General features: G+C 44.7%; 5 protein-coding genes and 1 long non-coding RNA gene across 9 annotated transcripts in view; 3 read left to right on the plus strand and 3 right to left on the minus strand.

Annotated features, from left to right (window-relative positions):
* Positions 1-2,733: 2,733 nt before the first annotated feature.
* RCAN1 (regulator of calcineurin 1) lies at positions 2,734-49,723 on the plus strand. 2 transcript variants are annotated; one of them, XM_054218665.1, is made up of 4 exons: positions 2,734-3,107; positions 38,099-38,272; positions 39,276-39,435; positions 42,490-49,723. In XM_054218665.1, the coding sequence occupies exons 1-4, from the start codon at positions 2,859-2,861 to the stop codon at positions 42,651-42,653; spliced, it is 747 nt and encodes a 248-aa protein (XP_054074640.1). In that variant the 5' UTR covers positions 2,734-2,858; the 3' UTR covers positions 42,654-49,723. The 2 variants fall into 2 exon arrangements, with proteins under 2 accessions (XP_054074640.1, XP_054074649.1); XM_054218674.1 differs by lacking the exon at positions 2,734-3,107 and adding an exon at positions 30,634-35,941.
* A 19,654-nt stretch (positions 49,724-69,377) lies between these two features.
* Positions 69,378-76,877, minus strand: LOC128916585 (uncharacterized). Its single transcript, XR_008469011.1, has 3 exons — positions 76,524-76,877; positions 70,722-70,888; positions 69,378-69,837 (listed from the first exon to the last, which is right to left on the minus strand). It is a non-coding gene; the product is annotated as an uncharacterized LOC128916585 (long non-coding RNA).
* A 4,824-nt stretch (positions 76,878-81,701) lies between these two features.
* Positions 81,702-85,313, plus strand: KCNE1 (potassium voltage-gated channel subfamily E regulatory subunit 1). Its single transcript, XM_054214815.1, has one exon. It carries the CDS (start codon positions 82,780-82,782, stop codon positions 83,158-83,160), a length of 381 nt encoding a protein of 126 aa, XP_054070790.1. The 5' UTR covers positions 81,702-82,779; the 3' UTR covers positions 83,161-85,313.
* A 22,901-nt stretch (positions 85,314-108,214) lies between these two features.
* SMIM11 (small integral membrane protein 11) lies at positions 108,215-126,942 on the minus strand. 3 transcript variants are annotated; one of them, XM_054214445.1, is made up of 5 exons: positions 126,796-126,942; positions 125,723-125,784; positions 121,689-121,804; positions 119,833-120,012; positions 108,215-112,080 (listed from the first exon to the last, which is right to left on the minus strand). In XM_054214445.1, the coding sequence occupies exons 3-4, from the start codon at positions 121,707-121,709 to the stop codon at positions 119,845-119,847; spliced, it is 189 nt and encodes a 62-aa protein (XP_054070420.1). In that variant the 5' UTR covers positions 121,710-121,804; positions 125,723-125,784; positions 126,796-126,942; the 3' UTR covers positions 108,215-112,080; positions 119,833-119,844. The 3 variants fall into 3 exon arrangements, with proteins under 3 accessions (XP_054070420.1, XP_054070427.1, XP_054070410.1); XM_054214452.1 differs by lacking the exon at positions 108,215-112,080 and adding an exon at positions 112,088-113,324; XM_054214435.1 differs by lacking the exon at positions 108,215-112,080 and adding an exon at positions 117,867-118,058 and having other exon boundaries at positions 126,796-126,937.
* Positions 109,333-110,124, plus strand: C1H21orf140 (chromosome 1 C21orf140 homolog). Its single transcript, XM_054214409.1, has one exon. It carries the CDS (start codon positions 109,333-109,335, stop codon positions 110,122-110,124), a length of 792 nt encoding a protein of 263 aa, XP_054070384.1.
* A 2,366-nt stretch (positions 126,943-129,308) lies between the features above and the next one.
* Positions 129,309-142,523, minus strand: part of KCNE2 (potassium voltage-gated channel subfamily E regulatory subunit 2) — a 33,600-nt gene continuing 20,385 nt past the window's right edge. The window contains exon 3 of the mRNA XM_054214422.1: positions 129,309-129,725. Coding sequence (XP_054070397.1) covers positions 129,330-129,707 — 378 coding nt within the window. The 5' untranslated portion in view covers positions 129,708-129,725 and the 3' untranslated portion in view covers positions 129,309-129,329. The remainder of the gene's footprint in view (positions 129,726-142,523) is intronic.

Raw genomic sequence — 142,523 nt, forward strand, 5'->3', positions numbered from 1 at the left:
GTCGTTTAAAACATATGAATGGCACTGTTCTAGTGTGCATTTAGCGATTTACCCCTGAAATCTTTTTTTCCTGCGTGTAAAGAAATCATTATCGTTAATCATTGTCACTTACATCAAAAGACGCACTCTGTCCCCAAAGATGAACATTGGGGTGAAGATCTCCTTTTTTCTTGGCTTACCAGCTCTTCCAGTCAAAAGCGTACGTCACATTCCCTTCCTACATAACAAAAAGAAAGGATGACACTGTTATTAAATCCTAAAATTAGGGAGATTCAGGTTTAATTTTTCTTCTGAAGCCTATGACTGAATTAGTGCTGGGGGTGTGTGTTCACTCATATTCGTTTTAATTTGCCATATTTGTAGAACGTCAGCAATGCTTTCTCTGAATTGTCTATTTCAACTTTTAAGCTCTTAGGGCAGATAGGTTCTTTGGCTGTGGAGTACAGCAGCGCTTGGTAGGATGTGATAGTGATCTCAGTTGAGTTTTAGGTGCTATTATGATACAAATACAATTAATAACTTATTTTCACCTACAAATCTGACACTTGAGTTACAATAACCATCTGGGGGGTGGCTTATGCCATTAGACTAATAGTGGGTAGATGAGTCTTTTTCAACGGCTACCACAATAGTAAGATAGCAAGCTGCAATTACAGGAATTTGTGGTCGGCAGGTTTTGTTGCTTAACTTTAAGTTTTTAAGTATACATAACATCCGATTTCCATTTAGATTCCTCAGGTGGGATTTCTGTAGGGGGCTAGAGCTCTTGATGCAGAGACAGACAGATAGCTGCTTCTCAAAGAGGCAACTGTCACCAGTCCCGTCAGGAAGCAATTCTGAGATCAAAGAATAAGGTTTAAAATGGCATTAGCTTGTCTGGAGGTTTTAATGCTAATTTAGCATTAAAAAGTTTCAGCTCGGTTCATATACGTGACTTTTCTTCTAATATACCATTTGTCTGAATTTTTGTGAAAATTGGTGTGAGAACATACAGACTTGTGTCACTTAGCACAACCGATCACCAAAATATCCTGTATCTAAGATGAGAGTTTATCCCTCCGAAAAAGGCTTAAAGGGTTCAAAACAGATTAGAGAGTCTGAAGAAACTTCTAACAGAAGAGGTGGGAGAAGGCAAACGATTATCTCTTCACATGGTATTTTTGTCTTCCTTGTTGTATCCTGCAAGATCTCATTAAAATTGACTGAGACCTGTAACTCATCAGTTTAAAGTCTGATCTGTTGGAAAAAAAGGTCAGCAGTGCTAACTTCAGATAGGGTAACAGCGGTGTCTCCAGGAGTGGGGCTGTTGACTCTGCTGTAACCTTTGCACAGTGCAGATCAGTAGGTGGGCACAGCATTCGCAACTGTCAAAATTAGTTTTTCACCTAATTTAGTTTTTCATGTTCCTGCATTTTGGAAGAAAATATCTGTAAAAGTATTTTACTTTGAACACCATTGAAAATATTTGCCATACCAGAAGTGACCAGCCATAGCCTGCCTCAGTATGTCATCTCTTATGCAGCCCTCCCAACAGGGGTAGAATATTAAGCAGGTACTTTACCAACTACTGCCCAGCATCATCTTACTCCTTACTGCCTTTTATTATTCTGCTTCATCCATGTACTAGTACAGGATCTTTGAGGTAGATGTGTGAATGTCACAATAATGTTACAAAAAAACCCCTGTGACCTCTGAAGCTCACTTTTGTGCCTTCTCCTGGAAGGTGATGCTACATGTATATATGTAAGAAAAGCGTCTAGGTCAGTTAGGTTGGATTAACCACATAAGCACATTGGATAAACTTTATTCTTCTACATAGGAATGTCTGACACAAGCAGCTCCTCAAGTGTAGCCACAGAAAGTGCAGCTGTCCTTTGTGGCCTTATTGACACAGGTGGTAAAGAAAGGTTGTAGGAAAATGTCTCCTTTGCATCCAAAATAAGGAGGAAAGGACACAGACATGGCTTTATGTGCCATTGTTCAAAAATTTTGAAGTCGAAACACTTTTGGTCTCGTCCCAACAATAGGATACATTTGAAAAAAAGTGTAAAGAAAGGGTGAAGATTAGCTGCATCAGTCGCCAGCAAGAAGAGATGCAAGTGTCCAAACAATGTTATGGGCTTTTTATTTTTCCTCTAAGCTTCCTTTATGTTGTCTGTTCAGCAAACTGTTTGCAGAACATGAAGGGTTGGTTGGCTTGTCCTTAAGGCAGATAAGAGAATTAAGATGTACACGATGGCAACTTTCGGCTGATTTGTGTTTGAGTAAGGTCTTATTTATTCATCTCCTTGTTGCACAGTATTCCTTGTCCTTTAAATCAAGACGTGTTGTTCCGTGCTCCACTTCTGCCACAAACCACAGCAGGCCTTGGCAAGCCACCTTGGCCCTGGGTTGCCGCCATCACCCCTGACCGGGCGGCCACACTTACCGGGCATGTGCCCAACCTCAGCTGCTGGGTCACCTCACCCTCCACGCCACCCTCAGCGCCCTGCCGCCGCTCACGCCCCGCCGTGTGCGTGCCGCTGCCCCACGGGCGGCCGCCCCACGACCCGCCGGCTCCCTCACACGCTTCGGTCCGCCCGCTGCCCTCACTCAAGATGGCGGAAGCAGCGCCCGGCTCGGGCGGGCCCACCTGTTGCTGTTGCGGCGGCTTCCTATTGGCTCATACGGCGCCGCGCGCCCTATGCCGGGGGGGGGAGGTCAGGAAGGCGCCGTTGTGTTGAGGGAACAATAAGGGGGTGAGGGGGGGGGGCGGTGTAAGTTTTGTGTGCGCACGCCAAGGCAGGGAGGCGCGAGGCCTCGCCTCAACCGACACCAGGCCCGGCCCCGCCCCGCCGGGGCTCCGCGCGCCCCCGGCCATGGAGAGCGGCGGTGGCGGCAGGAGGGGCCCGGCGGGGCAGGAGGAGCCGTCGCTCCGGCAGCCGCTGCCGCCCAGGGAAGCGGAGGAGGAGGAAGAGGAGGAGGCGTTGCTGCCGCTGCCGCCCGAGGCCGAGACGGACTGGAGCTTCGTTGACGGGGAGATGGATGCGGTGGCACTGCGGGACCTGCCCACTGCTACGATCGCCTGCAACCTGGACCCGCGCGTCTTCCATGACGGACCGTGCCGGGTGAGCGCGGCGGCCGGGCGAGCCCGCCCCACCGCCGGGGGGACGGCGCGGCAGGGCCGGCTCCCTCTACCGGCGAGCAGCCGCCCCCGCCGGCTTCCGCCGGTGTGGGGAGCGGCGGCCTGCAGCGGGGGCGGGCGCTGCGGGCCGGCGGTGGCGGGGGGCGGCCCGCCTCCGCCCGGGGCTCGGCGCGCGCCCGCTCCCTCAGGAGGCGGGGAGGGGACGGGACGAGGCGGTGGCCCCGCGTCCCCGCCCGCTGCCCTGACGCCGAGCGCGTGTCGGGGTCGCCGGGGCGCGGGCCCAGCCTCTCCGCGGGCGCGGGGTCTTCCCTCGGGTTTTCCCTGACCCGGGGTCCGTGTGGAGGGTTGGCCCGGCCGATCCACCCGCCTGCAGACGTAGGTCAGGGCGAAGAGGTGCACAGAGCAGAAGGGGGGGGAAAACCCCTGCCCTGGACCGCTCTGCTCGGAGGACCAGCAGCTTGTTGATGTATCCGAAAGCGTCAGGGGGGACAGGCGGGTGACAGGAGGGTGGCAGACAGGGTTTGGAGACCTGGGAAGGTGGCAAGTTCGTGGGCAGGGGTCCGAGTGGGTGAGGAAACTGCCCACCCGCGGACAAAGGGAGCTGTTGGGTGGCACACGGGGATCTATAGTGCTGGTCTGAGTTGAGGACTGCTTGTTTAAAAAATAAAATAAAATTAGCAGCCGTTGTTTCAGAGAAAGTTAATAGCCACTCTCAGAGGAACGCTACAAACAGTCTGAAGTAAACTGCAGCTCTAGGTGTAATAAGTGGATACAAATATTTCAGAATTGCTTCTCACGTTATCTGTGGCCTTCTTGATGAAGAAGTAATTCAAATCAATCTTAATTTTTCATCCTTCTCTCAACCCTGGCCAGAACTAAAGAATGAGTGAAACTAACTCTTCTGTCAGTTTTTATAGTTGGTTTTGCTATCAAGCTCTTATTTTCTAGTGACATTAAGGCTGAAGTTTTTAGACAGATTGAGATTAAATGAAATGGACTCGAAAAATTAGGCAATAATTGTACTGTTTTAAAATCCTATTAAAACAATTGGCTGTCTCTTTGTGAAAAACAACTTAGAGTTGTTGTAGTAATAGTCTAACAACTCAACCCTGCTAACAGTTATAATACATTAAAAATGAATGGGGAATACAAGATGCAGCTACATGGTATTCCAGTTACTTTCTAAGGCTATATAACTTTTAATGGCAGTATACCTTTGTATGGCTTTGGGCACCTTCAGGTGTGGTGGGAATGGTAAATTGGGATTTACCCTGTTTACTTTAATTGAAATTCACTCCAAGTATGCTTAGGAAAACACCTATTATCAGTTCTATGTAGTATCATCAGTTGCATGTAGTAGTAGTATTTTCTTAGGTGGATTCTTGTTGAAGTGCATGTTTTCAGACAGCAGTTAGATGGATGACAATGTAGATGCATAACCCCATGCAAGTCCAGGAGGTATCTGAACACTTAAACCAATCTCTCCAGACACTTAATTTAGATTGGGACAAAGTCTTGCGCATTCCTAACGCTACAATAAAAAATTGTTTTAACTACTTCTTTTTTTTTTCTTGCCAAGTGCTGCAGCAGGAAGGAATGCAGATTACATAAAATAATAACAAATTAATTCGAGGTTAATCATCTCAGCATAAACTGTGTTATCTTCACTATGGATGACAGCATGTATAGTTACTGCAGCAGTTACTGCAGCATAGCTGTTGCTTTGAAAATTTAAATTCCTAAGGCAAAGAATGAAAGAATTCTCTTGAACTTGAATACATATATGTATCCAAGAGGGAAGAAAAATCTTTCTCAAGGTTTTATAAATAATGTGAAATAAATTAAAAAAGCATTGAGGTGCTTGGGACCTGGTGTTTTGTGAATGTGGTAGATGTATACAGACTTTCAATAGACCGAAAAAACAGCTTAGTTTTTTTGCTAACTGAATCTCAGACTTTAAAATACATTATTTAGCTTCAGTTAATACAGTTATAGAGATGGCAAGAGCTAGCTCTTTAAAGGTGGAAATGTATGACTGCTGTGTAGGAAAACAGCAGATTCATGGACTGGATACATTTCTAATGTGTTCTGGTGGACAAACGTCGGGCAGTTGCAGAGAGGAAAAAGCAGAACGAGGCACTAAGGCTGGATCTCAGACTGGATGTGTGAAAGGTGGCTTCAGCACACTGCTGTTAGATGGCATGAAAAGAACAAGGTTATATTAGAAGTGGGGAGAATATTACGGTCTTCCATGCATGTATACGGTTTTACCTTAGCATTTACTGATTCTGGTATCCAAGAAAAGGAAGGTGTTTTGGTCTAGAGTGACGACTTAGCATCTGAAAATAATTCCAAGGTAATTTCAATAGGCTATTCTTCGTTAGGCGGTTAATTTTAAGAAAATTCACTTAGTTTACTATAGGATGTATATCAGTGTAGCAAACAGTTGTGTGGAACTTCGTTTCTGTGATGATAAAGGAATGAGTAAAGGTATTGTAAAATATAACATCACCAGACATAGTGTTTTATAAATATTATATGAATTTTGGTGTGTGTAATAGGCTTGCTTCTGTTTTGTGAACTTCCTGCTTTTTCCAGTATATGTAACACTCCTAAAATACCTTGTCTTTTTTCCTCTTCAGTAGGCCCCTTAATAATCCTGGATTGCCCTATTTGAGGAGGGTTGATCCAATCAAAGGGGAGATAGGACAGCTAGGCGATGGCTGACAATATTTATTTATATTTTGCCCTCCCCCTTCCCAAACACTAATTTACACTTGAAATGCTGATTGTATGTTCTTGTTCTTCCTCTTCTTAAAAAAAAAAAAAATATCTTTTTTTAGTGAGGTGTGAATGTCACAGTTGAGAAATCTGAAGAAGTTTTACTGGGTTTCTGATCACTCTCTTAAAAATAGTCCGCCTTCTCAAGTAAGGTTCTATTAAATAACAGTTTGGTCTCTGCTTTATTCTTATAAGAAAGAATCTGGCTTGTTTAAATACCTTATGGCTAGTTTTTCAGTGTCAGTTCCAAAATATTCCAGAGAACATTTAAATACTCTCAGCTTCTTTTCTAAAGCACAGCTGGAGGAATACCTATAGATTCTGCATTCTCTTTTCACTGTAGTACAAGAAGTTATCTTAAATGAAAACTCTTTATCTGATCTTCAGGTTGGCTAGTTACCTCGGAAAAATGCTGTTCTGATTTCCTGAAGTGTCTTTTACCCCCAACCCCCAGCTTTTTAGTAGTTTTAATGTTGACTCTGTGGTTGAGAAATTGTAATTCTTTCTTAGAGAAAAGCAATATTTCTTCATGCAACATGCAGATGAGTTTGTATTCTTGTATACTCATTTAAAAAAAAAAAGGTGTCAGTAGCTAATTACTAGACAGCAGTTATGCTTTTGCATATTTCCGTCCTCCTCAACTGGTATTCAATTTTTAAGAGCCTTTTTATGTCAGTAGAGGACACTCGGGTTTTTTTATAGAACTTCTACTGTCAAATGGCAAGTCCAGTAGGTAATAGGCTTGCTTGTATCTTGTAATCCTGGAGGGATGTGGCATACTTCACTGATGACTTTAAAGTTCTGAGTACAGCCACGGGGGGGCTAAATAACTTCATTTATGCCCTAGTAGTCTTTTGCTAAGTAGGTTACCTAGGTCTTTTCTAACTGTCAGTTTTCCATTTCAGCTTAATTGTAGACAAGTATAACTCATTTAATTTGTGAAAAGAGGAACATAAAGAGAATCTAGAAAGAATTCAACTTTGGGCTACTGAGAAAAGATTTGGTTAGGCTATTTATTTTTATTTTTTTTTTAGAATGGGTCAAGTTTCTTAAATTACTTTAAAATATCTATAATTGCCTTAATCTGCTAAATCTTGAAAGTTAGCACAAACTAATGAGCAGAATGTATCAGAAGGTTTCCCATAATTAGTGAAAACGTGTGTTCATAGATAACTCCTGAAAACAGGCTGTTATGTCATGATAATAATTTTTCTCTGGAGCTTGCTAGGGAATACTTCACTGAAAGCTGGATTTTTAAAGAAACTGAGCTTGATTGCTTTTAAGTGCACTGGAAGGAGGAGTGAGCCAGTCTCCTGCAGCAGTCTGTGTCCTCACATAACCTCCAGTGGCAAGCAAAAGTAGAACTGGCTGTGAAAGTGTCTGTGATTATTTACCTGTGGGGGGAGGGGATGGGGTGGGGGGAAGAGGGAGAAAGATTATAATTCTGTTTGAAGATAAGGCCTAAATAAGGTCATAAGTCTCTGCAGTAGTAAAACCAAGGGAAAAACAGTAATGGCAGGTGTACTTAATCTTGTTAATGATTATCACAGCTTTAAAATTCTACTCTCTCTTTAGCTTTATGTAGTTTCAGTATGGAAAAAATTATTTCTGAACTGATCTGAAAATAAAGCCATTGTTAAATGAACCATGCTTTTAGAAATTTTTAACTGACTTACACCCTACTGGAATGATCATGAGATATTGAATGTATTTCATGTTTTTTAAATACTTAGAGAAATACCACTTCACAGGAAGCTTGTCAAATTTCTCAGGAGTATTTATGAAACTTTCTTTACAAAATAGTTCTTGGGTTTTCTGGTAATCTCTTCCTGTCGGTCACATGCCTCATTAATCCTTTTACTTAAAGTTTGTTAATCCTCTTAGATCACATTAAAAAAAATATTTTAAAAGTAAATTTCAAAAAGGTGAGTGTTTTTAACATGTTTATATTTTTGTGACCACAACTCTGTTTCTGGCAAAATGCTTCCTAATGGTAATGTAAAAATTACTTAATCTGTGCTTTTCTGCTTGTATTTTGAATATTTTAATTCTTTCTCTGCCAATGTTTTTCTCAAATAATTTTTTTTTGTGACAATGTTTATAGTTCTTTCTATGCTATTGCTTTCCAAAAATCATATCCCAATAACCTTTGCTTTCCAAAAATCATATCCCAATAACCTGTTTTTACACTGAACAATAAAATGATTAAGGAGGATTAAAAAAAAAACAATTAAAAATCTTCCGTTATGAAAATTTTTGCAATAAAACTTCTGGAAGTATTTTGGTCCTGTACTTTCAGATGATGCAGAGTTATTCTGGAGCTATTAACAGGTTAAGGCAGACTTCTGAGTGATTTGAAGCCTGGAAATGATATAAATATAATGCTATGGCTGACGTAATAGTCTTTGACATTACGGTAGAGCATAATACCATGCTAATGCAGTTTTATGGCCCCTGAGATGCATCCAGTTTGCCAAGTGACCAGTCAGAACTTGTTCATATATCTGCATCTGAGGACAAACATGAACTCCTGAGAGTCATTGAGATGCCTAACCTCCTCAGCTTCTGAGGGTCTTGGGGAAAAAATCGTTTTTGTCTAAAAAGGTAGTTTATGAATGATAAAAAGAGTTATAACACTTTATATGCATTCTGTATGGAAACCATGGCAATAGTCATGAAGAGGTGAAACATCCAGAGAGACTGAAGTTAGAGTATTCCTGACTTTTAAGACAAAAACTGTACGCTTTATAGACTCAAAGTAAATAGAGATTTTAATGCTTGTAGTTTGCTTGGTGACAGTGCTGTTCTGGGGTTTTTGTCCATTCTTTCTACTCTATGCCTTAATAAGAAAATGGAATTAAAATATGAATACTGTTGTACATATTATCAAGTATTAAAGTTGTATTCAATGTTAGTGTGTCTGTTTAGTTTAAGGATGGCGTCTTCAGTCTTCTCGCTTGAGTAGCTATATTTGGCCTGTGAGCCCAGAGTAGTTTTTCTAGTTGCTCATTTCCAGTTCTCATGTGGGATGCTGAGAGGTGATTTGAATAAATTTCAAATAAATAATTCACTAAAATTCAAATCACAAAGGTGTTTTGAATAAGCTTTGAGCTGAATACTCTGTTTTCAGCTGTAGTAGAAGGATTTGAAGAGACTGTACGGTATAAAAGTTTTGGTGAAGCAGTGTTTGATTGCTTTTTTCATATACTTGGACTTTGAGGCATTGAAAAGTGATTTAGGTGGCTTCCTTTAACTGTTGTCCACATGTTACTTATACTTCTTGTTAAAGTACAGATAATACTAGCTAATGTAGTAGAAAGGCTGACTTCACAAGGGGAGGGAGAATTATTTTCATTTCTGTAGCTCTTTGTTGTGCTCGAGGCATTTCAGAGTGCATTGTAACCAGTTGAAACCTTGATAAAATAAGGTGCTAACAGAAAACCCTCATGCTGCAGCTTTGAGTGTGTTGGTCTTGTTAAGAGGAGGTATTCGAGAGCAGGTTCAGGTTTATATTGTACTTGGAGCCTCTGCAGGTCTCCTAGCTCAGGTGAAAACAGAGAAATGCTTATTTCTATGTCAAAAATCCATGGCTAGTTAAGTCCTTTGTGTGCTGATCATTCTATTCTCCAAGCAAACAATGCAAATACTTTTATAAGTAGAAATAAAATGGAAATATATAATAATTATATAATATGCCAAGATAAGTCACGCATATGGGGTAAAATAGGAGTAAGCAGCAGACAAATTTATCATTGGTTAGAAACAGTTTCACTAATGGTGCACAAGATGGTAGTTGAGTGACTTAAAAATACCTAAAGTAAAAACAGATATTGTAAAATTGTCATTAAGAGCATAATGTTGGAGATATTAACAAAAAATTTTTCCATATGATCCAATGCGCTCTCAAAGTCATGAGAAAAGATCATAGGTAAAATCTGTGCTACGAGATTAAGAGCTTTAATCTTCCTGGAGAATCAAATGGAAACTTGGAGAACTTTGTCTGGTTTAAATCACCATGCCCTGGTCACACCAGCAAGTCTAATACACGTTAGAACGCTATGGAATGTGTTTCCTTATATTCTTTGCTATCTGTCTTTTTTTTTTTTAAGGAACAAATTTAGCTTTGTTCTCCAGGAATACTGGAAAATACATACCTGTGTAAAAAGAAAAAATATGAAAATAATTACAGAATACTAGATGGGATACTAACTTGAAATTTATCCCAAACACCTCTCAATAATGTAAGCATTAATGAAATGATTGAGTGACTGAACTCTCCTATGCAGAAGAGGTTTAAAATGCAAAAAATACAATCTTTTTGGCAGCAATCATCCAGAAAGCATAATTCTACAGCCATTTGTTACTGAAATTGCTTATTCAGTTGGGCAACTTTTAATAAGCAATGTTTATAAACTTGTATTTATAAATAATATTGGTCATTAATAAAGAATATGCTTTTTAATGTCATAACTGAATGTTAGAAGAACTGAAAATTAAAAATGAGATAATTTTAAAATGGTTGTACAAAGTTCATATATGGTATGTTAAATAGAAATGACATTGTAGTTTTGTTCTCTATGTGTGAAAACATATTAGAGATGTGTCTGTGTGCATTTGTTTTTGTTGGGTTTTTTTAATGGTAGTCTAGGGAAGAATGCCACCTTCCCCAACTGGGATGTTAGGTAGTTTTAAATGGTATTGGTTTGGGTTTTTTCCTCTTGCTCTAAGTATGACTAGATCCAAAGCATGGTTATATACTTCAGATTTTTCATGGAGGTGCTGCTCAAGTTAGAGAAGAAAAATTAAGTTTTGTTGTTACTGTTGCTGTATCTTCTGATAAATAATCCAAGAGCTGTTTTGACACCAATGTGGCAGGTAAAACGGAATGCGAAAGAAGAGCTGGTGAAGCTAGTTAACATTTTCTATGTACTTGTTTATAAAAAATGTAAGATAATTCAGAAGCTCTGCTTTTCACTGAGACTTCAACTTGGTGAAACAAAAGTCCCTCAGCCATGACATGGAGACTGTGGATTTTTTTTTTAATTTGTTTTTTTTTTTTTTTTTTTCCTCTCAAGACTTGATACATCTGATTATAGAAGTATCTGGGGGATAGATCCAGCTGAGACTCTTGTAAGTAACATAAGGACTTCACTTTGTCTGTGACAAGCAGATTCTAGACACCTCTGGCCTAAAAGCAACTAGGAATCACTTTATAATTAGTTACAGATTTTTCCATTCAGATGGCCAGAACCTGTCCCTGACCCCCAAGGGAAACTGTATTTTTTAAGTCTGAAGAGGTCATTCATATAATATGAATTATTGTAACCTGGCATTTATGAAGGATTTCCAGGCTTGGTGTATTTTTTTTCCTTAAGAAAAAACCCAAGAAAGACTCAGTATCCACCAAATTCTACCAAAAATTTTGAAGGGTGAAGGATATTCATTTCCATGAGACAGGGGAGCTGTGGGAGTGAGCCACTGTGTGAAATGTTTCCACTCTTATTTTTCTCACAGAAAATAAGAATATGCTGGAAATGCATTAGCGCAGCTGAAATATTCACTGTCTTCAATGAACCTGAAGTTGGGACTGAGGTCTAAAGCATGATTTTTTTGCAATTTCTGTGTGTGATGCAATAACTGTGGAAGTCATTGTCCTAGAATGTTTAGGAGTCCAGGAGCCTAATATTAAAAAAGGGGCGGGACTGATTCATGAGTAGTATCTGTCAAGCACAGTGATTAGGGTATAACTTAATCCTCAGGGTTTGCGAAGTGCTGTTGCTAGGTTTAGATGGGAGAAGAGTAGTCTATATATACCTGGCTTTATACCTTTTGTCTCTTTCTCCAAGTACTCGTTACTGCTGGAGATACATAGAATGGCTTTCTTCTTTTCATTAACTATGTGCGTCATTACTTATTGCTGGTCCCACTCATAAAAGCAGAGCTATCAATACTCATAGGGCGTGCAGTGGATTTCATGTATTAAAATGTAATCTTATTGTCCAAGATAAACTTTTTTCTTCACTTTGCAGACTTTCAGATAGTTCAGAAGTCAATAGTTGGATTTGAATTGTCTTTCCTTTTTGAAGTTTTCTTTTTTGGAGTTATTTTGGTGTTGGCTGAGTTCCTGGAAAGAAAAGGCAGTCTTAGATATTGACTTGAGAGTACATTGCAAACCTAATGAGTTGGATTTTGGTTACTTGCTGTTCCTGAAGTACAAAAGGTGTTAGGAAAATGCAACACACACGCTCCGCGAACACCATAAACTGTGAGACAGTGCATCTCTTTGATGCAACAGTGGTTTTAGGAGTCGTAAATGTGACCAAACTGCCCTGTTAGGAGAGTGAAGTAGGAGTTGAAAGTATGGTGATTAGTTTTTTCCTGTCTAAATTCAGCCTGGCTGAAGGATGTTTCTGATGGGATAAACTTGAGTCATTGGACGGACAATTGGCAAGGAGAAGAATAAGGTGCTTTTGGCAATTCTCTCCTGGAAGCTACCTTGTAGTTGCCCTATTGAGAAGCTGCAGAGAGCTTTCTTGAGGCATACACCGAAACTGCTGTAAAAGCTTAATGCTGTAATAGGTGTGTGTCTTGCCTTTTATCTGTAAATATGCTGGATTACGTGTTGGTTTTGAGTGGAGATTATGGTGTGATGAGGATTGTTTGACAAATGGATTGATATATATGTGGGTCTGTATCACACTTTTCTTAAAAAAAAAAAATAAAAAAAAATCTTGGTATCCTTAAAAAAAAAAAAGTCAGACTTTGACTTTTAGATGCTGTATAGTGAGTAAAACAGAATAGCTTTGTTTTCTTTCATTGACGGAATACCATTCTGGAAGCTTCTGTGAAGGTTTGGGCCTGCTTTCAAAACAAGGGACAGTCTGGATGAAAAAGCCTCTTAAAAAAACAGGATGCTTTCCAAATAAAAACTGGCTGAAAGGCATGGAGAATTGTTTCTCTTTTTCCTAGAGATACTGTTTCCTTTCTCTGTAGAGATAGGAAGCCAGGGTAACTGAGCTGGCGAACTGCCAGAAGACACAAGCTGTATTGTTATAATAAATTGGTTTTTTCCTCTTTCCGGTTTTTGTAGGTGAAGAAGTCGCTCATAATCCATATAGCTAAATAAAAGCCATCTGTGGGCTTCTAATGAAAATATGAGAAAGGGAGGGTGTAACCCAACAAATGCAGATAATACACGTTTTGAATTGTGTTAAGAACAACTCCCATCTCTGATACTTCTTTATAGAATTTTGATAATTACTCAGGGTTGGTGGCTTTGCTAGGAAGCTGCAGTACTAATATGTCCATTACTATAGAAAGCTGAGGCTACTTTTAGTCCTGCTTATTGTCTGAAAGTGTGAATATGTATGTTGCAGAATGGTTTGCCCAGTTCAGGGAGGAGGATTGCATTAAGTATGGGCAAAAGAAGAAAAGATAAGAACTAAAAATATACACTTTTTATCAGGTTTTGATATTAAATAATAAAGATATTTTCTTGTGTCAAGTGGAACATATGTACTTGTGAAGTATTGTGGAGAAAGCTTATGTGCATGGCTTCTGTAAGCGAGAGGGAATCAATGGGAATTCGTGAGGTATGTGGATGCTTCTTTGCAGGATGGATTTTATTTTATTTTTTAATCAATTTCCTGTAGTTGGACTACTTGGCACTTTGGCCGTATCACATCAAGCCGATAGCAAAGATCGGTTGGCTAATGGAAACAGTGATTAAGGGCTTGAATTTTCCTGAGGCTCCAGGGTGATAGTGAAACAGCTGCTGTTGCAGGCAGTGGAAAGTATGAATAACTCTTGCCTGGGGTTGTATAACCAAAAGAATAATCGGATCAGAGACGAGGTTAAATCATTGTGACTTCTGTTAAAAACGCTGTTAGCCCATGTGTTCACGCCTTATTACAGCATATAATTTAAGGACACTAAATAGAGCCCACCTATTAGGCATGAATAGATAAAGCCTTCTATTAGGAGTCAGATATTTTTCTCTTGAGAAAGGAGTGGGGGAGAAGGTCATTTGCCTGAGAGGTGTATAATAACTTTGAACATGTTTTTAAAGTTTGGGTTTTTTCTTTGGTATATGGCAAGCAGACTTTAAAAGCAATTTTAGTAACCTAGCCCATAGACGATTAAGTGCAGTAATTCTTCACAGGAGGTTGTTTCAGGAGAGATTATTCCTTAATTAAATACATGAGATACAGCTATGTCTCTTATTTCTTCCCAAGTAAGTTGCAAAAATAAAACTCTGTTCTTATCAATATTAGGCTGCAATGATGAAGTTTTCATCTCCCCTCCTGAAAAAAGTGAAACCCAAAAATTTCTATAGGAAGGGTGGGGGAAGCAGAAGATAGAATGAAATGCAGAACTGTATTGGTTTTCAGCAATGTTAATTGAAGTGTAAGTTCATAAACAAAAATGGTTGCCTTGAATATTCAGGAAGTTATAATAGTGTTACAAAACAACTCCTAAAACCGATCTTTTTTCCCCCTTCAGTCAAAACAGATGTGTTCTTGCCATATAAACAAAGAAATGAAATGCATCCAGAAGGCTCTACTGTTAGGTACCTCAAAAGCCAGTGTTTTTTGTTACCAGTAATTTCAACAGCAAAATTACTCTGAGGCATCTCTGATTACGTCAAGTGGTCATATGTCTATTTTGCTGGGGTTTTTTAATGCCAAGATATTGCCACTAGCAGTTGAAGTAATTCAGCCCTTGTTGCTATTGTGTGGCTACCGCAAAGAAAGCATTAGTTACATAGGAAGCTTCACAAACTTTGCAGTTAGGCTATTTGACTGTTAAAAAGCTGTAATAGAGTATATTGTAGTATGTTTGCAAATACAGGTTATATAATTTAACACAGTATCTAGTATGTCACTACCTTAATGTGCCCGAGAAAATTACAGTATACAGTATCTATAAGGTTAATTACATTAACCTTACCAAAAAATGCATGTCATGTCAGGATAAAATCCAGACTCTTCCATGGCTCCTTTTATTATCTTTATTAGTAAATTTTTGAAATGCTCTTAAAACTTCTAGGTGCTCTTAGTATGTTCTTAGAAATACAATAACTAATTGCATTTATATTGTTCTTCTGTTACCCACCCAGAACATTCTTTAAAAATATTTTGAAACTATCTTCCATTCTTCTTTCACTGATTCCAGTGGAAAATTTCATTCTTTAAAGTTTGCAAAAATACCGGGCTGCTTCTAAACAGCTACTGTGGTTTTCTAAAGACTCCTGTGTTACAATGGTGGTGGTGTTTTTTTTTTTTCTTGACTTTTGTTTTTTCCCTTAGTCACAGAGAATGTAGCAGAAGAGTGGTCAGAAGATGAACACTGTAAAATATGTAACTTTTACTTGCCTATGATAATATCCTTCATACTTGCTAAACAAATACTGTCGTCATTCTATAAAGAACTAGTCATAAAAAAACCCCAAAACACATGCTGTTTTCATATACAGTTTAGTCCTTATCTTCCTTCTAACTTTGCACTCCCTCAAGTAGTAGTTTTGGCATAATATAGTTGCATTGTTTTAATGATAGTAAATAGTTAATTGCAGAAGTATTTTTCACTACATTTCATCAGGATTATGGTCATGTTCTCACTCAGTATGGCAGTTCATATACCTGTCATAGCTGAAAAAAAAACCCATAACAACTTAGAAAAATGTTTTGCAGACAATTCCTGCTTTACTTTTCAGAAATGACAGCTAAAGATCAAAACAAAAAAAAAAATCATTAAAATACACAAATGCAGCATGAAAAAATAAAAATAAAGCCAAGGTAATATCTAGATTTAGTTTCGCTTGTTATCCTTTAAATGACAAAGATGGTTAAACTGGGTATCTTAGGTAAGATTTGGCACATGTATGGAGTCTGAATTTTAAATATAAGCTATATTAAGTGCACCAGAGTGATAGCTGACAACATACAGCAAAGAATGAGCAGAAATGCCCCGAGATCCTGCTTTGCTTTTAGAAAACAGAAGCAGCAGAACTGAAAGTGAGAGGAGGAGGAGGAGGTTACTCCTGTTGTGTGATGAGGGAAGTGTTGATGAGTTAGGCTACTATGGAGGCATCCTGGCAACACCAGCCTTCCAATCTTGGAAGAGGCTATTCTTTCTGAGCAGCTGCTCTGTATTCTAGTGCCCTTATCACTAAAGCGGGGACTCGCAGGGCTTTTGAAGGCTCTGAAGTGGGCCAAGTAGATAACAAGGCTGCAGCTGGATGGATATCTGCTGTGGGTTGTGAGTTACTTCTAATAGCACAGGTCACAGTTTCTAAGAAAAGCCCCTTAGAATTGTCGTGAGATTTTGCAGCATTCCTGGCATTGTGTTGTATGTATGCACGAGCCTGTCCAGTGTTGTCAAACTATCATCACATTCTGGCATGAATGAACTGGGTTTGTGTGGCAGCGTTGCCCTTTTGTCTATTATGTATGTTCCTTCCCTTCTGAAAATGCCAAGCATACTCTTACAGCTGATGACAATTCTGAGATCTGTGCGTGTTCAGTGGAAACAAAATTGAAATTGCCAGCTTCTTTCTTGGGAACCTCTGAAGAGCTGCCTTCTAGATACTGTAAATGACAGCAAATTTTAATTTACTAGCTGAAAATAATACCTGCTGTATTACCTACTATAATAAACCTCTGACCTCATAGATGGTGCAGTTCTGAAGGTGTGTTTGAAGCCTAAAAAACGGACAAAATGTATGCTACTCAAAGTGAATTAACCAGTATAAACTTATGTGCACCTGCTTAATTCTTATGCACTGCTGTGAGTCCATTTCCCCCTCCATAATGCACAGAAGTTCAGGTGTTACAGAACACCATGCTGATTTTGAAGCTTTTATCTCTGAAAATCTACTGAACTAGCTTTTTATTTAATAGCAGACTTTCATTAAATTAGGAATATTTTAGTGATAGTCTTGTGGTAGATTCCTGTAGAAATCAGTGCAGAAAGTAAACAAAAATACTGAACAGTCAAGTCCCACTGTAACTTATAATACAGGGGCGATGAAGAAGCATCTGTATGGCATAGCTGGGACCTGAATTGATGCTATTTAGAGAGTCCTTTGGTCTGGGAAATAGATGATGACAACGGTATTTATTTTTTTGAGGGGTGTTTCTTTCCCACAGTTAATCAGCTATTAAAGTTATTTGTAGTAGATCCATTCTTTTAAATGCCGTGGTGAGTAATGAAACAGAAGGCATGTGATGCTTTAAAAAGTAAAGTCTAGTATTACTTCCAAATAAAAAAAATTTAAAAAAATCCTAGATTATAGGACAACCACATGGAATTATAAGAGTGAACTTCTGATCACTTAGTGGTTGATGGTAAACTGGAAAGTAGAAGTTACTTAAATCTGTGCTGTCTTTGCCTCTGTATCTCCCCTTTAAACCAAGCTGTGGTTTAAACTCCCACAGCTGAGTGATTGGGATGTATAGTTTAACCATAATTATTAGGAGGGCAGTTGCCCCATCATCTTGTCCTTAAAAATTGCCCAGGTATAAGCTTTAAGTACTAGGTAAAGGATCTTGTGAAAACTAAGTAACAGGAGAACAAAAGCCAGCTGCAGCACCTCAGTGCTTTAAAACTGCAATGCAATACAGCCACTTACAGATAAGCTATCAGCAGTTTGTGCTAATGTAGTCCAAAAACTGAGGTAGTGTCAACAGAGGAGACGAGGTCCCTGTGCATTGGGGCAGCTCTTGCAGGAGAACGTGCTGCTTGTGGCACTGAGGAATTGGCACAGCACTGGGAACAGTTAGGCTGAGTGGTGGTGTTAGCTCAGAAGGTCGGCCACGTTCTTTCTGAACAGTTGGACATGGCTAACAGGAGTAAAGGCTAGGAAGACCAAGAAGTTAGCTGTGTGACAGACCATGAGTGCTTGGTGGGGGAAATGGTTGGCTCTATAAATCTAAAAGCTAAGAATTAGCGTAAGCAACTAAGTGCTGAAAAAGTCCTAATGTGTCAACCCAACCAGGTTGCCTTAAATCTTGAAGTGATGAATCTTATTTTTTAATAGATCAGATGTGGGACGCCAAAGTTTACTACTGAACAGACAGATCTGATTGCATTTATTTTATAGTATATTGGAGCCTCATCCATGTCAGACAGAAAAGGAATTACTGTAATTTCTACATCCTGCAGTTGCATTTAATTATAGATGAAAGAGCGTGCAGTAGAGAAATTTAGAAGAGAATTGTTACTAGTTTAGGAGTGTGGGGTGGTTTGGTCAGGTCTTTTTCCTCTCCCCTATAAGGAAGAACATACCCTGGAAAGTTTTGTTATTGCAAGCTGATTTATCTTTAATCTAACTGGTGGTTTCTGAGCCTCAAACCAGGCAACTGACTCTTTTGGGTAGTTGACAATGTCGCTTCTCTTGTAAATTCACAAGACCATGGTTTCCTAAGGGAACTGCTGGTAAGATTTTTTTTTTTTTTTTTTTCCTCTCCACTTCTGTTTTCCAACACACTTGATCTTTTCATGTACTTGCACATTATTGTTTAATCTCTCTTCCCCTCCTTTCCCACCTCCCTCCCCCCCCAGCATAAGTATCACTTTTGCTGACTGTGCTGGTTAGTGCTTTGCATTGCATATTGTCTTATTTGAAGACTCTCTAATTCTTTTGCATTTAAATCTGCAAAAACCTTGCTGTAACATTTAGGTTGCATAATGTAGAACTGGAAATGCTTGTTGTAAGCTCTTTTTTGCTCTGCTTGGCAGGTTTGAAATGTCAGCTAAAATTTTCTGAGTTGGCTTTAGAAACAAGCAAGGTAGCGCTTTCCTTAGAGCTGACAGAATCAAGTGGCTTTGAGAAGAAGTGACCAGTCTGTGGTGGTTAAAAAAACAGCGTTTATGAAACTCTGACTCCTAAAAGAGTATCTGTTAATCATGCACAAACTGTTTTTATGAAGAGCACCTGAGCACGAGTGTGTTTTCCTCATAGTCAAACTTGTGAAATGAAACGCTTTATCTCCAAGCTTTTTACAGAAGTAGTTCAATCAAAACCCAATTCATCTGGAAAAAATGATAAGCCTTAACTGTTCACATGTGAAAGGTGTCTTTATTTCTGTATTTACTTAAAGGCTAAGTATACAATCGTAGTCTTTCCTCTGACTAGGACATTATTGTTGCAGTGACTTGATGAAGTTCCTCAGAAATACCTTGGAGAGTGGCATTAATAGCAAACAGACTAAGAATAGCTCAGGGCAGCACCCTGAAGGGAGCTGTCAGCCTTTCTTCCCTGGTCGGAGAAAAGGCTTTGTGGTTGTATTATCCAAAATAGGGTTTTGGGGACTATGAGAACAAGTAGACAAGAAATTTGAAAGCAGTAGGGAAACCTGAGAAATTGCATCCGTGTTTAATATCGTACTGAAATTTCCTTATTATTTAACCTTCACTGAGAAACAGGAACAATTTCATAACATTGAAAACCTATTTTGATAGCACTGTTTTAATTATGTGTGTAATAACCTATGTTTCTAAAATTGTTAAAAATTAATAGAGCGTAGAGTGTAAACACTTCAAGTAATTTCAAATGGGGTCTTACTGGAAGCCCAGCAGAACTTGCCTGAAGCGAGGACTGTAAAGCTCTCATCAAAATGAAATTTGTAAGTGATATTCAAGCTATGAGAAATGTGAGCAGTGCTTTGTCACACTGTCTGGGAAGGGAGTAATTGGGTAATCGATTGCCCTTTTAAGCAGGAAAGAATGTCTGGTGAGAGAAATCAACCTGTTACCCATTGAATTGCACAGAGGCAGCAACCCAGATATAAATCATGTGAAATGATGTTACATGCGGTTTTACTATACCCGGAGCTTATCTGCATACTAAACAAAATTGAGTTCCTTTAAATTTCTTAATGAAAATGGGAGGAGATGATGGTCCTGGGAACTACTTTGAAGACTCATTTGTTTAAGTAGTACCCTCTTGGCTTAGGCTTGATCAGACAGAGGGTAACCAGAACTTTGATCAAGCACTGAAGTCAGCCTCACTGGTGTGTGCTGTGTGGAACTGACACCACAAGGGATTTTAGAAACCGGTTGGGCAAGTAGTTTCAGGGAACTTGTAATTATTTCACAGTCCCTGTATGTAAATAAACTCTTTGTTGTGACTTCCAAGAAAAGAACAAACTCTTAATGCAAGTATTCAGAGAGGCTCCTTCTAAATTTCCTTTAAAAAAAATAACAATAAAATCCTGTTTCCTAGGGCATCTAGGGCTGGAGTTCTAGTAAATGGGGATATATAGGAAATGGAGCGAAAAATATGCATATGTTTTGCTTTTTTCATAATATTTTTGGGGAAAGATGATCATTGAAAATAAGCATTTAGATTTCTCGTCAAAAGTTTTAAACAAAATCAAATTACACGCACCCTCCACCCCCTGTCCTCGACCTACCCTGTTTCCCAGGGCTTCTGTCTCAGAGGATTTGGCAGAGAACATTTCCTCAGAGATGCTCCTCTTAAAAGGCCAGGTAAATTTCTTGCTGTGTGGAACATCATTTTCACCTAAATCTTAAATTAGGCCAGAGTTTACAATTACCACCTTTCTATAAAGAAGCAAGAAGAATTGTGTGGGAAACTCCAATTGTGTTTATGACTGTGTCTATGGATTTGGGATGCAAATGTACATACTTTACTGCTTTCTCTTCCCACATGCACACTGATAGAGGATAAGTGTCCTGCTATTTAAACACAGTAGCCCTTTCTGGGTTAATGGAAAGGGCATTAGATCTGCTGACAGCGCTGTTCTTTAAAGCTTCTTTTTGCAGGAACTGTTACTGTTTTCACTGGAGCCTAACAGCGTCTGGCTTTCGAGGTTGCCATAAAGTCAAATTGCTGTAACCCGTCCTCATAGTCTTACCTTCAGTTGTATTAAACAGGTAACTGTATTTATTGATAGTTTGGGGTTTTTTTTTTTTTGTGTCATTTTGGCAGCAACATCTAAACAGTGATAAATCCCTTCTAAAAGGAGCTTACAGTTAAGGACTTGATCCTCCTTTCATTTAGGAAAGTGGCAATGTTATGGCATCTTTAACTGGTGGCGGAATCAAGACATAAAATAGAGATGTCAGGATCAGGACGGGCAAGAGAGGATAAAACAGACTATTAAAGGATGTACTAAGTCTAGTTACATGTTGAAGTAGTTACATGTGTGTAAGCCTGGAGTAACTTGTTTAGGAAGACAAGTGTGTGCATGTTTGCTGTGATGTCAGTTATTCTGGATATAGGAGTGCTTGAGTTAACAAAATCATGTTTGATAGAATGAAGTCACTAAAACATGCTGCTTGCTTCTAAAGAGAGAGTCTCAAAGATTCACAGTTAGAAACTAGACAATGAGAATATGCTGCTTTGCATACTGTGCAGACTTTGTGAAAAGTTTTCCAGGAAAGTTGAGTACAGCCATGAATCACTTATGGAAAACCCAGTGGAATCAATTAGTCAAAGAAATATTTGAGTGCCCACCCTTTGCCTTCTGCTATCAGGAAATAGTGCAGCTTTCCATGATTTTATACAAATCATGTGGCATAAATAAGGAAAGCTATAGTTAGAATAGCAAGCAATTACTTTCTCATAGCTTTCTACAAATGCTTCTTTTGAAATAAATACAAAATTTAACATCAGACAAAAGGTGTGGGTATTTTGGGGGAAATCTTCAAATTTTTAAGATGCTCAGGGCATTTCTCTACTTTCTTCTCTGAACTTGCCTCTTCTACCTGTGTTCTCCTGCTGACATAATTTAAAAGGGGGGGGCTTTTTCACAAATAGAGAGTTTTGACACTCTTCTGAAACTGTTACTTGCCTTCTCTCCTTTGACTGTGAGGCTTTTACTTTCCAGGTAACAACAAAGCAAAGTCAAAGACTGCAGAATTGAGACAGCTTAACTATAGAAATGGAGGCTTCTGCATCAGTACTCCACGAGTTATGTATTTGACAGTGTATATACACTGCAGTATTGATAACTGTTGTTCAGAGAACTGATGGAAAATTATATATGCAGTAAACTGTCCAAGTATTTCTTTACTGGATGGGCATGTTATCAGTGTAACTATTAGCCAAGTTCTGTGGTCTGTTGTGTGGTTCACTCGTGTAAATGTATTGAGGTGTGTCAAGTTTCATGCTCTTTGCACTGGCAAGTGTGATCTGAATGGTGTTAATGATTATAGCATTCAAGACTAACAGGGTATATCAGAAATGCCAGAAAAGCATGTGGGGTGAGTGAGTGTACAGCTTTCAGTCTTCCTTGGAGCAAATCCTGCAGTGTTTTTTTGTGACACAGGCTGTTGATCCAAAAGCCTAGGGAAGCTCTTGGTGTTTGGAAGGGAGTTGCTTGGACGTAACGACATCCTTTCATAGATATGAAGCTGTGAATATTGAATGACTGACAAGACTCACTTTTTGCTGCTTCCTCTTCCTTGATGAGAGCTGGTTCTGCCAAAGACGATTACATCCAGGTTCTTTTAGGGGGATGCATAGGAAGTTTGTTTGGGTTTTTTTGTTTGTTAGGTGCTTTTGTTTTTTGTTTTTTTTTGTGGGCAATAGCTTGTGTGTGGATATATTCTTGATTAAACCAGTTAGGTCTAGTGGAATAGGTTGAATACTTTGGTAAGTGAAAGCTGTTACATTCACTTTTCCTGTTCAGCTGTACTGAACTGTGTCTTGCTAACTTACTGGGCTATTTTTTGAAAGAGGGCAATGTAAAGGAATGGCACTTAGGCAACTTTAACTTTGAATTTCTTTGGAAAGTGGATGGGTGCCTAATTTCCAGTTAAATACATCTGAAGATTTTAATGACAAGAAAGGGCTTTTAGAAGTTAATTCGTAGTCGTGGAAGATACCATTGATCTGAACACTGTCCTCCTGTGCTCTGTATACAGAACCAAGCTTGAACCTATCACTGCACTTCTCCATATATTTGGATACCTTTTTTCTCCTTAATTTTTGTCCACTTTACCATGTTCCAGATAGCTACTTGTAATTCTTTCTGTCCCCTCTGCCTTCTGCATTCTCATTGCGTGGCCAGCAGGTCAAGGGAGTGATTCTGCCCCTCTGTTCCACTCTGGTGAGACCCCAGCTGGAGCATCCCTGGAGGTGTTCAAGGCCAGGTTGGATGGAGCTTTGAGCAATCTGGTCTAGTGGGAGGTGTCCGTGCCCATGGAGAGGGGGGTTGGAACTAGATGATCTTTAAGGTACCTTCCAACCCAAACCATTCTATGATTCTTAAAACCAAAAGCATGCATGTCAGTATACTCTTCAGATTCGTGTTGCTTGCTCAGTATGCATTTCAGCTTTTATGTGCAAGTTAGGAGGTGGTCCTTCTAAAGTATCTTTAGCCCTCACTCGTTCTTGTTTCGAGCTCTGGAAACTCCTAGAAAACCAAGAAAACATTTTTTCCTGAGGTAACTTCAGTGATTTTTATTTTCAAAATTTTATTATAGCATGTGGATTAAGTGAGCCCCTAAAGCTTGCAGATTCCTTTGCACAGTGAGCATATTTCACAGACTGTGGAACGAACGTGTGTCTTGCTTTGTATTTGTGTCCTTGGCCACCAGCTTCTACAAAGTTGTGAATTCTCTCTTCTTTACATCCTGCGGCGTACTCTGATACTTGTTCTAGCTTGTCTGGAGGCCCACATAAGCTGCCTGGCTGGCTTCTGCCAAACAAAATAGCTGACAACCAAGTTCTGCATGCTTCTTTCTTGGTCTTCCTACCCTGCCCAGTCTTTGATATTTTCACGCAACTCTTTATCACAAATGCTGTTCTTTAACCCTTTATCCTGATATCATACTTGATTGAAGCTTGCCAAGAGGCTCAAGACAGTGTACTTTTTGCCTGCTGCCTGATGACTTTGACAAAACTCTATCACTTTAAGGGACATTTTTCTTCTGTGGATTTATACATGCTTGAAGGAGCTCTTTCAAAGCAAAACACAATAAACAATGCCTTTTTTTCCAGATCATTCTTTAAAGGATTAAGTAATGTCCTGAGGAGATTATCCCTGAATGATGTCTGAATATAGGGTTATAGGCTCTTAGTAATCCTCTAAGTGAACATAGAGTGTTCCTCAGAAATTCCTAACCTTTTAAGATGCTATTTGCTAATGACTATTTTCTGCTTTCCAGGTGAGAACAAACTTTATGGGCTTTTTAATATACTTTCTAGGTATACAGTAGTCGTAAATATTCTTTACTCTGTTCTTGTGTCTTCCAAAGAGACACCAGCTACTCTGGACTGAATCGTTTGTAGCTTCCAAATGCAGGATGGTTTGAAGTATAGATGAGTAGGAAGGAATTCTAGTGCTGATCAGGCTTTCAAGTGGCATTATGTGAATTAGTGACAACTGAGCATCATGATTGCTCAGTTCAGGTTAACACCTTTGTTCCAAAATGTCATCTCTTTAACAAAGTAGACAGGTTTCTTGGAGATTTTTCTTAAGAGGACTCCACTCTTTCCTCAGCAGGCTTATTTGTGTTCAGTTTAAGATGCTGTTTTGCACAGGTATTAGAGTATTTGAGTAGCCTCTGTTTGTATAATCTGTCCATATGGACAGATTTATCTGTTCTGGCATTGCTTCTTATTAAAAATATTTTTCTCAATGAAACCAACTTAATTAAACAGAAATTGTTTCTCTTCTAAAATGCTCTCAGGATATAAAATACTAAGATACTTACTCTTTTTTTGTAAGTCCACTATTCTACTTTGCACTGTAATTTTGCAGACTTTTGGATGCTAGTTTTTAGCACTTAGAAGCCATTTTTCCAGGTGGAATGGTGTTTTTAAATGAATAGAAAAATAGTTGCTTGTAAATATACTGTATGAAAATGTTTATTTCATTCCAGAGTACTTTAATGTAGGCAAAACTGTAGTGCATTTACTATGGATCATTTGAGTAAATTCCTTGCAGGAATGGAAATATGTTGAAAAAAGACTTTTAAATTTTGGAATATATTTGCCATATTAAAAAGTTTTCTAAATGAGTCTAGTTGGTTACTCAAATATTCTGTAGTGGAATTTCCAAATTACCACTTTTATGTTGCCAGTCAGTGAACAGGAATTCAGTGTTTAATGCTTGGAAATGTAAGTGTAAGTCATGGATTTTTCCAAGGAAGGAATAAGCACACTGTAGGTATTTATTTTTCAGATGGTTGGCTGGAAAACTGTCACACATCGAATCTGTAAATAGCCTTTCTGTGATAGAGCACAGCTCTTTATATTCTGTTTGAACATATGTAGGCTACATAATGCAAGCATGACAACAGTTCATGTATTTTAAGCTCCGATTAAAAACATAATCTTGTAAGAGTCTATTCAGTAAAAACAGCTACTTTCCTTCTTGGCAGTGCATTTGGAATCTGTGTTTAAAAAAAATCATCAGTGGGTTATTTGAATCTTTTTTTAATCCCTCAGTGGAGTAATTGTGGAGTGGATAGCTTCTATGTGCGGAGAAATGGCTGAATTCAGCACTTGGCTTCATAGAAGCCTTGCTGACGTCCATAGGTGTTGCACACTTCTGTGGTCAAAACTCTGGATCCCTTGGCATTATGGCTTTCTGCTGAAAGGAGATACAGCTTCAGGGTACACTCTGTAGTTTCAGACTTCAAATAAATGTTTGTAATTGCATTAAGAACTAATTTGAGTAGGATTTCTTCTTTATTCTCCTTTTGAAATAATAGCAATAGGTGCAGATAACCTTCTGGAAGCTTGTTTTTTTTCCTTCTGTCATGTGAAAAGCTGTTGAATTAAGATCAAGAAAATTAGGAAGTTAACTGGCATTCATTGGAGCAAGCCTAGGCTGCAATTCACATGTCTCTTATAGGTGAAACTTTAATTGAAGGGAGAAGAAATAAGGTTGGAACTCTCAAGAATTATTAAATGGTAAATAAAATTGTCTCACAAGTTTTGGAGATCCCCTGAGGAAAAACTGATTGACTGTTCCAAACCATTCTCCGTGATATTTTATTCAAATGAAAGCACTCCAAAGTTGCTGTAAAGTAATTGGACTGTAGGCAAGCCAGTATGCTGCTTCAGCAAATGTCATCAAAGAATAATAATAGCTCGTGAAGATTTTGAATCAGCTGTAGTCCATCTGTGAGGGGGAGTAGTCCATAGAATGACACCTGTGTATTATCTTGGAGTGTAAGACTATACCCAAATTCTCAAAAGTCTACCAGAGTAATGTTGAGAAACAGCTTCTGGGAGGGGGGGGACCACCAAGACCACTGGTTTGAGTAAAGGTAGCACCTTGCTGTTATCTTGGGGAAGTAAATAGAATGCTTATTGCAGTGATGGCCCAAGCTGCCTCTTTTTCTACTTTCATTAGCCTTGAGGAGCGTCCATCTGTTTTGGACAAACTCCAGATTGCAAAATTTCAAGACCTTCTGATGAGAAAATACAGGTGCAAGTGAGGAGTGAATATTGTTTTATCCTTCCCTATTTACTACTGTTTTGTTTAACTAGCCACGGTGAACTGATTTAATTTCCCCAGTGTCATCATGGAAGATTCATTGCAACTCAGAATTATAGTCTGGTTTGAGTAAAATCAGATAAGAATGACTGGGTTTTGATTTCTACCATCAGATGTCACGTTTTGAAATTTTCACTTAACACGTTATAGACATGTCATATTGCAATAGACTTTATGGACTCGAGGAGTAGAGGCAATGGTGCAAGTCATACCAAAACACAGGTTGGTGACATGCTCCTAGCAGCTTCCAAAATCATCAGTAGAAACGTCAGCGCTGGTTTCAGAGTTTTCTTGCATTAGAGAACTTTGAAACTCTCTGTCTAACCAGTTGATCCAAAATACCTACCAGAGATCCTTGGTCATAGGTCTGGAAACCGCTAAAACACTGTCTGATTGTTTCAGAAAATATTTGAAAACAAGACCTTGGTTGCTCAAAGAAAAAGTACTTAGGCTTCTTAAATTGGTTTATCTGAAGCCTTAATATGCAATGATTCATGCTTTATAATGGTAACTCTCGATTTAGATGTTGAGTAGGGGAATAAAGATTAGCTGACACAGATTCATTCCTTCTGCTTTTTCTACTCAGTACTGACCTTTTTATCATTATCTCCTTCATTATATAGAATGTACAAAGTGAGATAAAAATATCTTGACTTTTTTTGGTCTTCAGAAAAGTTTCAATGGATATGAAAGAATATTGAACAAAAATGCTACCTGCCTTTTAATCCTGCAGTGATTGGTGTGTGTTTTGTAAAGCCAGAGAGCTGGACAAATATATGTGTGGTTTTTTTTTTTTCCTCTAGCAACATTTGAAAGGCTAGGATGTTGACATCAAGCTTTTATTCTAACTTATTTTTTACATATATATATTTAAAAGACACGGTCTTTCATATTTCAATCTGGATCATAACCCTGCTCAATCATCTCAAAATTTAGTTTTTAAAAACTCCTGTTTTGTAAAATATAGCATGTCTTCATCAATGTACTTAAGTATCTATCAAAATGGTTCCCAACTTATTTGAATGGATTTTTAAAATCATAACTCAAACTTAGTTTCAGTGTTCTGTTAGCATTTTTCATTCATGTTGTGGATGCTGCTTCTAGCTCCAGGGTGGAAGGCAGCAATTCTAAGGCGTCCACTTGCTATTGGAACGCCTGAATACTGGGGAGCTTTGACCACACTGGCATCCATTTGATAGGGTTTGAATAAATTACTCTCAGTTGTGGAACTGGATTGTAATACGGTACCGGATCCCTTACTGGTGTCTTTTTTCCTCTTGCCCCAAGAGATATTTGGGGAACTTGGTTCCTGTGTCTTTCTCTGTCTACATCCTTCCTTGTAAGCTGTTACAATGTGACTGCAAGAACTTCCATTCCTCATCACTTCTTGTTTCAACTGCTGAAGATAGTTCTACTTACACCCCGTCTAAATTTAAATATATCTAGATTAACACTAAAGGCCCATTTCTTTTAAACTTGGTTCCTGTTCAGTCTTCAAACATGGTATCTTTTAGATATCGGTGTTCAAGCCCAGCACCAGCATTTCCTCAGTGCCCCTTAGCTCACCCTAATGCACGGACGACGTGCAGAGGCAGCATCAGAGCGCAGCACTCCAGCTGTGGTAAGTGTCAGAATATGTATGACGTGCTTAAAGAATGCATGAATCCCACTCTAAGCATGTGCCCTATCCCCTAGACCTCTCCCTCTGCTGAATCTAACTTATAAATAACTTTACAGCTGTTGTCTCTTTACAAAACAAAGTGCTCTTCATCTTCAGAAGGTGCCCCCTCACTCAAGAAATAATTATCTGAAGGGCCGTTTTTATTTTATTAGCTGATGTATATAGCATGTCCCATTCTTTCTTAAATTGTTTCATCTTCCAAATCCACCTATCTGTTAATTACTGTCTAGATTTTTTTCCCACACTAGTATTCAAATAAATAACCTTGAAAAGGTCAGACTGCTGGTGATTTTTCCTAGCTATAGTGATAGGAAGAATACCTCATGCTTCCTTTACTTCATAGTTATACAGTGCTTATGAGATATTACTTTATATCTTGGGGGGTGTGGGAACATTTTTTTAACAAATAACTTCATTCAATTCTGCTGTAAATAGTTTACAAGTGCTTTTTCTATAGTATGCAAAAATGGCCTATTAACACAGTTTAAAAGCCCTTGTTCTTTTTTAGTTCATAATAAATATAGATGATCTTTAGAGAATTTTACTCTTTCCCCTTTTTAAATCTTCACTCTGAGGAAAGGATTTATATAGATATCTACATTTATAGAAGCCTTCAACAGGTTTAAGTTAGAAGGGAAGAGTTGTTTAAGGATTTCCTGCCCTTCCCTTTCCATAGTTAGCCTTTTCTAGTGTGGCATGTGGACCGCTTCCATGATGAGTTATAGACTGTACTATTGTCCCCGTCACCTTTTCTTTCCTCTCTCTGCCTTAAATAGAAATAAATAATCAACACTGCAACTGCATCCAGCCATGGGAATAATCTTGTTTACATTTGTCTTGGTTAAAGATTATCATCTTGGTCTTTGGCTTTTTACTTTGTGAAAATTTTTTTTTCTTGCAGCCCTTCCCCCTCCCCTCCCACTATGTAATGGATTGAACTATAATATTGCTGGACAGTCTTTTTAAAGTATTTTCATCCACTTTTAAAAAGCATCTTATTTTCTTGAAGGTTATAGAATCATAGAATTGTTAGGGTTTGTTTTGCTTATTTGAAACCAAGTTCTCTTTCAGTGATGGGGGTGGGGGGAATGTTTATGATTGACCTTGCAAGAACTTTCTCCTTCCTTCTTTCAGTCCTCCTACCCAGTTACTGCGAAAAGACTGGGTGTTTCGTATGCTCTTTCTACTGTAAATATACTGCCTGTAGATAATTCTGTAATTAAAGTGAATCAGTTCATGAATTTAAACAAATAAATACAGGAGAAACAGCTAGAGATTTTTTTTTTAAACTTGTTTTGATTGGTATTTATCCTTCTATAATTTTAGGCATATAAAGGTGTTTGAGTCTTGCGTCTTAAGCGTGTGTGCCGTGTTAGTACAGGTGCAGAATCTTAGAGCTTTTCTGCTTGGTTTCACATGTTTTGCCTAACATCTTGGAAAATGGTCACTCATTCCTCTGCTCTGTTTCCTCTTTGGAAGCTCTTCCTCTGGAAGAGCTAGGAATCTAAAACAGAGGTGGCACCGCATACCAGATGCCTGGCCTTTAATTTTTGTCAGCTGAGTCTAGTCATTGCAGTCTATCTGCAATAAGTATCTCTGCTAACATACAAAGTATGCCAGTGATAATTGTGCTGAACTAGTGCTCTGATGAATATTGCTGTCAAGTATTGAAGCTTTATTTCTGAAAAGTTGCTTTTTAGATATGAAAATATTGTCCAATAGTTCAGAGTTTTATAGCCATTGAATACTCTTTTCAAATGGTACTCCTATATAGTACTTGACATAACTTGATGTAATACAGGGAGATAGGCTTTCTTTTTGTGTACCATATTATATGGAAACAGATGCTTAAATTTTCTTAAAACTGCACAAATTTTTGTCTCTATTTTTATGACTGGAAATTCTGGTGACTAAAATACTTGTAAGCATATGAAATAGTCAATGGTCATGTGTTTGCCGTTCCATATTATAAACAAAGTTAATGAGAGGAGCTGATGATGACAGTCTTAACTTTGTGCTTCATGCCCCTTTTTCCATTTTGTCATTGTGTGGGTGTTACCTTGACTTAGTACACTGCACATTGCTCTGTGTAATTTGGAAAACCAGTTTGTGTACTTGCATTGCTGTGCACTGTGTGATTTCTTTACTGTAACTAAATTTGAAGATGTTATTTGTGCAGTTTATTCTGTAATACTAAAGCCTTTTTCTTTGCTTGTTAAGAAAGTATTTTCTTGCAGATTATTTCTGTGCTGATGTACTAATGCAGTGCATATACTTATTTCGCTTGTAATATCTTTCTGATGAATGCGTAGAATATAAAATCAATGAGCATACAACTTTGAAAAACTTAAGGTTTTTCATAACCACAAATCAGAAGAAATTGTCCGTTAACACTTTCAATTGTATGATAATTCAGTCTCCCTTCTCCCTGTGTTTCTGATCTGGGTTTGCCTGGCGCATGGGAGAAATCTGTATGGCGAAGTTAAGGGCTGTGTTACTGTGTGAGTAGGTGTATAGCCATTCCAGTGTTCTGGATTAGACATCAAAGGTGCCAGTCTCCCAGTGCTCAGGCTATTGTAAGGATTTTAAGGAGGAAAAGTATACTCAACTATGATCGGTCTGCCAGTTAATTTTACTTCATATCAAATCCTGTCAGACTTGCAAAAAAAAAAAAAAGTCATGTCCAGGTTTCTTTTCAGTTGTCCTTGTTTTGCGGGGAGGTTTTTGTTTGTGGTTTTTTTTTTTTTGAGGGTGTAGTGATTAATTTTTGGCTTGTAAAATGAGACTAAGAACTGTGCTGACATTTTAAGGCAAATGAATTAACTCACTGCCCTCACTCCTGGCTCTTTGGTTGAGCCAGCATTGACTTCTCTTGCTCATCAAGTGGGTTTCAAAAAAAAAAACAAACCTCACAACACAAACCTCTATGTGAAAACAACGCACTTCTTGAATCCCAAGGGAAAACCCAAGGTTTTTCAATGATGGAGAATGTTACTGTTTCCCGATGGCAGTGTTAGTTTGCAGAGCACCCTTAAAGGCAGTAGAGAAAAATACTTCATCAAGGACATGTGCTCTTTAGCCCTTCATACGTTAAACTACTTTACTTTTTGAGTGGGTCTGAGTTCTGGGGATTTTCTTTTTTTACCTGAATGTGTGCTGAAGCCACGCTCTAGATGAGTGTTAAGTTCTAGACAGGAACGCTTATTAGCTTTTCCCATTCTCTCCTTCAACGTGCCTGTCCTGTGCAGATACATAGCACCCCTGCTCCTGCGCTGATGGAACAGTGCAGATTAGAAGGTCGCCTGAATTCGGGTGCGTGCTAGTGCAGACAGAGCAGAGCTTACTGACCCTGGACGTGCATGGATAGCTCTGGAAGCTGTTTGTACTTTACTGTCTGCCCCTCCCTCTCCTTTCCCAACCACTAGGAAAATGAAACCAGTAAGTATGGTTATTCATTCTAGATAATTTCAAGATGTTTATCCCTGTCGTAAGTAAGGGCTAAGGTAAGATAATTAACATGAAGACAGGAATAGAAACTATATGTTGATAGAAAAACATCAGCAAGTATATATAGTGGGAGTACAGGGATTACATAAGGAGCACCCTCCAAGGGCAATTGTGAAAGTGTGACAGGGATGAGAGAAAAGAATGGACTATATTGTTCTGATTTGTACCTTGTAGGTGATCATTTTATTAGGTTACTGAATTACCACCACATTTATTTTCATGTTAATTTTCTTCCTCATATTGTTAGATTTGCTAATGTAGCTATCAGCAATGAACAGTCACTTTTGTGACTTGCCTTTTTTCTATTTCTGCGGTCTCACTTCCTCCTCTTCTGTGCCTTACCTATTTTACTGCATGAAGAGATTAAATTATGTGACTATTTATGGCATTCAGTCATTTTGTATTCCTACTATTCTGTATGCTCATTTGACTCCTTATTTTTCCTTTCACACCCAAAAGTAATCTAAAAAATGGTTTCTGTTACATTTCTCTGCCTTGGAAGTGCTACTAATGGAAGATCTGTTAGGTGATGTTGATGTTAGGGAGTACTTTAGGTCTTCATTGAGCATCTTGTCTGCAATTTTTAGTTAAAACTTGAGCCTCAGAATCTGTACCTGTCAAGGGAAGGGTGAAACCTGAGAAAGCAGAGCTGACCGTGTTGTCATGTCATACTATTCCTACCCATTTAGTTCCCCCAATTCTTGTTCCCCAAAGTACAGAGCATCCCTTTGTACTGATGAAGTTCTTTAGTATCAGACGTTATTTGGTATCTGGATGACAGCATATATCTTTGAGCAGATCATCTCCTTGCCCTTGTTCTCTTTCTGTAGGTCACTAGGGAGTCTCTAAGAGAAGGCAGAAAGCAGCAAACTCCCTGAGGACAAGGGAGAAGAAAAACTGCTCTCTGATAGTGTTAGAACATCAAATCCAGAAGTTCTGATAGTCTTGCCATGTTCTTGTTCCAGACAGTTTGTTAGCATGTGGTTAACAAATGTTATGAGACCTGAATACCACAGAAGAAACATTGCAACACTGTCAGGATTTTGTAATGGTGGTTTTGTAACTTCGACTCTTGGTTTCTACAATAGATTTCAGGGCTCTCAACATAATGATGCTGCCTTAAATAACACTTCAGTAAACGAAGCAGGGGTAGTGAGAATTTTTTTTCTTTTGAGAAAGTAAGTCTTTCTGTTTGTTTTTTAATAATTCAGCATAGTTTATTTAATCCGCTAATTGAGACATTGTAGACTGCATTTTTGTTCTAATCAAGCATAGCAGTAAGGATATTAGACCACTTCAAAGTGGTTTTTTATTTTTTTTCCCCAGGATACTAGTTATCGGTTTGTTTTGTGTTGTGAATGGAGTGTTAGTATGCAACCATCTCTTTTTGCCTGAATCATTTCGTTAAGAGTGGTTGGTGACACAACCTTAGCAAAAAAATAATGATGATAATGGTGAAATGGAACAGACTAGGACTGGTTTCTTTTCTTTGTCTTTTTAAATGAGCAAAGTAAAAACCCAGTGTGTATCAGTAGAAGGCTCAATGTTTATTTTAAATCTGGAGAACACAGTGTGAAAATAGTGTTAAATGTTCTCAAAAATGGTTGGTTTGTTTACAGCTAACACAGTAATACAGCAGGCTATAGTCCTGTTTTAGATGACAACATTATATTTGAAAGATGGCTGAAGTAAGACTTGTAAAGTAATTTTCCTTGGGTCTCAGTAACATGTAGGTGGCCTTGAGGATAGAAATCAGAAGTATTTTTAATGTCTTGCTGTTAGTGGGATCTGTGCATAAACATGTAAGTCTAGACTTACAAAGGCATGCAAGTGTCTAGGATCTACCTGTCCTGCTTTAAGCTGTGAAGTCCAAAATAGGGCTTCTGAAGACTTTTACAATCACTGGTCTGCTAGGAAGTTTTGACATGCTTAGCTATATAAAGGTCTGCAGCTAGGTTGCCAAAGGCTTCATTCTGTTGAGCAGCTCAAACTGCCTCCTGTGTAGGCCCTGTGAGGCTCCACAAAAGAAATTTTCTTTCCACCAGCCACCCACAGAGATGCTGCAGTCCCCTCGATAGCCTCAGAGTATGCCAAATGACTCTGACTCAGTAGGAGGTTAAAGGGGGGACCTTCTTTACTTTCTTATCAGTAGCTATAGCATTCACCTAGGATGTGGAAAGCCTGTTTTTCTTTCATGCTCAGGTGATTCATGGCCATATTTTCCAGATGAGCATCCTGACCGCTGGTCTATGGAGTCATGCTTGGTGCTTCCACTTCCGAAGTCTTTAAGACACTTGGCGACCTAATTCCAGGGCAAGGGCAGGATTCAAGACATACTCGGCATGATTTTCTGTGTGAGCTCAGGTGGTTCACTGCTTGGTCTGATGGCTGTTTATGAATCCTTTTCTTAAGTATCTGTGTTTCTGGGTACATGTCATGAGCTTGGGAACTCAGACCTGTTCTCACTGTATGTGTGCCCAGTCCAGATTTTGGAAGTGTTGAGTGTCTGGATAGCCACTGCATCCCATCTTCCTGGGAGCTCAGGGAGGTGAAAGAAGCTGTTGTTTCTTCCTATCTTTCTATCCTTCGGGCACCCAGTATGTTAGGTGCTCCTGGAGCACTGGAGGCTTGTTACCATTACTTTATTTCAGAGTTGAGTTTAATCTCACTGACAGCACCTACACCAGTTGTTGAGTTGTCCTTCAGAGCACCTTCTTTATTCCTGAGCTGAGCTTATTTTTAAGCAAGGGCTTCTAAGGAAAGGAGCTAGGAAGTTGGTCTGGGTAGTCTTTCACGCTAAGGTAACTTTTTCACTAAGATAACTTGACAATAGTAGAGAGTTTGACTACTAAATGGGGATATTAACCTGTGGCACAATAAGCATCCTTAACTTTACACAAGTAAGTAGAGCCCGTGGAAATGGAGAAGGCTATTCATGTGAATAGTTATACATGATGAAATATTTATGAAATAAGGTTTTCATCTTATGCCTGTCTACTGTTTCTAAGCATTTCATAAAACGTGATGTTTCTGTCATAGCCCTATGCTATAGTAAAATGAACTAAATGCAGTTACGATTTTAACTTCATTATAAATTTTGATCTGAAGCTGCATAGGAGAATTCTAAATAGCTTGTAAAAACTTCAGCTTAAACTTAATATATTACTTTAAATGGTAATGACTTTTTAAATGCTTCTTGATTTTAAAAACAAAAAATAAAAAATCAACAAACAAAATCCCAAATAACAACACTGAAAAAACCCACCTGTGTCCTGTGACACTTCTGGGAACTGTTCTGAAACTGGAATACAAATATCTGTAAACCAGAAAATGTCAGAAATATAGGTTTCATACCTCATCACTGCTGTTAGTAGTTCAGGTTGTCTCTTAAAACCCTACCAGCAGATTTCTGATGAAGGTCCTCTTAAAAAAAACAAAAAAACAAAAACAAAAAAAACACCAAAAAACCAAACAACCAAAAAAAGAAACAAAACCAAAAAAAAAAACCACCACCACCCCCCCAAAATACCAACAAAACCCCCTAAAACAAAACTAAAAAAAACCCCAATACTTTATGAGGCTCAGACTAAGTTTTTTAAAAAAGTGAGAATGGTAATTAATCCATATAGTTGCTTTGAAGAAAGCTTCAAAATTAATTCTCACTGTAATGGGGGGAAAAAGTATTTTCTCAAATCAGTTCCTCTTAATCTCTAAATTTCAGTCCATGTTTTTTTTTCCACAGAATTACCAAAAGCTATTGACCTGAGGGATTTGTTTTCCATTCTGAAGTCTTGAAATTTTCCTCCTGGCTAATTACAGCCTATTACTCTAGACTTTGGTCCTTTAGCAGTAACATTTTCCATCTTAAGATGGGTTGTCCCATTCCAGTGAAGAGCATGTTGTCTGAGTGCTGAATGGAATTACTACCAGTGGAAACTATGCTGCAAGAGGCTCGATAAAGCAGCTGCTGTGCAAACCTCAGCTGTTTTTTCCATCCTCCCGAGCACTGGTAATTAGCATAGGGAAGCTGACTAATGTGCTGACGTCACCTCTTTCCAGTCGCAGCTTACATTTTGTTCCTGACTGCCTCAAAGCATGCAGGACTTTGTTCAGGAATTCGCTGTCACATACAGGATGCTCTGAAACCTTTCCTTTTTTTTTTTTTTTTTGGAGGGGCTGGACTTGTTTCCCTTATAAACGCTGCCTGCAGGACCAACGGCTTCCTTAAAAGTCATTGGTTTCTGTGGAACAACAAGTATCGCTTTGGCGAAGCACAGAATGCATTTTAGAAATTTTAACTATAGTTTTAGTTCTCTGATTGCCTGTGTGGCAGATAGTGATGTCTTCAATCAAGCAGAAACAAGGGTATGCTTTATCTGTTGTGTTTTATTGCTGTGTACTACTGGAATACTGAAGTATGTAGATGCTGTTTCAAATAATTTAAAATTCGGGTGTCTTGATAGCTTTTTGACTTGTAAGAAAATGTCAATTTGATGTAAGAGTCTGGGTCTTACCAGTCTGCAACAGTATGCTCTGATGTGAATGACTGACTCTGGAAATTATTAGATCTTAAGCTATGTGTTTTTGAAAATGATCAGAAGTTTATCTCTAGACTTACTTGACAGTCTGTATAGTGTATTCTTCACTTGCATATATGTCTTCGGTAAATGTTTAGATTATAATTTTGGTAGTAAGAGTTGCATAATTTATAGTACACTTTACACTTTTGGGGGGATTTTTTGGCTGGCACTGTAGTTAAGAGCATAATGTTAAAACTGTAAGAAGTCCTCTCAGATTTATATTTAACTGATTAGAATTAATATAATGTAAGTAATCCAGTCCTGCTACAGAATCACAGAATCTTCATGGTTGGAAAGGACCCTTAAGATCATAGAGTCCAACCAAAATACAGCGAATTGTTGACTGCTAAGATACCTTAAGGACAAAAATAACATTTTGGTTAGTGCATATTGCCAGCATGACATTTATGACCTCTATAATCGCACACATTTTAAAAAAACCTATATTTTGCACAAGTCTTGCAGATACTCTCAGAGTTTAAATGTTGAATGTGACCTTTGAAATGCAATTTAGCATGGATTTCGCTTACTTTTCATGGTTGCATCCAGCGCTCTCTGGAGTACAGGAGGCTAACAAATACGGGCTTTGTGTCTGCAGGGTCCTGGTCTTGTTTCAGGGCTCACTTTGAAAAAGCTTAAGTGTGGCTCAGCAAGAAGCAGGACAGCTCTGTTCTTTTAAATGTTCTTGAATTACAGTGGTTATATACACAGCTGTAGCAAGTTTGTGAAGAGAGCTTTTCAGGAAGGAAAATGAAATATTGAAGTAATTGCTGCCTTCTTATGTGATCTTAGTTTATTTTTTCTACTAATTCAAAATGTAACAGTAAAAAAAAAAAAGAGAGAAAATGTGATTTTTACATACTTGTTTGTTTTGGCTCTGTATTGAGCTTCAAATAAGCTTTTATGAAGAGAAAATATCTGAAAATATCTGAATGCTTGATCTATTGCCATGACTGAAATAAGGCTTGTGACTGGTAACTGTGTTCTCATTGTGAGCCTGAAACACTTTGTAAGAGCATGGCAGCTTCAGAACCTCCTGCTTCTTTCTTCTCCTTTGAGCTGGCATCCTGAAGTAATCAGGTTATCATATAAATGATAAGAAAAATACCCAAGTTGGGTTTGCATAGGTGCCCTAGGAGCACAACCCGAAATGCAAAATGGAAATAGCCAGCTGTTGGTAAAGGTGCTTCAGTCTTTTCAGGCAGATAGGACAGCAAAGTAACTCAGCTGCAGATGTATGAAGGTATGAGGTTTTGGTCCAGTTCCTACTCTTACCGCACAGTCAAAACAGAAAGTGTGTCAAAGGCCCTTCAGGAGCTGTATGGTTAGTACTTTAGATTTTTTTAGGAAAGATTCGGTTCTAGAAATAGAAGAGGCTATTAAACTAGAGTTCAGTAATAATATGTTTATTTTGCTAAATGAAAGTAGCAGCTATTAAAACAGGAGAGATGTTCATGAACTTTATTATGCGTGCTGAGTCACTGAAGAAAATTACATTTAGCTTGCAAATATGCTTTTTACATTTTTCTGTATTAAAACTGTTGCGTTGGTTTCCTTGAAAACTGTACACTTAGACAAAGGCATTCTTGGCAGACTTTTTTCAAGGCCTTTGGATATTAATTTTATGAGACAAGCATTTCTTTTCAATATCTGACCAGTGCGACTATTTTTAGTATGTCACTAAATCAGAGTATCATGTCCAACACTTATTAATGATAATAATAAACTTTCTAATAAGGAAGAAAAAAGCTGCTATACAGAAAACAAGCGATAGGTTAGAAAAAAACTCATAAAAAGAGAAGAAGAAAAATAAATCTAAGCTTTTATAAATACATCAATGTTCAAGAGTGGTGGTATGCCTCTGCTTAGTAACTGCAATTTCTTTATTTCTTTAAAGAAAGGTGTTGCATATTCACTTTCTTCTCTGGTACTTTCTTCTCAGGCCAAATTTGAATCGCTGTTTAGAACATACGACAGAGATATCACCTTTCAGTATTTTAAGAGCTTCAAAAGAGTACGAATAAATTTCAGTAACCCTTTATCTGCAGCAGATGCTAGAATCCAGTTGCACAAGACAGAGTTCCTTGGAAAGGAAATAAAACTGTATTTTGCTCAGGTAAGTCTCTTTGTGATTATCCTTACAAGGTACTAAAGCATAATGTACTCGTGATAAGCTTCCACAGGTCTTCAATCCTGCTAATGAACGCTGTTAACTTTTTCATTTTGATTAGAGAATCACATGTTGTTCCAAAGCTACAAGTATTTGGAGGCTGTTGCATATTTTGCATTTGTCTCCCTCTGTCTTGTTTTGATAACCTTGGGGAAAGAGAGTAGATGATAGTAATCAGCACAGTCAAAGATAGAGTTTAACAGGGTGGGGGAAGCCAAGTGTGCGCTGCCAACAGTACACAGGCACGCGCATACGTGCTCAAGTAGTATCTGAGGGAATCCAAAGTGCAGAGCTGCACATTCAGGACTCTACCTGTTGATCTTTCCCTCACTGCTGCAAATTATTTGTTTAGCACATGTTTGTAGTTGGAGACCGCCATCAGTGCGGCTCTATAGCTGGCTAGCCTCTGCTGCTAAAGATGTGAAACTCTCATGTTCTGATAATCTGGGCGCTTTGCGGTAGTACTGTGTATTTTCCTCCATAAATTTAATGGGAAAAATTAATCTATGTGTGTCTGTTTCAGATGTCCCTAGGGACAGTCCTGAAGGAGCCAGTTTATTTATATACCTTCTAGAATTCTCACCACTCTCACTTGTGGTAATGAGTTTCAACACCATTTGTCATTAGGCCTTAAAGCCCATATCCAGCTTCCTCCTACTTCAGTATTTTAAGGGCAGCTATTTTCTGGTGAAATTTTTGTAAAACTCCATAATGAGAAGATGCAGATATGCATACTTCATTGCATGTTTCATCAGAGTTAATGAATGTGGTGGCTTGTCTGTATTTTGTATACTGGGTCTTTCATATAGCTCTCTTCAATAATCTAGTTACATGCTGCCACCTTGAGTGCCTGTTACAGCATAACATCTATCCAAACCTTAAAATTCCTCATGAATGATGGATTCGTGGGTAATAGTGAAACAGCTTTGGCATTTATACTTTTTTTCAGACTTTGCACATCGGAAGCTCGCATTTGGCACCGCCAAATCCAGACAAACAGTTTTTGATTTCACCTCCAGCCTCTCCACCTGTTGATTGGAAGCAAGTAGAAGATGCTACTCCAGTCATTAACTATGACCTTTTATATGCTATCTCCAAGTTAGGACCAGGTAAGAAGGAGTAGGAACGCTGGAATTCTCGTTGAGTAAAACACCTTTTAAACTTTCTGAATTTCTACAACTTTTCAAATTAATTACCATCTACCAATTAAATTTGTAATATCAGAAAAAGTATTAATAAATGGTAGTTTCTTACACACATAGTAATTCCACAGGATCACTTGGAGGGCCCAGGCCGCCACAACGTGATCTTTTTTTGTGATTTGTGAAGAGCGTGAATGTTGCTTCAATAATATATTAGCTTGTTCACCAGAATTTTCAAGAAGCAGCTTCCTGAAAATGAAGAGGCAGTCGTGTAGTTACACGCCTCTTGAAGGGACAGGAAAGTCCCGTTTCAGACAATGAACCAGTTGACAGCTGGGTAGCTCTGTGCTAGAATTACCTCTGCATCTGAGTGAGTAGTATGTGTAGGAGGGAAACTGTCAGTATCAACCTAATTTTCTTTTGGAGTTAAGAGGGAGAAGTTTCTGCCACTCCTTGCTCCTTGTAACTTTCGTCTGCTGCAATTTATTCATTAATTGGAAACTTTGAGATAGTTTCACCCTGGAAAGGAAAAAAGTTTGTATCAGGTTCCTCTTTTTTTCCCCACTGTCCAAACTAAAGGAGATATTAAGAACGTACACTTACCCCTTATTTCTAGTGCTTTCCCGTAAGTTGCTTGTCACTTCAGCTAACTGCGCTATGCAGACTGTTTATAGGTTTGTTTATTAAAAATAGATAGAACCACAGATAGCATGTAGAACTGTTTCTCCTATTTGTGTTTTAAACCAAATACTACTTTCAGAAATAGATGTAGAGTTCCACTAAACTGAACTCTTATTTCAAACATGGTTCTGCTTTTCAGTGATTAATGATCGCATCCCTTGATGTCCTTTTATACTGCAGTTAAGACAACCTTCTTCGTAAGAATTGGTGCAAATTATATTTCACAAAATCTGCAACTCTGATTTAACTTGTTTGCAACTGTACTATTAATTTTAGGGGAGAGAAAAAATGGCCACATTTAGTAACAGTATCAAAGAGCACAGAAACTGTAGTCTGAATCATTTTACTGTAGTATTTTTATATATTTGTTTACCTACCAGCTTAGGGAACACATCTTATTTTGTCAGTAGTAAGGGGCGGAGAACAGGGTAGGGCAGAACTTTTAGCTCTTCATGCAACAGCCTTCTGTGTAGTAGTGTATGGTTGACTACATACTGGTGATATCCAAAGATTCTAGCAAAAATAATGTGCTTCTCACAAAACACTAGGGAATTCTTCTTACCTGTGAAAATTCAGCCCTTAGCAGTTTGTGGAGGGACAAAAATTATGCTTATGCTAGCATAAAAATTGGGGTAGATTATTGCCAGTTTTTAATAAATACCATGTTTTAAATGGTATGTGAATTCTAATGGCAAGAATTTGTGGAAAGGTATTAAAGTTAGAAGTGGAGCTATTAAATGCCGCCACAAATCATTTGTTTATCCAGAAATATGCAAGCTAAGCAGATAGAGCCTGCATGTAGGTCTTTAAAACCATCCACCAAGAATACTGCTGACATACTTACTATATGTTTTTATCAAAGATTTTATTTTCCTGAAACCAGTTTTTGAAACAGAAGTCCCATAAGACTGTGCTTGTCAGAATGGAAGTTGGTTTTGATGAAACACGTGGAATGAATGAATAAATAATACTACAGCTTACTGATTTGGTACAGCTTATGAAAGGTCAGACCTTGCTCCATGGCGGCTGCTTACTTTACTACAAGCTTTCCTTTTAAGTTTTAGCAAGACCAAAAGGAAACCTGTAGGCCTTAAGATAAATACTTAAGGGCTTACTAAGCAGTAAAAGTTGGTCTTTTTTCTCCGAAGGTTCTGTTATTGAAGTGCCCTGCAGTAAGCTTACTGGCAGATCTGTGATCCCTTTTCCCATGAGATTTTTCATATATATTGTGAATGTTGAGCCCTATAAAGCTCTATCTCTTTCTTGACTGGGATGTTAATTGGAACATGGAGTTAATGACTTGGTACCAAGGAGCAGGCAGGGGTTACTCTAGCACAATGGCTTGTGTGTTTCTGAAGAACTGGAGGCAAGAGCCTTTTCCTCCATGGAACTGCTCTTTGTGCCGGTTCCCCTTCCTAAAGTTCTTGGAGAAACAGAGCAGAGACCGCTTCAGAGCCTTAGCACTCTCGTGTGTGCTCCTTGCCACCAGTGTTAGCTCTTTTGAACAGCTAATGGGCAGATCACTGTAGGGATCTTAATGGAGACTGTTCTCTCCACTGAGAGGTAATGAGTATAAGGTAACAAGAAAACAACATTAAGGGGAGCTGATCAGGGAAGCAGTGAAAAGGAAGAGTTTGCTCTTTCCCTGATCTAATGTAAGATTAGAATTATTTAACACCTGGTTAGATTTAAAAGCGACTCTTTATATTATGGAAAAAACAGATTTCAGATCAGTGGCCAATAAAACTTGTATCATAGCACTTCTGCACGCCAGTTATATTATATCTGAGTGTTTCACATTATATATGCATGAAGCTTGCTCTCTAGCTCTGCTGCACCACAGAATGCCAGAATACTGTTAGAGCAAGCACCTCTGTGTGAGGTGGGAAGAACTGCATCCAGCTTTCTTAAGACTGAAAGCTTTTGGGGGGAAGAAAGATCCTGTGGTTTTGCTTTTATTCAGGAAAACAAAGTCTACCTGAATGTGGTACAGTGGATAGATAATCTTGTACGCTTTAAAATGACAAAAATCCACCAACAAGACTTATGACTGCTCATGTGGAATGCTTTCCGGAATGCCTCCGGTAATTTATGTAAACTTGCTTTTAAGAGAGCAGCTGAGCTATGTTGCTTTGAAAACAGAACCTAAATACTTCTGGATGGTATATGTGACTGTTGGCAGTGCACCTGCCTGCACCATCCAAGGCATTGTGGCATCAGGCTTTTGTCAGCAGTGTATTACTTACGCATTTTTATGAATTCCTTTTTAGTAATTTTTGTCATACTTTTTCTACAGAAGGGATCCTTTTTAACCAGTTTTGCTAATATTTTAACTTTCAGGAGAAAAGTATGAGCTACATGCTGCAACCGACACCACTCCTAGTGTTGTCGTCCACGTATGTGAGAGTGACCAGGAAAACGATGTGGAAGAAGAAACAAAGAAACCCAAACCAAAAATTATTCAGACAAGAAGGCCAGATTATACTCCTACCCATTTAAGTTGAATTGCTGTTGTTTTTCCAGGGGTTACAAGTAGGCATATGCAAGGGAAACATTTACTGTGGAAACAGCAGGTCACAGATCTGGTGGAAACAGCAGCAGTTACAGTAGGAGAAATTCCAATATAAGTTTGCTCAGAAAAAAATATAGGAAGTTTCATCCTTATTTTTTGATGCTGCGGGTTGATGGATGTCATGAGTGTATTCCCATGTCACTGGGAACAAAAGATGGGCAGAAGATGACATTTTGAGACCTAACAGGACAAACTAGGTTAATTTTTTGGGGGTACTGTAGGCTGTTCCATTATAAAGCAACTGGGGAAAGCTTTCTTTGTTCTGACTTACATAAATCCTCAAACTACTAGGCTAGTCATTGTGTGGAGTACGTAGCGATAACAGAGCTGGGTTTAAAGATTAAAGTATGGGAATTCTAAACCTTTTTCTTATAATAGATTTTGTGCATGTGTATTCTTGGTCTTCTAAAGTAACTTTGCATTATTTTCTATAGTTTCTCACATGTTTCTGGAAATCTGGGAAATTGTTTAAAGTATTTATTATCTCAGCATCCTGGACTTACTACTAAATGTGTATATACATATATATTTATATTTGTTTTTATTAGCACTCATTTTCCAGCAGGCATACAATTTCTTCAGCACCTTATTTTGGTGCTATGTAACTTGTGCTTTTAAAACTTTAACCTTTTAAATGCCTATATAGGATTTTATCTGATAAAGTAATGGAAAAATGTGCAATAGGAAAGTTGTTTAAACAAGTTGATTTTAAATTATTTAAGTTTTTAAATAATTTATATCTTCAGTAACATTTGTTCGGTAGCTTTTGACTTTCTCATTTGGAAAAAAAAAGTATTCTTAAATGTATAAATAAAGCTAATGTTGCATATTCACAGCAATGTAATTTTTCAGTGAAAAAAAGATGGTAATGGAGAGACACGAACTCCATGCAGTATGTGGATCTGCATTGTTGTGAGCAAAGGTTTAACGGTGATTGAAAAATTGCACACGGTGTGTAGAACAGTGAAGAGAAATGGAGTGCCTTTTCCTCGTTCATTCCTGATACGAACTGTTCTACAAGCTGCACACTTGTATCTTTTTCTACTGGCTTTGTATGTCCATAAATACAAAATTTCTTAGCTTTGCATCCAAAGTAAGCTGGTATTAGAGATGCTTAATGCCAAGTAATGATGCATACTTAAGTAATGGGTATATGTGGGAGAAGCTTTAGGGGTTTTTATATGTTAGTGTTTTAAGGCAGTAGCTCATGACATACAAGTTTAGAGGAAAAAAGACGGCAGAAGTGTATTTTATTACTTGTTTTTTAAAATGGAGATCCTCACTTTGAAATAGGCTTCAGTATTTTTTTTTTTTAAGAGATAGTAACTCATATCTGTGGGAAAATATCACAGTTTTAGAAAGGGGATGTTTGAATCTTCTCAACATGTTTTTAGAAATCAAAGTGTGGTTCTCTGTGGGTTTACTTTTGCCACAGTTGGTTTGAGAATAAGTTTTGTAGCTGGAGTTAATACAAAGAAATCCATTTGGTGCCATTTGAAGCAAACATTGACTTAAATACCCAGGCTCACACCTTGTTTTTTAAACAAATAATATATTTTAAAAAGTAAGATGTCTAATGAAGCCATTCCAAGCTGTGGTGCAGTGTAAACATGGTGTTATTGAAGGCCTGTCATTGTCCTAGGCATAATAGCAATTGATATCCTGTGACTACAGAGAGCGGGAATATATTGAACTTGAGTAATGTTTGCAGTTATGATCTTGTTTTGATTGGTATGCCCTGTAAACTGAAACAAACACTGGTACTTGGTGTCTGTCTTGGACCTAACTCAAGTGGCACTCTCCATGTTAGCAGTGTCAAGAAGAGCTAATGCCATGTATTGCTGGAGCCGTGTTTTATCGACATGGGGGTGCATAAGGTTATTTTGTGTTACTAAGGTATAACAATCAGCTGGATACATGTACTACTGATTAACACGCAAAATAAATAAAATGGAGAGAAACTTTGTAGGTTTGCCACAACTGCCTTTAAGCCTTTCCAAGACTTTTTCCATGTTTCTCAAATTACTGCTGGACTTCACTTCATTCAATTTAAAATTGTTGGAATAATTCCTGTGTTGTCCTTTTTCAATCTTTCCATGATTACCAGTTTAAGCAGCAGCTTTGCATTAGAAGCCCCGGTAGTTGCTGTTGTGTTTCCTAGCAATCCTAAGAAAGCAGCACTACCTTTCAATTAAAAAGAACAGAATGTTAAATACCAATATGGTTTTTGTCATTTTAGTACACTGACATCTACCTAATAAGGTGGGCACTAGAAACCATGGAAGTCTTGGGATGGTTACAGTGTGTTTTCCCCCCTCTGATGGTAACTGTAAACAAAGGTTGTGAGACAGTAACTTGCCTGTCTTCCTGGTTGTATATCCTGGCTTGTGCCACCTTCTGTTATCATCACTACAGTGTGCTGCTTGCTTTTTCTTTGTTTTGTTTTGGTTTTTTTTAATGTTCAAATGAATGCTTAGTTGGTATTTTATACGGTTGTATAGTATGGGGCATATTTAAATTAAAATATTTTGTTGTCTTCTTGTAAATGTCATGGTATTTATGCACGGAACTAGTTGAAGATTTTGCACCAAAGTCGGAACTTTAAGATTCCAAGTACTTCTGATTTGAAAAAGGTAAGAATAGTGCCCTAGGTCGGTCACATCCTTACCAAACAAATGAATTTATTCAGAGTAAAGCTTTCCAGCCTCCTGCTCAAGAGACTTGCATGATCTCAGTGGAAGTATGAGAATTTACTAATGAGTAAAATACAGTCCAGAATATTCCAATTAAAAACTGATACTTCTGTGCCTGAAGTTGATGTGCTTTCTAATAAAGGTGTCAACATCTTATTATTCTATAATAATGCCTGTGCATTCATAATATCCTTACCAGTTTTCTTCTACAACATGAATAATTCTATTTTAAAGCCTTTGGAATATGAAAATATATCAGCATATAAATGGCTTTCCCTAGTAACTGTAAGCCTTTTGTGTTGCAAAACATGTTAAGCAAAAATGCATTGAAGGCTTCACTCTCGATATAGACAGAAATCCTGTCATGGCAGAAAGCAGTTATTCATATTAATGCTTATCATTCTTCTCTACTTATGACTGGGAAGCATTGATGTTTGTAAGAAAGTGTTCTATACATAGAAATGGTTTGAAGTAGCAAAGGGGTGCTGCATGCAGGCCCATGCAGGGGAATTCCTGCACAGAGTAACAGAAATAGCTTGGTCCTCGAGTGATCTAACAAAAGATAGAAGGTGAAATAGCAATTCCAACTGAGCCATCCTGCTTTACATAGACGACCTCATGTCTTTTTTTTTTTTTTTTGGAAGTATAGTTCATGTTTTATTGTTTGCCCTCTGCATAAGGGTAGCATGCACAATCTCCATAAATCTGTAAGTAATCACTAGCATTTGTCATTTTGCAAGACTTGTTGCCAGCTTAGAGATACACATTCCCATCACCGGGTTATGCCTTTGTGCATGCATTACTATATTAAGGACTTCACTTGATACCAAGGTGAATTCAGCAACTAAAGTTTGTTTTTAATCAGGGTTTGTTTTTTTTTTTCAGAGCAGCAACAAGTGCAGTAACTTTGGTATTTGAAATACTGGACAAGTGTATTAGTTTTTCTTCTCGCATAGTCCAGACTTGTTAAGGGTGGGGAAGGAATGAACACCAGCAGCTCACTCTCATACCATTTTAACAGTTACAGCACGGATTTTTGCCATAGGCATAGTCACCAGCCTATTCAAGTTTTGCTTTGTCACACTAGAAAGAATGTCTTGGGGAAGACAAGTTCTTTAACTTGAACTTGTTATTTGTATCTATAAAGCTTGCTTGCTTGTTCTGGTGTGTCCAGAATTCTCACCCAGTTCCAAACATAGAAGATGATAGCAAGGGGTAGACTTTTACTCTAGACATAGACTAAGTTCAGAAATTCGCTTACTAGGTCTTGGGTTCAGTTGTTGCACTACCTCTATCGTCTTTGCTTCTATCCTGGCTCGCCCAACACACTTTAGAAACATTTTGCAGAAAATTATACCTGCGTAATGCTTTTAATAATTTGGGCTTGGATGTCTAAAAAGAAGAAAACAAAGCAACCGATAATAACAAAGATAAGACATCCTCCAAGATACTGTACATTACAGTGAATAAAGTGAGACCACAAAGGTGACTTGACTGATGTGTAGATGACAGGATGGATCTGGCAGGACTGGATTTATCTTCTCTGACAAAATTTCCTGTGATAAAGTAGTGACTATCACACTTGAAACTGTTTGTCAGTTACCTGGTCTGTATTTATGTATCTAAAATTACAGAATCACAGAATGGTAGGGTTGGAAGGGACCTCTGGAGATCATCTAGTCCAACTCCCCTGCCAGAGCAGGGTCGTCTTAGAGCAGGTTGCACAGGAACGTGTCCAGGCAGGTTTTGAATGTCTCCAGAGATGGAGACTCCACCACCTCCCTGGGCAGCCTGTGCCAGTGCTCTGGCACCCTCAAAGTAAAGAAGTTCCTCCTCATGCTTAGGTGGAACTTCCTATGCTCAAGTTTGTGCCCGTTACCTCTTGTCCTGTCCCCGGGCACCACTGAAAAGAGTCTGGCCCCATCCTCCTGACGCCCACCCTTTAAGTATTTGTAAGTGTTGATAAGGTCCCCCCTCAGCCTTTCTTCATAAGAGAGGTGTTCCAGTCCCCTAATTATAGCATCTCTGTCATTCATCTTGCTTGCTTTTTTTTTCCTTTTTTTTTTTTTTTTGAGTAACTGGGAATTGTTTTTTACAGTGGTATATTTCACCTGAGGTATGAAAAGAAAGAAAATGATGGGAGTTTAAGTATGAAAGGTTGACCAGGGGGAGGAAGAGACAGAGGCTCCAAGTGGCATGTTGTCACTTCTGGCAATCATGTCGCCCATTCTGTTTCGGATTTTCTGCCTCCCAAAGGCAAGGTCAAAAAGCTCCAGTTCTTCCTAATGTTGCTTCCTGCTCCCACTCCTGCCCTTCTTCCACAAAGTATTATTCCATGTTTGCAAAGGATTTGAGAATCTCTGAGGTTTACAAGGATTTCCTAGGTCTTCTTTCTGAAATCACTTTTACCCAAGGATAGGCATAGCTCAGTGCCTGTGGCTTCAGAACTTTGTTACAGGCTTTACAAAGGTTTTGCAAGGGTCTTGTACGCTGGTAGCACAGCATGGGAAATTTTTCAGTAGTCTCCAGTCTGGTGCTGATCTTGCTGCTAGATTTCGAGTCTGTCAATAATTACTTTCATATTTGGAGTGATTATGTATTTATAGCTTGCACTTGTTAGCTCAATCCTTTTTAGAAAGTGTGAATTTGCTGGGGTGGGATTTTGGGGTTTGTGTCGTTGTCCCATCTTCAAATCTTTCTTCCATTTTACCTTTTATTTGGGTCTTTTTTCCTACATATTGGACTTCGTTGTGTACCATGTACCAAGCAGGTCCTTTTAACTCCTCAGCTTTTACTTTTGACTTTGTTTGTGTGGACTTGCCTACGCTTTGGTCGTGTGCATGTTTTCTTGCTGCTGAGGTTGTGCCAGGAACTCATTTCATTTGCGGTTTCATTACTACCGCGTCCTGCCTCAAGGAAACCTTTAAGTGCAACTAAGAATTTTTCCTACATTCACCTAATGCCCAAGGTGTCATGTCCTTCATTAATCCTAATGAAATGATACCTGATTTTCTGTTTGCTCTGTGTCGCATGTTTCCTACTGTCATACGTACATGCTTATCCTTTATTTTGCTGGTGCAGACAGTTGTACTGTGTTCTGATGCCATGCATTTGTAACTGGCCATGCCATAATTAATTCCCTGTCTCATCAGGTGTGTTGTGATACCTTCAATACCTCTGTAGGTCTGGGAACAAGTCAGACTCACGCGTGGGATGCTGGCAGCCATCTACCACTGTCTAAACCTCTGGATGGTGCCTTGTAAATGGTGCCTGTCCCACTCTTCCTGAGTCCAGTGAGGAGAAGCTCATTCAGGGATAAACAAATGTGCAAAGAGCCCTGGAATACTGATAGGAGTTTGACTCGTGTATCTCTTTTTTTTTTTTTTTTTTTTAATGTGTATCACCTATTAATTAATTCTCAACTTACACTTGTTATTCAGGATAGACTTGTTATATCAGAGTACTTGCACTTGATACTGCGGATTTCAGTGGGTAGCCAGCATTTTGCGCACAACTCCATTGTTTCCAAATCCATTTTGTTCAGTTTCATCTCAGGAGCCTCACTCTTCGAGTTAAAGGTTTTACAAAATAGGGCTAATTGAGGTACTGCAGAAATCTAGATGAAGAGGTAGAAAATATATCTGTCTTTGAGTCTTTTGTGCCACTGAGCGTTATTTCTCTTGACTGTTTGGAGTTACTCTGATATCAAGCCTATAAAAGTGCTAACGAGGAAAAGCTAAAGAGGTCCTTTAAGTGTCATTCAGGTAGACGTTACCGTTATTTGAATCAATTTCTTTTGTGGGAATGGGGTGAGCTTTTTGGGGTGCTAGGGGTGCTGCTAGGACTAGGCATGTTCTTTGAGCTCTCTTCCTCTGTGCATTTCAGTGTTTGGAAGTTTATATTGTGGTCTCTGCCCAAATCCTATTGTTACTTTCCCATCTCCCTTACATCATGCACTTATGTCCCCTGATTCTTATGATATTTTCAACCTTTTCTGTAATAGTTCTTTAAAAGCTTTAAAATACATCTTTCAAAACCTGACAGGCTTTTAAATGGATTTTCGGTGAAGTCATCTTAGTGTCGTTTCCTTACAGGGTCTCTCTCTTGTCCAGAAAATTAAATAAAATAGTCTGACTTTCTCATAAAGTGCATCTGTAGTATTCAAAAACTAAATGGGAGATGACCAGCTCATAGGAAGTGGCCATTTCTTGTTAGAGTGTTACAAGTCTTTGGGTAACTTTCAAAGGAACTTAAGTGTTTAAGCTTTACAGACTTTTATGCTTTTATTTTGTGATTCAGTGTACAAATGAAATTATAGATGGTTCTCAGTGAGTTGCTAACTTGTATCAGGCTGTTTTAGGAGGTCCAGAGAAGCACTGTGAACTAGAGATCTTGAATTAGGTTGTAACTTGCAAGTCAGCTTTTGTTTGAGAAAGCTATCAGAATTTGGACTTCAAAAAAAAAAGTCAATACTGCTTAGTATACTAGAACTCGGTTTAAAAGAGTCAATAGGAATGCTTTGGAAAATAAGGAAGTGATCTTGTATAATCTCTAAAAAGAGATCCTGAATCTTTGTTGTTGTTGTTTAATTTCTAAAATGCAGTGTTCTGGGTTGCTTTTTTTCCCCCCTTTTCCCTCATTCTTCTCCTTTCCATTAATCAATTTGGGTGCTGTATGATTTGAATAATTACCTGCATCCTAACTTGAATGCAGTTCCCCACAGAATTGTGCGTCTACTTTTTGGGGTGGGAGGCAGGGGACACTTGTGTGATTAGAGCCTTTAAAGCATAACTAAATTGTTAATTTCAAGGTACAAGGAGGTGCCCATAGGTGGAGCTAAATATCAAGCAATGTCATTGCATACTACTCAATGAAACTGAAAACGCAAAACTCAACCTCCAGCTAAGGCTCCCATCGCAATAGCAGATATTGAAAAGAAATAATTTCACTATTAGGTTACGAAAGTCCAGCATTCTTTGTCTCTGATCCCTTTGAATATAGTAGATTTGAAACTTATCTGTGGTGTATAGGAAATCTTGTTGCAAAATACTTTTTAAAGGTAATCATGAGCCATTTTAGCAGTAAATTGCGGTGTGGCATGCTGTGCTCTGCTTAATTTCATTGATATCACTCATAAGAAAAAGTTGACATATGCAAAGTGTTTCAATCAGCCTGCTAACAAATCTTTGCTTTCAGGGCAGGTGGACTACTGGAAGATAGCTAGCAGTTCAGTCTCACATCTCAACTTGTTAGAGGGCCACAAGGATGCAGTACAGGTTTTAAATGGAATGCGTGCCTAATATTTCGCGGTAAGGTTGCTTCCAATGCTTGAGTAACTTTGTGCATCTCTGGGTATCCCTGTATGCAAGTAACATGGGGTTACTCCGAATGATTAAAGCATTTTGTACGTGGGCTGTTTATGCTGGGGTGTAGCGGTTCAGTAGAGAGAAGTTGGGTTTTTTTTGTCACTGAAAGTTGTCACTGCAATACTCAGGTAACAGCAAAAGCAAGTTATAAAAGGCTGGCCGTTGCAGGCTTGCAGTGATGGTTAATGCTTGTAACGTTGCAGATGTCTATCATAGAATCATTTAGGTTGGAAAAGACCCTTGAGATCATCGAGTCCAACCATCAACCCCACTCTACAAAGTTCTCCCTTACACCATATCCCCCAACACCACATCTAAACGAGTCTTAAACACATCCAGGGATGGTGACTCCACCACCTCCCTGGGCAGCCTATTCCAGTGTCTGACCACTCTTTCTGTGAAGAATTTTTTCCTAATGTCCAGCCTAAACCTACCCTGCTGCAGCTTGAACCCATTCCCTCTTGTTCTATCGCTAATTACCTGTGAGAAGAGACCAGCACCAACCTCTCTACAATGTCCTTTCAAGTAGTTGTAGAGAGTGATGAGGTCTCCCCTCAGCCTCCTCTTCCTCAAACTAAACAGTCCCAGCTCCTTCAATCGCTCCTCATAGGATTTATTCTCCAGGCCCTTCACTAGCTTTATAGCATACCTTTTCAAGCTAGTGTTACCCTAACTCTGGTATATAAGCACGCCAGCTCAAAGGAAGTGTAACCAGCAGTGAAGCTACCTGTTAAAAGTGGGGTATAATTTTTATGCCAGAGGATGGGAACTATCATCTGAGGTGTAGTTCTGCTTGTATCACATTCATCATTTGCTGTACCAGCTGCCCCAGCCTAGCTTTGTGCCATGTAAAAGAGTAAAAATTGCTAGTGTTATGTAGCCATTAGATGTGTTTAAAGTATTATGAGAAAAATTTTGAACTATTTTGGTCAACTTTTCTTCTTAAACCCGTTTGCTTTAAAGGGGCACGCAAGCGCACCCGCTGTGAAAACTTCCTGGTTACAAATGTAAAAGGTGAAGTTCAGGTGCACAGCTCCTTGTGGCCACTATATAAAGCGATGCTAATTCACAGGGTGTGTCTGACTTGCATCCAAAAGCATTTCTTAACGTGAGTTACTGTCAGGCTAATACAAAGAGGACCAGCTACATAAAGTGCCTTTAACAGCAGCGGGGAATTTTTTTTGGCCTTTTCCAGGATTGGAGCTGAACCGTGTTGGATTGAGCCTTTGTTATGATAAGTAAAGTAATGATCAGTTTATTGATCTTGTTTGAGCTGGGGAGATATATGACTTGGCATAAAAAGCAGTTGCACGGCCCTCTGTACCTCTTGTTTTCCATTCTTAATGTTTTGCCCATTCCGTAAAACGAAGTTTAATCACGCTGGCCTGGCGTGGCTCGAAGCAGCAAGTGCTGAGGCACTCGTTGCGCTCTGCGGTGACTGCAATGGTTCGCGTGCTGAAGAGCTTCTGTGTATTAGACCGGGGGGGGACTCACCCTTGATTTGGCTGGTCCCTGCTCGGTGCAGACAAACAAAGCAGGAGTCAGCTGGCGCTTTACTAGAGCAAACGCGTGGAGATTTTGTGCTCGTTTCTTTCTCTAGAAAACATCAGATCTTGTAGTGTTTGTTAGTATCTTCTCAGATGTCCCTCTGGTATTTTATGTCCCGTTCAAACATTTCTAAAAAGGCTGTTTCTGATCTCTTGAGAATTGCAGAAACGGGCAGCCAGTGAACAATAAAGGCTGCAAGGAAATTTCTGTTCAGCCAAGTAATTATTTCTCAAACATATATTTTAGATGCTTTGTGTGTATTCCATACCTCGTTGGGAGGGGAGAGTATGCAAAGAGAATACCGCTGCTGATGTCGCTCTTGCGAGAGGGAATTGGAGTATCTTCCTTGTTCTGATACTGAAGGTCAAAACTATTGCATGTCATAACGTGCAGTGTTCTGGCTGAAGGCAAATGGGCAAGTTGGTGATGAAGGACACCTGGAAGGACTTTTACTTCTCGTAAGTGGGGGGAGGAGAAAAAAAAAGCTGCAGGGAAAAGTCTTGCCTGTAATTGCTTTTCCAGTCTATGTAAGGTGGCTCTGTCTGAAACAAGGTAGCTGCCTGAGCTGTCTTAACATACACTTGTTAGATATACCGGAGTTATTCTAAAGACTGAAAGGGTCAGGCTTCTATTTCTGCAGCCAAGCACAGGATTTCATTCAAAGAGATGGAAAAGGCTTCCAAGAAGAGGTTTTGTATGGTGAAGGCCATTGCTCCAGAAGTGCTTTTTTTTTTTTTTTTTTCCATGAAATTTCCTGTGTTGAGATTTTAAGGAAGAGCAAGCAGCAGTCAGACTGAGACAGCGGGAGCATGATGTGATGGAAAAGGTGGTAAGAGGCAGAGGGAAGACAGAAGGAAATCCTAGGGGCAGGTAAACTGATTTGGAATTAAGAAACTGGGAGGAAGTGTGAACACAGAGCAGCTGTCACTAAGTGTCTTGCTGATTTGCTGCTGTACTTGAGGTGGTTGTGTGATCTGTGACCTGATCCATGACTAGATCCGAGCCACTTCAAGAACTACAAGGCAGGTGTGTGGGGAAATGGGTGAGGGCAGTGGGGACACTGTCCCTCTGTGGCTCCTGGATGAGAAGATGGTCTCACCAGGCCACACCTGGGACTCCGCCACCATCATTTCCCCTGTCTGGGCTAGTCAGCAGGTGGCTGAGTGTCAGGTCATTCACTTCTGCCTGTGTCCTAACCGGGATGGCCAGCAGCAACTGCAGTTGTTGTTCTTGGTCATGAGAGGGTCACCTTGTAGCTTGGAGTGTGAGGCAGCTGGATGCCTGCCCTGGCTCCTTGGCTTATGCCAGGCCTGCATTAGGAAAAGGAGAGGCAAAAGATTCCTGAGGCTGAGATGAGGAAGGAACCAAAACAGGGAGAGTTTGACACAGACGTGGGAGCAAGCTTGGCTCAGACTTCCTCTGCCACCACTCCTCAGTGCCCCCACGTATGCCTCCTTATGGTGGACACAACAGTCCTCCAGCTTCTTCATATCCACTGGCAACGCTACTGCTGTAGGGACCATCACACCGATCCTCTTTGTTATAGTAGCTCTGATCCAGCAGCTGGACCTGTGCCCCTGGCATGTCACCTTCCTCTCCCAAAACACATGCTTCGCATCGCCAGGTTCCTCACGCAGCACCAGGTACTTCTCAACTCCCTGCCCTCCTCCTAATTTTTGAGGTGCACAGAGAGTAAGCCTCTGCTTTCTTATGCTCCAGTTGCATATCTGTATTTCACTGACCTTCCTTCACCACTTGAACTTGAACCACTGGCCTTACCAGTCACGGTGCTGCTGATCAGGATCTCTGCCTTTCAAGGTTCAGCCAAATACAACTGTGGTGGTATTTTTAAAAATACGAGTGAATATAATTTCTTAGATTATTTTTAAAATTAAGGATTTATGCTTTAAGGAGAATACAAATTCAGTCTAACAGCAGGTTACACTCATGTACAGAGTACACTCGTGTTCTGTACTATATAGCTGAGTTCGTCATCTGAAGGACCGGTGTTGCTGCACCGTAAGGAAGTCCACTTAGATGCAGTGTGCTCATAATAAGCAGGGAAAAGCCAACCTAATGATGCTGGGGGACTAGTAGTGTGAGCGCAGACTTCTGCTGCCTTAGATCAATGGGGAAAGGTGACATGGAAAAGTTCAGGCTCGTGAAAATAATGCAGTTTATGCTGTGGGAAATCTTCAAGAAGGGACATGGGGCTGTTGTACCTGACAGTAAGGTCTTGAATTCATTTAGGTGGGTCACAGCTAGGTATTCAGTTTGAAGTCTTAGATGTACTAAACAATTTACGTTATTTAAAAAAAAACCTAAACGAATGCCCCAAGAAATTTGATGAGTAACCATGAATTTCCTAGGTATCTTCAGCTCTGAATACTCTCTCCTTCCAGGGCAGCGTTATAGAGTGGAAACTTTGACGCCGGCTTAATTATAGGGTAATGCTTCTATATAATATAGCTCCTGTAGGTAGGTCAAAAAGCTTCCTGGGCACAGTACAGTGTTCCAGCATGTACTTGTTGAGGCGCAGTTCTAATGGTGCTCTGCTGATTAAGGAGAATGGTTTAAGCAGTCAAAATTTTTACATGAGATTAAAAAGATGGTGCAGTACATTATGCTGTTAATCTCTCTGGCAAATTGTGTTGTGTGGGACAGACACTTAGTAAGAACTTTCCATCCTTTGTCAGCCTGTGGAACCATCTGGGGAAGGGACTAACACCATTTTGGGGGGGTGTTGTGCTGGTTAGTAGTAATACCTGATCTTTCCTCGCCATAGAGTGTGGCTATGAATTAACTTATCCATGTGTCCTGTAACTTCCTTCTGTTCCCAAAGGTTTAGTGCTCAGTACTTGATCTCTCTGCCCTTACCTCCTTTCTACATCCGACGCATTGCCGGAGCCACATTGGGACTCATTTTATGTGTAGCCCAGTTTCCGTGTTGGAGAATGTCAGTAGGGAACAAGGTGTCGCTGTGTGGTTTTAGGGGTGTGTTGCTCATCAGATATCAGGGTTGCTGAAGGCTGTGGCAGATGTGTGGGCTGCAAGGAGGGAAGAACAACTGCTCAGGTTAAAAGATATGATTAATTGTTGTTCACCAAAGTTCACAATGATGCACGCGCTTTGCAAACACCAGGCTCCAGAAGGTCTCTGTCTCAAGCAACTTCGAGCTACAGCGTTAGCAGGGAGGACCAAGACACCCAGGCATGTGAGAGGAGACACTGAGGAGGCCAGAAAGAAGTACTGATTGAGGATGAGTGAGGTGTCAACAGCCCCAGTCTATGGCTTGGCTCTGAGCTCCCCGGTGTGGAGGAAGCTCTCAGAGCTATTTAAGAGAACGCTTAAAAAATTAAGTCCTACTGGAAATCAATTTCTTATACCCTGGGGTGGATGAGAATTGATCTAAATTCTGGGAAATTGTGCCACCTCTGCAGGCTGGATGGCGCAAGGCGGTGGTGAGCGGCGAGAGGGAGGGTGTAGGCAGCCCATGCCGGCGTTGCTCGTTTCCTCAGCAGTAGATGCCTTCACTTGGCCAGCTGAGTCACGCAGTATTGCGTCTGCATCTAAAGAGATGCTGTCTGCTGTCAGAGAAGGAAATGCGCTGAAGAGATGCATTAGCTCTGCTCCACGCAGGGTAACTCATTACAGCCCGAGGACTTGCTAGCGGAGGCGTCGCTTATCGCCTAGGGTGAGCGAGAAGTGAAAGGTTGCCATTTTGCTACTGTTAGTCAATCTGAACAGCAGCATGGTCCCCAGTCGTTGTAAAAACATGCGCTTCCTCAGCTGACATTGCAAAAATCACCGAGCCTGGAGCTCAGAATGGCAGACTTCTGCCAATGACACCACAACTTGGCTGGCTACGAGGCTGCTCGCTGTCTGCAGATGCTAGCTATTTCGCTTCCAAACGTCTCAATTTCCCTGTGCTCCACTTGATTGCATGCTGCCAGATGGCGCAGCAAAGTCTGCACCAGCTCCACAAACAAACGCCACAAAGAGGGCTTCAGACAGAAACCATGTGGAGAGCTTATACTGCAGGTAATCCTGCCGTCTGGCCAGGTACGTGGGGCTTCCATGAGAAGACGATAAATAGCCAGGCACAGGAGAGGTCCTTGCTAGTGCCTCTAATGGGGTCAAAGGAATAAAGAGGCCTTTTCTTTATCGGAGACCAGAAAATCACTGTGGAGCTGGGAAGCAAAAGGAGGGAGGGAAATGCGCATGGGAAGTGTCCTGCTTTCCAGGAACACTTCTGCCGTTTTATGGGGGTTTTTTTTGGAGCACCGAAGAAATCCAACTGGAGAGTGGGTAATACATAAGAAAGCAAGTTTCCTTCATCCTGCTGCTTCTGGAACAACTGGCTTAAAAATATCTATTATAGGTGAAAATTATATGCTGCAGTGATTAAGCTTTTAAAGTGCTTTTAAAGCATTTGGTAGAAAATATAGGATGACTTTTTGATGCATGGACAAGGTCTGTTCACAGAGGTCTGAATTCTTTTCAAGCTCCATGTCCCAGTCTGTCTAGCCCCGCAGGATTTCAGGGTATCACCAGAGGCCCATAAACACATCAGAAAACAGACTGCATTAAACCCCTGAGCTCATCTACCGTTGAATCATGTCCACGCTGGCTGCCTTGGCGCCACAATGAGCTGGCTCCACTGTAGGCCAGCCTTTGCATTTGGGCCAAGTCCAAACCTGTGAGCATCCAGCCTCTTGTGATCGTTTCCTTTAACAGCAAATCAGACACCCGCGTTGTGCGTCAAAACGGGCATCAAAGCTCTACCTGGTGCGGCAGATGGATCCTCAAGCACCAACAGCTGCTTGCAAATTTTCTGTTTCCATTATCTCCTAAGCAAGCGCATAACTTTCCCCTTGGGGAGGTGGGAGGGAGGGGGAGAGCCCGTACACTTTGCCAGGCCCCTGGCAGGTTCAGGTTCCCCAGTGAGCACTTTTAACCCGGCAGGCATCAAGCTCTTCCAACTAGAAGCCACGCTTACAGCTGCCGGCAAAAGTTTTTTCCGGTGGCGAAAGCTGCACTTAGCGGCCTGAAAACCTTTTCATTGTAACTTGCAGATTTGAAGCTGCAAAGTGCTACTCCCTGCCCTTCCCATCAGTGCGATCCACTTCTATGACTATTAAAAATGGAATTAAAAAGATATTTGGATGACTTCACCCGAAGATTTTTCCAACCAGGGAAAATCCGTTCTCTTTGTTTCTTAACACTTCAAAGGGTCAGAACTAGAGCTGCAGAACTTCTCCCCTCCTTTTCACCTTTGGCTGCAATGTCCTCACTGCCAGGTGGAGGAGTACACTGGGAGCATCTTAATGGGAATTACCCCATATCTTTGTTTCTTTTTTTTTTTTTCTATCTATAATTACTTGTTGGTACAGAAAATGGAGCAGAAGAGATGTCCCTATGCGTGTGCAACCACAGAAATGGTGATAGATGTGTGCTGGGAGTCCTTGTGTTCCAAATCAACATATTTCCACGTTTTTCACCTCAGTTAACAGCATATTATCAAACACACTGAAATGCCAAGGGATTTTTACTTGGAAGACTGAACAGAAGGCTTTTGTGTTTGGTTTGCTCTGGGTGGAGTTGGGAGGGGTGGGTGGGGGAAGCACTTTTTCCCCTTTTAGGTGAGGAAAACCCCTCTGATTATTTGCACTTGCCGTGCTCTGAATGCAGCTTGCTTTGTTGGGTGATTGCTGTGTGGGCAGGTAGGTAAATTCTGACCCACCTTGGAAGAAAAAGAAGCTTTGGTTTGACACATCTGGCTGGCATTAGGTGCTCTACAGAGAACAGTGTCCGGGTGTCAGCCCTGTGAGCTGCCCAGAGGCTGGCCTGCGGGTGCCCGCTGATGGAGACGTGCCTTGTGGCAGGTGGCACAGGCACCCAGCTCAGGGTTGTGGGTTTGTTTGGTTTTTTTTTTTGTTTTTTTTTTTTGTTTTTTTTTTTTTTTAAAAAAACCCCATCAATTTCTGTGTTTTTCAGACTACTGGATCAGTTTATGCGAGTGTGGTGTAAGGGCCCTTGCTGTCATTTGGAGGTAGCTAAGTGCCTGGAGTCCTGTCCTGGGGTTCCTCTGGTAGAAAGAGAACAAAAGGATCGTCTCTGTCCAGAAAGTTTGGTCGTACCAGGTCTCCTTGCTTTATAGTTGCTTTTGCCTTGCTGTGACCTTTACTTGGGTGGAGGTCCTGCCTACTGGCAGCAAGGTGGCTCTCACTGAGCCTGTGCTGAATGCAGCAACTCATAAATTAAATCTACCTAAAAACCTGTTCTTTAAACCTATTTTTATAATCTGTAAAATCTGATGGTTGTTCAGCCTACAGAAAAGAAGGCTCTGGGGAGACCTTGTAGTAGCTTTCTAGTATCTGAAGGGGGTCTACAAGAAAGCTGGAGAGGGACTGTTTGCAAGGGCATGTAGTGATAGGACAAGGTGTAATGGTTTCAAACTGGAAGAGGGTAGGCTTAGATTAAATATCAGGAAGAAATTCTTTACCGTGAGGGTGGTCAGGCACTGGAACAGGTTGCCCAGAGAAGCTGTCGATGCCCCATCCCTGGAAGTGTTCAAGGCCAGGCTGGATGGGGCTTTGAGCAGCCTGGTCTAGTGGGAGGTGTCCCTGCCCATGGCAGGGGGTTGGAACTAGATGATCTTTAAGGTCCCTTCCAACCTAAACCATTCTATGATGGCCATGCAGCAGAAAGGAAACCTCTAAACAGGAGGATCAAGTCACAGGAAAGCGCTCAGGCAGAATTGCAGCAGCTCTTGGGACTGTGTTGCCTCAGCACTGGGATGAACATACACCAGCTTGACCCGGCCTGCGGTAGAAGGTGTTAAAGGATGAGGCTCTCTCTCCATCACCAGCCGTCTCTGGTGTGGAGCTCTTACTGCAAAGAGGGCATCTGCAGCCTCATCAGTGTGTGTATTTAGTTTTGGCATTAATATTATTACCCTAAGCAGATGACCTATGACCTCTAAATTCCTTCCGGATACCCAGTGGCTCAATTTTAAAAACAAAGCGTACAGAAAGGTGACCTTAGAAGCAGGCTAAAATAAGAATTTCGTGCTACTGCAATATCTAGATAGTGACATGTGTTGCTGCCTGACCTGGCATGCACTTCCTTCTGTTTGTTTAGTTGTGAGTATGTGTAAATGTGTAAATGTTTGCAAAGTGATTTGATGTTGATCTTAGTCAAAAAAACCCAACACTAAACAACTTTACTTCCGTAAAGTGTAAAAATAACAAAAATTGCCTTTGACCGAATGTATGAAAAGTCACAGTCATCAGTTTTTTCCCTCTGCGTCTGGATGCTCCTCTCGTTCGTGAGGATGCTGCAGTGAGTTACTGGGGTGCTGTGTGGCGCTGCCTGGGAGCAGCGGTGGCAGAAGCGGTGGCACAGGGATCTCTGGAGCTGGCAGAAGCAGGCAGGTGTGGGGCTCCCCTGAGCACCAGGGACTGGCAGTGCCTCTCCAGCCCTTCCCATCTGAAGTCCTGCGTACGCTGGAGAGGAGGTGTGGAGGCAGAACAGGTTTCCCTGGCCGCGAATCAGCCCTTCAGCAACTGTCAGGGTGCCCCTGTCTCGCAGAGACGAAGCCACCTCTGCTGAGACCGGCCTGTGCTGCTGCCACCACCAAAGGAAGAGGGGAGGTCTGGGCAGCCCTTGTTCACCAGGGACGTATTTTGTGTTGGGGAGGGGCTCACGTGCATGAGCAGAGTGTCTTGTGGGGCGTCAGGTGGTGGGGTGCAAAGGATGGGGAGCATCACTGGCTGGCTGCTGGGGAAGCAGCTGTGGGGCTGCATTCACAGGGCACCCGGACAAAGGAAACCCCGCTCCCACTTGAGGGTTTGGATGTCGCAGCTTTAACTAAAAAGGCAAGGGTTGATATCTTGGTTGTTTTTCTGTACGCTGGAGAGGTACTTGCTCTGTCATTTTTTTTTTGGAGTAACTGGGTCAATTTGAGTTTTGTTTCGTGTTGCTTTTAAGCAATTCTTGATGCCCTGGTTTATTCACTAGTGCAATGCAGGAGCATTCAGATTATAAACACCTATTGACATAACTGTGTGTGTGACTTTTTTTGGATGAGATTCAAAAGAAAATGAACCGTGGGAACATTTTTCTCTTCTGCGGAAACATAAGTGGTTAATTTTGAACTTGAGGTGTAGTGATGAGGTGAAATCAGGTGTGATAGAGTAAGCAAAAATATAGTTCTCACGCTACTGCTTTATCCTAGAAAGCTTTAAGGTGCACTTTTCTCTTTGACTTTTTTCAAGAGGTTGTCTCATCTCCAACAATTAAATCATGGCTGTCAACGTGTTTAATTAATTTGCCATCAGAAGCATTATTACATTTTGTGAAGGATGAGAAATGCTAAAGGTATAAAAGATCAGCTTCGCTAGAGTAGAGCTGAGTGGAGGAGAATTACAAAACAAAAAGCAGCATCTATGCAAAGGATTCAAGTATTCATCCACCTCCCAGCCTGTGTCATGGCAAGTCCCTCGTTATCCCTGATGCCGCAGTGTGAGCAGAGACAGACAAGGGGCATTGCACAGCAAATACCTGATTCCTCCTCGGCATTGCTGGGTGAGACCTGCTGCCTCTGGTGCCGGGCCAGGAGTGGCAAGGGCAATCACAGGGCCACCCGCCTCTGGTGACACAATGGTGATGGAACTAAGCCTTCGAGAGGGAGCCTGGGGGTTGAGCTGGTGAGAGCCACCTGCAGCCAGAACGGGAAGCTGGGTGGCCACAGACACCTCATAAAGCATGGCCTCAGGGGCAGCCCATCTGCCCCGTCCATCGGGGCATGCGTGACGCTTCCCGAACACTCACCGGGGGGACCCTGAGTCACTTTGGTTTTTACCATCAATATATCACGGAGGAAATGGAGAGGGACTCTTTATCAGGGAGTGTAAGGATAGGATGAGGGGTAACAGTTTTAAACTGAAAGAGGGGAGGTTTAGATTACATATTAGGAAGAAATCTTTCACTATGAGGGTGGTGAGGCACTGGAACAGGTTGCCCAGAGAACTTGTGGATGCCCCATCCCTGGCGGTGTTCAAGGCCAGGCTGGATGGGGCTTTGAGCAGCCTGGTCTAGTGGGAGGTGTCCCTGCCCAGGGCAGGGGGTTGGAACTAGATGATCTTTAAGGTTCCTTCCAACCTAAACCATTCTATGAAAACCTCCCAGAGAAGTTGAATGGCTGTTGGGGTGGTGTAGGACAGGACAGGCAGCTGGGGACTCAGCCTGCAGTGCTCTGCAATACTTAAACCAAATACTTCTGGTTCACATGAAATGCCCCAAGACTAAGGCACTAAAACGTTTGAGCAGTTTCCAGTGGTCCTGGCTGACCTGAGCGCTTCCGTGATGCTCACAGGTAGTGAATCACTGGTGGCTAAAACAGAAAAGAATCCCACTTATTTTTTTAAAAAGATTTGCGATAAAAGGTGATGCCAAGTGGAGCATTTTGACATGAGTGTCACTGGTCATAACACCAGAAAAAAACATCCTCTTGGTGAGATCTACTGGAAAGTATTTGGATGGTAAATTTGTTGTATTAATACAGTTTGAGTAATGGATGGTGTTTGGAAACTGAACTTTCCAAACAAAAGGAATAATGTACTATATCTGGCGCAAGAGTTGAACGACAGGAATTCACATTTTCCATTTCCCAGTGTGGAACAAACAAAGTAGGCTTAAAATTAGTAAATCTGTTAGTCATAGCATTATGAATGGCGTGGACGAGTAATGTCACTTCTTGGGGAAAATGTTTGTTACAACTATATGCAGTTTTCTAAATAAAACAGACCTGCTGCTTGGCACATGAATCTCACTTCAGTAAGATGGAGCATTTGGCATCTCGCACTTGAGCATCTCCATTTGTGTGTGACAGAGGGATTTGGGCTTGGATGACCCAAAGGAGTCAGCAACACGGACCTCTTGGACTTTGCTGGGTGGGCATGTATCTGCAAAAGGCGTTGTAGGCTGAGCCCCGGGGCTCCACGCTGCTGCCTGGGGTGGCTTGCCAGGAAGCTAACAGAGCTCAAATGTATTGACGGTCCTGGTACTTCTTCTATGATGACTTAGTCAAAACCCATGTGTTTTGTAGCAGTTTGGGATTTCAATGAAAGAACTGTTCTCTTATATTAAGTTTGGGTCTTCCAAAGCATTTCTTCCTGGATTTTTAGCTATCAGCTTTTCATTTAATGGCAACCTCTTCTCTGGGGACATTTGCTTTTCAATAATGAGAAGTCATAGGTTCAGCCAGGAATCTGTAAAAGTAGGAGAGTAATTTCTTAAAACATGTCGGTAATGAAGCGTTGTGATTAAGGTCACCTCACCGTTTGCTTGTGGTGTTTTTGCCCCCGGGCTGTGACTGAGTATGGCTTATGGCAGGCAACAACCAAAGTACAGGCAACCGAGGTTGCTTTTTCATCCCTGATTGCGAACCACCATGAGCTTCAGCCTTGCTTGGCGACCGAGAAAGAATGGAAATTATGAGTTTAGCAATAGTCCCCTATTTAAAGCAAGAGGAATGTGTGGCAGCCCGATCTAAGGAGGGACAGTTTCACTCCATGTCTAGCCTATTGTTTTGAGTGGGAGGGAAGTCAAAAAAACCGGGAAGGCTTGTTTGCCTAGGAGGAAAAGAAATGCCTGAAGTAACGAAAATATGCAGCGGGTGGAGAAAATGTCCATGTGTGCGCATTTAAAAGGTGTGTATGTGTATAAATACAGGTATAGAAATCCCAGGAGCAGAGGAGGAGGGCAGGGTGAGGGAGCAGGGTTTTTGACTTGGGTTTACCAGAATTTCTTACAGGTGGAAATTTTGTAGATGGTGAAAGCTGCACAGAGCTTTTACTGTCCAACAGTTTCCCCTCTTCAGAGATGGCAGCACAAGAAGGTTCTTGCTGTCTTGCCAGTCTAGGAGATGATGGTATAGAATAAAAATGTTTTGCGGCTCTCAGGAAGCCATCAGGTGATGTGGGTGTGCCTTTCACAATCACAGCTGTCAGCCAGTCTTCTGAACTTTAGGGAGCTGGTTCCTTCTCCTGAACTTTCTGTTGAACTTTGAACTTGCACCACGGATAAATCTCTGTCTCCCTTTATTTCTTTTATGTCTGCACAAAAGAAAAAGGAGAAAAAAAAAAACAAAACGACAATGTGCTGAGGGGCTGGGTTTTAAGGCTGGCAGTACAGATACTGTCAATCATCAAGGCATTTATTTCAGTGGACTGGTGTGAAACTCTTAGGCTGCCCTTCAACATTACTCTCCCCATCATTGCCTTTGACTACTGGCTGTGAAAGCCATTAGCTGATATATTCTCCAGCTCTGCCTTTTTCAGTAGCCTTGGGCTCGTGTCTCCAGGTGACTGACAATAAAAGTTTGACCGGAGCACTGACAGCCTATCTACCACAATTAATCTCTTCCAGCGCGCGTTTGAGGTTTGCTTTTTAGCAATATCATTAGGTGGAGCTACAGCCTCTGGCACTTCTGGGAGGCCCTGTCTCTGTCATTCGTTAAACGCACTGAAGATGGATGGTAACTTCAAAATCAATGAATTATTATCATCATTGCCTTTAATTACATCATGCATAAACTCTGTGAGAGCTTTTCTAGGTAAGCGAGAGACGAGGTCTCTGCCGTGAGGAAGTCACTGTTAACACACGATGCTGATATAGACGAAGAAGAGAAGGACTGGCCCTGAAGGACGGAGCAGCCCAGCAGTAGACCCTTGGTGTTAAGCTCTGTTTTGCTGCTCTCCTCCTCACCTTGGTGTGGCAGCCCCTGCTCTGAGGTAAGGATTTAAGTGCTGATGAATTGAATTTGCATAGCTGGAGCCCAAGACAAGTCTAGTTAAGCCTCATGCTTGCAGGCAAGGCTGCTCACCCCCCAGGCCAGCACAGCCAGCTCCTAACCCCCCACCCCGCGTCGGTGGCAGGCTCTCCTCCAGTCTGCAGGGAACTCGGGACACTAACTCCGGGTAGATATTAAATAAGAGCCGATTTTATTTGAAAGGGAGGAGAATTAGTTATTGATTTTTTTTTTTTTTTTTTTTTTTTGGTAAAAATGGGATTTCTTGTCCACCAGTTGAGCAGCGACTGTCTGCTCAAGCCTCTGCAGCACGTGTTTCTCCTCCAGACCGGAGAACAGAGTGGGTGGCAGCCGTGCTAGCATAGCAGACGGCGCTTGGGTGCGTCAGGGACAGGCACGGGTGTGAGATGCTATACGGGATGGATCTGGGCTCAGCACCAGCCTCAGCAGCGGTGCTGCCATACACAAATCTGTAGTCATGGCCTTCACTGCGTTTAAGTTCCATAAGTACTGCGTGATAATGAATGAGTGGGCTCCAGTGCCACTGCAAAGCAGAAACTCCCAACCAGAGTTATGCTTACCCAGTGTGTTTTCATGCTACCTCTGTGTTTGTTTCTTTATATGTATTTTTGGTTAGGGAAACGCCTCACTCGTTTTAATGTGTTCTTAATTCACGTTAGATCACTGTCGTCTCTAATTTCAGCAAGACGTGGGGAATTGTCTAAAAACACGTGGTGCCGTGCAAGGAGTGCCCACTGCAAGCCGTGGCTGCTGGTAGCTGAAAGGCTGTGTCAAAGGCTGTTTAGCTCAACGCCAGTTTCTTACTGGTGTTCCCTAAGCATGTGCTCTGGCCACTGAAAATATTGGGTTAAATGGAATCAACCAGTTACGGCTGTCTGCGTGTAGGAGCTGGTCAACTTTTCCTGGAAGAAAAGAATCACAGCTTGTACCTTTTCTTCAAGGCATTTCAGATGCTGGGTGCCCTGTCTGATAGTCACGTCCTCTGAGTCAGCTCATGCCCTTTTGCTTTTTCTCCCATGAAACGTGCGTGTCCAAGCAAAGAGGAACCTGGCAGAAAACACTGGCTCCAGGTGGAGCAAAACCACTCTTAGGCTGACTTTTCTGTACTTTCTGTTCCTAAGCCTCAGGATTTCATTTCCTTCTGCTTGGTTGTCATCAGAGAAGAAAGATATCTTATGTGGTACTAACCTTATGTACTAACCAAGGAACAATCCTTATTCCTACTAACCGAGGAATGATCTTCCCCTTTGGTTTATAGAGCTATAAGCAAGTTGTTGCATAGCCTGAGCAGCTGTCTAATATACAGGGCCCTGTGGCATCACTTCTGTTGAAGAAAATATGAGTGATGTGCCTCACGCTTGCCTTTGATGTCTGGTTTAGTTTACAAATACAAAAAGCCTCTCCTCCTTGACCCGCAGAAGGACTGAGCAGCAGGCAATTTTCTTGCTCACCACTTCCAAATTGCAGGGATGAGGTAGCCGAAGCTGTGGTGTGAGAGGCACCAATGCGCTGCGGGGTGCCAGGATGGCTGGAGGGTCGGGCTGTGCCCAGCACTCACCCGCGGCAGAGGAAGGTAGGACGGACACCAGAGAGCAGGCGTTATGTGTTTCTGTCGTGCAGACCCTTGCTGGGATGACGGCAGCCAGGTTTTGTGCTGGCTGAGCTGTTGGAGTGAGGTGATGAAGAGACCTGCAGGGCTGATCTGGCTCCTCTGCTGCTGCCCAGAAACATATTTTGGGACCAACTGCAAAAGCTCTGGCTGTGCCTTCGAGGTGATACAGGAGGTCTGACTTTCCTTTCACCGAACTGGGAGAACATTTACTCACGCTAGCATGTTTAAATCCATGCAAAATTGGGGTAAGGTGAGATGAGATGCTCAGGACAGGGCAAGTCCTTGCCAGTGCTTCGGCAAAGGCTGCAGGGGCGTAGCTGCATCTCCAGAGAACTGACGTCCCAGGGCAGCCGTGGCTCCGGCTCCGCCATGGGTCAGTGGACCAGAAACACAAAGGGTCTCAGAGGTTTCTGAAGGGTGGCAATTTTCTCATACTGCTCGCATCTGGTGTTTGCTCGAGGGGGAAAAACAACACAGCAGGAAGATACGTGCGGCTGCTTCTGGAGAAAAGCTTATCTGCCTCGCTGCAAAACGTGCAGCTTCTTTAGAAGAGGAAAAGAGGGAAAAAAAAAAATCAGGACTAGCGCTGCCTCTAAAAGACTTCCTTGATAATGCAGGCAAGGTTGGACCATACATGACGTGCAGGCACAGGAACCTGTGGGTTGCATGGGCAAGAGAGTGAGTGTGTAGCTTTCATTATTTTAGCTAAATTAACAGAAAGGTATTTTTTACTTTTGCTTCTCAGGATACAAGGTTTCTCTTCCACCGTGATCTGACTCTTCTCCTGAATGGGTGTTTTGAGAACGTCCTTCCTAGCACTTGGAGGGCCCTCCTCTCCCAGCCTTACCTAGCAATTTAGTGCAAATTCCTGGGAGATTAGAGGGGGCATTTGGACAGCTTGCTCCTTCTCTACCATTAAGGGATCTTTGATCCTTCTTTCTTCTGGCAATACTGCCAGCAAAATTGGTTTCTGTCCATAAACCATCTCTGCTTCTTGGTGTATCGGGAGATCTGCTGATCAAATATGGGTATAAAATGCTCTCTGAGGTGGTTGGATTCAGTGTAGGAAAAGCCAAAGGTTCAATATTATTTTTGCTTAAGCAACATACTGCCAAAGGAGAACAATGCAAACCTGTCAAGTTTTCAATACTTTGAACACGGGGAGGATGAATAAACCTCCAACAAAGGGTGATGCTCTGGTGGCCTCCTGCCTGATGCCGTGGCTCTTCACAGGTCATTGCGAGTACAAACCCTCCACTGCCCACGCAGCTTTTGGGGGATTGGGGTGTTTTGTTTTTTTCTTTCTCGAGATCCTATAATTTAATGCCCATCGCTTCTTCAGTATCGAGGGATCTAGTTTGATTAGATGTGCCTTGTGAATATAACCTTTGAGTTTTGCCACCTGATTGAGCCGGGATTTGTGGTTTGTCAGCCCACGTGTTCCACCCCCAAGGTGAGGGCGGGCGAGCTGGGCACCGCAGAGAGACAGAGTGGTGAAGGGGAGCATCGTTTGGGTACCCCTTGCTCAACCAGGGGTGCTGCCATGCCACGGGGAGAGGGGGCACAAACCACTGACTGCTCTCCTGTAGCACGGGTACGCTGTGTCCTCTTGGGTGCTAAGATCGGGTTGTGATGGGCATTGCACGATATCTGATAGCCTCTGGCTTACTGCTGCAGCAGCAGTAGAGGTTGCATGGGGAGTTGCAGATATAACCTTAAATATAAGTAGGGAGTGAGGTTGGTTTGTTTTGGTTTGGGGTTTTTTTTGTACTATCTTATCCTTACGTGGTTGGGTGGAACAAATGACAATGAATCCTGCTCCGTCAAGTGATACACTGTCATTTGGTACTTCGTACATCCCGAAACCTGCATCTCTAAGGTGTGCGCTCTCTTTGGAAAAATGCCATTTTGATTTCTTAATGGAATCTTACATGGATTTTGACTTCTGTGTACTGCAAAGGGGGAAAAAGTTTACTGTATTTTCCACTCAGTAATTAGTGTTAGCATGATCCCAGCATCAAAGTACAGAGATGTCTGTGGTGCTTTTCCACTGCACTGTTTTCATAGGCTTTTTTTCTCACAGTGTTTTATTTTTATGAGTCTATAGATTTTGTAATTCCACCTGGTTTAGGTGAGATATTCAGACAGCACCTTTAAATCCTCACTCAAAATAGTGTGAAGTGCTATTTTAGCTGTACTTTGCTCAAGGTAATCCTCCCTTTTGAAAGATGCGTGTAGCCCCACCTTCTTTTAAACCATGGCAGCAAACCAAGAACCTAATCCCTCTTAGACAACCTGGGGAAAAAGTGTGGAGAGACTCTTTAGTGGATGGCTCCTTCTGGCTGTGCACAGGTGGTGCAGATCTCCATGATGCTTCTCCTCACCTTCCTCCACAGGGGTAGAGAGCAAGGCCTTCTAATGCTCTCAACCAGACCAGTGATCCAAGTGAGTGCTGTCCGGCTCCTGCCAAGCCCTGGAGGTGCCCAGCCACGCTCAGTGGCTTCCTGAGGAGATCTGCTGCAGGGTGCTCTGGAATGGGCCAGGAGACACTATCCTGGGGAGAATACATCTGACCTTGGGATCCAGTCTCTCATTCATTCTCCCTCTGCCTAAGTCCTGGAGGTATGTGTGCAGCCCAACAGGCATTTGCAGGATACATCTAACACAGGCTGGGTAGGATTGGACTTGTAAAACGTATTTTTGGCCTCTTGCATTTAACTTGCTGGTGGTGGCATCAACAGGTTGCAGCAATTATATAGAGAATAAAAGACAACGATTTGTTTGTATCCTCAAGAAGTTGTCAACCACATCACCTGCTTTCCAGGGCAGCACCTTGCAGGCTGGTCTGGGTGTGCCTCAGCAGCTACGACTTACATCACTCTGCTGAATGCGAAAATTGAGGCAAATGCCAGAATTCAAGTCTCTCCCCTCCCAGGACAGGGTCCTCATCCACAGCTTGCAGAGCAGGAGACTCTCTTCACTCCCCTGTGGGGCCAGCAGGATGATGTGACCCAGCCTTGGGAGGAGAGCACCCCATACACATGGCAAGAGCAGCAGCCTGCGTGGTCACGCCATGTCTTAGGAGGTGGGTGGCGAAGGCTTGAAATGCCTCAGGTCAAGGACACACTTGCCCCAGGGCCTCTTGCATCTCTAAGGCTTTGAGTGATGGAGGTCAGGGCAGCGGTGTGGCCAACTCTCCCAGGCATCCTTGAGTGTGGCGGGCTAGTGGCCATGTGAAGGACATGAGTCGGGAGCTCAGAGGCATGTGTGGCTCCAAGGGGCATTGCCAGATGGGTGATCCTTGCTGGATTGGCTGGGGGCTGGCAGGAGCAAGGCACCCAACTGCTGAGGGCTGTTCTGGGTGTGCACGTGTGCCCCTGCTACGGCATGAACACTCCCAGCGTGAACAAGCAGGTGGTTAGGCAGCAACCTAACTTGCCTTTTTTTTTTTTTTAATTGCAATTTCAGATGGGTTTTGGCAGCATGCCAGGATCACTTAGGAAACCTATGAAGGGTTAAGGGGCTCCCAGTCCCAACCCAGTATTTTAAGGAGCAGGATATTCTGAAGGAGGTAGAACTGAACGATCTCGGCAAAGGCATTATTTATTTTTTTGTGTCCCCCAAGTGGGTGCAAGACTGAAACAAAGAAATCCCTGCCTGCACGTATGTGGTCGCTGTGTCGGTGGTATCATCTTGGTGGTAGGAAGGAGTCCTCTGCCATCAGTGCTTGCAAGGTCAAAGATGTGTGTTGAGAGAGAGTGAGCCGAAAATGGGTGTTCTGTGGAGAGGAGTCCCGGACATCTCCCCCAACGGATACGTGCAGGGGGGAGATGGGTCAGACACAGGCAATGCTGTTCCCCCTCAGCTCTTTCTGGTTTGCTGCTGTAACACTCCTGAGGGGTGAGGAGGTGACGTCACCAGCAAAGGCAGAGTGTAGTGCAGGCTGCCCTGATCTCCCAATCCGCTACGGAGCTGCTCTTTGTAAGGCACTGCTGGGAAACGCTTGCTTCCCCCTCTGCGCTGTGTCTTCCCTCTCCTTGGCGCATGTGGACATGCTCCTCCTGAGGAACAAATGCCTCTGTCAGAAATTTGTGCCCAGGTACAAATACAGGTTGGGCGGAGAATGGCTTGAGAGCAGCCCTGAGGAGAAGGACTTGGGGGTGCTGGTGGACGAGAAGCTCAACATCAGCCGGCAATGCGCACTTGCAGCCCAGAAAGCCAACCGCATCCTGGGCTGCATCAAAAGAAGCATGGCCAGTAGATCGATGGAGGTGATTCTGCCCCTCTGCTCTGTTCTGGTGAGACCCCACCTGGAGTACTGCGTCCAGCTTTGGGAGTCCTCAGCACAAGAAGGACATGGACCTGTTAGAGCGGGTCCAGAGGAGGGCCACGAAGATGATGAGAGGGCTGGAGCACCTCTCCTGTGAGGACAGGCTGAGAGAGTTTGGGTTGTTCAGCCTGGAGAAGAGAAGGCTCCGGGGAGACCTTATAGTGGCCTTCCGGTACCTAAAGGGGGCTGACAGAAAGAATCGGGAGGGACTCTTTGTCAGGGAGTGTAATGATAGGACACAGGGCAAAAGCCTCAAACTGAAAGAGGGGAGATTTAGATTGGATATCAGGAAGAAATTCTTTACTTCGAGGGTGGTGGGACACGGGAACAGGTTGCCCAGAGAAGCTGTGGATGCCCCATCCCTGGAAGTGCTCAAGACCAGGCTGGATGGGGCTCTGAGCAGCCTGGTCTAGTGGGAGGTGTCCCTGCCCATGGCAGGGGAGTCGGAACTAGATGGTCTTTAAGGTCCCTTCCAACCCGAACAATGCTGTGATTCTGTGAAATGAATGGTCATGTCTTTGCAGACCTTCTAGGCAGCATCCATGCCCTAAATGGAGAGGGGTACCAGTCCCTGGGAAGCAACCACCTGCCGGCGTAAGGTGCCCCATGACTCACCTGGGATGGCACAGGATGCATGCTGGAGCAGGGATGCTCTTAGCCACGTGAATACCTCTGTTAGTGCACCCAGGGCAGCACATGTGCCTGAGCCAGCTTTGGATGGGGGGGCGGGGAGATGCTTCAGAGCAGACTCAGCCCCTGCTTTATCTCTGCATGGAACAAAGCTGGAGAAAAGTGGAAAAAAAACAGTCCAAGCATTCCTTAGAGCAAAAAAGCTGCCTGTATCACTGCTCCTCCTCAAGGAAACACATGATAATTATTCTTCCCCTTCTTTAATGTGGCTTTTTAACCTCTGGAGACAGGAGCAGCAATGTGCACAGGCAGGCTCTCTCCTCCTGGGAAAGGGAAGGAAGAAATGTGATGGCTCCATCATGACCTGGTCTCCTCTACCGCTGCTTGGGGCAAAACTTGGCCTCCTCTCCTTGGGCTGGCTTCAGGGTGAGGGGGCGATTGGGGGATTGTTGCCCATGTGAACAGCATCTTTAAAAAAAAAATCTTTTCACGGGACTGAATGTTTGTAGGGGACTGTGGTGGGTAAAGAAAGAAAAAATAATCCTGTGTTTTACTTACCAGACTACCCACTTGAGGAAAAAGAAAATTAGCCACCATTTGTTGAAAAAGGGAATTGAATATTTAGTGAGCAATGCGCCCCACTGCAGGGTGCCAAGGGCCAGTGCTGCTGGTGGCTATTGAGCTGTGGCCACCTGTGTACTCCGCACTGAGCTGAGACCATTTAATGTGATTATTGTGCTCCTGTCCTGGGAAGCGCTCATTGCCTGGCAAGACCAGGGCAATTGTGAAACAACATTGCTAGTCAGTAGGAACATGTCCAGGATTTTTATGGCCGTCTCCATGTACTCACGGAGCATGACTCTGATTTTATTTTTTTTTTTTAATGGGGTTCTGCTTATTGTTAGGCAACCGCGCTGCTTTCCACGTGTGTTTGCAGCAGTGCCAGGGGGACCGAGCGGTGGGGACGGTAGAGCTGCGCTGCGTAGTGGTGAGAAAAGGAGCCGGTCCTTTCCCCGAGGGCACCGCACTGCAGATCACCCAAAATGCTGCTACTGGAAAGGGGCGGGAGCCACAGCACAGGTACTGCGGGAGCCGATAACCGCAGCTTGCTCTTAGGAGACATAGTCCGGAGTGGATACGCATTCGTAGCTAATGATGTAGCCTTCCCACAACGCCTGGTGAACCTTCAGAAGAATAAACTGCAGCATCGGTCACTGCTAAACTGAATTTCCCCTGTCTGGTCATTAACGCAATGAGTGCTTGCTGATTGGGGATGACTCATCTGAATAATCATCATAAAAATATAACAATCCAGCCTTTGTGCCTCTGCTGGCCTCTATGAATTACCCTTCAGTAAGGGAACTGCATTTAACCTTGTTATGGGGGTCAGAAACATCTCCATCCTGTGTCTTTTCCAAACGCTGCAGGTGTCAGCACATTTTTAATTCCACATTGTGGGTTTTTTACGGTCTAAATTGTATTTCACTGGCAGGCTGCAAATGGCAAGCCAGTTTCCCCAGCTGGTGTCAATCCACGCAGCTCTGCTTACTTTGCTGCAGCTCCGCTGATTTGTGCCAGCTGCAGCTCTGCGCTGTGGCGCCGCTCCTGCCGCTGCAGCCAAGCGAACGTTTATTTTGTGGCTGCGTAATAGCAGAGGTTGTGCAAGCGTACGGGAGCAGGTGGTCCACGTCCTTGCTTTTAGGAATTGGATCTGCTGGCATTAGTGCTGGGATATCAGCAAGCGAATTAGTGTCACCCTCTTGGCTCGGTTTGCTAAATGTTATATGTGATTATGAGTACTTTCATTTTTGGCTATCTGACTTCAGCTATGTTTGCAGAAAGCCACTGCTGTGGTTTTCCTGAAAGCCCATCCTTTATAAGATGATTTGGATAACCCCTAAACCTAAAGTCATTTCTACGGTGTTTGGGCTGAATTGGAGGTCATGTCCCAAAGGGGCAATAGAGCCATTGAGGGCAATAGAGCCATTTGGTGGGAATTCATTCTTGGGATGAGGGACGGAGCTGGAGAAGGGCTTGAAGCCCCATTTGTTCCCCCCTCCCCTCAGCTCTGCCATAAGGAACCAGAGGTGAGCAGGCAGCCCCAGCCTGGTGCTTGCCATGAGCTGCGCCCAGCTCAGCTCACTGTGGGACCAGAGGAGGCCAAAGGCACCTTCTGAGTTATTTCTCCCTCCCGTTGGGCTGCCGTGAGCAGCCCTTTCACTTCAAGAGCCCAGCAAAAATGCAAGTAAGGATTTGCATAACTTTCTGGTGGTTTCTCCTGATTTTGAGTGGTTAACATGATATGTCTGGGAAAGTGCCAAAGATAATGATCTCCTGGACAGAAGTAAGTTAGACTTCACCTACTTACGTGCAAGACCCCCAGCAGTAACCTTTCTAAGAAAAAGCAATGATTCATTGCAAGAGTAAACTATATTTTCTACTCTCCATATCTACTTCAGTATTTCTTTCCTCAGAACAACACTGAAACCAATTTAAAAACAAAATACCTCCACCAGGAATATGGTTTCAAGAGATCCACAAACTCTCACCTTCCAGAGAAAAACCTGTGTTTGTTTTCTGAGGGATCCCATCACTCTTCATGTCGTCATTGTACTGAAGAAAATTATACCTTCAGCTACTGACAGATCTGGGAGGGCAAAGAAACTTCTTTCCTGGAGTGGTCTTGTAGCTTTGAGCCTAGCCTTTGTATATTGCCATTGCCATATAAAAAAATAATCTCCCCGTCAGATGCCCTCTCAGGTCCCACCAAAGTCAAATAGAAGTTACACAGATGCTTCTAAAACAAAAAGAATCTGCTCTTGCCTAAAGAAGACATAATCCTCCTCTCAGCTGCGGTGGAGCCATGATGGGGGGGAAGTGAGGTCCCACACAGACCCTGAGATCTCTTAAAAATAATCTTGGCTTTGGTTTGCCCAGCCCCACGGCTTAGCCCCCTCTGGAGCTGCGTCAACTGGAGCAGTTTTGCCGGGGGTTACTTCAGCGCTCAGTGGTGCGAGGAGGCTATGGCATGAGGGAAAGCAGAGGCTGGTCACTGTATTCGCATTTTTCTTCCCCATCGCAGGATGTTAGCCAGTGGGATCCTGTTCACAGATCTCATGCTGATTTTAGGAATATGACTGCAAATATCAGATATACCGAGAATAAAGCAAACCCCAGAGGCGCAATGCTCTTTCTAGAGGGTCGCAGGGAGACTTGTTCCTCGTCCGCCTGCAGAAGGGGTTCATTCCTTGACAAGTGACCATCGCATCCCTTATCAGGTTGGTAACCTCCCCACTGCACTTGGGATGGTAGGTTGACATCCCACTCTTCACCTACCCAGGTGGTGGCAGGGGACTTGTCACCCACCGTCTGCTGCTCCCTGTGACACGCTCCTGCCTTCCCCAGGGAGAGTCTGCTTGCCTCTTTCAGCATGGATTTGGTGATGCTCCCCAACTTGGGTTTGGTGATGCTGCCCAGCATGGCACAGGTGCTCTACATAGCCCACCGTCCCTCATGCCAGCAGAGCGCCCTGCCTTGGGGGCAGATGACAAGAAATGGGGCCAGTGCTGCTAAGCCTTGGCTCAAAGTGCCTTCCTTGGGTACCTGCCTCATGTCCCGGTGGCTCCCTCCCCATGCCTGCCTCTCTCCCAAAGCAGGGGCATGGCCACACCAAAGCAATGCTCCTCTTTCCCAACACCTTCCGGGGTATTCAGCCATGGGGAAGAGGAAGGCTGGACCAGGAAGTGATATGATCTAGTTTTGTCCCAGATTTCTGCCACGAGGAGGAAGCAGGGCCTGACTGTTTGCTCTCTGCTGCCACTGACCATGCACACTCTCCTTCTCTCGTCTTCCTCCTCCTCCCTCATGCCCTTTTGAACCCTCTTCGGGCTTGAGGCAGCACCTTTCAGGGTGCTCAAGCTGCTCCAAATCAGAGTGGGGTGCAAGCTTTCACTGCCCTAACCCTATTTTTGATCCTTCTGCATTGCCACAAGATTTAATCAATTTGTTTATCAAGCAGTGCATTATTTTCCTAATTAGCCACAACAGCCCATTCTTACAGCAGCCTCTTTCCCCAGTCATGCTCTAGTGTTCAGTTGAACTCTTGGGACACCCTTGTGTGATTTGGATGAGATCACACACCTGAGCACATGATTTCTTTTTATTCTGGCATTTTGGTGGCCATACTTGGCCTCAGGCTGGTGCCACTGGTCTCCTGGGGAAGGGAAACACTTTCCCCAGCGCTGGGGGAGCAGTGCCATACTGTCACCAGATCCTCCTCTGAACTTGGGACATCCCTTCAACTTCTACATCTTCCTGGGCCCTACAAACACCGTGCCTCATGGCAGGCATTAAAATGCAACTAAAAGGTCTCAAAGAGGAATGTTATATGGGTGCTAGGCAGGTGTGTAAAAAGCAAGAAGTATCAGATCTGCCTCAAGGCTTCCCAGAAGCAAAGTGAAACTTCATTTTGCTGCCCTGGAGGAGAGAAACTGAGCCCCCAGTACCATGCAGGAGCTGGACCAAAAGCAAGCCAGATTTTTTCCAGGGCTTTGGGCGCAGCTCAGGACAGTTGCTGGCACTGCCCACCTCCTCCTACAGTGAGGTGTGCTGAAGTCCAGCCTGGGAAATTATCCTGTCTTGTTAACAGCTTGCTCTGCTCCCTCATTGGGATGCAGCAATATCACGGGCAATGAAAACGTGGGCTTCGTGCTCCATCCCACTGAAAACGCAGAATAAAGCTCCTGAAAGTGGGCATGCATGAAAATGTCAAGATACTGATTTCATCCATTCATTTCAATACCTCAGTCACCATCTAAATTCTCCTCTCTGGCACTTGTCCTAGCAACAGCCCCCGGTAAAGCCGAGGAGCATCAGCCAAGGAGGGGCTGTCCCCATCCCTGTCTGCTGCCGGCTGTTGGGAGTCTCAGGGCAGGGAACTGCCAGGAGCCACACCACACACCGGTGTGGATCTGCCATGGCTTTGGGGGATGCCAAGGGAGCATTATCCCACATCACTGGCATCCTCTGAATGAGTTTAAATGCAGCTGCCTTGCAAAGCTAATAAATTCATCTTACAGGTTCCAGGTGGGCTTTAATGAACACTCCCTAAGGCTAACCAGAGCTTCTTCCTCAAATGGAAAATGGGTTTTCAGGTTTTTTTTTTTCTTTTTAAGTGATGGATAGGAGTTAGCCAGAGCCCCCTGTAATGAGCTGTTTGTGTTGGGTTCAAGGGGCATCTCTGGAAATGCCTCCCCCCTTCCTCCTCACACCCCAGGGGCTGTAATGTCACCGGAAGATGGACCTCCCCTTACGTTGCAACAGCTCCTAATCCCAGGGGATTTTGCTGACACTACTGCTGTTTCTAAAAATGCCTCCCTTTGTGCCTACCTGCACAGCTTTGGTCCCTTGCCTGGGCCCAGGGACAGGCAGGGCACGGTGTGTTTGTGCGTGTCAGCCTGCAGGGCAGCGAGGAGGTGAGTGTCGGGGTGCGAGGACAGCCCGCGTGGGGTCAGCAGGGGAAGCCAGCTGGGACGGACACCCCGGCATCCTCCTCCCACTCCCCTTGTGCTGCCCTAACTGCACCCCGCGCTTACCGGGGCCTGTGGCACCCACGAGTGTCAGCACAGGAGCTGCCCCCCCCCGCCGTGTCCCCTCAGCACCTCCCACCAGTGTGCCCAGGGCTGGAGCCAGCACCTGCAGCGGGAGGCCGGCCGATGGCACCCACGCCACGGTCTCCTGCCCTCCCCCAGCCTGGTCAGTCTGGGTGTTTTCCTGGTTGCCTCTTACCTTTCGCACTGATCCGGGGACGGGGGACAGTGACAGACAGGCTGCTGCCCCTGCAGGAGCCAGCAGCCAGCCTCTGCCCGCTCCCTGCCCAGGGGTGTTACCCCGGGGGCTTTCCAGGGCTCACATCTTCCTAATTCTCTTTCCCTGGGAGGGGCTGGAGCCCTGCACCCAGCCACGCGTTGCTGCCAGGTCTGTACCGACACTCGGCGCAGAGGGGCTGGGGGACGAGAACCGGGGGGGCTGCAAGAGCCACGGGGCTGCCGAGGCGCAGAGCTGAGCTGATGGAGGAGAAGAGGGAGCCGGGGCTCTGCCTGCCAGGTTTTGTTTGCTGTTTACAGCCGTGCCAGTGGCTGCCTGCTCTTTTGGGCTGGGTGCGAGCCCAAGGCAGCTGCATCTGGGAGGATAAACTCGGTTGCATATTGGTTGGGGTGGGTTGCTGGGTTTTCCGCTTCAAAATAGTATGACGCATATACAGGATGTGTAAGAGGACTGAATTTCTGTCTTGTGATCAGATGAAAGTGGTACTTTGGGGAAGAAATGAGCGTATACCCCGCTGCATGGGTGGTGCTTTTTGAAGTAGTACAAGGACCTGAAGTGTTGCTCAGGTGGGTAGGGATGGATGGCCCTAGGACTGTCTGGGAGAAGCTGCAAATTTGCCAGAGAAAGGTGGGGACTGCGGAAGGTGTGTGCATCTCGTGTATAACTGCAAATCGATCCGTACAACCCTGCTTGCTTCTGGGCTGTGCTGTTGTCCCATCTCTGATAGGATCGCGGCGTCCTGGATGCTGCACTGTTGCAAAATTTCCAGGAGCTGGAGGGTGGAAAATGGGTCTACCTTGTGCAATGCTCTGGCCTCCAGAAAGTTGTCTGACCTACTCATCCCCGCAACGAACAGCCAGAGAAATCAGCCAGGGAGGTCAATAGTTCCATTGCTTTATGGTGACGGAGAAGCATGTTGTTAGCAGAAAATGTGGGGAGGTGGGCAATGCGCTGTGCTAACTTTTACTACCAGCGTAGAACAGGCTTTTTTGTGTGTCATAAGTTCATGAGAAGTTGCTGGAGCTATATACTTTCTAAAGGTATGTGTTCCTCTAGGCTCCCTTGGTTTCTGGTGCTTTGTTACTGATGCTTTTGGCAGCAATAAGAGAGAGAGATTGTTGGAGATGTTTGCTTAGTATAAATTAGAATATCGGTCCTTTGATTTGTGAGAGCTGAGAAAATTGTATTAGGAGATGAGCTTCTGTCATTTAACATCTGTTTACATGATAAATATCACATTTTGACCTCAGCAGGGAAGAAAAGTACAGCTAGCCAAAGCAAATCAGTTTGCCCAACTAATGCTCGAGGACAAAATTCCCACTGAGCCCCAAAGCTGAGTATCATGTCCTCTGGGCACACGTGGTGGTCTAACCCAGCAGGCAGCTAAACACAGCCGTTTGCTGACTCCCCCTTCAGTGGGATGGGGGAGAGAATCGGAAAAAAGGGTAAAACTGGGGGGTTGAGATAAAGACAGTTTAGTAAGACAGAAAAAGAAGGGAAAGTAATGATAATGATAAAAGAATAGGCAAAACAAGTGACGCACAATGCAATAGCTCACCATCCTCCGACCGATGCCCGGACAGTCCCTGAGCAGCAGCCGCCCCCCCTGCTGCCAACTCCCCCCAGTTTTATTGTTCAGCATGATGACACATGGTGTGTAATATCCCTGTGGTCAGTTGGGGTCAGCTGTCCCAACTGTGTCCCCTCCCATCTTCTTGTGCATCCCCAGCCTCCTTGCTGGCCGGGCAGTGTGAGGACCCAAAAAGTCCTTGACTTAGTGTAAGCACTGCTCAGCAACAACTAAGACATCAGTGTGTTATCAACATTATTCTCATCCTAAATCCAAAACGCAGTGCTACACCAGCTTCTAGGAAGAAAATTAACTCTATCCCAGCTGAAACCAGGACAGTACAGTACATGACAGAAAACTGCCTCTTCTTTTTAAACCCGAGTGGTCAACTGGGACCCAACAACATCTTCCAGAGTGTGTTTCACTGAAGCTTAGCTTTTGGAAAGAAGCCCAACTCAGCCAGGGGCAGAAAGGACTGTGCTGGAGCTGGTGGCTCCAGCTGGGTTGGGTGCACCCCACTGACAGCAGCATCCAGGCTCACAGAGCACCCTCCAGCCTGCCTTTGAACAGACAGACCCAACTGATAAAAGAACGTGCTTTGCCTTTGTTAGGAACCAGCCAGGTGTGTGTCAGTTCTGACGTTTATAATGTAGACAGAAGTAATATCAAATGCCAGATGCTCTGCAGCTGCGGATTGCTCTGTTTCAACTCAAATGTCAATTTACAGCTCTGTAGCGGTGTCCCCATCACAGTCCTACCTCCCCAGCAGCAGTGGGTGGGACTGCCTCAGCACCCAGACAGGCACAGCGTGGTCTCCAGTGGCTGAGCGTGGCCTCCCTTCAGACCCAACCGGGGTCAGACTCTACATCACACAAGCAGTCTCATGGACTTGCATTTTGGAGCTCTAGCACTCCATGGCTGAAAGCATTCGGATGTTCAAGAGATTAAGATTAGGAGTAGATCTATCATAGCACGGTCATACCGGAGAGATGTGGCCTAAGACTTGCTCAGGGATGGGTTCTGAGATGATGATGCTTATGGAGCCCATGTGTCTCCATCCTCCATTCCCCACAGTGTGTCCTGCTTCATAGCTCCAGGAGTAACTGGGTCTTCCCTGAGTTTAGCCGTCACAACCCTCCATCACGCAAAGCCTTTTCAAACCAAGAGACCTTTGTGGCTTAAAGCTTTCTTCCCTGATTCCTCCTGTTAACTGCTAAAATGCAATCTTGACAGATGCCCTCCACCAGAGGTCTTTCAGCCCTCTCCTTCAGGAGGCACTCTCAGGGTCGGTGCTGTTTTCCTTCAGACCTTGAGGGAAGATACCACCATGAAAAGTGTCCACCTTCCTTCAGACCCTGAGGGAAGATACCACCATGAAAAGTGTCCACCAGAGGTTTGTTTATTTTTCACTTTCCTTCAAGAGAGCAGCTTTCCATCTCTAGTAGATCTCCATTCCTTTCCCCCAGCTGTGCCCCATGGCTCTTGCCCAAGCCACAGAGGTTTGGGAGAGTGGCAGATATTCCTATCGGGATGGTGGGAGCTGTTGAGGGGCTGAGCAGTGTAAGCAGACTCTGAGTGCTTGGAAATACGCAGAGCAAGACTCAGTCTTCTCTACATTGGGGCCTTTAGGGTGTATGAGGGAAGGGGGTGTTGTGTTTGGGTTGTTTTTTTTTCCCCACCAGTGGACTGTCACCACTGCACGATTTCACTTAGAGCTCCTCAGGGGAGCCCCATGAGGGGACTGGGGCAGTGGTCGCGATTTGCAGCCCACCAGCAGTCATCTGGCTAGGGCAGCGGGGAACAGAAAACCACTCTGGCTGTGGTCAAAACAGAGTTTTTGGGACAGCGAGATGCAACCATCAGTCATGGAGTAGGCCAGTGATAGGTGGTTCTTCCCAGTCCCGTGTACTCCAGCTCTAAACTGGTCCCACTATGGATTTCAGTGGAGTTGCCCTCCCTTAAACACTCCTGTTATTGCCATCTGATGTGCTTACAGAGATGGGGCCACTCGTCCCTGCCAGCCCCCAGCCCAGCTGGCGTGCAAGCAACCCAGAAGTGGGCAACACCTTGCAACCTTCAGAAACCTCCCAAAAGAATATAGGGAGGTAGCTGAGGATATTCAGTCTCAAAACGTCAATTCATCAGCACCGGAGACGTTGTAAGTGCTCGTGATAATTATTATGAGAAATGATTGCCTGACTTTCTCAAAAAGAGAGATCCAGTGAAATTCTTCTTTGTTTTGTCTTAAAGTTACTGCAACGATTTGTTAGCAGCTTTACATTTTATAGTGTCGACATGTTCTACATGCTTAGGAGGAGTAATCTCAGATAAAGGTTTAAACTTCTTTTTCTCTTCCTTTCCTTCTTAAAGGATCTGAACACAGCTGTGAAATGTGAATAGATTTTAACTATTAAGCCAGACTGCCAAGATGTTATTTCCTGTAGCTTTGACTCATGCAACTGAGGAAGTAAATTGGATCAGAATATTGTTTTGTACAGGGGATTTTTGTCTCCCTCTGCCACCCCCAGGCTTGGCTCTATTTAAAGCCGAAATACCAAGGCGTACTCTCATGGGTGCTCATTTCTCCTCCTGGCGAGGCACCCCACGGCAGGAACTGCTTGCTTGGAGCAGGGTGAGTCTGAGCCCACAGGAGCCTGACCTGGGCTCCCAGCAGTCACCTGCTTGCCAGGGGAAGGAGTCTGGTGTCATCTGGTGTGGGCTGGTGCCGCTCGTGTCCCCCAGGATTGCACGGTGTGGAGAACAGGGCTTTCTCCACAGTATTTACCATTCTGGGCTGAGCGTCTGACTATCAGTGAGACCCAGCTCCAAATCCACAACTGCACAGCTGGGAGGTCAAGCAGAAGGGTTTGGACTGAAAATCAGCACGTGCAGTTGCAGTAGCATTTAATTTATGTGAGTATGTTTGATTGTATTCACGCCTGCATTAATTGTGTACTTTATTTGGCTGCAACAGCACCTGCTAGCACAGAACACGCTGGGTAAATAACTGCTCTTCATCCAAGGGACAGCAGGTCATAAGATCAGTGTCCTCTTCTCACTCCCTCTGTCTCAGCATCTCCTTTTACAGCATTTATGCCATAACGAGGTGCAGACGATTCAAAGAAGCCTCCAGATACATCTCGTCTACTGCAGTGTCATTACCAGCAGCTGGAGGCTGTGTGCACAGCTAAACTCCCTCCCGCGCAGAGGTGCTGCACAACATCTATGCATCATTAATGTTGCCCTCACGGAGGGGTGTAATTGCTGCCTAGGCCTTTTGGTGGCTTTCTGCCCAAGGCTTCATTTCATTCTTGATGTATTATAAATTATTACAATATAGTACCTCTTAAAAAAAAAAAAAAAGTATGCTGGGGAAGCTTTTGCCTGCTCTCACAGATTTAAAACTGTAGAAAGCACTGACAGCCATCTTATATGATTACAAGATTGCTGTCGCAGAAGTCACCTTGAATAACAGTACCTCATTCAGATGTGCTAAGGGCAAAAACAGAGGGAAACCGTTGTCTTAATTTTCTAGAGACATTTAAATTAGTCACTGTAGTGAGATTGTCAGTCATGTTACCTGGCTGCTGAGGCTTTGGGATTGCAGTGCTGATAAGATTGCTCTTATTAAGCGATTACAGCTGACATTGGAAAGGGGAAAAGGACCCTTCAGCTTCTTGTGTAAGACTGTCAATGCAGAGCGCCATGGCTAGGCGGCTTTGGATGTTCAGGTGCTTCTTGGTGTTACCATCTCCTGCCCTATTCCCGACCTGCAGTGATGCCAGTGGAAGTCCTCCTAACCAGACAGCAAAACACTGGTTGCATAGCAATTAAGTTTGGAGGAGAAAGCAGCGAGCTACCTGGGAGAGAACTGCTGGTCTGTAGGGAGAGGGATGAAGGGAGATGCTTTTCCTTTCTGCTGCTGGGTAGGCAGTTGCTACAGGCTCCCTCTGTATCCACTCCTTGGGCAAACGCCCATTGGGAAGTTGCATTAAATTAGTGTAGGACACATTTCTGTCAGACATTTGGTTGCTTAGTTTTCCATGGTGTATATCACTATGAGAGCTGCTGAAGAAAGGCAAAGACTCCTCAACAGGTGTGGACAGGAGGAGCTTGCTGCGGGTACTGAGTGATTTCAGGTACAGAAGTTTTGTTTCCCAACTCAATCCTAAAGCTGAAAGTAGAGGAGAGAGGACCAAGAGAAGCCACGATAACAATCTTCAAAGCAGTTGCTGCAGAGTGGGAGGGAGACGCTCCTCATGCCTGTGGGGGCTCAGGAGAGAAGTCACAGGCTTTAAATAGGCCTGGGTGAGGTGTCCGTGTGAGTGGCCAACAGCTGGGGCAGCTGCACACCACGGCAGACCGTCTGTGAGGACTGAGGAGGGTCTGCAAGGCAAGTGTTTATGGGGGGTGAACTCAGCCTAACTGGCCTCTCTTGGAAACAGGAGCTGAAGAGGCCCCTCCAGGCCGGTCCAGCCTCTGCTCCGACCCTGAGGTAGCTTCCTCGTTGAGGAAGGGAACCGGTAAAGGGAGACAGAGAGAATTGCATCCTTACCTGACGATTTGTCTGGCTTGTCCCTGATTTTCATGCTTTTCTAGAAAAACTACAAATACGGAAGGAAGAAGTGCAAAGGTCAGAAGAACAAGATGTTGGTGCTGTCTAACGACACAGCCCTGACTTCACTCCTCTCCAAGCTGCTTCAAGACTACATGCAGCAGACGAATAGCTCTGCACCTTCCCAGGTCAAAAGTGCCAGCAGCAACCTGGAAATCATCTATGTGCTTCTGATGGTCGGCCTCTTTGGCTTCTTCACAGTGGGAGTCATGCTCACCAACATCCGCGCCAGGAGGCTGGAGGAATCCCGTGACCCCTACAACACCTACATTGCCACAGACATTTGGCACAAGAAGGACAGGGAGTATTTTCAAGCCAAGCTCATAGAAAATTACAAGCTGTGCTGTGTCTTTGAAAATCAGCTGGCCGTGGAGCAGCCGAGCATGCAGATTCCCGAGGCGAAGTCTTCCTAGCAAAACGGGAGAAAGGATTGTACTTTGCACAGAGACAACCCGAACGATACCTGGTATGAACCAGGCTAGCTGCTTGCCCATCTGCAGAGCCGCAGGTGATGGCCTTGGTCAGGCTGAATAACCATGAACTGACGGTGAAGCTGAAGGGTCTGTGATGGCGCCGGTGCTGCAGAAGTGCCCGGCCACCAGTACCTTGTCGCAATCACTGCAAGGTCAAGGAGGGGGAGACACTGCGGGAGCATCATGGACTCCTCAGCTTCACCATCAAGCGATAAAAGCAAATGTTGGCATTGCCAGTGTGAACGCTTGCAGTAGTCCATGTAATTAAAACCAAATTGGATCAAACACAAGCTACAGGCATTAACAGCCAAGTATGGTTTAGGCAATCATTTTCAAGTAAGACCAGTTTCTTCCAAGAAAAAGTAGCTGAAATATTTCATTTGCATTTCTGCTCAGCATAGAATAACAATTTTTAAAATTGTACAGGGCTGTGGATGACCTATTTCTTTCAGAATCATGCAGCTCTTTGAGATAAAATTTTAGAAAAAGATTCCTATTTTTTTTGCTGAAAACCATTTCTGTAGAAAAATGCAGACTTTGGAGGGAAATGTTTTAGTGTCTGTCCCTAATTCCTAACAGGTATCCTAGACCGGTCTTGCCGGCTACTTTTGGTCTTCATTCTCATGGATGGGGATTCATCCTGGCAGCAATTTCCACCCTTGTACAAAGACTCAGCAGCCCACAGGGTCTATGCCATGCAAGTGTGTAGTGTTTCAAGAGTTTCAATCTCATTTAATTATTGCCCTTATTGACCTAAGTGCTAGCCCTTGGTTGGAAAGTGAATTGCCGCTCTATGAAGAGCAGTTCCACAAAGCCTCTGATGTTTAATCACCCACGCAGCTTGTGTCTGTGCTTAACTTAAATCCTGTGAGCTCCCTGGAGCAGCCTCCCTCGGTACAGCTCTTTATCTGTCACAGTACCCAACACGAGGTGGGTGCCAGCAAGGTTTTCCTACCCTTGTCCTCCTTACCCGCTCCTTCGGCCAGCTCTGTCTGCTGAGCCACGGGGGGAAGGCGGGAGCCGAACTCGGCTTCTCCGGCAGCAGCGATCAGCTGCCTCTATTGAAAGGGAGAAATATGGCTCCCCAGGACATTGCGTTACTTAGAATAGCAACCTTGCCAGCTTGAAGCCTGTTTTCTTGTTTGGGATCAAAGAAGCATTAGGCTGGGCAGGAGGGTTTTTTTTATTTCTGCTCTGCAGAGGCACATCCCATTTTTAGCTGCTGGAGAGGAAAGAGAAGCGGGAAAGGCTTGAAAGAAAGTCGTGCGGAGCAGCCACTTCAAAGGCAAGGCGAGGGCAGAGCCGGGGCAGATGGCTACCCACCTATTTGGAGGGGCAAGCGATACACATCGCAGCACATCCCCTTTCCATGCATAGGTACTTCTTTAGCACTGCACTTTCATTAAAGTGATATTCTAGCCATGTTTGTATTCCCATAATACTTAGGACAATTAAAAAAATTTTTTTTTTTTTTAAAGATATTTATATGGTGTCCACCATTAAGCTGAGGACAAGATACATATTTTCAGTGTCTTGAACAGCTTGGAAAAATCCCCATCAGCTTAATTATCTGAGTCACTTTTTCCTCTAGAGGAATGTAAACTAAAGCCAGGCTTTGGAAAAATGTTGATTTCTCAGCTTGGGCACTGCTCTTTTGGGATCTCACCCTGCAGTCTGTTCATTGCTTGCATTTCCCGCCTGCTGTGAGAGCGCAAATGCTCTTGCTTGCTGGTTCTCCAGAGGCAAGCATTGCTGATAATGTTTAAACTTGCATGAAAGATGGCCTTTAATTACAGTAAAACCTTCAAACATTAAGCTTGTCGAAAGGGCTCCCTCCTGCAGCTCCCCCTCCACCCCAATTTTATTTTTTTTCAGGTATTTTGGGTCTAGGCACTTGCTGGTCACCTTATTTTGATAGCCTCAATGTAGGTCTTTGACAAGGGTGGTTGTCAGCGTTAGCTGGCTTCCACTTTTTTTTTTTCCTGAGCTCTGCCATTTTATTTATTTAAAAAAGAGGGGAATAAATGTGCCTTAGTCATAACGCTTTCCTGTGCCACCACACTACAAATCACCGTTCAGCGGCAGTTGTGGACTCCCACTGTGGCTTTTCACACTACCTTTCAGTCTTGTAGTTCTCCTTTTTCCCCTGTTTTTTCACTTGTACAAAGCAATAAAATATCAATTACAAACTGTTCTTGTGGCCTCAGATGTTTTGTTTTTTTTTTTTCTCCTAAGCTGTTTCACAAGCTTGCAGAAAGAGCGCTGATACTACCTGATGGGCACCCACTCACCCGTCCCCTTTCTACACCCTATTAAGCAGGGACAGGCCTGGGTGCTGGGATATCTCTTGCTACACCCTAGATCTGGAGAAATACCAAAATGTCAGGAACAAATTCTTCATCTCAAGCAAAATCCCAGGGTTTGCAGTACCCTGGGCAAGACTGGCTCCAGCGTTCAGTGCAGCCATCCCAGCGGCAGCCTTCGGGCACACGCTGCACGCAGCTTTCCACCGCAGCCCCAGCAGCACCTGCCCCGCGGGGGCTTGGGTTTTGTGGCACCCACCCCAGAAACGACACTGGGCCTGGCAAAAAGGGAAGAAATAGCTGTGGGGTAGTAGTCCCTCCTCCCAGCAAGGGAGGAAGGTCTCGTGCCCATGTGGAGCCCAGTGGCTCCGCACAAGGCATCGGCTGGGCAGCCAGCCCTCATGGGGTGCTCTGTTGAAGAGACTTTTTAAGGCTAGAAAGGATGACTGATCACAAGAGAAGTGGGAGTACATATTATGAGATCTTACAAGGTCAGCCAGGTCTCTGTGCATGCACTCCTTGAAAAAGGCTCTGAAATCCTTTTCTATACAGCTCTGGATTATGTAATAACAGTTTTGGAGATGCGAAGTGTGAGCCAAGCTGCAGCCTGCATCGCCGAGCATCCTCCAGGGCTTGTAAACACAGCTCCCACTTCCTCTGTCATTACCCCTGACTCATGAAGGATGGCTGACACGGGACCCATCTCTGACTTCATGTAATGGGAGAAAGAGCATTCACTGGCCGAGGAGTGCCTAGAAATGTGTGATTAGTTCACTCACTCATCATCTTTGCCGTAGACCAAAGGCCAGCAACAGGCCTGTCACATAATTACCATCACACGGCGCTCACGTTTTCCAATTTCCTGCTTGTTGGGGAGACTGAAGAATCTTAAACTCATTAGGCAATTGTTGCGCTTTCGTCGGCCCAAACGTTAGAAGTCTTTTGCTCAGGAGACAAAAAATAGCTAGGGAAACTGGCAGAGGTTTATTTTTCTCTGGTCCCCGATAGCTAAAGGCCCTGACTTCATCAGCTGTGGCTTTATTCTAGTTGGTAGCCTTGCCGCCAGTTGGCCTAATGAGGATACCTCCAGGCACAGGTACTGCTCTCTGGCTACTTACGGTTTTTATAATAGAAATCACATTATATAGAAATGCCAGCATTATACAGAAATGGCATTTTGAACTGAAGCCCTACATTGTTTACAGCGATGTGGTGGTAAAGCACAAAGTTCTCAAGCAAAATCAAAGCTCAATATAGCAGGTTCTCTCCTCTATATATTTTGTGAGGTTCTGTTTTGTACAGTTCCAGACTAACCTGGAAGTTGCGTGGTACAAAGCCACACAAATTAATATTTATAAATAACTGGTACAGCAGAAATGTGGACAGGATTCTGCATTGTACCTCTCGGAGGGGAAAGTCAGTCCTCATGCCTTGGGGGAAGAAGATCCCAGGAAGTTTTTCACTAGGTTATGTGGCCACTGACTCACAGGCAGATGAGTTCTCCCTCTTCTCCCCTTTCCTGCCTGCCCTGGAAACCTGTCTGGATTGCCCAGACTCTGGGCAACTCTGTGACTGCGGCAGCACCCCCCCCAAGCCTGTCTTCTCAGGCCATGCCTGCAAAGCTGTTGCAGGAACGTCATCTGCAGTACCTCTACTGGAGAAGACTTCCCCAGCCATGCGTGGAGCAGGGTGCAGCATGCAGCAAGGTGCAGCTACCATTTGCTGGGGTGGGAGTATATTTACCTGAGGATACGTCTGCATGGGCTCGCACAGAGGGTGTATGGGTGGCCCAAGCTCAGCTTTAAGACAGCCAGATGCCAGCTCTAGCTGTGAGAAAGCATGAGTACCGTGCTGAGGTTGAGACCAATATGCCCTAAGCAGTGGCAAGAAGCGGTTTACATCCAGGGAGCACAGAGCCGAGGGAAGCAAGTCTTTGCTGATCTGTAGCCACTCTGTAGCCTGACGTGCACGACCTTCCCGTAAGAAGCCCAACCTGAGAACTCATCCTTTGCCTTCACTGCAAAACCTTCCCTCCCTTCTCGCCAGCCTGGAGAGCTCCAGGCCCTGGTTCTTATTTCCCATCTCATGGAGAACTTGCATCTGCAGCAGCTAGCTTTTCATTATACCCAGCAGAAATCCTTATGGCTGCAGGTATGAGGGATCAAACCCCTTACTACTTAATAGTCATCCATCTGGAAAATACTTTACAGTCAAAGGCAGCCCAAGTGTGCAAGTCTGAACTGCGTTCCCCCCCTCCTCACTTTATAGTTATCAGTGTTATCTTTATTTGCAGTTGGTTGGGTCAGACCTGCTACACCGGGAAACGTGCACAAAGACAAGCAGAAGGAAACCGATAAAAATAGAAGATATGAGCAATCAGAAGCAAGCAGAACATTCTTTACAGCCGATAACTGGAATTATATAATATTTCTATGGCATCCTGTTTCATTTTTACACGTTGTTATCACTATGCCAAACTCGCTCCCTAATCTCCTTATCAAGCTGGAGCCATCAGCTGCGCATGTGAAACCTCCATGACGCCTTTCTCAAGAAATTGCTCAAGGGACCAGCACAAATGCGATTGCTCGGCAGAGGAGCCTACAAAAGGTCACGCTGTGTTTCACCGCTGGGGTGGGCAGGAGGCTGCTCCCTGCAACCAGAGCTGTCAGCGCCTGTGGCTTCATGGACACGTTCAAACAGAGAAATGGTCCCAGTCAACCACCTTTAAATGACAAGAAGCAAAGGCCCATACCATGCCAAAATAGGCAAGCAAAGTGCTTAACTCTTGGTAGTTCAAGGGCAGGACTTGCAAGAATAGCTGTTTCTAAAGACAGCTTTCAACTGCACCCACGAGTGTCCTTCAGATCAAAGAAAAGGGCAGATGTACATAAATATCAATGGAAATGCACAGATGCTAAATCCAGAAGTGAACATTATGACCATCTGCTCTGATTTAGCAGAAGAAAGGCCAAAGACTCTAATGCAGTACTTTCTCCAGGCAGCCCCAGAGCTTCTGGCTGGGCTACAGCATGTTATTTTCAGAGGCACACTCAAGGCTCACCAAAATAATTCCTATGCTCAGTCCACACAATCCACACACTGGACCAGGGGCCACCAACCTACCAAGACCGAGAGCCAAGCAAAATAAAAAGTGACACATTAATGTGAGAGCACTTGCTCTAAAAACCGCTTAATTCAGTATTGGTCTGGTGAGCGTGATAGCAGTTTGATGACAGGTACACCACACCATCCAAAACACAGCTGACCTTCACGGAAATACACTGATATTGACTGATGCCCAGTAAATGGATTCTCAGACAGTTCTGATTTTGTTTCTAGATGTGGTAGCTTTCCTACTTTTATACAAGGAAAGAATAGCTCATTAGCCCAGCTGTGAGCATTCATTTTGATTTAATCTCGAGGACCAGGGACTGATTGGCGGCTGCTGTTCAGCACAGCACACTTACCTGCTGGGGAGCTAATGTTCGTTTGGCACAGCCCCATCGGCAATACCTCTTCTGACATCTCCCCACTGCAATATTCACCCTTCTCCAGGTTTCCCTCCAAAGCACAACCTCTGGCCTTCGGACCTCCCTCCCTCAGCCTCCCCTACGGGTCCAAAGGAGCATAACCCCTCTGCCCTGGCCGAAGGGGGCCATATCAGCTGAGGATCTAACCCATTGTTCCCAAAGTCTCAGCTCCAATTTCCTTTTTCCTTGTGACGTCCAGCTTCGAGCGGCAGGGTAATTTATCAGGGGAACACTTGATTCAGCAGCTGTTTTGGTTCACTGTTGTGCACATAAGCCTCAAGCACAGGTCTTTGTCCGGACCCATGGCAACAGCAGGCTTAGGGACCTCCAATCGGATGGGACTTTTTGCCCTGTCAACATTTTCTCAAGCCTTTATTATCAGCTTCTCACCTAACAATGCACAACGAAGCTGGGAAAAGAGTGCAAACAATAATCTGATACCAACTCCGCACCTGCAGGTAAGATCCCTTCTCCGGGCTGCTCCGGCTGAGCTCGCCCTGCAGGTGCCTCTGCAGCTTCACCCCCAGGAGTCCAGCTCCAGGGGACCCAGGCATGGATCTGACCCAGAGCCGCATGCAGAGACCAGAGGAATAAAACAGCAAATCCTCCCCATTTATTTTTCACCTTAATATGCAAGAGTTATGGTGCAGGGATAGACAAACCAGCGCACTCATCCATCAGGCACCCTCTGCTAGCCAAGGAGCCACAGAGATTTACCCTCCGGCAGCCTGTGGCAGGACAGACACCTAAAATTAACTCTCTGCTGTGTTTCTATTTATTTTCTCCCCTCAAAAAAAAAAAAAAAAAAAAAAAAAAGTGAGATCTTTCTCTTTACCAACAACAGCCCAATGGTATTTCCATCCAAATCCTGACCTTGAGAAAGGGATTGTAACAGAATAAAATGCAATTTCGAATAAAAGTAAGTAGATGAGAAACATACTGGTTCATGCTAATCCAAATTTCCAGCAGTGTTGGCTAGCTCACTGCAGGATCCAGGCAATAGAGACAGGGCCTTCTTTGCTAACAACAAATTATTTAATCCAACATGTGCACATTAAACAGTGTCTTCTGGATTTCTTTGTGTGCATGTTGCTCTTTATTTCTGTTTGTAGAAGTCACTGACACGCAGAAATTGCCAGGCCTGTTGAAGCTACCAATGGATAAGACCTTTCATCTCAACGGCAGACTATCCCAGCTCAGATTTCTGTCCTATTTTATTCTCATTTCCCATGTCCCTCCACGGAAACATGACTATGTCCACCTCGGCTATGTGGGGCAGCTCTTCTCCCTGGAGACCCCCACTGGCTAGGCTTTGGCAGGAGTAGAGGTAATGAGAATGTCTCTGCTGACGGCGCTGCTGTCACTGACAGCAGTGGAAACAGGATCTCACTCTCTGATTGGGGCTCACGAGGATCAAAGAAAAGAGCATCACCCTATAGCATAGGACATCACAACATCCCAGCACGTCTCCTGCGAAGGAAGTGGTCTGGTCTTGTTTGAAGAATGGTGTTATATGATGTAAACCAATACCTTGTTATCCAGCAGCGTAAAAAAACGAGCAAAACTGCCTTGCCATGGTGTGCGTTCAGCATTTTGTGGCATAGCACGTGGATGCCAAGGCATTACTGCAGTAACAGCAGAGGCAATTGTTGGGCAAGTTAAATGGCAATGAATACATCCAGTAGCAGCTCAATGGGGCCAGCAGCCATGTCAAAACCCCAGGTCTGCTTCCTAGCTCTCCCACTAAGGTGCCAGGACCTGGGATACCAGGGGCATCACAGCTGCACTGGTGGTACCAGCTCTTCCTTCCTTCCTCCAGGTCCATGCAGCTTTCCTCTTCCCTCACAAACTTCCTTCAGTGGGAAACAACACAGGCGGTGCATTGCCCTGCATCCAGGTTCTCCTCTTTATTTATCCACAGGGGCTGTTGGCACTTTTGGGGATTTGCAGAGAATTAAGTAGTCTGCGAAATTTTAGAAAAGGGGGAAAGGGATGTTGCAACCTGATGTGTTTATCAGATGTGTTTGTGGTTTTATTCCATGACACAGTTTCCATCCAATGAGGAGCGCAAGCCCACACCTACTGCAGGGACCCAGGCCAGTGTGTACCAGTTGGTGGCCAGCTGTGTGGGTGCACGCTCCTGGATGGTTCTGAGGAAACACATTAAACTCCTGTGCAGGTGGTTCAGGCTAACACATTTTATCTGGAAATCTTCAAGGGAGGGGGAAGAGGAAACAGGCAATTACAGTGGCAGGGACAACATGGGGCAACCTGTCAAACTGCCTGGCCCACTGCCGTCATGTGTAGCCATACCCAGATGCCTCCCTAGATCATGGCCCTACACAAATACTCCTCCTTTGCTGACACCTCCTCTTTCCATTTTTGGGATGTTATGGTCAGATCCCAGATGACCATTCCCAGCTGCCTAGCCTATGGTTTTATAAATGTCCAACTCAAGGTCAGTATCTGAGAAACTCATCACAGCGATGGTTCAGAAATAACGCCCTGAAGGGTAACCACCCTGCCACAGCTGCACCTCTGCCAGAGACTGCAGTCACGGGGCGGCTGTCCTGGTTTGAGGTAAAACAGAACCAACTTTCTGTTCAGTAATTTTACTTCTTAGCTAGGCCTCTTGTAACTCTCTGAAATTAACAGCATGTTGCGTCTAAAGCAGTTGGTTCAGAGTGATAAGCCGGTTTGTCCCAAGGAATGGTATGCACAGAGGCTCTTGCTTGTACTTATTGCTGTAACAACCAAGGTCAGCTAATTTCGTTATTTGCCCCCTTAGAGGATCGGAAGCAGAAAAGCGTGGAGGGGTCCCACCTGCAGGGGGGAGCGGACAGGACAGGTGACCCAAAACTGACCAACAGGGTATTCCATCCCATCTGCCGCATGCTCGGTATAAACGCTGAGGGATCAAAGGGTCAGCTCTCTTCCTTCAATGGCCGACGTCTGAGGAGGACCCTGTCTGTTCATCTGCCTTTGATCCTGATCCGTGTGTTCCTGACTCCAACTCTGGAACCCGGTTCCCACCCATCGCTGAGTCCAGCCTGGGACTTCCCCAGTGCCTGACGGTGACGTCATCCTGGGAGCTTGATACGGTTTTGTATATACTGTATCTATTTCATTATTTTCCTTTTTATTTTATCATTAATATTTCATTAAAGCAGTTTAGTTTCTTCTAAACTCATAAATCTCTCTTTATCTCTCCTCCTCCTCTCTGTGTATGAGAGGTTGGGGGGGAGCCTCTGTCACCAGCCATTGGCCAATTTGGCCAAAACCACAACAGCGGCAAACACAATTTCTTTTCCAACACTGTAGGCCCTCCCTGTGCCCTCCCCTTCCACCCACCCTGAACGTAGTCAGCAGTGAAACACAGGAGAAGGAAAGATCTTTGCCAAGCTTCACGGATAGTATCCGCTTTCATCACAGATGGTGCCAGATGTCAGTGTCCCTCCTGCAGGGAGGGCACCGCTTGTCCTCTGGTGTCACCACCAGCCAGCAGCCACTGCCGGCGGGCTGGCTCAGGCTGTCCCAGGGTGATGTTGTCCTCTGCCAGAGCTCCTTAATCCGTAGCCTGTGGTGGAAACAGGATGTGAAGCACAGGATGGGAGTGGCAATTGCTTTTATTGCTGTCCTGAAGGTGATACTACTCAAATCGTATTACCATGTGTTTTGGACAGGAGCCAAAAATGTGAACATCGGACGACAATAAATGTGGACATTTTTGCTTCCCAGGTACAATCAAAGGGCAACATCCAGAATTTTATTGTCAGCAGGTGAGTCACAAGCAGCAAAACCTGGATGTGGCGTTGAGACAACCAGCTCCTGAAGCAGTTACATCTGCGCAGAGCCCGTACGTGACATGCATTAAGGGATGAAGCACGCACGAGTCCACAGTGCTTGGCAATGCCTTTGTCTGAAGCACGCTCTGTTGCGAGAGGACGGGTCTCGGTGGCACTGGCGGCCACAGCTGCCTCCCGGTGATATGGAATCACAGCAGCACTCAGACAGCATTAGAAAATGAAAATTCCTGGCAAGGGGAGAGTCTGAGAATGGTGGGAGAGCAGCAAAAGCTGTGGAGATGTGTTACACTGGAGTACCGAGAACGCGAAATACATTTAGAAGGATCAGACAGTAAATGTTGGAAAAGCTAAAAAAAAAGGAATAAAAGAAACAAAGAGCCTAAACTTAACTGCCTGAGACTTTTATCACCAAATCAGTCATAATACAATGTCTAATAACGTCATTTTTGCCATTGGATACACACTGCATATCTCACAGAAGGCAGAAGCTCTTTTCTTTCATCTGCTGTATTCAATGTGCAAGCAGCTATTCAGGGTTCACTCCTGTTGCTGAGGAGGAGTACTGGGAATGTCCTGTAGGAAAAAACAGTTAAGAAGGAGCGAGCCACATGGCTGCAGTGTGGTGCATGGGCACGGAGCAGAGACCCGTGGGCAGATGTGCCAGCACTAGGCTGTTTCCGCTTAGCCCCAGTGTACGATCAGGGCTGCAAGTGTTTTGCAGAAATACTCCAGGATTCAGACGAGCTTTTTCTCACACCTACACTTGAGCATGGAGAGAGACAAACAGGTCACCAGATAACCAAGACTAGCCCAAGGCTTGTTATTGCAACAGCAAAATGAAAGCTCTGGCTCGTTCTCAGCCACATAAACTTGGGCAATGCGATTCGTGACATGGCCTGACCTGTGCGAGAGGCAATGTGCACTGCCTTGCGCTGGGGCCATTACCTGCAGCCCTCACCCCCAGCCACCGTGAGAGAGTGCCCCTTCTCAGATTCTTCTAGAAAGCCAAGATGACTCAGCCACCACCGAGAGGAAGGACACGGCAGATTATCGCCTCCCCCAACCAAGGTCCTAGGAAGCAGTTTTCTACATAAAAGAGCTCAGTACTCTAACAGATCCTCCTCAGCTCTTGACTGACTCTCTGCTCAACATATTTCTCCTCCAGTGCTGGCTCCTCTAGCTCCCCACAGAGCAGGTCTCCTGCAGCAACATGCCAGCCTCCTGGGCATTGTGCCCCTGCCTGGTGGGCAAGCCAGGCCTGCCTCTAGACACCTTGGGGCCCTCCAGCCAACACCTACCCCAGGAGGGTTGATGGGGAAGGAGCACCCCTCAGTATCCCTGTCTCGGGGATGGTTCATTCCTGGTGTAAACGCCTGTCAGGGCTTGACCTAGATTTTTTTTGAGGAAGTCACAGGGCTAGCGTGCAAGGAACCACATGGGGATGAGGTCCTCAGTACCCCACTGTCCCTGATGACCGGTGTGGTCTGTTTGCAGGACTCGGCCATGTGAGGAATGCTTGTCGCTCATCTTAGATCCAGACATTCCTTCATCCCACTTCCTCTGAGGCAGGCAGGTCAGCCTGGCTCAACAGGAAAGATGGCTTGAAGACATGATCCACCTTCTATCCCAAGGGGGTGAGAGCATGGAAAGAAAACAAGCTAGCACGCTGCAGAGGAAAGTGCATGGGAAATGCTTCAAGTCTGAAGCTCATCTGGGCTTGTCCGGGCGCTTCAATAGCGTGATGAATCTTCCATTCCTGGCTCGTTCACACCCATAGGATTTTAAAGACGTGTCTGCCTCTCTTGGTCATGTCCTGCAAATGCTTCCAGGTGTCATTGGCCCCGGAACAAGGGGACCACTAGTTCAATTTCCACCAGACCCTAAATCCGCCTCCAGGGTTTTGATTCTCACTGTAGAGTTGGGAACACTCTAAAATCTCACATTTGTGGAAAAATATGACTAAAATAGCCTTGCCGATGCGCATTGTTTCCTTATGTTATCTTTTTTAAAAAAATGAAACTTCAGTAATAAGAGAATCGTATCCTCAGCTGATGTGTCCTGACCTATCTCCTCTAAAGCTGATGGAAACCTCCCAGCTTACTCTGAGGTCCATATGCCTTCGTTGAAAGACTGTCAGAAATACTTCTGGCCCTGCTGTTATGTTTGTGCTCAAAACCCCTTCCCTCGTCCTTCATCCCTTTTTAAAAGAAAGGTGCCACCTGGCACTGGCACAGACTTCCAGGGCTGTGGGTGGAGGAAGGAGGCTGTCACCATTAGGCAGGTGCAGAGTGCTCGTTCCTGGTCAAGGGACATGGTTGTGGCTGCATGCCTCTTTCCATCCACACCACAATGGGTTCCAGTCCTGTGATGCACTCTCACAATTTCCGTCCTCCCCCTCACCTGGACATCTTATGCTACCCCAGCTCCTGTGTTCTCCTTGTCAGGAATGGTATCTGGATGCTTCCTCCATGCGACGGGAGATCTTTGCTGTCCTGCCTTGGGAAGGACAAGTAGGCATCCTACCTCCTTTGCCTCGATATGACCGAGTGGGGAGTCCATCTCACAGCACTTTTGCTGTCGTCAGCTTAGAGGTTGACGCTAATCACAGTCATTAGAAAGCAGGCTCCTCTTGAGGGCATGTTGTGCTGAGAGGTGGACGCGTCACCCTTCGAGGTTACCTGTCTCTCCCCATCCAGCTGGGAAGCTCCCCACAGAATCCCAGGCCGCGAAACAAATCCCACCTTTGGTGTACGCTTGAGCCTGTCCTGCTCACAATCCCGTGTTGTGCAGGGGATCAGATGGTCATCATCACCAGTGGGTTTGCTATCAATGTTTAAACTTCTACATTTTACATTTTGTTTCCAAGAAAAAGGACCATCAAATCTAGGGAAGAGGTATGAAAATAGGTGGGTTTTCCATCTCCACCCTCTAGCTAGGTAAAGGAGTGGGGACCGGAGCTGCAAAGGAGCTACACCTGACGGGGCAAAAGGACGAGGTGTGAGGCTCACCTTTCCCTAGCCCTGACCACGCTTCCTCTAAAACTGGAAATAAGACTGCTATTTCATTATAATGCTAGGTCTAATCTGACAAGCCCTACAGAGAAGCCGGCTAATTAGCCGTGCTGTAGGGCCGTGCTGACCTGGCTACGCCGCTCCCTGGCCCTCACCAGCATCTCCTCCTGGCACCGCACCGTGTCCTGCCAGAGCATTCACAGCCAGCCCAGGTCTCTGGCTCTGCCTGGTGCAAGGCTGGACAGAGAAGGCCTGCTGGTGTTCTGTGCTCTAGGCTGGGTTTTGACTCTTGGAGGGATGGTGCCTTTAGACCAGTGTATTACTTTTCGCACCGCGTTTTGCTCCGATAGCTGGGGGTTAGCTGTAAAGGCAGCCTGGCAGCAGTGGGGGTTATGCACAAACAGGGGAAGGCACATGAGGGAGTGCCTTTACCAAACCTCTCCTTCTCCACCAGCTTTGCTGCCTAGGAGCCCTCAGGTCTCCTTTCCTCCAACTGGTAGCTCCCTGCTTCTGACTTTCTTCCTATTTCTGCACTTGTTAGCCAAAGGCGCAGCTCGCCTAACGAGCTGCTGATACTTTCAAAGCACTGTGTGTTATCCAGCAAAGATTAGACGTGAAAAAATGAGCAGTTTGAACCGGCTCCCGCAGCAAGATTTATGAATCTGTCTGACCGCAATTTAATAGCAATAGCTGCTGCCGCTTCCCAAAGGCAGACATACCCTGCTGTTGTGGGGCCCTGCTTCCCTCGCCTTTAACAGTCCTCCTCCCTCCTGCTTTCCACGGAAGGAAAACCAGCCGGCTTTAGCATGAGCTCTCCTCCTCCCTCAGCTGCCTTCGGTTGTTCTGGTTGTACAGAGTAACCCCACGCCAGCCCTCGTCTGTGGCTCCCATGGCCAAGTCTGAGTTAAATTAGACATGTTGCAAGCCACAACTGGTGTTATGTGTTGATCCTGAAAGGGGACTTGGCTGTGGAGGGGTGTAACTCGTGCTGTTTTGCCATGCAGAGGGTGTATGAAGGGAATAAAACACCCATGCCCAGCTGGCAGAACAGGATATAAGAGGTTGGGGCAGGAGGACACGAGATGAGAGATAGCAAGGTTGGTTGCTTCATCCAGCATCCTCTTTCCTATTCCGGGCTACTTTCTTTCCCCATCCTTTCACCAGAAGGTTAGAGCAGGATGAGCGGGGATGTAGGTGTGCACTGGAGGAGGAGGCACAACTGCGGAGCCTCTTTCCTCTGGCATGACAAGGTGGCATCAACAAAACACATCTCGGGGGGGGGCACTAGGACATTGCTGTTTTCTTTCCCATTTCTGAAAGTCGCTGACTTTAAAAATGACAGGTTCGCGATGAATAACCAAAAATCACCTCAGGCCCACAAATCTGCTCAAGCATCTGACCGCCCAGAGCTGCCTTTGTGCTTTAATTTGCCCAGTATCGAGGCAACCGAGTCCTCACCCATGTTATTCCCATCCCCTGCATGATAAGGGAACATATATGGCCACTTGCCTGGAACCCCCATGTAGCAGGAGCCTCACAGGCCCGTAGTATCCTGTTACCACATTGCTTTGCCGACACTCCCTCCTGCATAATGCGCCTGTGATTACTCGCTAGAGGCGAGAAGCAGAGGCCACTCCTCTCCTGTGCTCCTTAAATAGTTAAATGCTCGGGTCAGCTGGGAGCAAGCCTGACAGCTCAAAGAGGTGCTGCTCCCAGGACAGAGCCAGAGGTCTGCACGTAAGCAAGCTGCTTGAATAGGTACAACCTTTCACATCTGTTGTTACGGTGTCTGGGGCGTCTGCAACTTCCTCTACATAGTGATAAGTAGGCACTGGTTTAAATTTTCATTTCAGTTTTCCCATTATTTTGGTTACATTTACTGGATCTTTTTTTCTCCTAAAGTGCTGCTCTCCGAAAATCAGCTCTGCTTAACACTCAAGCTACTAGTAATGTTTTGTTTTTTTTTTTTTTAAATTAGCTAGATAAGGCATTATACACATAGCTCTGTGGGTGCTTTTACATTTCAGCATGTGTTTGTGTGTGGAGAGAGAGAAGTATATGCACATATATCTCCGTGTGTGCATTTGTATGCACGGACTTATGCCTACTTTTGAGGCAGATGATAGCGACGTATCTCTCTAGTTGATGTGTGTGGGACACACCTTTGCACACACGCAGCGAATGGTCAAAATGGAAAAACAGTCTCGAGGTTGTGGAAGAGCGGTGGAGAGGGGAGTGGGTAGAGTGGGGATGAGTCCCACTGTGTTAAAAAAGGCTGATTTCTAACCTGTGTATCTAACGATGGTGGGGGGAAAGTAGTGACACAGATGCTTGAAGCCTGGAGGAGTGCTGATGTGGCGTCCCAGTATCTTTCCAGCATTGTCTGTGGTTGTGGGTGTGTGTGTGGGGTGAGTGTGCATGTATACACAGACAAATGACACACAGCCTTATTTGTACAAAGCCAACTGAAGCCTGTTTTCTCTCTCCTAGAGGCCTGGTGTGGCACAACAGCAGCCACTAATCCTTCCCTGAGTTGCCGCTAAAGGCAGATCCTACCCTAGACGTCTTCTTTCGCATTTTGGGGTGAATACTCAGGTTCTGCCTTTCAGTGACATCTCACTTGCGTTTGGCCCCTGCAGCCTGCTGTTAAAAATCCCCAGGGTGCGCTGTGTGTCTGGCCTAAGGAGAATTAGGCAGCCGTTAAAGCTAACGGGCAATACTCTGCCCTTTCGGCTTGTTATGGCATTGGCCTCAAGCCTTTCGTTATTGTTTTCTGGGGATTGGTACCGGTCATGTTGTTTTTCTGTTGTATTGCGTATGGGAGGGAAAACTGTTAGAAAAGCAGAAATGCATATTCTCCACAAAAATGTTTTCTGTAAGACAGATTTTACTGTAGTGAAGTGGCACACGGCTCAGCGATACCCACACTTGCAGATATTTTAAGTACCAGTCCAACATTTAGCTTGTTTCACTGTTGTAGAGGAGAAAGCACTGTATTCCTTAGAAAGCCACGTCTGAGGAACTGCACACCAAAACACTGTGATTTTTTTATTAACTTGTGAAAACCCAATGATTTGTATGCATTACAAAAGGAGCAGCCCCACTCCAGTGGTGACAGCAGTCGGGGAGCCCATGTCAACAGACTCCAAAGGGCAGCATGGAGCTGCGGTTCCCAACCATACACAGAATCACAGAATGGTAGGGGTTGGAAGGGACCTCTGGAGATCATCTAGTCCAACCCCCCTGCCAAAGCAGGGTCACCTAGAGCAGGTAATCACCTAGAGCATCTCCCCAAATGTGAGAGGGATGCTCTCCTGCCTCCTGGGGTCTGGAGAAGAGTTTGAGGTGACCCATAAATCAATACAATGAGTGCAGAAGAAGCTTCTCAACAAAATGCAGGCAGCCATAGGCATTGGAAGTAATAAATATGGATAAGAGCATTCAAAGCTTTGCCTCGCTTTTTTATGTGAGAGCAAATGAGCGAAGTTGTGGCAACCGGGTAAAAGATAGTCTGGGGTGGGCAGAGAGTGGGTTGTTTGGGTTTTTCTGCAGTGGGACCGCAGAAAGTTATGAAGTCCATCTGTCAAGATGGTATATCTCTGAACCTTGGACCTCCACGATGTGTTGTAGCTCATCATGGCATTAGCCACAAAACCCAGGGCATCCAGTATAGCAGAACTCTGGAGAGGCAGACAAGGGAAATGTGGGTTTGGGGAGCAACAGAAAAAGTCTTGTTATCAGAAAGTCAATTTACTTTCAGTAAATCTTTTTCAGAATAAAACTTTGACCTAGTTTTCAGCCAAGGTATGGATCACTTCTTTCACATTGTGTCCTCTGAGAGGGGAACACCAGGACAGATTTCACCTCTGCTGAGTATTGTGATCACTGATTTCTAATGCAGCCAAGTAGATGTTGCCAGATTAGGCTGGGGCAGAGAGGAGTTTTGTAATCTACGGGCAGTTTACTTGTATCTGACTTGGAATCTGGAAGGAATCTTGCCTTTCTGTGTTTCTGTATAGACCAAAAAATCCTGGTTAGCTAAAAGCTATACGCTACCTGAACCATGTGGTCCCACACACCCACTGTTGCTGCAATTCATTATACTCCCCCGGGACACCTCCAGTTGCTGTGCTGCGGTTGTAAATCCCTGCACGCCTCTGCGAATGGGTCCCACAGAAGCTCAGCACTCGACTCACGCAGCCAACCGTCGTGGTTGTTTGGCTATTAATAGATTCCAGGCAGACCAGTCACAACCCAGCCAGCAGGGTAAACACATTAATTAAAAGGTATTAGTGGCAAGAAGGAGGAAACCTAACCAGGAATAGCTAACCTTAATCATCCAGGATGTTCAGGCAATTTCAGGCACCCAATCTGCACTTCAGTGGTCCGGTGATGGGCTCATGCTAGCTGGACCAGAGAGGAAGTGCCTGACTTCCCTGAGTCAGGAGTAGTGAACATCCCAGTGTGAGGCATGAGGAGGGAAGATAAAACATCTCCTGCCACCAGTGCCTGCAAGCAGGATGAGAAAGAGAAGGAGGCTGCAAGCCAAGGATGCCGGCTGCCCTGACCTGGGGTTCAGGTCACGATCTTTTCCAAGGGTAACCCTCATTTTAATCCTGCCAAATGTCTCTGGGGTGACTGGCAGGCAGAGGTGCTCTGAGGGAGCTTTCTCTAGTGTCCATCAGAAAATTTTCAGCGCTTTTTATTCTGTTATTCATATCTAGCTCTTTAAATGGTTTCTTGGATGAGATTTAAGGGAGCGGTCAAATCCTCAGGTATTGTGAATCACCAGAGCTCTTGTGGCAACGCATGGGGTTTGTAGAGACCCTTTGCAACAGGAGAGCTACACAGGTTAATCGGCGCTGGCTGAAAAGAAAGGAAAACTGCAACAAGGAAAGGGAGTGACTTTAAATTAGCAAAAGTTGCACCTTTGGCATGAAACTTTAGGCTTCTATTTTCGGCTGGGCAAGACCTCATGGGTAGATTTGCACACAGCTTTTCTAAGATTATCACATACTTCCCAAAGAAAGGGATGTCAGAATACCAAAAATTATACGTAGATTTGTATCAAAATTGGAAAATTGTTGCTGCCAAAAGAAAAAGCTTATTTTTTGGATGTGGGATTGAGAGATGCAGTTAAAATTTTTCATCTTGAGATTTTTCAGAATGAAAGGATTTCATAGTTAGCTTAGAGGCAATGATTTAAGTTTCTCTTGTGCTAAAAATGACTTTGAAAAAAGCTCATAGAGAAAAAGAAGACAACCTCAAGAAACGTAATTTGGCAGAAAATCATTTCTCTCCCAAGTTTCCTTCTCAGCAAGATAACGAACTTACATCAGTTTGGATTAATTTGGTTCCTCCCCACAGCTCTTTTTCAATTCAGCAGGTTTTACTGGGCATGATTTGGTGCAAAGGGCCCTTCCACTCAGGAGTCAGGGCTGTAACACCAGTATTGTTCTTCTCTCCCCTTAGCCGTGTTATTGTTAGAATTATACTGGTACCTAAGAACGAGTCATCCTGGAATTGGCGGATTTTGACGCTACGTTGCCAGCAAAACAAAGTCAGCCTACGGGAGTAGTATGTGCCCGTGCGTGTACGCGCACATCTTTCATGCAGAGAGCAACAGCTTTTGATCCTCTGGATTCTTGCGCTAACTTGCCGCTGACTCTCACCGTGGCTCTCTGCATGCAAGACGTGCAGCCAGAGGATAGCCAAGTGCAGTTAGCTACACAGCAGAGGAGAGGAAACGGCGTGAAGGACCTGAGCTAGAAGACGCGAGAGGACAGATGTGCCTTAACCAGCTAAGTTGGTTCTTTTCTTTTGCTTTGTCTCGCTTAGCTTCTGCAGCCAGAGTGGAAGCATAAGATGGCTCTCGGCAACCACACAAACAACAGTTCGGTCATGCCGAATTTACTCCACATGCTTGTGGAACAAAAGAAGACGCTTCGGTTCAATAATTTCAGCAATCCAGCCTTGGAGATGCAAGAGGAGATAATGGCTTCATTTTATATCCTCATCATCGTTGGGTTTTTCGGCTTTCTTCTCTTTGTCATGATGCTCAGCAATATTGTTTCCAGCAAGCCTGAAAACTACATTGACTATCTCTATTCTGGGAAGCTTAATCCTCAGAGAAGCAAGGTGGAGCTTCCAGGAAAGGAGAGCAAAGACACTTTCGTTATTATCAACAGCGCTGCCTTACTGGAGCAGCTAAGGCAGGACGGCAAAAACAGCCCTGGGTCTGAGGTGCCAAGCACGGATGCAGTCCTGAGGAATGTATGAAAGTGGTTTCTTTTTATTATCAGTCTGTTGTGCATGCGGAGCCTAAACAGGCATATTTTTCGTTCATGAAAGCAAGCAATGAGGAGCTGTGCCAGGACAGATGCAGACAGCTCTTGTGCAAGCTTCCCACGTGCAGCTGTGAAGGTACCGGAGTGCAACGTGTTATTTCAGCCCCGGGCCTTTGGAGAAATCAAGTCCTTGCTGGCCTAGCTCTCTCATGGCTGTTTCTATCATGTGTTTTTATGGCTTGCCTCTCAGGAGAATGGAAGGCCTTCCTTTGCCTGCTGCTGTGTCCAGCAGGGCCAGTACGTTTCCAGCTGGGGCACTGTTGGTGTGCCTGTCTGCTGCTATTATTTTTTCATTCATTCATTTATTTGGGGGGGTTGGAGCTGCCAGGGAGGCCATTGGGTGCGTACTCTGCAAGCAGAAAGAGCACAACAGCCTCTGTGTCCACCCTGGAGGCGAGCTGACCCATCTCCGGCCCTTCTGGAAGGAAGGTTCTTTCAAAGGGGCTGGAAGCACAGCACACGCCAGACTTGAACTTGTTTGCTCGCTTGGCAGGCTTGGTCTGCAGCGGGTTTTTGACAGTGGTCGTGCATTTCTCAGCAGCTCTCTTCCTGCATGTCAGCCCTTTACCCAAGCCCAGGAGAATGAGGAGGGCCAAGACATCCTGATGCCTCTCCAGGGTCCTCCCAGGGCCCACACAGACAGCATTAGGGCTGACAAGCCACAGCTGTAGCCTTCAGGGTTGTGCCACCATTGTGTCAATAATGCCCAACACATTCCTTCAGTGTTTAGTGGTAACCCCCTCATCATGAAATCCCACCAAGCCTTCAGCCCCTGCTGCTTCCTCGGGTGGTAGACAGTAAGCGGAGGGGTGCCATGGTAGATTTAGGGTGTCTTCTGCAGGCCACCAAGCCTCGGCAGACACAAGAAGGAGAGTCCTGGCAAACAAGGGTCCAGGACAGGCAGCTGTGGAGAGGCAAACGTTGGCAGTGGGCTTCAGCTTGCTGTACTTGGTCCACGTGTTCATTGGAAAAAGCTCTGGAGTTTGCAAATCAAAACGATTGGAAACTGGTGGTGCAGATACTCCAAGAACTTTAAGGCATTTTGTGATAGAAGCAAAAATCCTATGGAATCCTATAGAATCCTATAGAATTGTATGTGTGTGGGGTGGGCGGTGCTGGTTCCACTCAGCCTCCTTTATGTTGCTTTGTGTGTTTACTTCTTGTTACTGATAGGAAAAAAGTTCTCAACACTTTTGTACCCTAGGAAACATTATTTCCTAACTTTACTTAAAAAGGGTTTTGCTCTATCTGTAGCTTCATGTTTTGCTATTGTGATTTCTTTCTCCCTCTTTTATTTTTTTTTTTTGCTAATGTATCCTTTTCTGCCATGATATAGCATTATTATTATGGGGTTATGGGGTTTTGCCACTGTTTGGTCCAAACTAACTGCATGGAAATTACTTACTTCATGTGGGCCATGTCCTTAAAGGAAGTTTCCAGAGCCTGATTTCATAAGACATGTTCCAAGGCTGATACTTCCAGTTGAAAGCCAAGATGAAATCCACACCACTCTCTTGGCCTTCCATACTTCTTCTTTGAGTTCCAGAGATTCAGCTTTCCAACACAGACATCTCCTTTTTTGGACAGGTGCATATTCCCCAGACACTGTCTCCATCAGAGGCCAATTAGGCAGTTGAGTTGGTTTTGGACCCCATTGCCTTTGGCTTCATTACCGTGTCTGGTTTAATAACTGCTCAGTTTGAGCCAGGATCGGCTATTTATGCTCACTGCTCCTGACCACACTCAGTAGCCAGGCTCCCATTGCTGCAGCACAGCTATTCAGGTCTGAAAAATAAGAGGTGTTTTGAAGGTAGTAAAAACATTTGCAGTTCCAGGTTTGTTCCTTCTACCCAGTGTGGGTGTTTTCCAGAAGGTGGCGAGTATCACCATCCCTTTTGGAGAAGGATCGATTTCTGCCCAGTGCCAGCATTGAGAGGAGACTTTAGCCTGACTTCTAGCAGTAGTGACAACTCCTCCTCCTTTGCAAGCCCAGTTTAGCCATTTTTCCAGTCATGCAACAGTGTCAGGAATCAGAGTCAAATCTCTCTTTCCGTCGTGGGTGTTAGATACAGGTTTCAGACATCCATCACCCACGCCAGGTTCTGTGCAGTGAAATTTCACCTCCTGCAGCAGTGGCTGCTGCTTTTACGGGTGGGCCGACGCAAGGGATGCGCCAGGCTGGAGGGTGAACTCCACATCCATGGGAAGTGCTCCTTGCCCCCCCTGCAAACTGAGCTTCTGAAAACTAATTCACTGCTGATGTATGACAGAAGTCCACTGATATCCCCTTTGGTGTCCCCTCGGGGATGAGCCCATTCCTGCTCTCACCCTCACGGGTAATGGGCTCTTGTGGGCAGCCTGGGGTGGGGGTGAGGTGAGCCCTTCCTCTCCCTGTGCTCACCGTGCAGCGGGGGCTCCACGTCGTGTATCGAGAGCTAAAATCAGACCTTGACCGCTCAGGTGACGGACCTGATGGCTCTGTCCCCTTCCCAGACCCCAGCACACCCATCAGCTCTATGCCAACCCGTTGGCCCTGAAGCTTTTCCCTTCCGTTTTTCCTTCCCCACCTCAGGGAGGAGCATACGTGCGTACATACAGTTTCAGCCACATCTGATAGAAAGCTTCAGCTCCTGAAGATACGCAGTTCCTACGGAGTCCAGGCAATAGATAGCCACGTATTTCTACCTGAAATAGTGGCCGTGCTTAGACAGAAGCTGTGACTGTGATGCCACCAAGGGGAAGGCTGATAAGCTCAACCTTGGCAGAGAGTCCCTAATGCTGGAAAGCAAATTTCATCAGTTTTCACAAGGTGTGTTGCCAGCCTTTGCGGGAAACCTCCAGCAGTTGTACTAGCTTTGTTCCGAGAAGTTTAGGGCTCTTACTTTAGGTACTGGCTTAATTTGTTTTCTGAAGTTTCCACCTTTTTCTTTTTCCATCCTGAGGTCGCATTTGATTTTGGCAAGTGCTTCTCTCATTGGTTCCATCACGGATCAAGAGCTAAAATTACACACATTTGGAAATTCTCGTTTGACACCAGAAATACTACTTTGGCATGGGACTTCAGCTAGTGTTCAGGACTTCATCAGGCAGCTAGGAGGGAAAATAGATTATTTAAATTGGATATAGTATCTGTTAGAAAAAGAATCCTAATTTTTCTCACTCCATGTAAGACTGGAAGAGAACCAAATTCCCTGTAGAATAATGTTCTCAAACATTGGTTTTGGAAAAAAATATTCAAACCTACAAAACATTTTATTTATATAAAAATAAGATGTTAAATTTCAAAATTAGCAACTTAATTTTAGCTGCTACATGTAATATAATACAGCAGTAAAAACATCCACTGTTTGCCTGACATCATGCCTACTGTTTATGTGTATTTCATTATGTTCTGTATTTCATTATGTTTTTATTTGGCATTTTAAAATAAAGGGTTTATGATGATTTTTAACTTGCATATAGAATGTGGTGGCTGGTAACCTAATAACATAATTACTACTGAAATGGGTAATTGGTATGTGACTGATAATCGGTAGCCTAATTGCCTCATTAACAGGGACTTTGTTCATGTGCAATTGGTAAATTTGTTATTTAGCTAAGTGGTACAATGGAATTTGGTGAAGTACTATAAAAGTGCGTTGGGGGGCAGGTGTCACTGCTCAACCCCGACTTGTGTACCCAGGCAGTGATGGAGGAGCTGGCAGCAGGCAGGGGCCAGGCCTCCCACCTCCTTCCCAGGGGGAGCAGGATGCTGCTGAGCCTGAGCATCCCTGTGAAATGCTCCACGCGGGGCTGAACCCACCCTCCTGCACCCACAGACACCTGGGGGGCAGGTACCACCCACGGCCGGTGAGTGGGATGCTGGGTGCAATGGCTGCGTGCGCTGGGGGCGGTGGAGGAAGACCGGTGGTCCCGGTGCCGATGCCCAAACCCCAGCCTTCAGGTCCTTCCTGCCAGAGGCAGGTCTCGATGGCAGGGCAGCAGGGCGAGAAGCAGGAGACTCCGGTACAACGGCTGAAGGATAAGAGAGCGATCAGAAGTGCCTTTTCTCAAATCCCAAATGCACTTGTGAGGCAGGGGCTACACCCAGAGATTTTGCACTGTGCGGCCTTGCTAGGGAATGTCAGAAGCCTAAAATTACAAAAGAAGGGAAGGTCCCTGCCCTGAAGTGCTCGCTGGCTATGTAGGCATAGGGTGGGAGGGAAAAGAGGGAAAAAGCGACGCAGCAGACTAAAGGTAGCACAAGAAATAAAATACATCTTTTTGTGTCTCAGCCCGGTGCCTTATGTCTGTGCCCATTTTAAATGATATTGAGATGCTGGGACCATGAATAATAATAATAATAAATAATGCACCTTGCTAAGTCCTTTCATCAGCCCACGAAAGCACAGACAAGGGCTCAGCCTACAGCAGCAGGCTGTCTTTGTCTCGGTTTGTCTTGATGCTGCAAAACCACAAAAGCCTGGAGTGACAGATAGAGCAACGGCTTCAGGACCGTTTGCTAGAGGGGGGGTCCAAACTGAGAAACGTCAAGCATAATTTTCCTGGGCAGCCCTACCTACACGTGCAGTCCAGTTCAGAGAGGACCGTGCTTTTGAAGCGCATCTCCTGACCACCACTGCTGTGCTTCAGGTTGCCTCACGGAGCAGTCTCAGAGCCCCTAAGTGGGCTGGGCACCACGGCTTCCAGCCCCTGGGCAGCCTGTGGGGGACAAGCAGCACAGAGCTCCTGCTTGACACTGGTGACAGGGGCAGGTCTGAGAGGGATGAGGCAGGCAGTGTTAGAGCCATCTTTAGCTTGGCATGGCCAGGAGGCCTCAGGGACAAGCCTGGAGAGGGAAGAGAGGATGGGGAAGGAGAGGGGAAGCCCTACCTCACTTTTGTACCTGGGGACACTGCCTGGATGCTACCACAGTTGTTCCCTAGACTTGTTTCCTACTGGTGTCCATTCACAATCAGAAGGTAGCTAGAAAGCAAGAGTAACAAAAGCGACGTGCCCTTTTTGCATCTATCTCAAGGATGGCATGCTCCAATTCATGCACAGATAAGTAAATCCTCTCTGGAGAGGAGACAAGGAAACGACACCTTCAATTTAGGTAACAGGGAATACAATTTGAGGTTCCAGTGGGTGTCGTGGGTAGGGTGCTTGTCACAAGCACCAAGAAAAATTAGGGAATAAGATTTCTTTACAGGTAGTTCTTTCGACACTTTACATCCAGTTCTTGAACAGTGAGGTCCCTAAATCAGTGTTTCGGGGGACCTCAGGCCTTAGTCAGGCCTCTAAACGTGCTCTTTTCAAAACTAATAAGCACCCAATAACTCCAGTAGGACTGCTCATGTCAGGTTATGCTCCCCGTATACCTTTATTAAGGACAAAAGCTAACAGTAACAGAGAAAGGTATATACCACAGCGTGAAATGCTAATAGAGATGAGTCAATACTATTTTATGTTGTATTCTCATATGGATGTGTACTGCGTATCCAAGGATTTTTCTTCATATATGTACAATCTGAATCTGTCATCATTTTGCATCTGGCTAACAAACCATACAGGCTTCTTTCTGGGGGTATACCATTCTTATATCACATTTTCAGACTTCTGCTCTCCACGTGATGCCGCTAACATGATATGCCCCATCACTCATCTGCCTCAGCAAGGAGAGCATCCAGACAGCTGAGTTAGATCCTGCTGGCCGTGTTCATCTTCAGACATTTTTTGACTTCACAGAGTTTCCCACTGCGTTAGGGGGAAGGAAAACTGTTCCAAGAGGGGATGACGCAGAACGTGGGGTATCTCAATTTCAGAGGTGGGCAAGGAAATGCATGCCATCATCAGAGATTGTCATGTTTGTGCTGTTCAGCCGTATCTGGCAGGCTGACGATGCTGCCAGCATTCACTCCCAGCCTTGTAGGTACAGCTAAGTGGGAGCAATTTAAGAGTCTTGTACTGACAAGCTTGTTCTTGCAGTAAAATTCTGCGTGTGCATCTGCAGGGAGGAGCAGGGACAGGTAAGAAACCAGTTGCGTCAAAACAGTCTTTGCTTTCTGCCGCTCCACAACCTTCCCCAGCCGAACACTTGCTGCCCTCAGTGCCCCTGAGCACACACGCATGCACACACACACGTATGCACGCACACACGTGCACACACACGCACACACATCTTTCCCTGATGGTTCCCGTCTCCCCAGGCCGGCTGCAGCCCTCACTTTGCCACCTGCTCCTCTGCCCCCCTGACTTGCCATGGCAGCAGGGTGGTACCCATCCAGCCTTCTAACCTTCCTCGCAGCCTGTTGTGTTCACATAACACCTCACGAGCAATTTTCTTTTTGCCCCACAATCCCTTCCATTTCTCTGAAGGTGTGTCTCACCCTTGGAGGACGTGATGGTGTTGGTGTCGAGCTCAATGCAGGCTCCCAAATTACTCCTAAAAATACCTCACCCTGAAGCGACGTCTGAGGCATCACTTACTTCCTCCCCCTCCAAGACCTGGAGCTGGGCAGGCTGAGCATGGTGGACCTTGCACAGGCTGCTGTGCTCTTGAGCACTGGGCACCAGGCATCACCTCACAACGCTGCTGGGATTGAGCCTACCCATCAGAGAAGCTTGTGTGGGGATCCAGAGGTCCTCCTTCCCCCTAATAACAAGACACCCAGGGTTCAGTTCCCCCCTCCACCCAGGAGGACTTCAAGGCCACATCTTCCATGAGGCCACACGCTTGACAAGGGAAGGAGAGAATGGTTTCTACCACTGGTCTCAAAGCTCAGGCGTTGTCTCAGTCTCCATGCTGACTCTGGGCAGCTCCTTCCTCCACAGCCCCATCCCTCTGGATACCTTTTGGTGGTGCCTGGCTGGCCCACTCACGTACACAGGCCCCAAGCACCGACCCAGTGCTGCGAGAGGAGGAACCATGATGTTCAAGGTAAGCAAAGTCCTGATGCCAGAAGCCGCTAGCTGCACAGTTGCAACCTATCCAGCCTGACGGGACCTTTGTTTTCCAAGATGACTTTTGATCAGCCACCTGAAAGCCTCTACTGATGCTGTGGCTGGTGGGGTGTGACACCGCAGGGTAACGCCGGGGCAACGGGTGCATTGTGAGCTCTGTGAGCATCCTTCACATGCCCAGAGACACCAACATGCAGCGCCTCGCAAGTCCGCTCCTCAGGCAAGTAATTCGCAGGAGCTGCTGTGATGCTGCTTCAAAGAGGCAGTGCCTGCAGTATTTAAGAGCTCTGAGGACACTGCAGCTTAACAGTTTCAACACCATTTTTTTAGGGGAAACAGATATTCCAGAAAGTCTTATAACAGGAGAAAAAGTAGCCGAGGAGGCCAGCCTGCGCTGGCCAGTATGGACACTTGTCCACGCTGGCAGCAGCCAAGGGTGGGTGCCCTGGAGGTACAAACTGCTCTTAAGAGGTGATCTGCCCACCCATCAGCAGAACGGTATTTTTCAGGAGCTGTGTGATTCTCTGACCACCTCTTATGGGAAGTGCGTAATTGTGACCAGGGACAAAAGGCAGCCGAGGCATATGGGGGCAAAAGACGGCAAGGAGCTGGAGACAGGAACGGAGACAGGAACTCTGACGCCAGTCCCACCAGTGATCTACATGTCCAGTATTGAGTGTTGCCCTGAAGTTGCTAGAGCCAATGGCCATGAGCTTCTTGTTGTGCCTGCGTCTTACAACTATCTCTATCCTATGGATGTCGCCTGGTCTTCTTTGAAATGGTTTATTATAAACAACAGAAAGGACTTTGCCCTGAAGTCTCTTGAGAAGACCCACTCCTATAGGTGTATCCTCTTCAGTGACTTGATTGTTAAAGGAATAGAGAAGATGACCCCAAACAAATGGAAGGTAGTGATTAACAGGGTGAAGAGATGGGAGAACTACTACCTTGATGCACTTTCTTAAACAGTTCTTCCTGCAGCCAGGCCTCAAATCTGTTCTGAACGAGTCACCCTGTTCCAGCTCTGCTGAGCCCTTTCCTTCAAAGGGTGTAAACCTGAAAAACCACGTGTCAATAGCACTAATAAAAGAGGTCATTTTAAATCTGAATGTTTCTTTTTAGGTGTATGCCAGGATTAGGTTGATGTGTGCTACACTTGCGTTGGAAAGGGACAGTTAATTTGCCTTATCACAGAAGTGGGCCAAAGCATGCCTAAGCCTTGTGCATAAATTCCTCTGTTACGGGAGTTGAGACCATGCCTCAGATGTAAATTCCCTCGATTTCGAGAAAGACAGGGCTGCAAAATGAATTCTGTAGGCCAAGCCTGTCTTTGACCCCAATGGGAGATCTGCTCCTGAGCAGGGAAGATGCTAGACCACGGTTGACACCAGAGTCCACAGCTTAAAGAAGTCTGAAGAATTTGATGTGACTTTCCCATCATATATGCATTAACATCTGATATCAGCTCAGTAGTTCATTACACCGAGTACCTTGCTTCCAATAGTGGTCTGCCATAAACATTTCAGTGACAGGTAAAGGAAAACTTTCCAAAAGGGAAGTTCCTTTCTGAAGCCTAATGATTAGTAGTTGGTTCTGGCTTTGAAACATGAAGAGTTCAATCTCTCAGGATAAAATACGGCACTCATCATCAGAGATTTTCTTTGTCCATGACATCGATTACTGATTTCTCACAGAATTGAATTCAAAAGCTTATTTATGAGTGATGCAAAGTAGCGTTTCTTAACAGCAGTTTTTTTCAAGCTCATTGAACACTTTCTTGGTTTTTTGGAAGTGGTTCCCAATTTACATTCCCTGTGTTGCTCATTACTGGGTGTTTATTGTGTACCTCTCAGAGAACTGAGACCATAAAAACATAAAAGAAGTAAGTTACGAGATGATTCACAGGTTCACTAAAATATTTCAATACACTGAGGCAAATCTGTGCAGTTTTTCACCTGCACGTGGAAACCATCTAAAGGAGCATTGTAATTTGTTGTGGCAGAGACATGTCTAAAAAAGGGAGTCTCATCTACCTTCAGAAGAATCCACGCATGTAATTCTCTAGAGCCGAGTTGTGAACATACAGAGAAAAATAACCATCTTTTCTCGGCTTCATATTCATCAGCAAAAACATCTGCTATTTTTTTACAAATATGGCTGTAGCAGAGAATGGAAAATTAGGTGCTTCAAATGCAAGAAGGAAAGGGTGTGGGGAAAAAAGGGGAGAGACTGGAGGGGGACAGGAATGCTTTTATTGTCCTGGTATCATGGCCCTGAACATAATTTCACATCGGCTTGAAGCAGCAATTGCTCCACTAATTATCGATGAATATGAAGTGGTGTGAAATCAGCACAAGCAAAGACAGAGGTCCGGTGCCTCTTTGCCACAAGGACAGGCAGTAATTGCACCCTAGCTTGGTTTTCTTAAGAAACAAAGGATGAACACCCCATTTTCCCAATGACTTGCTTCCCGGTGTTTACCTTCACCCGATGACTCTACACTGTGCTATTGGGGGAGGTAACAGTGCGCTACAGTCAAATCAGCACCAGCCCGGTGACTTCATTGCTGTGTTCCGGATTCACATGAAGAAGGAGACCAAACCTGAACGGAGCAGAGTCCCAGACTCCTGCCTCACCGCAGCTCAGCCTTACCGGTCTCTGCCGCCATGGCTTACGCAGCTGCAGGCTTAGGGCCACATTGCAACATCTCTTCATTTGGTAAGGTGTGTCTTCTGCCATCCCTAATTCGCAGTGGAGCCCATGGGACCAGTTACAGAATCACCTGCTTTCCATCCATTTTGGCAATCAGGAAGTATCAAAAGGAAGTGATTTGTGTCACAGGAAGTCATGAGTCTTTCCTGTTTTGTATTCTTTGGTAGAACGAGGGTGACGACTCCATGAAGGGTTTCATGGAAACAAGCCTGAGGAAAGAAGAAGTGTTTGGTGCCGCATCTCCCAGAGAGCGAGGGAAAAAATATCCTTTCCCTGTAAAGGGCTGGGGAAGACTCGCTGAACACCTTCACTCTTCCCAGCCTCCTGCTGGGAGGTTCAGGGCTGCTGAAACTTTTCTACCCAGCCCTGTTTAATGCGTATGGAAAGCTGTGGGCAGGAAAAAGAACCAAGTGTGAAATCAAATGAACCCTGGTATTTTATATCAAATCCTCTGAGATGAGTCCTCTTCTTTCTTCCTCCCTCCCCCTTTGCTGCTGCATAAGCGTAATTACAACCCGTGTTTTCTACAAAACGTTGTAACCCTTTGTACCGAAGAAAAATATTGTGGCTCATACAGTTCTGACTCAAGGGGTAATTTAGGATGACAAGCAATTCCTTTAACATATGACTAAACAAGCTAATAGGAGGATGTTACCAAATAGCACGCACCTTATTCAAAAGCACTTGAAATAGCATGCAGGAGTCTAATATCTTCTTGGTAGGATTTTAAATACCTATTATTTTATTAGGTTTGCTAGCAATAGCTCTTGTAGTGAGGCTCAGCACACTTGACCATTGCAGGATGTCAAAGCAAATCTCTCTGTTCCCACTCACGACTCTCCCTGCGTGACTGAAATGCACCACTAGAATAAAATGATTAAAGTATCTTTGCATAAAGAGGAGAGGCAGATGCAAATGCATATGTTGATGAAGAAGCTATAACAGATGTCCCTCTGCTCTAAGCTAGCTGGAATGCAAATCACCTGAATTTTCATGATGTCTCATTCACTAATTACTTCTAAATGCTTTTCCAAGCCTCGTCTTCATGGAAAAAAACATTTATTTTCCTCCAGCTCATGAAGTGGGCCTCTAATGATCAGCTCGACACATTTTTTTTCCCTATTTTCAAGTCGTCTGTCCTAATAGCATACTGCGACCCAGACTATAGATGGGACAAATGCACTTGGGGCAACAGCCCAAGCCAGGGACGTAACAATTGGGCACAAGGTGTGTGAGCTTCTGTGACTGAGCAGGCAGAGTGGGGCCCACTTTGTGCCATGCCTGAGAACTGGGAGAAGGCTGGGCAGGTAGTAGAAAGGCAACCAGCAGCGCTCAAAGCCCAGCCTCTGTCTCTGTGAACTTGTTCCTTGACATTTCCTTCCGCAGCAACCACGTGGAGGAGGGACGGAGAGAAATACACGGAGGAAAGGAGGAGGGATACGGGAACAATGTCCTATGTAAGAAATGCAAAATAAGAAAACTGTTTTAGAAAACAAATACATGTAAGGGCCAGACTCATTGATATGACTTAAACAGCACTTAACTGTCAGTGTCTGACGTTTCTTGTTGGCTAGCTCTAAGCCTCCTCAAATCAATGAGAAACACTAAGCCAGGAAATTAGCCTGAGTTTAGGCCAGAGGAGTATGTGTCACAGCAAATCAAAAGAGCCACGGGACTGGGAAAGTGCCACACCATTAGAAGCTGAGGCACTGGGGAGCAAAACCAACCAATATGAGAAAGTCCAGGAAAAAAAGAGACTAATAAAAAAGGATAGTCACCCATGCTGTGTTTCTAGCGATCAATAGGAAGCAGCTATATACCTTCTCTGCTCTGTGGCAGCCATCTCAAGAACCTTTGGATACACTGGAAGCAGTCTCGCGGTGAGGCACAGCCTTTGATGCTGGTACACAGAGACATTTTCAATAGCTCTTTTGTCAGATTCAGAGAGGGAGAAATTGATGGCATATGGAGATACACACGAATACATGCCTAATGACTTATTTGTGCCCAAACTTCTTCTCTACAGGAACATATGAGGAGTCCATTGCTATGGGGATAACTGTTCTGGCAGCTACCGTGTAGTTCTGTTATCAGATGGAGAAGGGCCAGCTGGTGCTTCAATTATCCCCAAGACTGGGACACACATATGCCAATCAAGGTCCAGCTGAGCCTAGATGATACACTGGGCTTGCTCCAGTAGCCAAGACAAACCAACTTCAAAAGCCAAAGTCAAACTGCAGAGTGACATGGGTTGTGTGTAAACATCCAGCCACCTCCGAGTCCCCAAACCAGGTGGCCACTTCCAGCCAGCCTATTTGAAAAATGGCTTTTGGCACATGTCCATGGGGAAAAAGGAAACTCAAGTTTTAGAAATTGTACCTGATCTGTCTCCATACGCTCACGTGGGTTGTACACTTGCACAGCCATATCACCAGGTTTGTTTTCCATGTGCTTGGGAGCATGTCAAGACACAAGACTGTCACCGGGTAGTCAGCTCCTTCATGTGCGGTCTCTCAGCCCCTCACTAAACTTGACTTGAAGGCTGAGGTTAGTACGTGGTTAATAAATAGGGAAAGGATGCAGCAAGTTGATGCGTCTTCGGAAGCAATTTTCCAAAGACTGTGAAGAACTGGTGAAGGCCGAAACAAGAGAGGTTTGTTTCAGTTTAGTTTACTGGTTTTTCCCATGACGGAGCTGGAAAGGGGGCTATGAGAGGTTGCCACAGCACTCCTCTTTGGCCAAAGCTAAGGCCAGGGGGTTGACAGTCAGCAGGTTGGCAGAGATGCTGAGTGTCACAGATTAGAGCTGGGATCAAGGAGAACTGTGAAGGAGTCTACCCCAGGCAGAACATTTGCAGTGCCTTTACTGAGAAGAGCAAGAAAGAACAGCTGGAATGGCTGATCCCCAAGAGGAAAACTGAGGAAGGAAATGTTGGAAATAGTTGTTTGCATGTGAGGCTCTCAGAAGAGCTGAAAAATATTTAGCTCCCTGACTTGCAGCACAATGGCTCAAGAACAATCTCTCCTGCCCTGGGGCGCTGCTCAGGGAGCTCTGCCTTCCTCCAGCACCAGTGCTGTGGTGTTTCTGGTAAAAGTCCTTCAGACTAAAAGCGTTCGTGGTGGTACTAAAATCAAGCTGAGTTCATTTCAGCCAAAGTCTAAAATGGATAATGAGAAAACAATCCCATTGAATGCTTCTTCACTTAGTTTGGACTCTAAGGATCACAGATACCCCACAGCCACTGAGCTCCTTCAGGCTGGAAGAGTCCTATTCCAGCAGCCACATAAGTCGTCTCAGAACCTGTGAGGATGTTTTTTTTCCCCTTAAAATCCCCAAAGTTCCTTTCTTTATTACAACACAAGGATTTCAGCTTTTGTTTAAAAACACACAGCCTTTGTGTTGTAAAAGAAAGCCTAAAGGTGCAAACACTAGAAGTTTAAAAGCCAGTAATCCTCTTATTTTCTCAGTCTTCAACACTTGGCATTGGTGACAACATCCGATAGTGAAAGACCTGTGCAAATGAGGTACTGCATAAGGTTAAGGTGCCCATCTATACACCATGAATGCTCTACTTGAGTAATTTTATGGAACAGGGAAGCAGGAGAGACTCTCTAGTTCTGTAGGCACCAGAAGAGTGTGACCTGGCTCACTTTCTGGGATGGGAACACCTACAAGAGGATCCTGTGTAGATCCCCTGCGGTCACTGAGCACTTCAAGGATCTCTATCCTCGCTGCCTCCTCTCACTTGCAGAAACTCAATCGAATTGAATTCTCTATTCCTCTTTTAAACTTGCCAGGACTAATGGTACGACCCTGGTTTCAGTAAGAAACCAGACTTCGAGGTCCCCAGCTGGTTTCTGAACAAGAAACTGAAACAAATCTGAGCTGCTGTCTCCCCCCAGTGTCAGCATATTTTCTTGTTTAAGGCTGCAACTGCAGCACGTAGGATGCCCAAAGGTAAAAAAAAAACCCTGCTGTAACCTATCCAGTGATAGCATAGATCAAAACTACCCTGTTATGTCAGAGAACAGATATTGGTTCAGGTTAAGGAATGGATAAGACCTCTTCTTATTTTGGAAACTCTAGGATATTCTAATCAGCCTGCTGCAACACCCATCACAGGCTCTAGGGGTTATGTATGCTCCAGTGCAACTCCAAAGTTAAGGAAAAAAGCAGCCAGGTTGGATCAGATTTTAAGTCTTACACGTACAAAAAGAGGTTTTCTGTTTTGGCTGTAGAGGCAAAAAGGCAGTGATGTGGAGGACTTCTGAGGAGACTCCTCACAGATGCTTCCTCCCTGACTCAAGCCAGGGACAAAAAAGAGGCTTCTTGTGTTAATTCCCTTCTTGCGCATGTTTGGCAAGGTAGGGCCCCCAGATTTTAATACCAGTCTTGATTGCTTTGGGTGCTAAATGGTGCCCAGTTGGTGCCCCAATTGCTTTGATCCTAAATGACTTGTGTTAAAGGGAGATTGTAAACCTTTGATTCTGCTTACAGAGCAACTGTACTGAAGCAGAGAATACCTCTGCTTTCAGTGTTAAAACAAAAAAAAATAAACTCATCATTACTCTTGGTTTAGAAAAATCTACTCTTGGTTGAGAGTCTGAAAAAATCTAGATTTGGGCCAATATTCAAAGGCAAGCGGGGGCTGCATGGAGCCAAGACATTGCTTACTTTTGAAGCTGGTGGACACTACACAGGCTTGACAATTTCCTGTTAAGGTTTGGGCGTGTGGCTTAGCTAAGTACCTTGGCGCCTTTCCCTCAACAGCTGTTTAATGGAGGTGGTTAGCAGAGTCTGTCCTCACTGAACACCACAGAGCCATTTAATTAAATTACCATTCAATTCCAGCTTTGCATAGAGAGATGACTGCCGAGCCTGTAGAGGGAAACTGCTGGTTTACAATGGCACCACGAATTCCCCAGCCTGGCAGTCCTGAGGCTGCCGTAGCAAGGATATTCCTGTATCCCGGGAATGGCTTTCTGCAATGCTTATATTCCCCAGACACCAAGGTGACCGCATGAACAGCGAGATTTTAAAAACCACTGCCTTTCCTGGTGAGTAACTCCACCACAGCAAGAGCCCTCTGAGCATCAGCTGTATCGGCTGCACATAAACTAAGGTAATGCTGGAAAGGGGGATATGGCAGCAGCCTGCGCTGCTGTGACCACAGCCATCACCTCAGCCCGCAGCCGCAGGGAGAGGGCAGGAGCGAGCCATCCCAGAGGCATCCCGCATCCTGCTGGGGCTCCCAAGACTTCTCCAAGGGCCCTCCACCTCTCCTCTTCCCTCCTCTCCCCTCTCCACTGTTGGATTTCAGCTTCACCTTAACTTCCAGAAGATACCAGGATCTAGGAAGTGCTTTATAATGGAAATGTGAAGGCAAATGTACCTGTTGGCACTGCTACACATGGCTAAGCTTTTATTTCTGTGAAAAAAAATCTGCTCTGTTGATTATCCTACCGTGACCATATTAGCTTATCCTCCAGGGTTTGGTGTTATTACACATGCAGGAATAGCTAGTAATGGTCATGAAAACCCCCTCTGCTTCACAGGCCGAGTAGTAAGTAGAGCCATACGCAGTTCTCAGATACTGTGCATAGCAAAATAATGTAAGAAACCTTCTAGCATGAAGCTTCCTCAAAGGTTTTCACACTGACACTGTGATTTGCATTACTCTAAGGAAGTCGTAAGTATGGAAAGGGGTTTCAGAAAGACCTGCCCGGAAAAACTCCTCTCCTGTGCGCTTGTTCATCTGGAAAGGGCCCACAAGTTTCAGATTTACACCCCTGCAGGAAAGCAGTTGCTCTGAAGAAGTTGCATAGAGTCCTCCCCATTTCCTCCTGTCTGTCCATCAACCTTGTACACACCCCTCACGGATGCAGTATTTTTCTCTTTAAAACCAGCCACCTCCTTGCAGCTAGTATTTAAAAACTGCCTCCCCTGCAGCTCTAACTGTAGCATTTGAGTAAGCAGCAACCAAGGCCATTGCTGGTTTTTTTAACAAAGGTTTTTTTATTGCATAAATAGAGGCTTAGATATTTTGCTGTAGGTATAAAAAGTTGAGATATCGTTCAAGTGAATGTTACTCTTGAGGGTTTTATTCCTTTGACACATCCTTCATCTACAGGAAGGCTTCATTCTCCCAGGAAAGGAATCCAATGCAAGCTGCCAAGTGTCAGAAAATCTGCAGGGTGGGGAAACAGCAGTGAGAACAGCAGGCATGATACGCTGGCAGCGCAGGGGCTAAATCTGCCTGCCCACGTGGCACACTGCAATCGGAGCTAATCACAGCTCTGCCATGCTGACACCAGAGAACATTTTTAGGGCAGGAGAATTCACCCCTTCTCACAATCCCATTATAGAGAGACATGGCCGACAGTCGGAGAGATGGCAGAATTTAGGAAGGACTGGGCCTCTGGTGGGCAACACCAGGTGACGGGGCAACTAGGATATTTTCTGCAAAATCAAAGATGCCTTAATGCCAGTCATTCAACAAGGTCAACATCACACTGCTGGACACAGAGGCCTTGTGGGATGAGCTCGTTACCCTGGCGCAGCAATCCCTTGGGATGTGTACTCTGCCAGGCAGAACTCCCTGGGACCCAGCGCTGCACACGCAGCACAGTATGGTCTGCTCATTACAGGTTGCTCGCTTACAGGGCAGCCCACCTCTCATTTGTTTAGCAATAAAACTCCATATAACTTACTCTGACTTACTGCAAAAATGGAAAGAAGTGTTCTCACAGCATTTTCCAGTGGCTAGCGAAACTGATTTAAAATAAAAGTTTAAAATGGCACAAGTCTGCCCAGAGACAAGTCCTCAGTCTGATGTAAACAGGAGACTGAAAAACACCTTTGTTTTTTTTGTTTCTTCTATGTGAATAAGCCACTTCGTTCCCATGGTTATTTCCAGAGTCCCATTTCTAGTCACAATTTCCAATCCTTGATGTGCAAAATAAATCAGTGATAGGTTTGAAATCAAAACTAGTAAACATTTCTAAAAACTGAAACTCTCTTCATTATGTGAGGTGATGACCCCAAAAAGGGAAAGTTAAGTTTTTTAGTTTAATAAAGAGTAACATTACATCAAACTCCCACTGAGCTTACAAAGGGCAGGCAGGAATAGAATTCCCATTTTTCTGCAGAACAGAGAGATGTGAAATGAACTGATACAAAAATCACATACCAAACAAGTCAGGGAATACAATCTTAGCACTAGTCAACATTCATTTTGCTAACAGACTTGATCCAATAAGGCAACGATTGTTTAAACTTTGAAAGACGAGGGAAGGAATTCAGCCCATGGGGAATGAAAACTCAAAACTTTAAGAAATTTGGTAATATTCATTTTGCTTTTTTATGCAGAAAGATGTCAGTTTTTCTCAGTGAAGCGTGTCTGGTGGATGTTACATAGCATAACCTGTAGCATCTCTGTTACCTTGGGAAGTTCCATGGCATGAGATTTGGCCCTTCCAGCTAAACCATCTACTCGTCATGTATTTAACTAATACGGAATGGCTGATCCTTAATTATGATTAATGATGATCTTAATTATATCACTTAAGGCCAAGAAGTCTTATTGCATCATCTTGTCTGTCATGCCTCTCATGCATTTTTTGCCCAATTTAACCATCTCTTTATGCATCGGGACTTCCTGTGCAATTGGTTGGGCGTAAAAATTCAGGGAGATTAAGAGCAGAGAAGGAACGCTGTGCTAAGATCTCCTAAATCACGAACCATGGCTGCCAAGTTTTGTGGTGGTAACTGCAATTCCTACAAAGAATGGGCATGATACAGCTGTGCAAATACACTGAAACATCACAGGAGGCAAATATTACAAGAACTCAGATAATGGGCTAGTTCTAATTGCACAATCCAAATGCATCCAAGTCAAAACTTAATGGGATTGATACGTCAATGCCATTATCGAACACCCAGATGTCAAATAAATTCTATACCTGAGAGACTCTTCAATCATCCTTCTTCTCTGCATCTCTTTTCGATTTCTCTTCACGTTCCCTCTTCAGTTTTTCTTCAATTTTTTTGCTCTGGTACATTTTCACTCCAGCAAACGCTAAGCAAAGAATCAATGTTTTAGCTGCCAAAATGTACATCAGCAATGGGAAATTCTCCAAAGCCTGAAATGTAAAACAGTATTTTTAAGCAGTTACTGGAACACTTGGACAATTAAAAATGAATCTACAGGGATGCGATACAGCTTCCTACAGCTACAGCATTATTCAAAACAATGGTAATGCTCCCCTGTTCATTCTTTTTTTTTTTTTGTAGGATACTTTAAACTAGGCAGATCAATGTCTAGGGGAAAGGACCAAACGAAGTTCACTTCACTCAAGTTTGTATATGAAGCCCCTTTGAACAGGTTTTTGTTGCTTTTGCTTGCTTTACAGCAAACGGAATACTGGCACGATCTAGAGCTGAAAAAGGCGAAGAACTGAATATCTAAGGATAATTGTAAAAGTGGAAACACTTCTGAATAATTCTAATGAGTGATGGATCCGTGCATATCAGCTATCAGATGTGATCCCCAAAGACACTTTTGTGCTCCTAGAAATTTTAATCTATGGTAGTTTTGCAATTAACTTGCCCAGATCTGGAAGGTATAGATAAAGGCCTTTAAACTGGAAGAAAATTAAAAATACCCACAGCCTCCAGTGACTTAGTTTCAGGAGTTTTTAATGCCTGGAACCACTGAAATTGCACAGCATATTTCAATGCTATAAAAGCATGCTACTGTAGATGCACATGGAGTGGAAAATAAAATGCAAATGGCTAACACTGTGAACTCAGAACACAAATATAACAAGAGCAGCACGGGCACTCAGTGACTGAGATACCAATTCCAGAAGGATATTGAAGGTACATGAACTTCCCAGCACACTGTTTCAAAGAGCCACCTAGCCTGCAGGATCGGTCTGGTCTTTCAGGGGTGCACAGTAGGTTCACAGTGCCAGCTCCCCCTTAGCAAGACTCCCAGTACCCCCCTGTACCCTTAGCAGGCCTTCCAGCACCTCATAAAGCTGTTTGGCCATTGTAAAGCTAGTGAATTTAGAAAAAGCCTTGTATCCATACACCATTAGTGTGTCCCCTTAAAGTTCACAAATCAGAGGCTCAAGTGGGGTCTTTCATAATGCTGATTTCTACAAGCTACACGTTACCTTTGACATCAGGCCACTCTCCTCTAATTTTGCAAAAAAACCATCATCCTCTGTCAATCTCCCCACATGTTAAAAGTGGCAATCTCTTTAAACCACAGCTCTGCAACACCAGAAAGGTAAAGCCAAGGCTTGGGGTTAGCATTGCTTTCTTGATAAATGGTGTGATGTAACATGTTAAAACTGTTAATGCATGAGGTACTTGCTCAAACGCTTCTGTGCCTTACACCACGTACCCTGCAGAGTGTTTATGGCCCTAATACACTAAAAGACATAATGGAGAAAACACCCTCCAGTAATGAAAGGAGCTGAGGAAAGAGCAGCCAGAGAAAAGCCTGGAAAGAGGAAAGCTGGGAGGAGCAGAGGCAAGCAGAGCAGAGCTCACCTACCAGCGCTGTGCTCAGGTCTACAGTGCAACGCCCCGACAGCAAGAACTGGGGCCAGCCCACAAGGTGCAAGCCTGTACGGCAGGAAAGGACAACAAGTCCTCTGTCCCTGAGGTGCAGAGAGTGTGCTGGTTAAACAACCTTCACCCAGGCAAGGGAGCCATCTTTAAACACAGGACCCACCCAGCCACACCTGACATGCATCTGCTTGGAAGAGCAGTAATCCGCTACTTTATGAATGTGAAACATCCTCACCTTCCAGTTAAATGCTACCATCTTGGCCGTGTGATGATGTTGTCTGTCCCGCAGCGGGATGGGCTCAGCACCAATGAGCGTCACACTTCTAAAGACACAGACCAGGGCAGAAGCATCTTGAAGAAATGGAAATTAAGAAAAAATTATCCAATCTGTTTCTACTCAGCATGTCCACCCTGCACCTCTCTGACAAGCTCGTTGGCTGGCAGCGTACCAGCGCCACATGGTTCAGGAATGACCTACGTGGGCCTTTTTTGGAGCTGAGTGACAGCAGCAACATCCATGCTGCTGAAGGACAGGAGATGGACAGGCCCTGGGCAGGTGCCACGCTTGCGCAGCTGCCCAACCAAAAACCCGAGGCTGGCTGCTTTCAGAAGCTCCACGCGTGTGCACATCACACCGCCTCACTGGTGTCTGAGCTGTACGCAGACAGAAGCACACCCAGGAGAGCTGTCTTGTGTTTTTGAAGCCCACCTACCCTGTTCAGAGCCCAAATACATAATGAAACCTAGTATCTAATATCATTTACCAGTTCTCTCCGATTCACTAATAAATCAAATTCTCCATGCAGCCCATAATAACACAAAAGCGAACCAGCCACTCGCTGGCTCCCTTGAGTAGTCAATGTATGTTTCAGAGCTGAACTTCGGGGCTGAGAAGTGCCTGAGGGGATGCTGAAGGCTGCAGCACACAGCCACAACACTGCCCTCTGGTCTCTGCTTGCTGCCCCACCAGCTCTGACACCGTTTCAAGCTGCTGGATTTCAAATTAAGCACGTTTCTCTGCCTGACCCCCTCGAGGTGTTTCCTGTATGTGTAACAACAGACACTGAAAAGCAGGAGGAAGCCCTACAGCTTAGTCCAAGCCTTCACCAGCAGCTGGGCTGAATAAATCATCACCACACCACAATAGCTGCTGCTGACCTTTCTTCAGAAATGGGGAATCAAGTAAATGTTCTTGCAGCTCCTGCGCTGCTCAGCCAGCTTCTTCACAGATGCTCTTATTTCTCCAGCTAGGATGTCCTTTTCTCTCCTCTTCCCCCAGCTGCAAAATCCTCACCCTGCAGAGACCACCCTGGAAACATCCCCACAGAGAGACACCACCAGAGATCTCTGTTACCGAGATCAAACTATACCGAAGCAGTGGTGTGGCCAAGTCATTTTGTCATTCGGTATTTACTGTGTTGATCCTGAGTTGCGCAGCTCCCTTCTCCAGTCGACAAAATGTCAGGGCAGCTGTGAACTAATGAGTTAGTAGCATTACGCCTCCAAAATACCAGGCATTTTAACTTCTGATGTTTCCTCCCGAATTTCAACGACCATTAAGATTTTAAGTCCCCTGCCAGATGGTCACAGCAAAAATCCCCCATCACAGCAGAATCTGGTTCTCAGTGCATGGTTCAGATGGCTACATGCTTCTCAATGAAACCCAAGCTACGCAAGCCTGGCCTGATCTGAAGGGACTGCACTGCCCAACTGGGGTGTCCTCCTTTCAGAACGCTGACTTGGTTGGGGGGTTCATCAGGCACAGTCTTCACTCTTCTCCTAAATTGCTGTAAATTCTGTGCTTCAGTCAGAATCAATTTTGCAACGTGTTGTAAAAAGGCAAGAATTCAGCCATTCAAAGACAGGCTAGCATCTGGCATATGATGCTGAAAATGGGGTGTAAGTGATTTTTTACATACAGAAAAAGTTTGAGAGTCAGCAAACATTATATGAGCCCATCTGTGGGGTCTGATTGCAGGGTACTGTCCCACCAGCAAGAAGCAGCGTATAATGTGTATCACAGTGTGCACTCCTGCGAATGCTCTTCGTTGCAAGTTGATTATTTAAGCATTCAGCACAACACTTCTGTAATATTTCCGCTCTGCTGAGACACACGCCTGAATCGTGTATCCACCACGAGTAGCTGCACTGAAGTCACAAAGGATGGGAATTAAAGAAATTCTCACTTTGTTTTGAAGAGTGGTGTTTTGATCCAAAATGTTTCCTGTGAGAGCTGACACGTTTGATGGTCTGTCCTCACAGTGTCTTCTGTGGTTGGAACTGAGCAGGGAACCCACCACTCTCTCCATGTTGCATTCCCACATCCTGTGCCACCAGCCTCCAGTGGTCAAGCACTTCTCCCCACTTCTCTTGACTCTTCCAGTCTCCACCTTGATCCAGACCTTACTAAATACAGCTGAAACCCCAGGACAGAAAAAAATGGGTGGAGCTGGGGCATGGGGCAGGGAGAAGAAATTGGGCAAAGGAGAGAAAAAGGCAGGGTTCACTTCACATTTGAAAAACAACATTTGTTAGCACTGAGGTCGTGAATTCAAAAGCAAAAAGCACAGACACTGTACTTTCAAGGTTGTGATATCTTAAAAGCATGCAGGCAAATAAACAGCTGAAGTTTCATGTTTGCCTTTTCAGAGGCAGATAAGGCACAGATAGGAGTTCAGAACACATCTACAGTTGGGCATTGTTCGTTCCCCAGGAAAATGCAAGCTCCCTTAACAAACACAGCACTACTGGGAACGGAGACTGGGCCCCACGGAAGGTCACTATTACCTTCCCTCGCTAGCAAGGAGGTCTTGTGTTGAGCCACGTGAAAAAGGAAGAGGACAACTAGTCTCTGCCTGAAGCCCTGATGGAGACTCTGTGACAGACACTAATCTAACCATCACCTACTCGTACACTCCTGTGCACGGCAGGGATAAAATGATAACACTTTCACACATATTGGTGGCCTTCTTCACCGGGATTGTACCTCACAATCACTAGGCTATTTACACTCACACCTCTCTGTGAAGCAGATCAAACTACTGCAGACAGGAAAGGGAAGAGAGGGTCTGCCCATACCACACACCTCTACACTATACTAGCAATCCTCCACTAGCTTCTAATGCTGTGAGGTCTTCTGGGTCCAGAGCAGGCGGAGAGAGTCCCCAGTGCAGCCCCAGAGGCTCGCGTCCTCAGCAGGGCTAAAGAGCTCCCAGGGAGGGCTGCACCAAGTCCCAGAGCTAGACTTCAGCTGATACCAGCCCCAGGATCTCTGCACAATGCTGTGTTGTGCAACACAGACCACCCCAGAAAGACTAAGGAGTTGAGCCCCAGACAGATGGGAAGTCTGTGGTGGAGCACAGAATTGAATCCAGGTCTCTCAGCCGCTGAATTACAGCTCCAGTCCACCACAGCAACCGCATCACAGCCCAGCCGCTCTCGCCATTGTTTGCTTATGCAGTGGCAGAGTATCGACTGGCCTGCGTGCACAAGAAAAAAGTCTACACAGACATCTGGGTACTCCCAAACCCACTTGAGTTGTCTTGGCTGAAAGTCTCACTCAGCCTGCCAATAACTCCATCTACTCAACAAAATGGGACTCGTGATATTCTTTTGTCTGCTGGGGATTTCTGAGCACCTCCATTTTGTCCATTTTGTGAAAAGCTATGAAAGTTACCAGCCACAAGGCCTTGGAAAGTAGCAAGCTACTAGGGTTGTTTGACTGCATTTAAAATGGAGTGATGGCCGAGTACGTCCTGAGCTAGAAAAGGGGTTTCAATCCACCTATCTCTTGTTGCTGATTTCTTTAATGCACGTATTTCAGGAAGCAAAGTGCATGTTTTCCACCTGAACAGTCACTGGGACCCACCACTACACGTGACCCGCTGTGTCATGCATCAGGCTGAGCATCTGCAAGACAGGATCACGACTTCTCAAAAAAAATAAAAAGACTACTGGGTCATGGGAAAACACAGTAATATGGCAAAGCCCAAAGGCTACACAGAAACACAGTGGAAGCCAGTATGAGCCAGAGTGCTGCATTAAGAATCCATCACAAACCACTGCCACAAGATGCAGTGGTTATATTAAGTCGGAAGTACTCAAACCTGTGCACAGTTACAGTCTATATGTGTAGGTAGGTCAAAACATCACTCCATAAAAAGACGCATGTAATCACTCAGTTTATACTAGTGTCACTGGTAAAAGATATTCCTAAACTAACACCAACTCAAGGAACATCAAAACAAAAAGCCATATAAGATTTCATACCTGAAGAAGAAGAAATGAAAATATTAGTGATTCCTCTGGCAGCTCCTCACATGCTCCAAACTCTGGAAAACGAGAGCAGATGGGACATATCAATCATAGTGCCTAGATTAAAATCCAATCAAACCAAAACCAGAAGTGTCAGTGGCACATCTTCCACTGTGGGTCCCAGGGCATCATTTCAGCTACGTCCCAGGGTCCTTGCAAGCTGCAGGACCTTGCTTGCTGCCACTGCCTTGCCCTAGGAGGGTCCCCTGCCTCCATCCCCACCCCAGCTCTGCCCCAGTCACTCTGGTCCCTGCAGCACCAGCGCCCAGCACAGCTCAGCGACCCACACGTGCACTTGAGGAAACCAATTTCCTTCAACAAACGGTAACTTCAGATCCGTCTTTCTAACTTATTTGCTTCATATTTTGTTTATGAAAACGGCAACACTGGGGAGATTCACATGCAGCAAAGCGCACTTTGCAGGTGGCCGTGCATCGTTCCCTGTGGCGATTCACTGGGAGACAACCGCGTGGGGCCTGCCTGTGGTTTGCAGCCGGCCAGCGCGTCTCCGGCAGCTTTTAAACCTCACACCTCTGCGTCCCACAGGTGGACGGGAGGCTACAGGTTATGGCGAGGGAACTTCTGCCGCCACCTCGCCTCGCACCCTGGCTGGTCCAGGCCTGGAACCTGGCCTGTGTGGGGGTCGGGCAAGCAGGCAGGGCGATGGGCAGGCAGGGAGGGCAGGCAGGAGAGCAAGGAAATGGCAGCAGGAGAACGGGCAAAAGAAGGTAGGCTGGTCAGGAGCGGGCAGGCAGCGGGCCAGGAGGGCAGGCAGGAGAAGGCTGAAGGGAGGCCGGGGGTGCTGGAACTGGCGGGCAGGCAGGCAGGCAGGGGGCAGGCAGGAGAGTGGGCCGGAGGGCAGTCAGCAGCGCAGGCCGAGCAGGCCGGGTCGGGGTCGGGGTCGGGCCGCCTCGGCTCCTGCCCTATATCGCCCCGCCGCCCCCGCCTGCCTGCCCGCCGCCCCGTCGCCGCGGGCGGCCACGCCGAGGAGGGGTGTGGGGGTAAGGCCCAGGAACCGCGTCTCCTACCTCACGGGGCGGCCATGGCTCTAGGCGGGAGGGCGCGACAAACTACATCTCCCAGCAGCGGCAGCGGCAGGGCAGGCACCGGCGTGGCGGCCGCGTCCGCCCGCCTCGCCTTGCCTCGGCCAGGGGCACCTTTCCCGCAAAGCCGGCGTGGCCCGGCCGCTGCCTGAGGCTGGAGCATAAAGTAGCCGCCCTGGAGTATTGTGTCCAGGTTTGGGAGTCCTCAGCGAAGGAAGGACACGGACCTGTTGGAGCGAGTCCAGAGGAGGCCACGAAGATGATGAGAGGGCTGGAGCACCTCTGCTGTGAGGACAGGCTGAGAGAGCTGGGGCTGTTCAGCCTGGAGAAGAGAAGGCTCCAGGGAGACCTTATAGCGGCCTTACAGTACCTGAAGGGGGCTACAGGAAGGGTGGGGAGGGACTCTTTATCAGGGAGTGGAGCAATAGGACGAGAGGTAACGGTTTTAACCTGAAAGAGGGGAGATTTAGATTAGATATCAGGAAGAAATTCTTTCCTGCGAGGGTGGTTAGGCACTGGAACAGGTTTCCCAGGGAAGCTGTGGACTCCCCATCCCTGGAGGTGTTCAAGGCCAGGCTGGATGGGGCTTTGAGCAGCCTGGTCTAGTGGGAGGTGTCCCTGCCCATGGCAGGGGGTTGGACCTAGATGATCTTTAAGGTCCCTTCCAACCCTAACAATTCTATGATTCTATGATTCTTCCAAAAAAAAAAATAGTTCTGAAGTAAAGCAATTCCCACATGCCCCAGGGGTGTAGGTCGGAGGGCAGAGCAGTCCAGATCCACCTCCTCAGCATCTACTAGCAGCCGCCTGCCTGCTACTGGCAGCAGGGCCCGGCCAGAGGCTGGAGCTGCTGCCCGGTGATGGCGGGGAGCAGGGCCTGAGGGGCTCAGACAACTGCTGGGGACGCTGGTCCACCTGGGCAAGTTCTCCAAGGGTGTACCTTGCCAAAATGGGCTCTCCCTGACTGTGGCATGGCCCAGGTGGCCCGAGGGTCCCTCCAGCTGCTCGGTGCAGCACAGCGCCAACGCTGGAGCCACCAGCGGGTCCCGAGGGTGAGGGGAGTCCCCCAGGAGCCAGGGAGCTGGCAGGCAGCCACGGGCCACCCAGGGAGGTGGGAGGGAAGGGGGCACATTGGGTGGGGAGAGGCTCAGCAGATGGCCATGCTGGGACCTGACAAGCCTTCCTCAGGGCTCATGGACTGAGATGATCCAAAGGCTTATTACTGTGCCAGCAAAAGGCCCATCCGGAGTGTGACAGTTGCTGCTGTGCCAAATCTCAAGAGCAGTCTCCAAAACAAGCCAAAGCTTCCCAACAAAAGAAGCCCTTTTCTTTTTCATTTCTTTTTAGCACGAGCGAAACAAAATTGCCGAAAATGCAGTGCCAGACATGGCTGAAGTATTTCAGCCAAAACTTTCTCAAAACAAACAACAAGCCTACACGATAGACAGCCGGTATGGGAATGTTTAGCTTAAGCGATTTAAGTGTGGCAGCATGAATGAGAGCTGAACCCAGAGTCTTACAAAAAGAAGCACGTTTTAATACTAGAAGTGTCACCAGTTCTCCTTGTAATTATTCCCAGAGAGCCAGTGTTGTGATACTTCAGCAGCACAGGAGAAGATAAACCATCTTGAAAACCCCTTTACCAGCCAGTGGAAACCAGTACCCAACATGAGAAACACTTCGGAAGCACGGCAAGGCTTCCTAAGGCCATAAGTCAGGATCTTACTGGTTTACACTGAGCACTGGATGATGGGATGTAACCAGCGCCACCATCACCCAGCTTGCGTCCCAGATAGACAGATTGCTCTGGAGAACCAAGGAGCAGCAGAAGTGACAGCTTGGCCAGCTGTATACTTGAGGACAGATGATGAACCTCTGGAAGCTGCCCTGGACAGCCAGGACGTGCTCTTAGATGAGACTGCTATGCTAGTTTAGCAGCTCTTCTGCTATAAAGCAGGCCTTGTCGAAAGGCCATGAGTCAGTGTTTGCTGGCAATGAATAATGAAATCAAAATGGGAGCCAGATCATTAAAAAAATAGTTTGGAATGAATATGTGTAGGTATAGGTTACCTCCTATGATTCATACCATAACACATTGTTCAGCCAATAGATGGAGATTTTGATATTTTACTGTACATTTTCAAGTTATTTTTAAGATGGGCTTAAGTTATACAGCTTGGATCTAAATCAGCATTTTTGACCCCTAATTCACAGTTATTCTGAGGTGGGAACATCCAGATCTGCTTCTGGATTTAAAAAATTCTAAAAAGAAATCAAGTTACTCATTCTCTTCATTTTATTTTCCTGAAGAACAGAATATCAAAGGAAAGCACATTTTTCCTGGATGTTCCCCGACCAGCTATGCCAAAGTCCTCATGGAAAACAGTAATGTTGATTTCCTCAGCGCTGTGTTCCACATTGACCTGTCTGTTAATGAACAGTTTTACAGCTATTCATAATTCCAGTGAGTTCCCTGCATGTGGCTGTATGACTTCCTCATTGCTGGTATTTCCAAAAAGTTAAGGTGATCCAGGGGTCGCTTTGTCCCTTGCACCCAAATTTTCATGGATCACACACTTGAGGTCTTCTCGATTCAGAACCTGGCTTTTATACTTCTCGCCCCAGTCCTCAACGATGTACTGATGATAGGGGTCATTGGAGTGCTCTCGCCTCTTTGATTTCACAGTACTCACCAAGATCGCCACAATAATGAAGGAGAACATCCCAATCATCACCATCAAATAAAGGATAACATAGTCAAAGTTTTCAGCATCAACCTTGGCTTGCAATTTATTCGCTGATTCCGTCATGTTTTTCCTCCAGCTGTTCATGTAAGTGAGGAAGGTTTCCTTGAAAATATCTTCAACTGCCCAAGTGAAGTTTCGCATTTCGGCCATCCTTGCAAGTTACGGCTACTAAAGACAACATGATACTTATTTTAATTAAATATCTCTACTAAAACAGTTACATTGGTTTCTTTTGTCTGCATTATGACAACTAAATAGTAACACCTGCCACTTGCCAGTGAAAATGGAGTCCCAATTTTATATCAGCTGAGAATCCCCGTCTCCGAGTGGTTCGATGTGTTCAGAGACTCAACGAGGTCTTATTCCTCTCCTCACTCGGGTCACTTTTGGTCTGTGGGAAGCCAAATACTCTTTGGTGAAATCTAGTGGGCGTGGGCCCCCATGACCTGCATTCCAGGCTTTGAGGCACACTGCCTACCCTACTGAGGCAGCAGCTCTCAAGAAGCTCTGAGAAAAGACTTTTTCTGTCTTTCCTACCTAAAGAGGAGGGTGTGACTGGCTTGCAGCCCACTAGCCTGCAAAAAGCAAAGGTTCTGGTAACCGCATTTCAGTCTGATGCTCCTGTAGAACACCTGTCCTTCAGTGCTTCAGGCCAACCAAGCCCTACAACATGTGGCAAACCTTCCACAAAAAGCCACTCGATTTCCGTGCGGTCTTCAAGCAATGATGAGCTTTCTGCAGCCTATGGTAAGGGGTGGTGGATTTTCATCACTGGTAAGAAATTGCGGTGCCTTTGGAACTGGAGTTCAGCAGTGTGCCTTCCTCTGCTTGTTGGACTAGATTTGCAAGATCAGCACGCACAGAACAGGCACGCACACACAGCAGGACACAGGTACACGTGCATTTATCCACGCACACACACTCAAGCATAGGGATAAAGGTGATCTAATGAAAGTAAGCAAGCTGTTAGAAAAGCCAAATACAAATTGTCTTGAAACTTCTTTTTTGGGTGCAAAATCTCTCTGCTTTTTCTTTGATTCAGAACAAAAATTACTATGCTTTTTTCAGTAGGAAATAAAGAATTACCAACAGAAACTTACCTTTCCTGTGTCCTTCTCTAATGAAATTCACAGCAACAATCAGGATTTTAAAACTCCACTGGATAATATGATGATACTCTCAAAAGGAGCAGAGATATCTTGAACTTTAAGTAGCCCCTAGGCTGCACAAGCCTGTGAGCAATTGTCTGTTAAATAAGTGCCTTGTACTGCACGCTTTATATTAAATTAAATGCTAAATCTAATCTCACCTGGAAAGTCAAATATTGGCTGACAGCTTACATCAGTCATCCTGTCAGATGCCGAGTACTATTCTTTGTGCTTATTACTGCAATTTCATATATTGTAAAGGAGCACTGTAGTGATTTCTAGGTGTAAACATTGATGCAGCTCGGTCTTTGTGGACCCAGACAGAAGAAAAGTAAAGATGAGCTCTACAAAATAATGATAATAATAATTCCCTTGGCTGATACGGGCATGAGAGGCTAAGCAGTGAGTAGGCAGTGCGGAAGGCCTGCCAGCCTGTCAGGCTGCTTAGTGCCCACAATTTGCCTTTCCTTTTCTGCCACCAAGATCATGCTTGTTAGTGACCGACCCCTCCCTGAAGCCCTTGCTGTGAGAAGCAGGTCTTCATGCACAGCCAGGACCAATCTCTCTGAGCTCTGCTCTGCGTGCGCCTCACTCGGGATCTGGAGCAAGAAAAGACAAAAACCTATGTTTAAAAAAAAAGCAGAATTAATTAATGTTAATTTTATTTCTAGCAAATGGCACACACTGACACCTAACCGAAAGGCTCTGAGTCACACCTTAGAAAATAGCAATGCGCTCAGTGAAATGAGACAACTTTGGTTTTAGTCAACAGCGGTTCCTGGCTATGATGGGGACATCCAAGGGAGGGGGATTAGGGTGGGACTGTGGTGCAAAGTGCTCTGCAAGCACATGTGCTGGGACAGACTTTCTCTAAAAATATTTTCATTTTACAGGTAGTCCTGCCTGAGCAGCTTGCAGAGAAAGCAATTTTTCAGGTAGCTCTGCTTTGAGGAAGATAAAACAAACATGGACTACCGCTGAATCAACAGCACACATCAGAAAAAGGGACTCTTGGTACGGAAACGTGTTAATCCCTGAGGAAGCCCTGCTAGTGCCGTGCTACTGACATTGTCATGGTTACTGCTATCATTTCTTCTGGATGATTTTCTATGCATGAACACCTCCCAGCATGGGGGCGAGCTGCTGGCAGCATTTCTTCTCTGATCTCCCGCTTCTCTCCAGCAGTTTACCACGTGTCCTCAGATCGGCTCCTCGAAGTCGAGGTAGCTGCTTCTGTTTGCTTTGATGAAACCCATAAGACAGAAGCTCCGTGGCAAGTCCAGCCTCCTGCATTGCACAGCCAGCGACGCATCTGGGTTGATCCTGGCTGGATAAAGTCACCTGGAGCCACCAGAAGAGCTCCCAAATGCAGGGCTGTGAGGCTGGCTATGGAAATGAGAGAAGAGCCATAGCCCTGGAGGTTCCCAAGCAGAGCAGCTTGGGAACTGCTGCCCTGGGATGCCAATAGCCAGGTGAAAGAACTTATCCCTCCTTCAACCAACCTCTTCTACCATCTGTTCCTGTTCCATTGGCCAATACTTGCAGGCATATACTCACACACAGGCATACCTACATATATAAAAGATGCACGTGTTCTCAAGCAGACCTGAAATTTAACTGCCAACTCTGTTCTCATCCACACCAGAAGAGTCCTTGAATAATCCCGTTCTGCTGCGTGTCCCTCTGAAGGTCATATTTGCTCAGTCTCTAAAGCAATGAGGTGATCAAGGACAGACAGCGTGGAACTGGTTAAAAAGAAGGAGGGGCAGCCAAATGTCTTGGGCAGGAAAGGCAACTGCCTTAATCTTAGTCTCTCAAATGGAGACTAATATTAAGCAAAATGCTCCTGGTCTTAATGGAGAGAGGTAGGAACGGTTGTTGAGCTGAGCATGGATAGGTCATGGTAATCAGGAAGAGTCCTTGGTGACTGGAAAAAGCCAAATGTCATGCTTATCCTTGAGAAGGGCAATGATGGCCCAGGGAGCTGAAGGATGATCAACCACACTTCAAACCATGTGATGATTAAGGGACATATCCTTCTGGAATCTGTTATCAGGCATGTGAAGAATAAAAGGTGATTAGAAAAAGCCAGCATAGATTTACCAATTATGCCTGGTCAAGCTTATTGCTTTCTATCGCGAGATAATTGGAAGACTATTTCAGTGGATGAAGGGCAGAGTGGTAGCGGTGGTTTACCTTCACTTTAGCAAGGTTTCAGCATGGTCTCTCATAATGCCCTTATAGCCAGATCAGAGAGATATGAACCAGATGTGTGGACTCCAGAACTAGTGGGACCACTGTCCTGGGCAAGATAGAGTAAATGACAACCCATAGCAGATCTGGATGCTGGGCTTTATGGAAGAACCAAGGAGATTAGTGCTTTTACACCCATCTGCCAGCTCCAGCAGAGCAACTGACTATTCACTGATGAAGCAGTGCTGTGGCAACTTCTGCTCTTGCCTCCCAGGTGGTGTGGAGCAGGTGGGCCCATTCCATGACAGGGTGTTGTCATCAGCAGGAGCTACACCACATGTAAACATGCACAGTATTTAACAATTTGTATAGATAACATAACAATTAGGTGTATTTTCACATGTAGCAGCCCTGTGGTCTTGAAGGTACCATTCATGGAAAATATTTTCTTTTTAGATGTACAGTAGGCTCAGAACGGAATGATATTCGATTGTTGATAACCTTCATGATTGATAACCTTCGGTGACTGTTTAGCAAGGTATTCATTTGTTGACTATTTTACAAATCCTTTATCAGTCTTACTGGTGAGTCAGTGAAGACGGTAGCAGACATATTGAAGATCTTGTGATTAGACCCAGATCTCATTGGAGGGTTTATGTGAGCTCACTAGCAATTCATCTCTCCCAGCGTTTTGCAATATCTCTTGTAAATGCATAAAGGGATACTCATAAGTAAAGACAAATTTGCATACGTGTAACATACATAGATCAGTATCTATAGGATTGGAATGGAGTGCTCAATTTTCTGTGTTTCTTGTAACAGATAAGATTAACAGAAGATTGTTATTGACAGTGATCTTTGTTCCCCAGACATTTCCCTTCATAGGAGCTTCCAGTGTACTCAATCACTTTTTTCCAGTCCTCCATCAGTTGTTTCCCTGCATTCTCTACAATAAACAGAGAAACTTTACGCTGCATTTTAAATCAGCAGCTGATATATTTATACACAGCTTTTGTCATCTTCTTTTTCCTTCATTTTCTTTAAAGTAAGAAAATTAACCATACATAGGGTTCATTACTTAGGATCATTAATTTTACAGGGTTAATTCTTAGAAACAAAAGAATATATCCGTTAAGTGTGGTTATTGGAGAGGTAGCCTGTGATATGTACCTATGTATTTTTCCTTCAGTATTTCTTCTGTTCTGGTTAAATCATAATATTGTACTATTCACTGTGCCTTTCAGACCTCAAACTTTTGTATACACAGACTTAACCCACAATCTTCTCAGCCTTTAACTACTGATATGCTAACTGCTAACTACTGATACTTAGAGTGCTGATAGCATTTAATTAGTTTCCCCACTGCTTTAAACTTTTTACCTTCTTGATAGCCCTCCTAGATTCCTTCTGGTATTTACACATTTGCTTAAAAGAACATTAGTGAAACCGACAGTTGTGTCCCTGGGTCTGGCTGCTGCTTTTCAAGTTGTTGTCTGTTAGTCAGTCACCCTGTAAAACAAAAAGACCTACCAAGACCACTAGGTTTTTGTAGTTTGCCTTCAACTGTGACTGCTGAAACATTTCCTTGTAAGATTACTCAAGATTACATCTGTTAATTAAGTTTAAACTTGTTCTTTATGTTGATTTTTCTTTTTAATTCAATTTTTACTGCATCTCGGGACATGTTCCAGCTCCTTCTGGTTTCTCATAACAGCGTTGGTAATTAAAGATACTGCCTCTTTATTTTTTGGTTTGTAGCTGTGCTTCTAGGTCTCTCAACCTGTTTCTTGCATTCTTGTGTCAAGCCTCTTCAATGGGTCAGTATATGTAACCTACCACCTCTCCAGGAGCTTTGACTTCCACCTCTCAAACATTTAACTCTTCTGCCTCTCTTCGCCATTCCTCTAAGCAAATCTTTATGGTTTTATTTTCTTTCTTCATTTACCCCATGCAAGATGGGTGTGATTTTCTTTCCCAAGATAAGGAAGATAGGATTGGTACATCTTTTCCTCCCAAAGGTATGGTTTTCAGCATAGCTGGGAGTTTTCATAGAATGATTAGAGTCGGAAGGGACCTTAAAGGTCATCTAGTTCCAACCCCCCTGCCATGAGCAGGGACACCTCCATGCAGCCTGGCCTTGAGCACTTCCAGGAATGGGGCATCCACAACTTCTCTGGGCAATATGTTCCAGTGCCTCAACACCCTCACGGTAAAGAATTTATTCCTAATATCTAACCTAGATCTACCCTCTTGAATTTGAAGCCATTACCCCTTGTCCTATCACTACATGCCCGTGTAAAAACTCCCTCCCCATCTTTCCTGTAGGCTCCTTTTAAGTACTGGAAGGCTGCTATAAGGTCTCCCTGGAGCCTTCTCTTCTCCAGGCTGAACAACCCCAACTCTCTCAGCCTGTCTTCGTAGCAGAGGTGCTCCAGCCCCCTGATCATCTTTGTGGCCCTCCTCTGGACTTGCTCCAAGAGGTTCATGTCCTTCTTATGTTGGGAGCCCCAGAGCTGGATGCAGTACTCCAGGTGGGGTCTCAGGAGAGCAGAGTAGAGGGGCAGATTCATCTCCCTGGACCTGCTGGCCACGCTTCTTTTGAGGCAGCCCAGGATGCAGTTGGCTTTCTGGGCTGCGAGCGCATATTGCCAGCTCATGTTGAGCTTCTCATCAACCATTTTAATGTCTTGTCCTATACAGGTTGGGTTTTCTTTTTAAGTGAGGAAATCCTTTTGCAATTGTTTTTTTCTTATGTGACTGTTCTTCCATCTTTCAGGGAGCAGTGTTTAGAGGTTTCATCCTTAGCCTGTTTTCTTGGGCCTTGTCTGCTCAATGGTAAATACATTTGGTGGTTCAGCAGTTGGGATATTCTTTTTTTCTGTGAGACCCTGAGACTTAATTGCATGTTATACAGTTTGATCGCCTGGTATAACACTGGGGGTACATTTGTGAAAGTCGTAACACCCATCCTTTCACATTGGATCTGGTATGGGTGCCAGCCGAGAGGAACAGCTGATCTGCTGGAAGGTGGGCTGCTATTCAGAGGGATCTTGGCAGGCTGTCCCCAGAACTTTCATAGCTGATAAAAACCTATCTCTAAATATTAGAGTAACTCCATGTCTGAAGGTCGCTCCCTCGTCACATCAGAGACCCACATCAGGATGCACTGTCCTTAATACCTTGTATTAAAACAATGAAAATAGTGCAGACAGTGGAGAGGGACACCAGGAATAGACCTTTGTGACTAAATAAAAATATATTTGACAAAGCAACATTTTCCAGTCTTCACTGAAATGAGAGGAAAAGCATTCAGGAGGAAAGTGAATTTTAACCGTATTTTGCTAAGCAGTACAAGCATAAGCAAGGTTGTGAAGAAAACCCTTTGTGTGTATGAGGAAAGAATGTATCTCGTCAAGATGCATTCGACATTGAGGGGCTCCAGCCTAAGCAGTTTCTCAACCCTGAACGCTTGAAAAAACCAAGCAGAGGGTTAGAAAAAACCAACAAGTTGGGTCCTGAACTGTGACTTTGTCTTGTGCCAGGACTGCACTGCAGCTGAGGTACAGGCAGCTGCCACCCTGCCAAGAAATGCACTGCTCCCCTCAGCCCAAAATGCAGGGATGGAGAAATCTTGGCCAGGCGGAGACTGCAGTCATTCAGCTTTGTTGCTATGGTTTTATGTGTTGCTGTTGCAAAAGCTTTAGAGGGTAAATAAGGGTGTTGCCTCCACATAGCCTTTAAATGAAAAAGCAAACACTAATATTTCACCGTGTCCGATGCTTAGCTTCTACTGACTTAAGGAAATTCACTTCTCAGGCTCTTTGAGATCACCCTTCTGAAAGCATAGACGGAAAATAAACACCTTTCCAAACAATGACCACAGAGACGGCTTTTGCTGGGGACAGATAGCTCTGAAGGGAGCATTGTCCGACATGCTGCGGGTGAAGGACATCCCCACATCAGCCCTGGAGAACATGAGCTGCTGAGTGACCTCCGCTCCCAGCACGGGCAATGGGGATGGTGCCTGTATGCACCGCTGATAAACTGTGCAGCAGCTGGCAGCGCTGCCCTCCTCCTGTCTGCTAACACCAGGGTAGGACTAACAAGGGCTACCTGTTACGGCCACATGCCCATTAACACTTTGGTGTGTGCCTGCACACCGGCTGATCACCTCTCACGTGGAAACGCCATCCTCACTGCAGCCCAGGCAGCCAGAGGGCTCCTGAAAGTCAGATTGGGCTGTCAGCTCGCAGCCTGACCTCTTCTTACCGCCACAGCCTAAGGACAGCATCCTTCTGGCTGGGAAGATAAGATGTGGCACCTCAAATCCATCTATGTGTGTCCCTCTGAGAAGAAAAGAAACCTGAAGTGCCCACACAGGTTTCCTCCTAGATACTGAGTGGATTTTCACCATACTTTCAGTGGTAATTAACATATTGTTGCCTGCAGCTAAACCGCAGTGTGCCACCCACAGTTACCTGAAGGCAAGGTCCTGCTCAAGGTCAGTGTCATGAAAGGCAAAGTTAATGGTAATAACTGACAGCAACACTTTTCCTAGCAGCTTAAGCTGAATCTGTCCTTTGGATAGGAAGCTGCAGGTCAGTTGCTTGCTGGGTTGTAGGTAGGAACCGCAAAGCTCTGCAGACATACGCACACCTCCCGCATGCACAGGCACACTCGGTACCACCCAACATCGCTGCCCTCTGCTCCTCACCCACAGTCCCCAGGCCGTTATGGAGGAATACGGTCAGCGGCTCAGCCAGAGCAGTTAAAGGGTAGGAGAGATGGTAGGAAAAAGTTGGATGGGGAGTATAAATGTCACCCAGGACAGCATACACAGCAAGGTACTGGCTGTGCCCACCTGCCCTCTGCTTCCATAGGGTATCTCTGAAAACCACATGTCATGTGCCATCGGTGGTTTGAACAAGCACCAACGGTGGTATGGAGGCACCACTGTCCCTCATGCCCCTCACCTAACCTGGGATCTGGGCCCTCTGCCCTCGAGCCCCTATACAGATCTGATGCTTATAAACTTGACAGCTGCACTCCTGGTCCTGGAAATAAAATTTTATCGTGATCCATTGGCCTCAAATGGGGTTTTTTGTCCTGGCATTTGCTCTGTTAAACACTATTTGCGCAACTAAATAAGTGTGTCTGGTGCAGACAGAATAAGAGTTTCTGAGACAGTAAAGGTAGTGACTGCTGTTCTCAAACAGAAATGCTTTCCCTCTGCAGAGAGCCAACCCAGCCTGACTGAGATATCACCTGTACCTGCACCTCAGTTTGACTTCCAGTGATGTCCACAGCTGAACATGATGACAGATGAACGTTTCTTCTTTCTGCATGTGTTGGCTCTTGAGGTGCCTGGGCTGGGGAAGTGAAAGAGCTCTGTACATGTTCTCTCCACTTCCCTGCAATGCATCCAGGGACAGGCAAGCCAGAGCTAAGGTGGTGTGAGAGGGCCAAAGGTACGTGCTTTGGCCTCAAGCTGACCTGAGGTTTTGTTTGGGATTGCCCTGGGCAGCAGGTGACAGAAATTGCAGCACAGACGTACAATGGTAGCAGGCATCACGCCACACTTTCTCTCTGGCAAAAAACCTTTTCTCACAACCAAACTTACTTGACCCTCGGGTGCCCTTGAAAGTGAGCTGCTAGTACCAAGGAGACTTCTGGGGAATGGAAACTGGGAGAGGCACCCTTGCTGAAAGCACATTTTATTGCAAAGTCCTGTCCTCATAAAACAGTCGGAAGGGAGAGTAGTAGTTACAGCAACGGGCCATGGGTTTGGCAGGAGATCATCACACTGACAGAGGTCACTGATTGCAACAGCTTCTCTGGGCAGGGGCAGCTCACAGCTTCTGACGGGGCTGAGTGCCCACGGTAACACTGCCTGGCTTCAAGTCTTGTTCTTTCTCCTTTCATATCCTAACTGCAGAGGGTGACCCATAAGCTGGATCCAAATCCTGACTGAGTCTCTGAGTCTTTACAAAAGGAAATCATCCCCTTCTTTCTTCACACGGTGCACTGCTAAAACTGTGGGCCTTCTTGCCACAGGACACTGTAGATGCTAGTAGCTGGCAAGCACTCAAAAGTGATTAGATTGATTCAGAGAAGAAAAATGTAATGAGACTATTTGAGTAAAAAGTTCACATCATACCCTGTCACAGCTGACTGCGGAGGATTAGTCTGGGGAAGCGTGACTACATGCTTGCCCCACTTTTATGTTCTGTCTTAGGCTTCCAGGTTTGTCCATTCCCTTGAATGATTTCTTCACTTAACAAAACCTCCCCACCCTGTCTGGTAAAGGGGAGGGAAAGGCAGGAAAGAGGATGGTGGGAAAAGGAAACAAAGCACGTAGGAATCAACCTGTCCAGTGGACAACAAAGAAAACAAAGGCAAGGATGTAAAGGTCACCAGGATGCTCCCATGAGACCTCCCCCTCTGGGGACAAGGGTGCCATGACTTGATGAAGCTTCAGATGGGGCGAGGTAAATAAAAAAGGGAGGGCAGGGGAGCAGCCAGACCCTTGCTAGGAGGCTCTGCAGGGGTCGGAAGAGAGATCACAACTTGCCACTCTCAGGGTGCTCGTGTGCCAGGGTGTCCCCCTTGTCACAGAAGGCTAGACGGCCTTGTGGCTAAGCCAGGATGGACAGAGTGGGCTTCAGCCCCGAGTTTGATGACCCTAATGTAGAGTCACAGCTGAGAGGTGGACCTGTACAGAGGTGCAGGAGTACTTGGGCCAGCTTTGATTCCAGCCCTCCCATGGACTGCCCCTCCAGCATGGCCCAGATTGTGAGTGAGTTCTGCACTCCTGGCTCAAGAGAAGTTCAGAGAAGCCAGTGGGGAATTTGGATGGAACGGAGCAAAGAGAGCCTAAACTGGAGCTGGAGTTACTGCCAATACCCACTTTCGCAGGGTTTGATGTTGTTAACTCACATGTCTGCAGACTTAATGGACTTGTTGCTGAATAGTGGCACGTATGAGTGAATCATCTGTTTTCATGACTCCTCAGCAAAACAAGTGGTCTGATTCACATGGGCAGGAGAGCTCAACCATTTCTCTAGGAGGGCTGCTGGGACTCCTTAGCAAGGATGCATTTCAAGACACATTTTAAAGCAATGCTGTTTAGAAGACAGAGGACCGAACACAAGAATTAAATTTCACCCTCCCTGGTGTCTGAAGAGAGAGATCTGTTACTTGTCTAATGGAGAGATCTACACAGACAACTTCACCTGCTCCAGAGCAACAAGGCGTGCTTTAAACCAGCTTGCAGCCACGTGTAAAAGACTCTGCCTTACCTCACACTTGATCTCTCCCCTGCCGGATGCAGAGTGATCAAGACCTGCCTCCTGCATGGCCATGAGATGCTTCTGCTCAAGACAGGCCCCCTTTGAAAGTCTGGCAGGTAACCAGATACCCTCTCCCCATTTCTCAGAGGCCGTGAGAGGGAGCACTGTCAGAGGAGCATGCCTTCCCAGCGGGTACCCTCGGGAGTGGGTGACTGGCAGGAGCTGGGAATTAAAGCGCTTGCCAAATAGCATGCATCTATCCAGAGCCTAACACAAACCAGCCCCTGTTGCACAGGAGCCAAATGGAAGTGTCTGCAAACAGCACAGTCTCACGTTAAGCAACTTTGTGTTTAGAACTCAACCTTTGTCCGTATGCCTACATGCAAATGCATGCCAACATACAAACATACACTTTTATATATTTTAATCTCTTCTATTTGTAAAAGTTATATGAGTGCTTTACTAAGGAGTCAGGGAGAAGAAATAGACCGGAGACCCCAAGATACAGCCTGAAGCTTGCAAGAGGCTGAGCTTAATAAGTTGGGAAGTCTGATAAGACAGCAAGTCAGGGTGCAAATCTGTGACATTTAATGCAGGAGCACAACAGAGCTCAACTCACTGCTTCATCCATGCCTGTGCAGACACAGCCCTCAGTGCCAGCTCAGCTTTCACTGCACTTCTTCCAGGAGCGCACCGAGGCCTCTTCCCACCCAGATGCCTGGTGGGCAAATGCTGCCGGTCTGCTGGAGCTGCCCTGGATCTCACACCGAAGGAAGGCTGCCAGCCAGCCATCTGCTACCTGGTAGGGCCCTGTGTTGAAAACCTTGGTGCTAGTGAGCAAGCACATTGCTTGAATGGAGCAGCTGCGCCTCAGCCACACAAGCCCGCGTAGCTCTGCCACTCGTGTTGGGAAAGAAAAGATCTGAGGACTGCTTTTCTTCTCTGGTGGCACTTGAGCCGCACTGGTGGGGTCCAGGCACCATCAAGCCGTGCGGAGTGCCTGTGCCACGTTACCCTGCGCAGGCGGGCAGAGGAGGAGAGCACCCAGCACAGGTGGTGCCCGTATTAGCTGGTATGAGCACATGGTCAATGTGGCTGGGTGCAACCTGCTGACGAGCTCAGCGTTTTGCAGAAATCTCAAGTTAGTTACAGAGCTGCTGTACATTTTGGGTTTAATGCACTCCGTCATTGCATATTTTAGAACGTGCTGTTTGGTTTTCCTAACCTGTAGACCTGGATATGGCCTAGTAGAGATGCTCATTGCTCATACTTGGGACTTTAATGGAATCCTGTGATCGTGAAAGCAGTTGATACTGCTCAGACGGTGATGGTGAAAGGGGAAGCAAAGGCCAGGTCAGGACATTTTATTGAAATAGAAAACCAGAGCAAGCACCGTACACAATCTCATGCATCTTCTGAGCCCAACTCCACTGTCAGAGAAAGTTAAATTACACTGATATTCATTCTGCAAAAAAAATCTTATGTTTTACACACAACAATCCATAGAGGTCATTGAGACTAAAACATATCCCAAGGCCCCGCATCACCCCGAGATCTCTAAAAAGTAAAGACAACTGATCATTTCAAGCTCACTGACGAAAAAGAAAAACAAGTGTGTCAGCACATGAATTAAGAAATAATTGCTCATTTAACCTGGTATAAGTTGCGTGAGCCCAGGCACATTTCTTGTTTCCTCAGCCTGCCTTGACCTTGGGCCCATTTGCTTATACGGCCGCAATCCAGTTGCGCAAACCGGCCTTGCAATCTGCCACGGCCTTCCCTGTGCCGCCGCCTTTCCTGCGGCCTTCCCTGACACCCAGCCTCAGCACCACGCCACAGCCACCGCCTCGGGGTGCGGGGCACCCGGCACCCCTGGCACCAGCCTGCTCTGGATCCGGTCCTCACCCCCTCTGAGCAGGGCTGGCTCCCTGCCATCCCCCATCCGGCACCTGCTCCCCCAGGAAGGCGCTGGGAGCCAAGGTGGCCTCCTCGTGCTGATCCGCTGGGCCACACGTCTTCACGCACACACCCCCCGTAATGGCTCCCCAGCCCAAAAGAATGGGTGATTTTAGATATACCGTGCACTGCATGACTCTGTGAGTATTCCCATGGTCAAGAAATGTAGTGACTCTGTGGAGACAACAGTGCCTTCCTCCCAGCTTTCTGAAATCGGCTGGAACCTTCCCGTTGTCATTAATCTCAATTTAGGAAGGCAGCTAGGGTGCAATTAAGTACAGCCTTGTTGAAAGTGGCTCTTACGTACATGCCTAACTTTAAGCACAAGCTTAAGTGCTGTTCTGAATAAAGATGATTTCCTGAACTAGAGCCCCCGCTGG

This window comes from Rissa tridactyla, chromosome 1 (genome assembly GCF_028500815.1).
Source record: "Rissa tridactyla isolate bRisTri1 chromosome 1, bRisTri1.patW.cur.20221130, whole genome shotgun sequence".
Lineage (NCBI taxonomy): Eukaryota > Metazoa > Chordata > Aves > Charadriiformes > Laridae > Rissa > Rissa tridactyla.

Coding starts and splice junctions, on each gene's coding strand:
- RCAN1 (XM_054218665.1), top strand. CDS start 2,859: ATGGAGAGCGGCGGTGGCGGCAGGAGGGGCCCGGCGGGGCAGGAGGAG. Junction 3,108..38,098: donor TCCATGACGGACCGTGCCGG/GTGAGCGCGGCG, acceptor CTTTCTTCTCAG/GCCAAATTTGAATCGCTGTT. Junction 38,273..39,275: donor TAAAACTGTATTTTGCTCAG/GTAAGTCTCTTT, acceptor ACTTTTTTTCAG/ACTTTGCACATCGGAAGCTC.
- KCNE1 (XM_054214815.1), top strand. CDS start 82,780: ATGTTGGTGCTGTCTAACGACACAGCCCTGACTTCACTCCTCTCCAAG.
- C1H21orf140 (XM_054214409.1), top strand. CDS start 109,333: ATGCCCAGAGACACCAACATGCAGCGCCTCGCAAGTCCGCTCCTCAGG.
- SMIM11 (XM_054214445.1), bottom strand. CDS start 121,709: ATGGTAGCATTTAACTGGAAG. Junction 120,013..121,688: donor TGGTAGCATTTAACTGGAAG/GTGAGGATGTTT, acceptor TTTACATTTCAG/GCTTTGGAGAATTTCCCATT.